The sequence below is a fragment of the Phalacrocorax carbo genome, chromosome 1 (genome assembly GCF_963921805.1).
Source record: "Phalacrocorax carbo chromosome 1, bPhaCar2.1, whole genome shotgun sequence".
NCBI lineage: Eukaryota > Metazoa > Chordata > Aves > Suliformes > Phalacrocoracidae > Phalacrocorax > Phalacrocorax carbo.
Genome location: NC_087513.1, coordinates 78,353,065 through 78,478,069, shown reverse-complemented (window position 1 = coordinate 78,478,069; position 125,005 = coordinate 78,353,065). Strand labels below are relative to the sequence as shown.

At 38.9% G+C, this 125,005-nt stretch overlaps 4 protein-coding genes across 4 annotated transcripts; 1 reads left to right on the top strand and 3 right to left on the bottom strand.

Annotated features, from left to right (window-relative positions):
• Window positions 1-16,965: 16,965 nt before the first annotated feature.
• RIBC2 (RIB43A domain with coiled-coils 2) lies at window positions 16,966-31,321 on the bottom strand. Its single transcript, XM_064461239.1, has 7 exons — window positions 31,152-31,321; window positions 28,396-28,477; window positions 26,519-26,863; window positions 25,720-25,838; window positions 20,087-20,314; window positions 18,406-18,572; window positions 16,966-17,440 (listed from the first exon to the last, which is right to left on the bottom strand). The coding sequence occupies exons 1-7, from the start codon at window positions 31,266-31,268 to the stop codon at window positions 17,359-17,361; spliced, it is 1,140 nt and encodes a 379-aa protein (XP_064317309.1). The 5' UTR covers window positions 31,269-31,321; the 3' UTR covers window positions 16,966-17,358.
• SMC1B (structural maintenance of chromosomes 1B) lies at window positions 31,296-69,687 on the top strand. Its single transcript, XM_009512332.2, has 25 exons — window positions 31,296-31,701; window positions 33,473-33,661; window positions 34,210-34,322; window positions 35,467-35,670; window positions 36,055-36,293; window positions 36,792-37,050; window positions 38,445-38,585; window positions 40,769-40,851; window positions 41,692-41,899; window positions 44,279-44,464; window positions 46,684-46,863; window positions 47,881-48,027; window positions 48,654-48,791; window positions 49,289-49,405; window positions 52,667-52,773; window positions 54,441-54,582; window positions 56,023-56,168; window positions 57,415-57,568; window positions 58,980-59,078; window positions 59,975-60,131; window positions 60,880-61,034; window positions 63,583-63,734; window positions 63,995-64,064; window positions 67,691-67,801; window positions 68,074-69,687. The coding sequence occupies exons 1-25, from the start codon at window positions 31,593-31,595 to the stop codon at window positions 68,182-68,184; spliced, it is 3,717 nt and encodes a 1,238-aa protein (XP_009510627.1). The 5' UTR covers window positions 31,296-31,592; the 3' UTR covers window positions 68,185-69,687.
• A 7-nt stretch (window positions 69,688-69,694) lies between these two features.
• On the bottom strand, window positions 69,695-84,204 carry FAM118A (family with sequence similarity 118 member A). The gene is given in 9 exon segments (XM_064461263.1): window positions 69,695-73,086; window positions 73,368-73,453; window positions 75,551-75,713; window positions 75,715-75,873; window positions 76,618-76,746; window positions 77,311-77,529; window positions 78,796-79,048; window positions 80,521-80,576; window positions 83,751-84,204. Coding segments are annotated over 9 exon segments (1,329 nt in total). The 5' UTR covers window positions 83,886-84,204; the 3' UTR covers window positions 69,695-72,957.
• Window positions 84,205-103,037: 18,833 nt separating this feature from the next.
• UPK3A (uroplakin 3A) lies at window positions 103,038-112,334 on the bottom strand. The gene is made up of 7 exons (XM_064461234.1): window positions 112,317-112,334; window positions 112,150-112,232; window positions 111,164-111,319; window positions 108,172-108,451; window positions 106,873-106,955; window positions 106,274-106,406; window positions 103,038-105,389 (listed from the first exon to the last, which is right to left on the bottom strand). Exons 2-7 carry the CDS (start codon window positions 112,202-112,204, stop codon window positions 105,302-105,304), a joined length of 795 nt encoding a protein of 264 aa, XP_064317304.1. The 5' UTR covers window positions 112,205-112,232; window positions 112,317-112,334; the 3' UTR covers window positions 103,038-105,301.
• Window positions 112,335-125,005: the final 12,671 nt, after the last annotated feature.

Genomic DNA, 125,005 nt, shown 5'->3' with positions numbered 1-125,005 from the left:
CAAAGCAGGGCAACCTAGAGCTGGTTGCCCAAGACCACGTCCAGAAGTCTTTTGAATATCTCCAAGGATGGACACTCACCAACCACTCTGGGCAACCTGTTCCAGTGCTCTGTCATCCTCATGGGAATGACTTCCATTCCAAGTACAAAAGGACAGCCCCATGTAAAAATGGCACTATACACTGTTTTATAATGAAATAGAAATGCTTAGGTAAAACCAGAAAAGCTAAAACCGAAAATTCATGTTGGCAGTCAAGTAAATCATCACAAGAATATGCTGGTCGTTCTACTTCATATCTGTTTGTATATTCCTATCTAGTATTAGGGATACTATCCTCAACTAAAAAGTTTCAGTCTTCATTTATTCTCTGTAAAATTAGTATGAAGAACTCTGTATATTTGCACTTAATACCATCATATCCTTTGATAAAATTATAAGTGCTCATCAGAAAATAGAGGACACCCAAAGCACTGAGATCCCACTCTTGACTTTAATAATTTTGGATGTGGACATTAACCTGTTTGAACCAAAACTCACGATGTCTCTTCAATGTACATCTTCAAGATTCCAGGAAAGAAAGACATCCACTTATTCAGATCAGTAAACTTGCATATTCATGCAGTATAATGACTATTATACATATTATACATGTATTTTCTCTGGACAATCAAGAAAATACAGCTAAACCTTAGAAACACACCTATACTTTCCATGAAAAGCAAGAATAAAAAAGAATTCTATGGTATCTAGTTTGTGCACAACTTACTCAGGGCCTGAAGCTTCAGCATGCGAATCTTCGTTTTCTCTTGCACATAGTCCTAATTCAGATCACAATACAATAGTGCTATTTAGTCAGATGACCAGAATTTGATTATTCTGTGCATTGAGTACCTCACGTTTTAGCATATTAAAACTATTAACATGGCTCCATTCTAAAGATAAACAATAGTTTCTAGACACAACAGCAGCGTTTGTTTGCGTAAATGCTTTTTACTGAATCTGAGCAGCATTTGAAAACCATACATTCTTTGTTTAATGTTACTTGCCAAGAATGAGAACACCATTTGGGCTACAAGCTTAGTGACATCATTGCTGAAGAATGAAATGATTTTCCCATCTACTTAAAAAAACCTGGATGCTATATAATGTTTAAAAAAGGTAATCTCCTTGTCTGTTCCTAGTATTTACGTTTCTAATAAGTTACATTTCCTAGTGGATGCACCTCTTCTACATTTACAGAGATCAAACAGATCATGCAGAAGATAGGGCTTATTATTCTTTTTTCTCTATGCATTGCAGAAAACGGGAAAACAAAAATAGCATTGAAAAATTCCTAGTTACAGGAAAATATAAGAACATGACCTACCTATTGGATCAGACCCGTTGTCCATCTATCTTAATATCCTGCCTCTGACGGTAACTTAATCCTATTTGTTTTAGGGGAAAGTAAAAGAAAGACATAATAGACACCTTCCAAAGAACCTACCCATAATTGTATTATCTCTCTACCATCGAACTATTAGCTCCTGAGCCAGTAAAGCACTTAAGTGCATACCATCTTCAGGCATGAATAGTTCCATTGGGTTGAATGACACCATGCATGTTCTTAACATGCTTTAGAGACTTATCAGGTGATGGTTTTAATAAGCAGCTTAAACCCTGAAACATGACTGTTTACGTAATAATTTTCACACCATGCCCAAAGTAGAATCATAGAATCATTAAGGTTGGAAAAGACCTCTAGGACCATCAAGTCCAATTGTCAACCCAACACTACCATGACTACTAAACCATGCCCTGAAGTGCCATGTCTACACATCTTTAAAATGCCTCCAGGGAATGTGACTCCACCACCTCTCTGGGCAGCCTCTTCCAATGCCTGACCACTCTTTCAGTAAAGAAATTTTTCCTAATATCCAATCTAGACCTCCTCGATGCAGCTTGAGGCCATTTCCTCTTGTTCTATTGCTAGTAGTTAAATAGATTCTCATTAACCATATAAATTGTTTTAATTTTATTAAACAGTATCAAAAATCCTATTTCCTAACATTATGTGGTGCTTTCAAACATTTCCTTCTACAATTTTAAGCGTATTGCTTTCCATCTTCATTGTCTTCTTATTTTCTGTTATCAAAGACTAAATAAGATGGCCCATTCACTTTGTCTATGTTCTCAGCTATACTATTTGTCAGAAGCTTGAGTGACTAGAGATACCTGAGCTAGCCCAAACCAGGCCTAATACAGATTGCATTTCTGTATGAATGCAGCTGCTCTACTTTCAAGGTTGGCTGCATTTCAGAAGCAGTTGGTGTTACCACATGGCACAGAATTCAGTCAAATATATCTCTGCAAACCTGAGAGGATGCCCGCAAGAACTACAGAACTAGTAAGTCCAAATAATATGAGACCTGTAATGGCTCGATGTATGTATTAGCTGAGATATTTGGCCTAAGTCCACTGTACCTATCAATTTATCTTATGTATTTTTATCTTTTTCTATGGTGACATAAAATCTTTAGTATATTTGTCTTGTTCTAGTCAGTTCTTCCACTTCAGCTGTCTTTATAATTTGATGCAATTATTTAGTCTTATGATTTGACAGTAGTGCTGTGAAATAATCTCTTCAAATTTCAAGTGAGCATAGAAAGTAGATCTAATCTAAGTATTTGTTTATATTATTTGCTACAGAATTATTCTCATTTTGGAGACTGGAAATTAAAGTGGAGAAAGTTTAAGGAATGCTTTTGTGGTCAGACATGAAATGTGTGGCAGACCAAGGATATGCAGTCATGGTCTCCACTGTTCTAAACTACTGCACAAACTATTTTTCCTGAGAACCAAACGTTTTTTTTCTTTCTTATCTCCAAAATGCCCCTCTCTGCTTTAGAATCTTTTGACAGAGGACAATCAGAGCCAAGCATAAGGTACTGGATCATATGATACTGAGTTACATACTTTCTTAATCTGTTTGGACTTTGGGGCACTGTCAAACTGGCTATAAGCTTTCCCCCATCTGTCTGTATTTGTCTCAGCTCTTTTTCTTCAGTGGCTACAATTTCTACTTGATTGGTGCCAGTATTATTTATAGCACACATTGTCTTTCACTAGGTTAAACATATTATCATGCTCCTTACTGACTTTATCAGCAGTGTGTTCTATGTAGTTACTATTACAAAAAAGTGCTTCCTCATGTGTCTTATGTATTCAGAGACCTGGGCTATAGACGGTATGATGTTTATGCTATGTCCATAGACCACCGTGACTTGCTTGTTTCCTATGAAAATAAGAGTTGCACAGCCACAGTGTCCGTATTGCCTATCTTGCAGTCCTGTTTTCTCTTCACAACACCACACTGAGCTTCTTGGCAGTTTCAACCAAAATAAAAGAAGGTGAAGTTTTCAAATATAAATTCCTTTGAATTTCACAAGTTGACTTTTGAGATGGTGGAAAGAACAAAGTTAATCATCCCATCTAGGGAAAGGATGCAGCAGGAAATCAACACGTCTGTTTAGTGTGGCTTTGTAGCTAGTCAGTCAGCACACTTGTAGGTCTGAACAAACCACACAGCTTTTGGTTAGGTGATATAGGAGGGAGACTGGGAATTTTACTGCAAAATTCTGTCATCGTAGGATAAGTTTAAATACCATTACTTCATTTATCTATCAATGAAGTCTTTTCTATAACTGTATCATAATATCGGAATCCAGTAAGTCTCATATGCTGAAGACCTATTGTACAAACTGTTTTTTAAGTGGAGATGCTAGCATTACTCACATACTTTCTCTTGACATTCACCTTCAACAGAACATCAACAATCCAATATTTAACCCTAGAGTAGTTAGTAATAATCTAAAAACTTTTCCAGTAAACTGAGACATATGAATTAATACACACAATGCATCTGAACAAGCATTTAAATTCATAGTAAGGGAGATCAATAAATCCTGGGATAATGATTGTTATGCAGGCATTTTAAACAGTCCATCCTTATTTGCTACGCTTTTATTGTTCATTAGCTTTTTCTATTAAGTTGGTCTTTTGTACTGAAACATGACAATCAAACAGTCTTCTAGCACTAGCTAAGGCACTGGAGGAGGAGGTTGAGGCCTCTCTTTTTCCCCAAGCCTTTGGTATGTTGAGCTATAGATTAGCAAATTTGGGGAAGTGGGTTTTATCTGACAGAAATGCAAAATATATTTTCTTTAGCACAAATCACAAATCCAGAAGAGAAAAATGTGTACTATTTCTTTAAAATCTTTTCAGCCTTATTTATGTCTAACAGAAGCTTTTTTTCTGCTCCATCCTGAAGAATTTCCTTATAAACTGAATTATTTCACAGTTCTGTAGCTTATTTATAGGCAGGCTAAATTGAAAACTGATGCTGTATTTCAAACTTAGCAAGACAAGGGCATTTGTCTTCCGTGAGGATACGTTGCTTCCTCAAGGTATACAATTTAAAATTTGAATTTTATCAGGAAGAGAAGAAAGCAAATTGCTAGTAAGGAGAACACTGCTGCGAGACCCTCTCTTTATCTATACTATTAACTTTTTGTGCTTTATTTATTCCAACATGGAATATAACTTGAAATACATGCCCTTTGGTAGCCTCTGATTTTTCCATCTCTACACAATCTTGAATATAACCATGCAGGAAGAAACTTGAAAAATTCTGTTCTACATCTCAAAAAAGTATCCAGATTGTAAGAGAAGTAAGTCTCTCGGGTATCTTTTTGCGTTAACTAAGCCTGTGCAGAATGTGTAATTTCTTGTCAAGCTGGCAGGTATGAACAACTAAATTAGGAAGGAGCAAGGAAAAAAGATATATAACAGGTGTGTGGGAAACCATGCAGCGTATTATTGAATCAATGCACCTTGTAAACTACAGAATAACAGGGGCAGACTTATTTCAGAGTGAAAGAGAAGTTACAGAAACTGTAGTCTTCCATTTTCTTGAGCTTGGTACATGCTGCTTCTCATATTTTGGGAAAGTGGTCACAGCTGTACACATTTTCACTTTCAAATCATAGCTGCGGCCAAGTGTCCATAATCACGGGCAGAACCTCAGGGACCTCTGCTGTATTTTGTTCATAAATTACCTCTCAAGAGGCTCAAAAGTACAAAAATTATAAGTATCAATTATTACTTTCATAATTTACTCAGACTTTCATACAGCCATGCTTTGCCGTGTCTGATTTTTCATCAATTTTTTTTTTCTATTTTTTTCCATTCTGTTTCTTGGTTAGGTACCTGAAAACATAGATGATGTAGTTAACTAATGTGAAATCTGTTTTCCCTTATCTAAGACAAACCTTGCCACTAACCCTTGTATCAATGAAATTCTATCCCATCACCTTACAGAAAACCACAGTAATATTCTATATGAGATACTAACAATGGCTTATTGTTTCAGTACTGGGTGGCAAGTAGGAATGAAAAAACTTGCTGTTCTGTTAATTCCACATCGTGTATTAATATTTTTCAGGAAACACAAGTCCTTTATATTTTTCATGTCTGCACAGTTTTGCTAATTAAAAATGTGCAGTAAGCAAACACTTTTAAAATAAGAACAAAGTGTTCTTCAGCTTTTAAAATTAAAGTATACACAAAATCACAGAATCCCAGGCTGGAAGGGACCTCAGGGATCATCTAGTCCAACCTTTCTGGGAAGAGCACAGTCTAGACAAGATGGCCCAGCACCTGTCCAGGTGACTCTTGAAGGTGTCCAACGTGGCCGAGTCAACCACTTCCCTGGGGAGATTATTCCAATGGGTGACTGTCCTCACTGTGAAAAATTTTCCTCATGTGTCCAACTGGAATCTCCCCAAGAGGAACTTGTGTCCATTCCCCCTTGTCCTCTCCATGTGACTCCATGTAAAAAGGGAGTCTCCATCTTCTTTGTAGCTACCCCTTAAGTACTGGTATGTGGTGATGAGATCCCCTCTAAGCCTCCTTTTCTCAAGGCTAAACAAACCTAGCTCTCCCAGCCTATCCTCATATGGCAGGCTTCCCAGTCCTCTGATCATGTTGGTGGCCCTTCTCTGGACCCCTTCCAGCCTGTCCACATCCTTTTTGTATAGCGGGGACCAGAACTGGACACAGTACTCCAGGCGTGGCCTGACAAGCGCTGAGTAGAGTGGGATAATGACTTATTTCTCTCTGTTGGCGATGCCCTTTTTGATGCAACCCAGCATCCTGTTGGCCTTCTTGGCCGCAGCATCCCACTGTTTGCTCATGTTGAGCTTCCTGTCCACCAGGACCCCCAGGTCCCTTTCCACAGAGCTGCTCTCCAGCCAGGTGGATCCCCGTCTGTGCTGCACTCCCGCATTATGTTTTTGTAGGTGTATGACCTGACACTTGTCCTTGTTGAACTTCATAAGGTTCTTGCTGGCCCACTCTTCCAGCCTATCCAGATCTTCCTGCAAAGCAGCTCTCCCTTCTGGAGTGTCTACTTCCCCGCTCAGTTTGGTGTCATCTGCAAACTTCATCAGGCTACACTTGATCCTGTTATCCAGATCACTTATGGAGATGTTGAGTAACATCTGCATACATTATGTAACAAACTTTTTCCTGCTAACAATATTAGCGCTCATGTTGACTTGGTGGCTTTTTGAAAGCTTTAGAGAATTTTCATTTACTTTTTATTTCAAATCTGTTATAAAAGTTTTTTGCATTTTTACTGTACTGCCATTTGTTGATTGTCAATATCTGTTTCCTATTCTTACCAGATCTTAGAATGTAACGTGGGTCTGGACAGAAAAGGGTTTACAACCTTTTCCCTCTGTTTGTGTCTTTAACTCTTCATGTTTTCTTCCATCATTTGGTACAGACAATCTAACATGTAACACGTTCTAGTAATATTGTAATCTTTTTGTTTATGTAAAATATACCTACTGAAAAGGCCTTATGTAGAGCTTATTGGGGAGGGAGGCAGAACAAAACACACACAACAGGGAGATACTGGATGTAATTTTGGTTCCACTCAGAGGTTTATGTTTTCATATATTAGATAAATTTTAAACATACATAGGTATACATTGGCAGAGCTCACCTGTTTGAACAGTACATGACTAACGCTCTCAGTTTTGAAACTGTTATACGTCCTACTAAGGTCTCAAAAATAGAAAAGCTAAGAGTCTTTAGATCCTGCCTCAATGCAGTTCACTGAAGAAATAAGCTATTTCCCAGCTCTACTCCAGCTGTATAACACTTGGCTAGCCTTGGCAGAATCTCTCATTCTTCAGTCATTTAAGCTTTCAATGAAAAACATTTTTGTTGTAGAAAAAAGCTTATGATCTATGTCAGAATGAACTCTATTACTGGCCATCCTTCTGGAAGCCCAGTTTTGGGGTGGTTTTGTTTGGTTGTTTGTTTGTTTTTTTTTTTTTAAAGTCAGCAGGAGCTAAACAGATGGCTTTGAAAATTGCGTTTTCATCTACGTGTATGTATATGCATCTACACTTACACATTACACACTCATATATACAGTGGTAGGCTAAAAAAATCAATCCACTGCAATTTCAGTTATCATAAGTCTAGACTCAGTACTCTGAGCTGGACTCGGATAACTACAGCTACAGGGAGACCTGAATCTCCCCAGAATTCACATCTCCAACTTTTCATTGCTTCAGACTGACTGCTATCCCAGCCAGAGATGGGATAACCTGGGAAATGACAGTGGATCCTTCTGCATGTGGTAAGGCAGCAGTTTCCAGCTAGATGGCTTGCTGGAGACTGCTGAGTAGAAAATGGGTAAAATAATCAAACTCCAATTATTATGTGTCTTCACAGTTTCTTTTAACTGACTTTTCTCATACACTACAGTATTAACTGTTCACCAGTTTTACTGTTTTCTCACCTACCTTTTCAATAATTTCCTCACTCATCCTGATTCCAGAGCAGCAGCATTGGTTTCAAGTATTTTAACCAATTTTCATGACATCTATGTCTCAGTCTGATCACTTAATTGCTACTGACAGCATTAAAACAACTAATATTTTAATATTACCAATGAAATCTTTTGTTTTAAAAAATGGTAACACCTTTATGTAGCTGGCTGTTTCTTTTTGTCAAATTTTCCTGTATATGCAGTATCTTCCAATCCTCACTTCCTTCTTAGCATTTTCAATTAAGGAAGTGGTATGAATTAACACTTATATTGTATTGATAGAAAAATGTAATAGAAAATTCAATAAAGTTCAAAAGTTTTAATTTTTATATGCTGTGTAATAACGAGATAGCTAGTACTTACAGTACTCTTTTAGTGTATTTCAGACACCACCACTGTAATAGCAAATATTCTGTTAAGAAAGCCAGAGCACATATTACAGTGCTGTTTTGTTTCAAGTCTGTGTGTTGATGATGTATCTGGATCCTCAATATTTCCACTCCTGTATTATTGCAAAATGGCATAACTAGATTAGACCATATATTATCATGAAAGAATTACTTACCCTTACCCATCTTTTCTAAGGACAGAAAGAAGGGGGCTATTAGTTTTTGGAGCTTAGTATGAGTATTTTTTTTGCTGTGTTAACAGCAATTGTGCAATTTCTACTATGACGTCTAGTGGCTGCTGTTTATTTTCTGTGGTTTCCTCTACAGACAAGATTTTTGTGGTTTCTTCTGTGAAGAATTAGGATTGCTAATAAGAAGCCACAGGAATTGGATTTCTCAGGGTCAGAGTTCACTATCATTTTGCTAAGCAGCATCAATATTGTTATCAGTTAGAGCATCAATAGTGAGAAAAAATTCTAACAGTGATGTCCTCCTCTCCTGTGTGGCAAATACTCATGCAAATACTTTACTCTCTATGTATCAGTGAAGTAACTAGTGCATATTTCTCTAGACCTGGGACAAATGTATATTCATATGGCACTCACTTTTCATGACTAGTCTGCTGTATATATTCTGATTAATCTCCTGGCTTGTAGTTAGTCAAGAACTACTACAGCTTTAAACTGCAGTAAGGAGTATCCTCCTGAAGCTGGCTGCATAAAATGCAGGCAGTACATAACAATCAGTAAGGTGTCTGTCTGTGAAATGCAGTTCCATTTAATCACTCTTGTAATAAATCTAGCAAAGAAGAGGACAGTATAGTTGAAGAAGTATTTAAATCAACAAGAATTATGCTGAAGTCCTAAAAAAAATACTTAAAGATTACCGCAAAAATAGGCACAGATATATGATCTGTAACAACAGCAACTTACGGAACAGTAGCGATAATCTATTTAATAAAGGTCACTAAAAAACAATAAGCTAAACCAATCCTTAAATAAATTCATATTTAGATCAAACTCTGCTTCCAAAAAGAAATACCTATCCTCATTAAACAATCACCTCATATTCCCAGTACATCATCAGCCTTTGAATAGAATGTCTGCTAGATATTAAATTTTTCCTGGTTCCGTGTGCTGCCATCTGAAAAGCATTTCACTCCTTTAATAATTGCAACATGGTATGACAGAAATCACACATAAAATTTCCTGGAACAGGCTTAACATAAAATTTCTCCCTAATTCATACAGAATATTTCCTTGCTTCAAGAATTTGAAGTACAGTTTTGTTGTATTAGAGGGGTGGGAATGAGCACAGTATCCTCAAGAAATGAATGTGGAGGTATATGAGAAGCAAACAGAGAACAGTAAAATTATGGTAGGAAAACCAGAACTGGCCTGGCTTCCCTCATTAAATGCTTTTATTTGTTTATTAGCATTACTAAAGTAACATTAGATAAGAAGAAAATACCAGTAACATTTCACTGAAAACTGCAAATAAAACTTAACTTTGCCCTTGCGGTAGGAAAACCAGTAGATCTTAGTAAAATGTAGTTTATCCATTCAGAAAATTATTTTTTTCCATTGAGAAACTATTTTTCCTAATTTAAAAATCTATGTGCCCCTTGTTCTACAAATAGTTTGCCTTGTTGGTTTGTAAATTAAATTTGTGATTATGTAACGTATCTGTCTGCGTTGACAAGTTTTGAGGTTAATGCCCTTTGAATTGAATTTGACACTAACTGCTATCTTCAGTTCAACACAAATAGCTAAAAACTAAGGTGTTCTAAACAGAATACATCTGAAAAGAGAAATATCCTCACAGAAGTATGAAACAATAGAAAAAGAGAATTATTACTTTTTCTCATTCTATAATAAAATTTCAGTATTTGAAATGGCTATGCTTATGAGAGCATAAATCTCTTTACTGTTACTAAATTGAGTCTCCACTTGCTTACGCAGCTTGCCAAAATAGCAGCAATTTACTAAGTAAACTCCTTCAAATCCATATTAGAATATCAACTTTACACATCAAGATTTGAACTCTTCCAGTAGACATTTCTTCTTCTATTTGTATACAGTTTAATGACTTGTGATGATATAAATAGAATGTCATGCACCCAACCAAATAAAAGAATTAGTAATACAATAGGCTTAATTCTGATTAGTTCAATTCAAAGGTTCATTTTACTCAAGTCAACAGATTAGAACATTTAGTGAAGGGTCAAACTTGAGCCAGATCAACACTAAGGAATTATTTTATAAGGTCTGTTTACTCCTTTTGGATTTATGATATTCTGTTGGGGTTTTTAAACTAAAATTTGCTTTGTTTCTCAGCATGTTTTGATTAAGTTGAAGATACACTTTAAACATCTTTCTTGTACTGTGCAAACACCCTAATAGAAGTATTAAATTGTATTTCAAAGTTTTCTTTCATTAGCTACTGTGTTGTTTAATTGCAGTAATTTCTGATTTTTGAACAAAATAGAGCTGAAGCTTGCTTTCTTACTTCTGATCCAAAGCTCACTAATATTTGCAAGACTCTTACTAGGCTTTTCCGAGTTTTTTAAGTTGGAAAAAAAGATGACATTACATAATCACAACTTAGTAACTCAGCCATCGCTTCTTGTAAAATAGCAAATAAAACACCAGGCTTATTTTTCTTTAAACTTAATTGATAAAACTGGAAAATTCATACATTCTTGGAAGAAAATAAACTGCCCACTGGCATGAGGATGAGAGAGGGGTTTTTTATTAGTTTCATTTATTTTGTCTCTCTCACCTATATAGTAAAAGAAAACCAGGGGAAATATTTTTAACAACATGCTCTTTGAAATTAATTTGCTAGAGATTATAAAAATCATCATTAGGCAACAAAGTAAAAAAGAGAAACTTTTTGAAGCATGCCATCTTACCTCCAATGGTCAGTGTCAGAAGCAGTAGGAAAAAACCTCACTCTGGCAAGTTAAATGTCAAACTTAACACAGACCAAAAACAATGTTTAAGGATCTCTAAAGTGAAGGCATAAAATTTGTATTGATTTCTGAATACCTCAGTAGCAGGTAATCTGAAAAAGAAGCATGTAGGAGATAAAATTTATAAGAACAGCCATCAGAAGAAATAAGGTCATTGCAAACAGATTTAAGAATTGTTTTGTGTGTTCAGTGGAAGACAGTAGGGATGTTTCCAAACCAGAATCCTTTATTATGTGGAACATACTGCTATGTCTCAAGCCATTATGTTGATTACAGAATTAGAGAACAGCATTAACAAAATGGACAGTAACAGACTGCCAAGAATGAATGGTTTACTTTGAAGGGAAATTACTGATGAAATCCCACAAGCCCTTGCCCTAGGTAAAAATGTTATTCAACGTACTGAAAAAGGAGGCAAATATTGTGATCATATACTTTACTGATCATATTAACCTACCTGTGTAGTAAAAATATGGTGAGAAGAGCTGCATGAGAACTTAGTGATACTGAGTGAGGGGGGGACAAAACAGTATGTGACATTTGATACAAAAAAACCCCAGAAGTAACACATTAAAAAACCCAAAACACACCCACCCCCCCCCACCCCCCAAAAAAATCAAAAAACAACCAACCAAACAACCCACCACAACCCTAATTTTATATATATTACAGTGGCCCTGAACTAGCTGATACCACAGAGGAAAGAGATGTCCTGAGTTATGGTATAGAGTTCTGTGAAAATGCATCTCAGTGCTCAACAATGGCCAAGAATTCAAAACAGATGTTGGGATTATATGGAAATATACATATATATACATGCTATAGAAAATATGGAATAAACCAGAAAATATCATTATTACACGATCTTCTGACTCTCATCTCAAAAAGGTTATATAGTAAAACTTTTTAAAGTCCTGAAATGGGTAAAAGGACGGATAAATCTATGTGACAGCTTTTTAATGGAAGAATAACGGAACCAACTAAGGATTCTTCAGCCTAGAAAAAGGGAAGATCAAATGATGCTGTCTCTGAGGTCTAAAAAACTGTAGAGAATACAGATAAAGCTGTTCACCTTTTAAAAATATTTTAATAAAAAGATTAACAAGCACCAACCGAAGCTTGAAGATGTCGGGTTCAAAACCAACCAATGAACCAACCAAAAATCTATTGAGTCTGTAACAATACATCCTAGATGCTAAATTTATGTGGATGCAAAAAGCATAAGACTTTTCTATCACAGTTGCTAAATGCAATAACAACTGCCTGTAGCTCTGGAAGACACTGAGACAGTTTGCTGGAAGCTAACATTCATCCATCCAAGAGAGGCCAATGACTTAGTTGGATACATAATCTGTCACACTTCTTAGTCCTCCTTTAGAGAAAGGAATGGAAGAAGGGTAACAATACACAGAATTTCACACTCATTTGCTCACACCATTTCAAAGACTTAACTATGGACTTTGCACTATGTCACAAATAGTGAGATACACTGAAAAATACATCTCATTTACGCATGTAATTTAGCTAGTTCCTGTTCCAGTGAAACACAGAAAGATTTATTCCAATCCCATTTAAACACTGAAGAACTAGAAACATATCCAAAACAACTGATTGCCATGAGAATCTCTTACACTAACTAAGAATTTCCTTGGATCAGAGCTCTGCTCCAGATTTAGGATGGAGAAATGCCCCACAGCAGGGACCAAGGTCACTTAACATATACTGATGGCATCTACAACAGCCAGAGTAATTTTGAGTTTTCTTTCCATGAAAGTAATCACCATTATCCTCCTCAACAGCATCATGGACTTGCATTTTTCTAAGGTGTATGTAAATTCTGTTGATACCCCATTCACTCTTCACCCCTTTACCTGGCTGTTTATGTTCATCTGTAGATCAAATCTTCTTTTTTGATACATGAATCTTGCTTACATCAAAACTAAAAGCAAATACAATTATATGAGTGAAATTATATTATGAGATATAGGCAGTGACCTGCTCAAGAAAGTTAATACTTGCCTTTTCAGTGTGGAAATAATACTGTCAACATTTAAGACACGATGTTATAGAAGTATGAACTTTGAAAATGAAAAGCAAGTAACTATTGTTAAAAGGATGTCCCAGATGTAACTCAGGAAGTATACAGCAACATTAAAATAAAACAGATGAGAGAATGAATAGGCCAGGCAGGGAATAATCATTAGACTTGGGAGTATCAGATGGGCAGATTTTGCTGTCATTAACATCCAAGAATTCAATAGTAATACAACCTTTTATTTTTTTAATGTCTCTATAAAAAGACCAATTTCATGCTAGCCTCTTCAGAGGAAGAAATAAAAGTACAGCTATCACATAATATACAATATTCAAAGAAATGTAGCTTAATATAAAAATGCCTCTAATATGAAATTGCTTACTATTCAACAGTTCTAGGAATAAGTGAAAAGCTTTCACGCGTACACTGTATGGAATTGTTAAAAATACGAGTATAAAATATCCCAAAGAGAAGCAGAATACTGAACTCAGTTGAAGCGTGGTAACTTCTCTTTTAAGGTTTAAGTACATACCTGTCCGCAGACTATTAATCCAAAGTAAGTATCAGTAGTGCAGAAAACTGTGATACAAGTAAAATTTTAAAAATTTAAAACACAAATTTAAACATGATAGGTACTGATCATCATTTTCCATCCTGAAACCAGATCCTAGTATGTACATCTTACCCAAATAACGTCAGTGATTGTCCATGAAGACCATTTAACACGTAGACAATTCTGTAGTACCTGCATCTAATTGATTTGGCTAATTGTTTAGAACAGTAATAGGAACTGATGAACAGTTTTTTGAAAAGGTTTTTTTTTATTTTGAAGATAAATATTTTTTAAATAAAGAGGTAGTCGTTAGCCTTCTACTTCCAACAGCTGTGCTTTGTAGTTATTCCAATTAGCTGTCCAGATCCTCATACAGAAGATACTGTCTTTTTCACTGCTGTATTTATTAGAAATATCTACAAACATCACAAAGAGAGAATGACCTCAGTAATGGAATCCAACATTTTCAAACAGCACCTATAATCAGTTAATGGCCTTTTAGTAAAAACGTGTCTGCTTATTTCCATACTCAGCAATAAAAGTTGAGTGACATTTCAAAAGCTGAAGATACCAGCCCACATCTTGTTTGTTATGTAGCCATACAGGTTGAAGAAGTTCCTGTGCCTAAACCCTTTATTATCACCTGCTCGGTTGAGATGAAAACATGGCTTGTTTCAGTGAAAAATAAACAAAGTTAGTTTAAAATAACAATTAATCAGACCTTTTTCACTTACATTAAGAATGTTCCCTACAGTTTGACTGTGCTTCTTTTTTAAGATCTACAATAAATTTCAATTTTTGTATCCTGAAACAACAGGTAGAATGTAGCATGGCTGTTCTTGCAAATATGACTGATGATGCTGAAAGTTTTCCAGGGAATTTAGAGATGCCTGATGCTACCCAATTATTGAATTATCAGTGTCGTCTTATTTAATTTCTACATAAAGGCTTATTTGTAGTATAATTGAGAAACCTATCCTTTTTGTAACTTAATATAAAAAAAATTTCAAGCAAGTGAGTAGGCAAATACAAAAAGGCTTTACTCACATAGTCCTTCCTTAAGGAAGCTCAAATGTCATCTATGTCCAGCATATTTTAGTTAAACTGTACAGCTATCACATAGTCTGTAAACACCTACTCACATGAGTTGGACAAATGAAACCAACTTCATGAACTTTTCAACACTTTCTTTATTCATTTGTCTGTCACATAGCTAAACCTTTAGTTAAAAAATAAAAAAAACCAAGTCAGAGCCTGAGATACTCAATGCAAATCAAAACCAACTTTAGTTAAATGAAAACTACTATAGGTAGCCTATTGTTTTATCCTCCCACCCCATTTGATGGTCTTTCTATTCTAAGACAAGTACCTGCACGCTTGAGATTGTCAATTTAATATAGTATTTGGTAACACTACAAAGACATCCAGCCATGTGTGAATCCCACTCTGAGAAATGAATCTTCAAGTGCTATCACATTAGAATCTCTTGAATACTATGCTTTCTTACTTCTCTGTAGTCCAGCTCATCATTAATGGTGCAAGTGTGATCCTCTCTCAGCTTCATCTTCCAACTTTTCTGAATAGCACATTCTTCAGTTCTTGTTTTCCAGCTATACTGCTTTTCTACCTAGTTTCTATCCATACCGCAATTAGTTCCAGTTGAATTAATATACTAAAACTGAGACATATCTTTTTGCTATGAGTTATCTATCCTGTCCCAAGACACTTTACCGATTTTTATATTCTACTCCATTCTCTTCTTCCTCCTCATCTAGAGCAATTAACATGATGGTCTTTTCCAAACTTCTGTTGTTATTACCTGGTTCAAAATGGTAGTTAGTTATATCAGCCTGATCCCACAGGACCACTATCTCAGCTGAGCAAACAGACCTGTTTGAAAAGAGTCCCCTTTCAAGGAATGCAAACAGACCTGTTTGGATAGTCCCCTTTCAAGGAATGCTTCCTTCAAACATCTCAAAATCCTCCTAATAATAGCTATCTTGAGAACCATGCATTCTTCATTATTTTCACAAAGATGAGAATAACTCATTAGAGTTCACCTCAGCCCCAGTTTCTTTAACTGTCTGTCCTACTTAGTTTGGTGCAGTCATCTTCAACCCGTTCCATTAGAATTTGAAGTCATCACTTACCCTGATACAAAGAACAGTCAGAAGACTCCATATCAATATCATCAGGATGTTTTTACCCCAAGTTTCCACCCCAGATTCTGGCAAGCTACACATGCTTATTTCAAGATCTATTCTCATAAATGGCCTCTATTTTTATTAAGGGTTCACAATCTCTTAGATGTCTTGGATGTTTAGCTGAATCTCTGGTCACATCTCTCTCATTCTTCTGTTTTACATTTCAGTAAATGTTTTAAATTTACAATGTTTTAACTTACAGTAAGTAAGTTAACTAAAACATTTCCTTTCCAGTCTTCTAACCCTTTTTCCAGTCCTTTGTATGCCATCTTTTCCCTTCTGGATTTCATTTTCTGGATATCTCAATCATCCATTTCTCTTGTGTGTTAGCTTCTTACACTGCTTCTCTGTATTTCTTTCTCATGTGTTTCACTTGCCCAGTTTTCAAATATTGACTGGCTCTTCCATTGCTAAGTCAATTCTGTAACCATAAGGACATGAAGTGAACTGTTTCCCTGAATTACCCTACACAAGCTGACATTCTTCTTGATTTTGTTTGGTGCATGCCTGCTTCCCCCCCACACTTCCATCACATCCGTAAACTCTTCCTACACTCTTCTTCAGAAGCACACTGCCCTTAAATTTTCTCCATTATTACTAATGACTGGCAGCATATGTATCAATACTTTCCTCCATATTTTTCCCCACCAACACACATTCCATTTCTCTGTCATGACTCATTGCTATAATCACCTCGGTAAATATCCATATCTTCTGTTCTTATTCCTACTATTCAGGAAATATTTCTGAACTAACTTGTCCATTTCTTCCTCTTCGCTTGCTTTTGTGTCCTGCTTATTTTGCTTGAAAAACAACAACAACAAAAAACCCACACCAATCAAAAACCCAGAAAAACCCACCCCCCAAAACCAAACAGAAAACTTTCTGCCTAGGTCATGCTTCTTCCCTCCTATAGAATCTGCTAAGTGTGCATTACCTGTGATCTACCTCGGGCAGTGTTCCCCTCTGACCAAGTTGCATTAAGTAGCATTACATTTTAAATTGTGATTCCTTTACAGAAATTTATTTTTAAAGGCACGGATAACGTACATATTACAGTTAAGCCTGAGACACAATAGTCAAACAACCTACTACTGAATCCACTAGCACTTTTTAGAAAAGCAATCAAGTTTAAAAATTATTACAATGTTTTCTTCCTTTTAGCACAGATGTGGCCTAGCAGACTGTCCTTTAGTTTGAGTACACTGTTTGAACAGGGTAGGGAACAGATAAAAATAATAAAACATGAGATTACTCAATTAAAAATTTTATTATGTCTACATACTTCTGTATATTTCAGGTTGATGTATCCAGAATGTCATCGGCTGGTTGTGTTAAACTGTGCATAATACTGGCCTGTTGGAAAATTTGAATATGCTTCTTCTTTAAGATAAACATTCCTAGCAATTAAAAAAAAGAAAAAAAGACATTTGTAAATGTTTTCTCATTATAATATAGAAGTAACCTAAATATGATGTAAGGAATAAACACTCATACATGTAAAATTCAGAAATATTAAAAATGGAATTAAATATAACTAGATCTTTTTCTGGAAAATGTATGCCATGTCTCAGTATAGCAAACTTTTTCATCCTAAAATAACCTTCCAAAAATCTCACAGTAAAAAACTAAATTAACACAATTCCAAATATTTTTTTTCATAATAGGAAAGTATCAGGTACTGGAAATTCTTTTGCAAAATCTATGTATGTTTGCATGATGAAAAAAAGAAGAAAAAAATACTAGAATACTAGAACACCAAATCACTTGATTTTTTTTTTCTTAATATATTCTTCATTATCTTCCTCCTTTCCTGTTACAGCAGACACAAGACCCATCTACCAAGACACGTCCAGTGGTTAGCTAAAGAATCATCTAGTTTTGTCAGCCATAATGGAAAAGGTCCATTTGTGCCATTAGTTTAACCCTGAGCTATCAGAAACTGGCACTTCTGCCGAAGTCAGTGGATACCCATCCTTTTTTGTTTCAGAAAACTAACATAAATTTAAGAAACACATACATATCAGTTTTACGCCTGATAATATAATTTTCTGCATAGTTAATTGTATTTATTCTCTATTTTGCTATCTATATAAACTGTCTGTTGTCAGTGGAATTGCAGCTAGTAATCCATACATATAAGTCAGTAACACTCATTACCTAGTCTTTGAAGATTATTTCAACAGTACTGAATACTGAAAACACTTAAGCTGAATTGTTGGCTTTTTAAAAATATAAACTGGTAACAAGTGTATTAAAGAAGTAACAAATAATACAAGTAACATAAAAGCTCTTTGAAAGCCAAGCTATTGTGTTTATGGTAAAGAGCTTCATTTGAAAAGAAGAAAACTCTTTTGGTACTTGCTTTGATTTCTGCTCCTGAGATAGCTCTGCATTTATGCTATCTAAAGCTCGGCGGCGTTCCCGATTCTGTCGTTGTTGATGCCGCTCTAAAACCAGCTGCGCTCTTGCAGCCTGTATAGTTTGCCTGTCCCATTCAGCATCTCTTCGGCGTTCTTCCTCTTTTAGTCTCTACAAGAGTGAAAAAATGCTTCATTTTCTCTTTGTTCAAAGATGAAACTGTATACGTAAAGTCTGAATGGCAAATTCATACAAACAAACCTGCTTGCCTCTACTGAACACTAGGAGTAGCATTTGAAATAGGGAGAAAAAGCGAGCACTTCCAATGCATGGATAGGAGCCCATGCATTAGGCAGAAGTAAGATACTGCAGATGAGAAAGCTGTCCTTTTCCAGGGAGCAAGACAGACTCCTACCTCTGCACAAGGTAAGAAAATTCAGATCTGCTGCCTGGCAGAAGTAAGTTCATCAGTAGATTACTATTTCTTTCTGACATATTAGGTCTCTGTAAAAACCCAGCGCAAAAAAACAGGGGTTGTGGGGGTTTTTTTGTTTTGGGGTTGCGGTGGGGTGTTTTGTTTGTTTGTTTTGTTGTTTGGTTTTGGTTTTTTTTAAAGTTCTTGTTAGCAAGAGCTGGAACTTGCTGAGGTCAGAAGTTAGTAGTCATCAGTATGGCTTACAATACAGCTAACTCAGCGTAATAACTGAGCTGCCAACACCAGATGAGTAGACCCAAATTGGTTTTTCCTCTGCCTCTGCTATACTACCACTTCCTCACTTCTCATCTGACGTCACATTGAACCGATTCAAGAAACCAGGCCTGCAAAAAACTCACTTTTCTTGGTGGGACTAATTTTCTGCCAGCTTAACTACCTGAATGGGTTCACTTTAGGGTCATAGGAGAGCCAGGAAAATGACAATTCTATCTTCAGCTGTAATAACAGCAGTAGATAAGACATGGTGTAGCATATGGTATTGCAGGGAGTAAAAATAGAATTGAAAAGCTATTCATTAGCTGTTAAGAATCCAGCCTCTGTACTGAATTACTTAAGTAGCTTCCTACTTCACAAGACCTAGGCCTGTACACTTGTGACTGCCTACAAAGGGTAGACTTCTTCATTTTGACTGCTTGTTTCCATCTGTCTTTAGAGCAGCAATTATTATCAATATTTAGTTTTCCCTCTGTAATTCTATCCCAGAGCATGGCTTATAGTTGTGTGGGACGGTAGAAAGGAAATTCCGTTGCATTAATGAACTTTTAGGACTACGAAATATACATAAGCAGGATCACTGGGCCTGCTCTATTTGTCTTGCTCAAGCTCATGCATTTCAGTCCTAAATTGCATCATGAAGCCTGGCTCTTGGGCTATGCAGGAGGTTGGTCCTCAGCTGGGCCATCCTGGACCATGCCCCAGATCCCCCAAGCCTCTTGGCCCTGGGCTCCACAGCAACAGTCCACACAGCCCAACTCCAGGGCTCTGGCTCGCTCCTGATGCTCCATGACATTTCCCAGCTGCTTCAGTGACAGTGTTCAGTTTGATTGACTAACGTTTGGGTAAAATTCAGATCAATGGAAAACACAGTCTTATAATGGGACATGCAGGGTAAACAATATTTTCTTCAGCAAACACTGTCTATAATATTATTACAACCAGGAATACAGAATATGCATTTAAGCTTAAATACCAGTTTCTCCAGAACTTGTTGCTGTTGAGAGTACCGGATTGCCATGAGCTGATCCTGACTCATTCCCTTCCATCGATCTGTGATCACACGATGTCTACCAAAGGAACTGACTGCTTGTTCAGGGTTTTCAGAAAGTAAGTCTCCTTGAAGGAGGCTGGAAATTTCATCCATGTCATCTTTCATTTTTTGACGCTTTTCCAACTTCTTTCTGTCAGCCAGTTCAGCAGCCTAAATTCAGTGAAAGGAGAGAACTGATGCTTTTTCCAAGACAAAATATTAACTAGGGGATGCAACAAATTTAGCACACAATCAAAGGTTTCTTTCCAGCTTGCATACAGTTTTCAACAGCATCACATATGTATACTATGATCATGGTCTTATGTTCTCATTTCTTCAATGTTCTCATATCACACACAGCAAGTAATTTGGGGAAAAATAATTTTTTTTCATAAGAGAAGCCAGAATTAAATGAAAAATAATTTCACATCTATCCACAAGCAAATACCAGTTGATATTTGGAGGCCAGACACAATATGGCACAAATTTACAGTAAAAATTTACAATCTTGAATCACTAGCCTTTATATACATTACATATTAAATCCATGTGGAGAGTGTGGTTAAGCACTCAAAACAAACAAATGAACAGGAGATGCCTATGTGAAGCCTGAAAATTCAGCCTTAAATCTGTTCCCTTTGCTAATACAAAATGGAAACTTGAATCATATTATGTGAATATATCTGTAGTATTAGAAATCATAATATGCAATGACCTGGATGATGGGACAGAGTGGAACCTCAGCAAGTTTGCTGATAATACCAAGCTGGGAAGAGTGGCTGATACACCAGAAGGCTGTGCTGCCATCCAGCAAGACCTGGACAGGCTGGAAAGCTTGGCAGAGGGGAACCTCGTGAAATTCAACAGGAGCAAGTGCAAGGTCCTGCACCTGAGGAGGAACAACCCCATCCACCAGTACAGACTGGGGGCTGAACTACTGGAAAGAGGCTCTGCTGAGATGGACCTGGGAATGCTGGTGGACAATAAGCTGACCATGAGCCAGCAGTGTGCCCTTGTGGCCAAGGCGGCCAACAATATCCTGGGCTGCATAAAAAGGAGTGCGGCCAGCAGATCAAGGGAGGTTATCCTTCCCCTCTACTCTGCCCAGGTGAGACTGCATTTGGAGTAGTGAGTCCAGTTTTGGGCCCCCCAGTGTAAGAAGGATGTGAAACTGCTTGAGCAAATCCAGCAGAGAGCTACCAACATGATCAGGGGGCCGGAGCATCTCCCTTATGAGGATAGGCTGAGAGACCTGGATTTGTTCAGCCTGTACAAGAGAAGATTGAGGGGGGATTTCACCAATACCTATAAATTCTAAAGGGAGGGTGTCAGGACAATGGGACTAGGCTCTTTTCAGTGGTGCCCAATGACAGGACAAGGGGCAATGGGCGCAAGCTGGAACACAGGAAGCTCTAGCTAAACATGAGAAAAAACTTCTTTCCTATGAGGGTGACAGAGCAGTGGCACAGGCTGCCCAGAGAGCTTGTGGAGTCTCCTTCCCTGGAGACATTCAAAACCCACTGGACGCCATCCTGTGCCTCCTGCTCTGGGTGTCCCTGCTGAAGCAGGGGGGCTGGACAAGGTGATCTCCAGAGGTCCCTTCCAACCCCTACCATTCTGTGATTTCCTATGGAAATCACTGATTCTAATGTCCACTATAAGGTCATAGTCTCCTATTCAGAGGAAATTTTCCCCTTCCAAAATTCCAGAAAGCAAATATGATGATTTTACTTTAAAGTAATTACCTGCCAAAGAAGAATTAGACAAAGTAAATTAATTCAAAGTAGAATGATAATACTATGCATCACCCATTTCTAATCCTGTCTCATTTTTCTGTAATGTACAAACTAAACTGTCTGGAGCAACACACAGTGCTGGTTTCGATCTGGACAGAGGACAGGGAATCTCCTTCTTGCAAGAGCACAAAGAGCACAGGTTGTCAGACCTGTCTCTTGCATATCTAGCTTTACACATGCATCTAGACTGCAACAGACCAGTGGATACCCATCTCTCTGGTTTGTCCAACATTGTCTTATGCTCTGTTCAAAAATCACTGGCTTGAGGATATTCACTTTACAAGTTAAATAGAACAGCTCTGTACTTTTCTTCCTGATTAGTAGCTCTAAATGCGTGTGTGCCAACCAGTGAAAGTAGATGAGGATGAAAGAAGAATGAAGGGTTATGCATCAAGAAAGTCATAGCTGGTAAAATAGTCTGTGGCTTATAAGGTGAAGTTGAAAATCAGTAAGCGGAACAACTGGAAGATAAAAACTAGACATTGAATATCAAGAATATCATGTAAGTGATAAAAGGTATTTGCACAGCACACTTCATAGAATGGTAAAAAGTTACTATTCTTCTACGTTTAGGCACTCAAATATTTCCTTTTAGGTGAAAGACAGGCTCCACAGTTCATATGAATACATAATTTACTCAAAGCCTGAAAAGCTGTTTCTCTGAGGTGGCTGCTGGCTCGTAACGGCATAACATTGAATGAATAAGGAACCAGAATAATGCCATCAAATGTCAATGATAACATAATCAGGAAAGCTACCAAGCTGTTGTGGTATGCGCAGGAATAAATTCTGAGGACATAAGATCTTTAAGATTGTTAACAAATCTATATATATAAAGACATTAAATGAGAAGTCCTCTGTAATCACATGCTCTCATTTTCTTAGCATTATCTAAAAGAGTGTTGGAAAGTATTCAAGTCCTGTGCTATATAAAGCAAGAAGACTCTTTCTTTCTTTCTGATTTTAAGAACACAATGGGTGTATCTATCACTGTACTGCTAAATTGGGCATTCCCAAGCATTATTATCCTTAGTAAGGAATCTCTTTCTGCAACAGTAAGATTCTGCTATGGAATCACACAGACATGAAAAATATATATTCTAGTCAGGACTCTGGGCAGCCTTCATTTCTGTTACCTGGCTTGCCAAATTAAAATGATTACCACTTACGTATGAATGATTTCAGCAGGAATAACTGACAGAATAAGTTAGTAGAAGTCTTCTCTTATGCCAAGAACAAAAGCAATATTTGTCTTTCTGGTTAACACATACCTAGGCAAGAGAAAAATCTCGGAGGAAGGACAGAATTCATTTTCTAGACACTACACACACTTAAAAGGTTTACAGTACAGGATCCTTCATCACTGGGAAATATGGTACCAAACATATCAATTCGTTGTCCTGCTAATTACAGAAGAACAAAACTAACCATTAGTAATAAGCTTGTCAGCAATAAAGTCATTGGCAACGGTATTGTGGTAAGGGAAGGAAGCTGAACCACTGTGATGGAGGCAGCAACATCAAATCCTGTAATGAAGGCAGGCCGTGATGAACTGAGATCCCCTGCCTTCAGTCATCTGCCAGGATGCTTTACTAATTGACTAGCAGACTGACCAAAACATGTTTCTCCCATAGTACACGACTTGCTCGTTTTTAATGTTGGTTTTTCGTTGGAGTTTGGTTAAAAAAAAAAAGTATTCTTTACATTCCCTAAAGATATTGGCAACAGTAAGGACTACAGATGATAGCCATGGAGACAATCACTGATCCAAAGCCAAATTCTAGGAAATTTCTTCCTTTCTGAAGACACATTCCTGTATTATACTTTACTCGAACTACAGTAACTGAGGATGGCCTTAGAAAGGGTAGGTTTGCTTTCTCCCTTCCTTTACTGCCACCTCAGACTGTGCATTCCCTCCTCCCAGTCAGATCTAGCAGTCACTTATTCCAGACAGTTAATTTTCTTTTGGATTTGAGAAATTACCTAACACATTCTGAAGCTTCATGATGATAAGATCCGCTGCAAGAGACACAGCAGAAAAAAGAAATTAATGAAACTTAAGGAATGGGAAAAAGGAGCTCCTCTCGTGGCAGTCACTAATAGGTAAAGGAGATGTGTGTAGCGCAAAGTGCTGTGTGAGACTGTACTCTCAAGAGGTTAAGGTTCTCAACCCAGTTATTCAGAACGCTAAAACTGCTGGAGGCTCCTGTTCAACACATTTGAGGTCAGATATGGAGCTTTCTTCTGTGAAGTTCATTCTCAGGCTGAATGCCTTGGCTTTCTCTCTTGGGAAAAGATGTATAGAAAATACCTCTGTAACATAGCTTTCTTTTAAAGGCAACATCACTGAAAGACCTGGCATCCTGAAACCTCTGGCTTGCAGGTTTAATAAAGAAAAGCAGCAACTGTGCCAGCACATCATTTCAGGGAAAAAGAAGAGTTTTTCTCAATCATTCACCAAAAAAGGAAATGCTGAAGAGTATCATGGTCTGGGGAGTGGGGAAGAAGGTAAGCTTAACTAACTACCTCAGAAAGAAAGAAAAAGAGCTGCAAGCCATAACTCCGATTTATACAAAATAGCAACGGACAGTAAGAACTAAGAGGAGACTGTTGCCCCAACCTCCATTATCATGCCCTTATGTTAGAAGGAACTAAGAGCAAGTCTCTTATATATTTAATATGCACACCAGTTGAGCAGAATGCATATGCCCAAACATTAAACACCACACCACACCCAAACGTCCCACCCCATCCCCAAACCCTGTCACAATTGGAGGAATTTTTACATGGAATCAATCGGTATGTCAACAATTAAGTGCACCAGCCACTTAGGGTACTTTTGTGGTTATTCATATAAAATACTGCTCAGTAGCCATGACTTCAAGCTGCAAAAGCCTTTTCAATCACTCTGGGCTATTTATAAACAAAATTATATGCCAAATGTGCCCTGAAAGGCTCAAGCAACACTTACACAAAGACTTGCACACTTACATACTAAGCCAAAAGATAAAATACTTGATGAAGGTAATTTTAATGTAGCTTTTTTTGATGTAACTGAATAAATTTAAAGCTAAGTCACACCAAATATAGTTTAACCAAACTAATAGCATCCATGCAGCCCTTTCAGCTGTACTTATAAGCTGAATGGGGGGGGGGGCAGGGGGAAATCTGTGCAGTGAGATAAAGAACTGGAGCATGACAGATAATGGTACTAAGACAGGCAGAGAAAGGTTCATGTCATGTTTCAATAGGTTCCAAAGCATGCATGGTAAACAACCAAAAGACATGGACACAAATACCAAGGAAGCAGCCAAAGTGCCAAAAACTGTGGTTGTGGGGAATCAATGTAAGCAGTAAGACAAAAAGTTACTGGTAGTAATGTTTCCACACAGGCAAAAAGAAAAGCAAGCAGACACTGCTAAGATTATCTGACCACTGATATAAAACCAATAGGAAGCATGGGAGGCTTTTGCTGTACCCCAGTTTACAGACTAAAAATCGCGAGAGATTGGGGAGTTGCTGCTGCCCTCTAGTCAGCAAGCTGAGAACCAGGAGGGAGAATTTTGACAGAGGGTAACTAACTAGTTAGAGGATAGCTAGATCCTTGGAGACGGCAAAGCAAATAAATTCTGTCTTCCAGCTACTGAAACAACCTTGGAAGTTAGCTGCTGAGAAGCCTCTGTGAAAACATCATTACTCATCGTAATTTTGTGCATCTTATTTTCCTTCTGTCTCTCTGCTTCTTTTAAAAACCAACCAACCAACCCAATATTAATTTACCTGGCTTCTATTGAAATCTTTAGTAGCTGCACAAACAGCACGCCTGTTTTCTTCTTCTTTTCGTTGTTGCTCCACAGCCTTTTGGTCAAGTGCAATCCTATTCTTGTCATAAAGATCATCTAATTTAGATTAAAATAAAATTTAGTCGATATTCATGGACATGATGTGCCATATAAGTAAGCCACTATAAGAGATGGGGGGAGAGGGAGAGAGGCAGACAGAGGAGCTACATATACAGTAAGCTTAATTACATTAACTATTGCCAAATCCTACCACTGAAGTTTTCCATCTTGGAATTTCAGGTGACTTATGAAATCAGTTTATTATGTAATCCATCTTGTCTTAACAGTTACACAAAGTTAAAATGAAAAAGTATATTAAGTACTGCAGAAAAAATGTTTCATGACAAGCTAGAAAAGTAAAACCAGTATTATTTTGCCTGCTCTAGAACAGCAAAGATTAGACAATTTGGTCTGATGAAGTAAATATACCATCTAGCATGCAAAGCATACATGGTTTTTAAGAATGCTCTGATACTTCATTTGAGGCATAAAACAGAAATGAAGCTTAGGTAATATTACAGTCATCACATGCTATTAAATATAGATTTCTTAAGTGAGATATTGAATACATTAGAGCTTGTGAAGTAAAAGCTGCTGCAGTATTTCTGAAAGATAAATACTGAATATACTAAAATACTGCTATATCCAACTGACACAATAGGGTATATCATATTTTTGTCAGATACATCAGAATTTCAGAAAAAGCAGATCAAAACCTTATTATCTTCTTTTGTTACCTGCAAATTTTTGATCAGCTAATGCATTTTTCCAGTCTCTCTGTTGCTGAAGAGACCACTCTCTTAACTGCTCCTTTTGAAATTTCATCCTCTGATCATAGTTTAAGTCTTCACCCATAAACTTCTGCAAGCCAGATACAGTACATCGAGGATCACTGTCTGAAAGTCGAGCAGGTCTATCCTTCTTTAGGGCTTGTGGATCAGACAGGTCAAATTCACGTCTTGTTTCTGGCTTCTGAAAATTCTTCTGAAATTCACTGATAGCCTTATTTATGTTTCTGATATCATTTTTCTGTTGTTCTTCTAACATACACATGATCTTGTCATTTTGCTTCATTTCATTAGCTAGAGAAAAATGAACACGAAAACAACTCTTAGAAGTGCACGTATCATGGAAGTGCACATGTGAGATGGAAGATAAAGACCCTAAAGAGAAATAAACAGAATAAGTCTTTAAACTTTTATACTTCAGGAAAAAGTACTTGATCTATAAGTACCAGCCCAGCAAACACTCTAATGTTAGTAATATTTACTTTAAAAAATAATTCTAGTTTTTTAGGTATCAATTCTCTTATTACTATTAAAATGAAATATATGCATGTAAAACAAAGACAAAATAAATACTTCTAGAACTATGAGGTTTCATTTGATTGAAACTGGCAGTAACACATGAAATGTAATTTATACTAATTCTTCCCATTTACTCTTAGCTTACAGTTACTAAGCTACTTAATGTATTTCAGTTGTAAGAAACAAACAAAAATCGGGCTCCCAGTGAAAGGAATATGCATAGTTGTTTCACAGTTCCAATGATTTTTCTAATCATAGCACTAAAATAATTGGCTGGTAATAACAGTTTTTGAAGAGCTTAAGAGCTCTTGCCCATTTAATCAAAATGCTGTAATTGATTTAAAGAAAACCAATCAATCAACAAAAAAAACCCCACGCAAAACTAGTCATTTTAGCCATTTAAATATAATTCACAGGAAAAAAAAAATAATTTGCCCTGTTGCCAGACTACACATTGCTTCTGGCAGCTTCCTAGGAGTCAGAGTCTGACAGGTATTCTGCCAGGAAAATCACAAGCAGCCGTAGAAACACAGCATGGAAGTTGGCAGCTCCATTCTAGCTCTTCTTGAAACTGCTAGAGAGCTCAGTCTGTGAGACCTTTTCACATGGTACCACAGGAAAGCATTCCAAACACAGAGGGCCACAAAGGGTTTTGAGGTCAGGGGACACAGCTGAAATATTTCCATAGCTACATGTTCTGACTCAGCAATGGCTCCTAGTTAGAGCCCTGTTGTACAGGACTCGTGCTTCTAGCAGTAATTATCTATAGAGGATTCTACAGAATCTATATTTTCTATTGAAGAACATCCAGACAGAACATGGGCTTACTCTACAGGAAAGCAATCAAACAAATTTGCTGCTTCTATTCTGAAAAGAACAGTATTAAGTTTTTTAAAAATGCTCCCATATCTTCAGGTCTCTGAACAATGTTCTTTGTCAATATTTATTGAAAGAAAACACTGAAAATTCTGGCCTATTTTGAAATGTATACCAGTTAAATCATGTCAATATAAATCTTAAGATACTAAGGAAAACACATACTGTACCGATGCAAATGTATGAACATAAATAGGACTACACATAGTATGTCTGAATTTAGAGAAAAACCTACAATTGTGCTTAGATACATATATATCTTGATTGATAGAGTTATATAGCCAAAGCTATACAGCGAGATTCAAGGAGATAGGCTCCATTTGGAAATAAATATGGTGGTTTGAAATACATGAAGGGAAAAAGAAAGCAGGAAGTAGACGGTAAATTGCATTTAACTCTTCACAGAAATATCATAGTATCTATGAATATACCAAGCTCTTCATTTCGTGCCTTTTCAGCTGCTTCTTGAATTTTCCTATCCTTGACCTGGGTATCCAATGCATCTTTATCAACCTATTAAAATGAAAGAAAGCAGCTCTTTAAGAGATACTATGCTTGAATGATTATAAACAGGCATTGTCAAGCTACATTGATTCACAGTTGTACAAAATAGATATAAAACCACTACCAACAGAGCATATACACCTCACTATTTCATGTAGGTAATATAAAATCTAGGAACAACGATATTCTTGTTTGTTTGCATCATTTTAATAATGATAGGTATATTCTTGCACCAAATCAGAACAAAACACCACATTTACATGATACATACAGCTATAAAATAGAAATACTTTAAGCTGCATTACACAGAATGTGTTTTCCCCATATAGCTGGCATTTTTACTTTTTCGTGTTGTTCTGCTTTCATTTATAAAGCGGGTAAGTGCTTTGGCAGTCAAGATGACAGGAAGTTGTAATAGTTCAGGTTTGAAAAAAATATAGATGGTTCACTAAAAGTACATTAAAGAAATAACGGGGAATGGAAAAAAATTTCCAGTCTTATCTGGTGGAGAGTGGGATTTGTGTAGTTGCCAAAACGCAGTATTGGGTGCCATTTGAGATACAGGCAGACATCTACAATAAGCTGACAGATACAATACATAATATTCATATCCCTGGAGAGTAGTAGCTGAGCAAGGCATAATACCCTAAGGCATATCCTCAAATGGTAGCAGCCACCTACATTTTAGGCAAAAGAATCGGGTCCCATATTTGTTGATAGAAGGTGGCAAATTAATAGGCAGAAACCTGGATTTTATTTCTTTTTCTTTTTTTTTTTTTTAAACTGTTCAAGTCACTTAATGTCTTTAAAAGATTTATCAAAAAACAATGACAATTCTTTGAGAACCTGGTAAACTATTTTGATAGTCTTTGCTTAAAAGCTATTGAGATCAAGACAGAAAGACCTAAACCAATCACAGCTGAAAACACACATTGTTAATGCTGTGAAGGACTACTGACTATAGTGATTAGGCAAAGAGGTAAATCTGTGAACAAGGGTGAAAACAAAGAATTCTACACAGTATTGTTGTCCAAAACCAACGGTGTCATGGGCATTACATATCAACTTATTTAGAGGAGTCATTTGGGAAACAAAGCTTACAATGTAACTATAGGAAACACTATTGAGAGAAATTCAGTATGACTCCATTAGCAGTTTCTGGCAATAATACAGGTAAGTCAATGTATTGACTTTTGTGTGCAAATTCAGGCATGCTATCAGCTCTCTCCCATTTGAACAGCTTTCACGTGACAAGAATACACCCCTAAACCACTCCCAGTCACATAAAGCTACAGGTTTAACTTTTAAGCATTAAAATAATAAATCCCTTACTATGAACTGTTCAAAGCAACTAATTTCTAATGTACTTGTATTTATGCGTAACAGTTCATATATAAATTCAAAGTAATTTTTCATTTGGACTACTCATCTAAACTCTTTTGGGAACTTACTGATTTTCTGAGGATATATTATTAAATCTGTAAATGAAGAGAGCAGTATCTTACTTTTCCATTAGTCAAATGAGAAAACAGATATAGAAGTCACAGTAATAATAAAAGTAAGTAATGATAAAACTAGTAATACTCCAGAAAAAACTTAAAGTCTCAGTTCCCATTCTGCTTTCCAGACAGTATATTATCTCCATATTTTTAAACTACTCAATCCCTGCTTCAGGATTTGTGGTGTTTAAGTCAAATACCGCCTTGATTTTTTTTTAATTTTGTCAAAGACAGCCACTCAGCTAAACTGGTGAGAGAGAGAGAACGCATGCAAAGAATCTAAAACCATTTCGTGAGTGCAAAACGCATAGATGACTCTAGACAAAGCTATCATCCCCAAAGGTCTTCTCAGTCTGAAGGGTGTCACATTCGGACATCCACTCCAGGAAAAATGAGACATATCGATTCATTCCTTATGCATAAATATGGCCCGATGGATCTGTCATATTTTGCCTGATGCGAAATAGGGACCAACTGCAGGATCCCTTTCAACAATGCATCTCTCACAGATTGCAGCTTCTAGTCAGAATCGGGCAGATGCAGGAAGCATCAGCAGAACAGAGGTAAAAACCACATAATTGTTTATGTCACATTGTGTGAGCTGACTCGGCAGGCTTCTGGCTTACCCCAAAGCAAAGCATACTACGTCAAGTTAAACTCCTGCAGAGACACTGAAACACAGGGCTTCATCTTTTTTTCCTATTAAGGGAAAATGACATCTTGCCCTCGAACCCTACAGCAGGGAAGCACAAATTCCCCTCGCGCTCCCTCGGAAACACGCACACACGCCCCGGCGGCAGCTGCCAGAACTAAGTCATTTGATGATACCTAGAGAATTTCAACTCGCTTTCCTCGGCAACTTTATACAAGAGCCTCAGCCCTTTACAAGACGCCACAGAGCATCTTCTCTCCGTTTCCCCATACCTGGAGCCAGGCGCGCTCGCGCACGGCCGCCAGGCGCTGAGGGGGCGCGCGCCGCCCGCAGCCATTGGGCCGGCCCGACCCCGCCCTCCCCGCCCGGGCCGGGCCGGGCCGGGCCAGTACGGCTACCCCGCTCAGGCCCAGCCCCAGGGGTCGCCCCCGGTTCAGACGGGTCTCCTCGGGACATACGGAGCAGAGGGACGGCGCAATCCCTCCCCTCTGCGCCGCGGCCCTTGGAGCGAGCGCTCAGGCCGCGCCCTCACCCCTATGGTCCGGACTCGCGCGTTGAAGATGCGGCTCTGCCGCTGCAGCTCCCGCTGCCGCCGCCACTCCAGGGCGGCAGCCTCCCGCCGGTCCCGCTGCAGCCCCAGCCAGCTCATGGCGCTGAGACGGCAACCGGCCGCCGCGCCAGCAGCGAAGCACAACACGCGGCGTCGCGATGGGAACGGGAGCCCCGCCCCTTCCTCCTTTCCTCCGCCCCCCTCCACGCGCGCCGTCGTGGCGTGGCTGCGAGCACGAGGCGGGCGCGCGGGCGGCCGTTGAGGCGCGTCGTCACGTGCCGGGGCTGGGCCGAGGGCAGGCGGAGGGGGTTTTCTCCCCCCTGGAAAACAAACTAGTAAAATAAAGTCGTTGATTATTTAAATCTCGAGGGGCGAAGTTTGTGGGCTAAGGGTGTCAGCTGTCCCTCGCCCACTGCCGCGGGGATGGGTTACCTGAAGCTGCTGGTGATGAAGGATTTCAAGTCCTGGCGTGGGCAGCAGGTTATCGGCCCCTTCATGAGGTTCAACTGCATCATTGGGCCCAACGGATCAGGTAGGAGGCTGGGGTGGGGCTGCTTCTTCTCTCTAGCTGTCAGGGTTGAGGCGCTGGTTTGGGGGTCTTTGCCAGGTCTTTTCTGTGAGCAGTGCAGGCCTGATGAGGGGGAAACAGTAGCAGTGGGGGTGCAGGCCCTGGAGTAGGGCCGGCCAGGCTGGACTGAGTGGCCGAGGATGGTGATAGCTTGCCTATCGAGGAGTGGAGTTGTAGGGCTTTGTGGAGGGAACATAAAGACCTGTGGGCCTGCGTAAAATCTCTTGATATGTGCCTGGGTGGAAAGCAGCACAAGCAAAGTTTTGGAGGCTCCTTATCTTACATTGCTTCTTAAACTTAAAGCATAGATTTTTCCAGCATGGAAGGATAGAGGTGGGGTGGTTGAAGGAATTTTCATTTCTAGTTGTCTTTGCTCTCTAGCCCTTGTAGAATAAGTGGTTTGCAAACCGGACGCCTTTGCTGCTTCAGTTTGTAGCTCAGCTTTACTAAGGTCATGTAAAGATGGTTTTACTTTAATACCTGGGTTGTGAACTGTAGCCAAGGGAAGCTGCTTCTTGATTTGAGTCTGTGGTCTTTACCACATGAGTATACCTGTGGGGAAGACATGATAGCTTTGCAGGATGGTAACTGCTTTGTAGTTTAGCCCACAAGAGCCTTTGTAGATGTGACTCCACATTGTTATCCTGTGGGTGCTGGAACTTTTTAAAAATTGATTCACTTCTGAAAGTTCCATTCAACAAATGGGATTTTATCTTTTATTTGCCAGAGAACAAAGAACAATATGATAGGAGGTGAGGGCTGTCCTCTAACAGAGAGGCACAAGGACGGCTTAGCATTTGATCCTGGTTTCCCCAGTTTGTTACTGACTTAGTTTATGATTTAGATTTTAAATCCTGTTGTTTCTTTCCTTATCTAATTGATGTGAAATCTATGAATATAGCTATAATTGGCATTATTATTATATTCTTAATCATCCTATACCCACTGATCTGTATTGGAAAGTCTGAAAATTAAGGATACTTTTTCCAGGTACTCTTAGAGTTAAATCTGAATACATTTTATAGATGAATCTGGGGAGAAGCACTGTGACTATTGTGTAATTTCTGAATTGAGTTTTTTTATTTATCTATTTTCTCCCTATTCTTCCTTTTTTTTCTTTTTTGGATATTTTGGAGAAAAGGTCAAAATACTGCCAGAGTATTAACGTTGAAGGCAGAAAATAATTAACCTGTCAACAGAAATGCTGAAGACCAAAGGGGAAAAACAGAAAGAGGATTCAGTGAAGAGACTTTTTGTCTAAGGAATGTGATCAGAGAACTTTGTGGCTGTGGTGAATGGATATGGGAAAGTACTTGTGTTCTTTAGAACAGTGGAGTTCTAGTGGAAGAGCTCTAGTTATATGCGTGCTTGTGCAGCAAACCTCACTGACTATTATACGAAGGGAACTTCCAAGTAAGGATTATGATGTTTCTCGCCCAGTTTAAGTAATGACCTCTGGAAATGCCTGTGTAAGAAAAATTTGCTCAACAAGGCCAAACAAATAACAAATCAGTTTTGTGATCATTTTTATTGCAGGCAGGCTTGTTATCTGCTGCCAGCATGTTAGAAATTTATTTCTTTACTGTGTGCAGTATTTTTTCCCTCAGTGAAATATTGAATTAGAAATAGAATTAATGAAGACTTCTGCATTTATGTATATGTTTTTGGTTAATTGTTATTCAAATGCCTGCTTTCATTTCTGCCATGTCAAAGCTTTTTTTTTTTTTTTTTTAAGGAAAATCTAACATAATGGATGCTGTTAGTTTTGCGATGTGTGAAAAGATATCTAATTTGCGAGTTAAAAGTGTTAGAGAACTTATTCATGGAGCACATGTTGGAAAACCAGTTTCTTCTACAGCTAGTGTGAAGATAGTATATTGTGAAGAAGATGGGGAAGAAAAAACATTTTCAAGAGTCATCCGTGGTAGGTAGTAGACGCTGTTACACATACTGTTTGTTGTCGGATTGATAAAAAATGGAGACCAAGAATATTCAGCTTTGAATTTCAGGTGCCTAATATTCTTTCATATTTGGGTGGATTAAGTCCATGAGTATTGCAATACTTCTTATAGTTCTTCAGTAACATTTTGATAGCCAAGTTTTATGATTGAAAAAACATACTGAGGTAAAGTTAAATATTAAACAAGTGATTAAAGTGTGTTCTTTGCTTTGTATTTTGATCTCTAGATTTTTCACTTGGGATATGTAGATGGTGTAGGCTCTAGAAAATGGGGTCTGACACCTTGCTGCAGGCACGAGTGCTTAAGTATCTGTCAATACCTTTTGGAAGCACGCAACTAAACTTTTCATACAGAAGAATGAACTTATTGACATGACTAAAGGAATAAATGGAATCTATGTTATTCTTCAAGGAAATTGCTCAGTTAAATTGTTCCACAAGTTTTCTTCTTTTCCTATGGATTTTGTGCTTTAGCCATTTTATAGTGGGTTTTTTTTTCTTTCCTCCTTTAGGTGCTTGTTCTGAATTTCTATTCAATGATAAATCTGTCAGCCGATCTACTTACATATCTGAGCTTGAAAAAGTAGGCATACTTGTCAAAGCTAGGAATTTTCTTATATTTCAGGTGAGCATTTAAGGTACTTCGTAAAGAAAATAAAAGCTTCTGAGATTATTTTGTAGGAGTACACATTATCTGTTTGACAGAAAAGAGGGCAGCCTGAGCTAATTTCAAGCCAAAATATTTTTTCCTGACCTTGGCCAAGAATTACAAGACTGAAAAATGGAAATACTGGGGTTTGTGTGTACATGAGTGCACTGGTAAGAAAGAAGCTAGTCTGGGAGAAATTGAGTACTTGTATTATTCAGAGTACATAAGAAAATTAGGGTATCTATTTATAAATGTTTAGTGTATTAAATTCTAGGAGTGCTATAAATAGGAAAAGATAATTTAATCTTAAAACACTCTTATTAGTCCAGATGCATGAAAATTTATAGGATTTTTTGTTAAGATTGAGGGATTGAAAATCTTACTGGGTTATTATTTCACAAGTATTGAATGGTATAAGTCAGAAATGTCATGTACTTAAGATTAATATATTTCACAGGATTGTCTTCCTTACAGTTGCTGAGGGAAATTCCCAACAAAGAACTGGTTTTTCCCTTTTATAGAAATTCTGTATATGGATTTTTGTTGTGATAAGAGTGTATACCCACTATACAAGTAGAATAAAATCACAAAACTTACTTTCTACACTAAACTGAAAATGGTAATTCCTTCAGATCAGTGAAGATTTGAGCAGCTAACACATGGACAAAAACTGTGTGCCCATTAACTTTGGGAGTTCTGTAATCTTCTGATGCATTGATTTCAGCTGTTTTGCTTTTGAAATACAGGGGCAAGGGTAGTTTATTGTTCATTGAAGATGTGTTTGTTCTTTTAAGGAGGCTAACGATTTTATTTTGTCATTCTGATACTAATCACTGATTTGTGCAGGTTGATTTAGTTTGAAGGTGTTTTTCATAGGCAGTATCTGAAACTAGAATTTTGAGTGATGCCACTGAATTAGGTGAAGTTGTTAGGTGATATTCCTTCTGGTACTAAACTTTTCCGTGGGTTTGAATCTAAAAATATTTCCATCCCAATTCTGTTAACCATATATATATATATATCAGGAGATAAGTCTACTATATGCTCTTGGAGAAGAAATTCATCATTAGACGACATAATGGTCTACAGTGCTGCTTTTTTTTTCCCTATTTTGTTTTAGGGTACAGTAGAATCAATTGCAGTGAAGAAGCCAAAGGAGAGAACTCAGCTTTTTGAACAAATCAGTAATTCATGGGAATATGCTGAAGACTATGAACGAAAAAAGAAGAAAATGCAGCAAGCAGAAGAGGATGCGCAGTTTAATTATAACAAGAAAAAAAGTGTTGCAGCAGAACGTAAACAAGCAAAGATAGAGAAAGAGGAGGTAATTCAAAGTTATTCCTTTTTTGCATGTTAAGATCTCAGATTTTGGATCTTTTATGAATTTAAATACAGGTTTTCTTAAAAAAAACCAGCTCAATTTCTCTTGGTCTTCATCTAGGATGTTTTCAGTATGGTATAATATATAATAATTTAGTACAATGTAAGAGGATAGAGGAATACATGTATTATTATCTAAATGAAAGTGTAGGTTTGCCAGCATAATTAATTTAAGTGTTGACTTACATGTTTGAGTATTATGATTAGTGTATATTACTGGAATTATAGCTACTGGTACATCATCTTACATCACTCTGGACTTGAAATTAGACCGCTAGTGATTAAAAATCCTTTTTATAAACCATAAATAAAACTTTAATGTTGATAGGCAGAGCATTACCAGATGCTTCTCAAGGAACTGGATGAAGAAAGGATACAGCTGCAGCTCTTCCGGCTTTATCACAATGAAAGAAACATTGAGTTTCGGAAAAAATGTTTGGATGAAAAGAATATGGAGGCTAGTATCAAGAAGGACTCTCTTTCTACAGCAGAAGATGCATTTAGAGCCAAGAAAAGCATGCTTGGTGTACTAAACAGAGACCAACAGCAAATGGAAAGAGAAATGAAGTAGGTTTTCCAATCACATTCTCTGATAGTTGAGTTAAAGCATAGCCTACACTGGGAATTGCTGGGCAGGTGTGCATTTCCTCTTAAAGCAGTTGAGTAGTATCCCAAAGCAATGGAAGTCAGTTTGTAGGAGTTTACTGAAGTGATATCTAGGCATTGATTTCACTGTCACTATCATGCCCAGGTTGTCAGTAATTTCATTATATAAATACTTGTTTGCTATCAAATTTTTAGAAGGTTATGCTTCACTTCTTAAATTTCTATTTTTGGTGGATAATTTAAAAAAAGTCACCTGTGGGTATGTAACCTTGCACTTCACAACTGACTATTTGTTTGCATGTGTCGTTGGGAGGCAGTTGTTCTTTTTTCTTTCAGTGTGGATGTGTTTTGTGGTTGTTGGTTGGGTGGGTTTTTTCTTTGTTTCTTTGGGGGTCTTTTTGAGCATTTTTTGGGTTTTGTTTTTGGTTTTGTTTTGGTTTGTTGTTTTGGTTTTTTTAGGACTCTGGAAGCATCACTGATTCAGCAGAGGCCCCTCTATATAAAAGCAAAGGAAAACACTTCCTACCAAATCAAGAAAGTAGAAGTGTCTAAAAAATCTCTAAGGGACAAGGAGAAATCCTGTGATAAGGAAAAGCAGAACATAAAGGAACTAGAGATAGAGTTGAATGATATTGAGAAGGCATGGAGAGCGTTTGAGAAGAAAACTGAAGAAGAGAGATTGCAGAGAGCAGCACTTACTGAGCTGGGAGAAAGTCAGGTGAATTGGGAGGCCAAAAAGTATTATTTACTAGTGAAGTCCAAAAATCCCCACTGATAATGGAGAAATCATTGTTTCCCCAACAACCTGTAATTTCTGATGACCTTTTTGCTGTTGAGCTCAAAACCAAAATTGTAACTTTTATTTAGGGACTGTTTCATTGGATGAAGAGAAATGATGATGCAGCCTCTTAGGGGAGTAGGCTGTCCTCTTTCGGGGCACAGAGGAGTCAGATCTCGCAGAAGTTCCAAATGCAGAACACTTGTAGGAAGTAAATCTAAATTGCACAGAGATTTAGAAGTTTACCATTTTAATATTGGAAATGGTAAGCACCTCTTGTAGGGTATGAAGGGCATCTTCTAAGCAATGTGAGAAGATACCTTCTTAGAGGAAGTAGTGGATTTTCAGTGAACAAGAAGTTGAGAAGGGTTTGATCGAAACTTCAGAAGGGTTGTACACAGGAGCTGTCATCTGTGGATTAGGATTATAGCTACATGTAATTACGCATGGTTAGGTGGTTCTCTCAGGTTCATTTCTCCCCCCACCCCCACCCCCCTTCATGGAAGTCCACATGGTACATTTTGGGAGGTTAGGATAGAAAACATCTAGTAGGGTCGTGGGGTGAGAGGGTAATTTTTGAGAAAGGGCTTGTCAGCTGAGGTACAGAAATATTTATTCAATTAGGAAAAAACAAGAAGACAAAAAAGCAAACAAGATTTGGCAGTATACATACCATCTACTGTGCATCAGAATCTAAAGCTGAGGTAGCTCACTTGTGAGTGACTGCAGCACTTTACAGTAAATTCATATTTCAAGGTCTTTGCATCTACATGACCAGAAACACTTTTAAAACTGCTAGCTTCTTTTGAGCTCCATCTCTACCTTAAAATAGTTTCTGATCAATTAATGGAGGGTTGTTCTTTTAGTTTGTGATTCTTCCTACTAGAGGCATTTGGTCAGTTAGTCATAACTTTGCAGGACTGTTGAAAACGTTGGTTTATAAGTTCACCTGAAAAAAAAAAAATTGGTAAAATGAGAATGCTGTAATTATAAATACAAAAACTTGCACTAATTTTGGACTGTGCAAAAACTTAGTGTTAACCTTAAGATTAACTGTGAAGTAGTGTAAACTTTATAAACTTTCCTGAAAAATAAGTCCTTAGGAGTCTAAAACAAATCCGTAAACAAGAAGTATTAACTGTAAGCTTTGGGTTGAACTTTGTCTAATAAAATATAATTTCTGATAATGCAATTAGTTGCTAGAAAGGTCTTCTGGAAAATTGGGTGGGTTTTATAATCTTATTTATGATAAAGTAGCAATTAGTAATTGAGGCTTTAACAACATGAGTCCTCCTGCTTTCAGTAGAGTTATTTTTTTAATGTTGTTTCTCTAGTTGGAGCGCTATAAAGAGCTAAAGGAAATAGCAAGAAAGAAAGTAGCTACATTAACCCAGCAGCTAGAAAAACTTCGTTGGGAGGAAAAAGCAGATCAAGAAAGGCTGAAACTTAATCGCAGGAAGAAAAAAGAAGTTGAGGTATTTGTATCAAGCTAGAATTATGTTTTAAGGAGAAAAGTGTTTCTCTACTCCTCCTCTGGTATAAATGTGTTAAATGCTTTGACATAAATGAATCCTCAGCAAAGGAGATAGATTGTGTTAGTTTTCATATTGCAACAGGTTTAGCAAAATGGCTTCTAAATCTGTTCAGAGAATGGTTGCGTGGGCCCACACTGAGGATTTGGTTTTGAAAGCTTTGGCTCTAATATTTTACAGGTACTCAGAATATATGCTTAACTGTAATCAGTTCCTGTTTTCGTGTGTTTTTTCTTTCTGAGATGTCCTACAGCTGTTGTATATCTGTATGATACACCCTTTAGGGGTTCATTTTGATCACAGCTACCGTTTTGCTGAGATGCTTTTAAAGGTCAGTTGCGTATGGTTGTGCAGTAGTTGGAAAATCCTCCTTGGTGTCCACTCCTCTATTGCACTTCAGAGGCAGGGTGTTTGGTGTGAATACAGACTGTTGCTGTCATTTTGTTTCTGATTTCTTTTATCATTGCAGATCCAAACATGTAATAACAAAATACCTACATTTTTCACTATGCCTGATGTTTTTAGGAAAATTATTTCCCAACTCATTGTTCAACTTTGCATGATGCTTCTGATAGAAGTAGAAAGGGTATGTCTTTTGCTAGAAACCTTGCCCTATTAGGTGTTCTGGGTTTTTTTCTCCCCAAACTTTGCTAACCTTGCCGTTTTGTCACCTACTAAGAAGCTAGAGAGGCAACATGCATTTCTTCACCATTTAGTTATGGAGTCATGGTTTGGAGGAGACTATTATGTTCAGAAAACTTAAAAATCCATGAGATAAGACTTGACCAGTTCTAGAGTTCCTCACACCACGTTCTTGTACATATAGGCTTTTCCATACAAGCAAGTTTATACTTCACTGTGTATCTATGAGGATCTAAAGTCATCTTTGCCATGGTACCTACACAGTTACATCCATTTGCTCTTGATACAATACTATTTCTTTCTGAAGTGCTAGTTACCAGGAAAACTTAGTATCTAGAAGTGAAATAAATTGTATTGCTTGTGCTTCTGAAACTCTGCAAATCCTGTTGTGCTGTTGAGAAGGAAATAAGGGATACTTGAGCGTTCATAGATTGCACGTCTGACCATTCAGAGTTGGCATTACTTATCTGCACTACTGACATTTGGTGATCACTCCTCACAATTCAGCATGTATGTGACTACATCTAAGCATGCTCTGCCCAGTTCTGGGCTCCCCAGTACAAGAAAAATACTGGCATCCTGGAGTGAGGTCAGCAGAGAGCCACCAAGCTGGCTGGGGCTGGAGCACCTGGCTTATGAGGAGAGGCTGAAAGGACTGGATCTGTTCAGCCTGCAGAAGGAGGGGTGAAGGGGAGATCTTATTGCTGTCTGCAGTTACATAATGGGACAGTAGGAATAAGAGCCTTTCTAGAGGGGCACAGTGACAGGATGGGAGACAACAGGCACAACTTAGAATGGGAAATTCTGAATAGCCATTAGGTAAACTCTTTTACCTCAAGGATAGGCAAACATTGAAGCAGGTGTGCAAAGAGGTTGTGGACTCTCCATCCCTAGAGCTATGTAAAAGGTCACAAGGATTTCAGAAGTTAAATTAAGGTGTAATAAAATGTGTAGGTAACAATTTTTTTTTCTTTTATTTGCTTTAGTTAATGTATTTTTATTCAATTTGAGTAATTGAAAATACTTGTTTCACTGTTGGATTGTTTTTTAATACAATGCTTCTGTGTCAGGTTGGAACCTCTATGTCAACTTTTTCATGTGTCCTTAAGATAAAGCTACTGTTAATCTTGGGCCAAGAAAAGCACTTTTTTTCTTCTAACACCTATAATCTAATAACACTATGTTTAAAGTTGTTTTATTTGATCGTGTCATGAGTCTTTGTGCTGAAGAAGCTTTCTCTGAACTGTAGCCAAACATGAGAAATACAGTAACTGCCTTGATGTAATAATTTCCCTTTATTAAATTCACAGTGCAATTTGGCATCTACTACTGAAAAAGAAATGCTGGTACTCCAGCATGAAATACCAATGCAGAAGAAGAAATCTGTCTCAGTACTTGTTCTGAATTAATAGCTTTATATCTTGCTATAAAACTGTCGTTTTCCTCTGGTTTGTTTTTAACACGTTCTATTTGTGATTGCATAGGAAAACATAAAACAGATTGTGGAACAGATAGAAGAGCATAATAAAAGAATAGAGAAGTTAGAAGAATATGCCAAGATGTGCACGTATGTTTAAACAATTAAAAGCTAACAAGTTTGAAACCAGTTTTATAATTGCTTCTAATTTCTTGTAGATATGCAAGTTATGTCACTACAGGTAAGGTATGGGGCTATTAGTGTACAAATTCTGAGCAAGAGAACAGGGCAGTTCTGTAGTTGTGCTGCTCTAGAAATCATTAATATTCACACTGTGTAATAGGAGCTCAACTCAGTTCTTGCTTCATGGGTCTTGTCTTCTACCTGATTTTTACTCTTTGTGAAATAAGGTGAATATAAGCCTTCACTGAGCAGCCTAAACTAACTTTGACATTAGGTAGGTCAGAGTAGGTGATCTCCAGAGATTTTTTTTCCCAAACCTATCTTTTTTTTTGTGCATTTGTAATGTGTGCTTTGGCTTAATGCTGTCTGTGTACTGAACAAACTTCTGCGATGGGCAGGGAGCAGCAGACTTACTGTGATTGATGCAATGCAAAATTATTTCAGTTAAGTAGTTGTAGTAGAGTGTGGTAGAACCTTAGTGATTTTGCTAAGTGTGTAAAGCGAGTAATAATTTTGCATGAGAAATCTCAATCTTTCTTAGTTTTACAATATCATACCTTTTATTGATGGAGGGTAAAACAGTATGGTTGCATGTTACACAGGCGAAAACACTCACTTGAACTCAATTTTGAAACCTGAAAGATAAGTTATGCTATAGAATGCAAGTTCTGTAAGAAGTAGCTGCTTATAGATACTTAAAATTTTAAATTATTTTCATAGTATGTAACCATAGAATGAATTTAATAAGTTAAAAGCTTGTATAAATGAAATGGTAAATTGCTTTCCTATTTTTGCTTCCGTTCAAAGTGAATTGTTGACAGAGAAAAACCAGCAAGTGGAAGTGCTAACTAAGGAAATTGACAATTCAGCATTACGAATGGCTGAAGTGAATGAAGAATTGAACAAAATAGTTGGTGAACTGCAGAATGCTAAAATTGATTGTCATGAAGGAAGGCGTCAACAAATGAGAGCAGAGGTCCTGGAAAGTCTCAAAAGACTATATCCAGATTCTGTGGTAATTGAGTGGCCTCATTTAAATGCCTTATTTTAGAATTAAGATTTGAGTTCTGCTTTAGACGGAGTAAGCAGCTAGAGTAAATTGGGCTGTCTTGAGTATTCCTTTAAACTTTATGCTTCCTTGAGTGTAATTGGTGAAATAGTATTACTGAAAGAATAGTAGCACGTAGTGTCATTATTTTTCACAGTTTCCAGAAATAGACAGTTTTTTCTTGCATCAAAAAATAATTTTGGTCTTGTGTGATTTTTGTGGTGTTTGATTTCTTTTTTTTTGTTTGTTTTGTTTTGTTGTCTTCTGTCCTAAAATGTATTTTTGACTGACTTATTTTGAACAAATGAATGGGAAGGTTAGCTGTGGGACCTGTTGTTTTGCCAAGAGATTAAGAAATTTGCCTCTTGGCTGTTCTTCAGAATTTTTTCCATCCATGTTAACAAGATGTTCCAAAATATCAAAAAGATGATTGGTATATCTCTTTTTGCTCACTCTTTGCATTGTGTCCTATTTGAAAAGAACTGGATCAGACTGGTGATACCTTGCTGGCTTGGGGGAGAGGTGGTGTTCAGGATGTTCTCTGTCGTTTTCCTTCAGGAGCTGCAAATCAAACAGTACTTACAGATGTGATGGCTTCTAGCAAACAAAAACTAGATAAGTCGAATTGGTTACATAAACTATCCCATTACAGGAAGTCTTAACCCTATCTGCTTCAATTACCCTTGTTCCTGCAGTAGTTTTCCCAACACCAGCATATGAGGCAACAGAGTTGCTTCTGAGCTGTTCCTTATGCTCTGGTGTACTAATTCCTGATGACCGAACACAATCTAAATTTAATGTCTCGGGATGGAAGGGTCATGACACATTTCATCTTCTGGTCCACTAAGTACTCAGGCAGAACTGGAGGAAATCTTGGTGCCAGTCTTCTGGATTTCAAAGGCAAAAAATGGCATACTCCATCTAAATGTTTAGTTCTTATGTCCATTTTAAAGCTTCTGTTCATTCGTTAAAACGTTCTTGTAACGTGCCTTGAACGTTCCAGGTGCTGAAGTAGCCATGCAGTAATGTGACTGCGCTCGAGTGACGTGTACATTTTCATGGATTTGTCTGATCAGCAAAGTGAATTTTGCAGCTGATTATAGTTTTTACAATTTAATTTTCAAAGCGGCATTCCTACATTTGTAGTTTTAATTGGCAAGATTGCTATTGTTAAAGATTTAATTTGGCTGACAGTATTTGTTTTCACAGAAATCTGATATTCTCTCTGGACTTAGACATCTGTGTCTGAAAGTATATGCATCCTCTGTATAGGTTTGTATGTCTGAAACAGGAAGTGTCTGAGCTGCAGATAGTGTCATCTCCTTGGACGTTTCTTTGTGAGAAAACCAGGAAACTAAGTAAAGACCTTTGTGGTGTTGGGTGTTATCCTCACTTCTACTGTTTTTCAGAATGGGAAAACATTTGTGAAGAGAAGGGTAGGAAAGTAGATGATAGCAGGCCATGATTTGATCTACTGGAAATTATCTCAATTCTGTCATTCATGAGATAATACTGTGGTTGGCCTATCACATACAACTCTTACCAGTTGTCTTCCTGTTCTCATTTGTTTAAATTTGGTAAGGGTAAAACTGCAGGTATGAAAGAGGAGAGCAGAAACTATATGTCAACAAGCAGAAAAATTGTTCTTGCATGAATTCACAGGTTATAATGTTCAGAACATGCATTAGTAGCTTTAATCATTCAGGGAAACCTTAACTGTACCTATAATTACAGAAATGGAACAAAAGATCTTTAGGCAGCATGCACAGCAAAGAACTAGTTAGTTTTATCTGTGGAGGTACTATTTCAATATATGGCAAAACAGCAAAACAGGCTTGATTGTTTGGACTGTGCAGTACAAGAAAAGCAGGGTTTTCTTTCTTTTTATGCTACTAAAGTAAGCAGATAGTTCTTTTCTGGGTTGAAACTGGAATAGTGCCTCTACCATTTTCCAGTTAACAGTTTTATTTATTTAAGACCTTATTGTCATTCAGAGATCTTCCTGTGTGTTAGATTCTTCCTTTCTCTCCAAAAAAGATGCTTAGCTAACTTTGCTATTGTCACTCTGTCAGGCTTCTAGAAGTGTATGCCAGAGATTCTGTTTAAAACATGTAACTGTAACCCCAGGGGAAAAAATAAATCCTGTCAGATTTAAAAGGCATACTTTGCAGTTTGGATTGATGACTGCTACAATTTCTATTTTTTCTGATGTACAGCCATTGTAAGAGAGTGCAGCTGGTAGATACGTAAGACATTTTCCTCTTATTACTTCAGTATCTTGTATGCAGAAATATTATTTGATATCTAAAGTAACATACTAATATTTCACTATATTTTTATCTTCAGTTTGGAAGACTGCTCGACCTGTGTCATCCTATTCATAAAAAATACCAGCTTGCTGTTACCAAGGTATTCAGCAAATACATGACTGCTATTGTTGTTGCCACTGAAAAAACAGCAAGAGATTGCATTCAGTTCCTAAAACAAGAACGAGCTGAACCTGAAACTTTTCTTGCTTTGGATTACCTTGATGTAAGTATAATTTTTTCTTTTTCCTGTTGTCAGCAAGTTAATAAACTTGTAAAATTTGATACTGGCTTATTTAAGCTTAACTAAAATAGGCTTAAGTGTTAAGGCAAAGCAGTTATGAGGTGAATTTCATGAAGTTTCTGTCAGCTTGGTCCCAGTACTGACGTGGCTAGTTACTGCCCTCCAACTGGGCTTTGTACCACCAGTCATCACCCTGTGGGCCTGTCTGTTCAGCCGATTTTCAGTCCCTCGCTGTCTCTTCATCCAGCCCAGTTTTCGTCAGCTTCTCTATGAGTATCTTCTGGGATACATAGTTGAAAGACTTACTGAAGCCTTAGGTAGACAATATCTGCTGCTCTCCCCTCATCTACCAGGCCAGTCATTTCATTGTAGAAGGCTATCAGGTTGGTCAGGCATGACCATCTTAGTGAATCCATGCTGACTACTTCTCCAAGACTTTCTTGTCATTCATGTGCCTGGAAATGGTTTCTAGGCTTAGTTGCTCCATCACCTTCCCAGGGATCAAGGTGAGACTGAATGTTCTGTAGTTCCTTGTGTCCTCTTTCTTGTCCCTTTTTGAACACAGGATTGACACTTGTTTTTCTCCAATCCTTAGGCACCTCTTTCAGTTGCTATCATTACTCAAAGACTATTGAGGGTGGCCATGCAATGACGTAACTAGCTCCTTCAGCACGGGTGGTTGCGTCACATCAGGGCCCATATGTTTATGTATGTCCAGATTGCTTAAGCATTCCCTGGCCTGATCTCCTTCCATAAAGGGTACATCTTCCTTGTTCCAGGCTTCCCCCGGTCTCTGGAACCTGGGATTCCTGGAGGCTAATCTTGCTGGTAAAGTCTGAGATGGAAAAGGAATTCAGTACCTTAGTCTGTTCTATATCCTCTGTCACCAGGTCCCCTGCCTCATTCAGCAGTAGGCCCACATTTCCCCTATGTTTCTTTTGTCACCTGTGTACTTAGAGAAGTCATCTCATTGGCATCCCTTGCCAGATTCAATTCTAGATGGGCTTTGGCTTTCCTAACCCCATACCTGCACGCTTGGACAGTGCCACTGTGTTCCTCCCAGGTTACCTGCCCCTGCCTCCACCTTCTCTCCGCTTCCTTTTTGCGTTTGAGTTTTACCAGATGCTCCTTGTTTATCCATGCAGGCCTCCTGGTATTTTTGCCTGACTTCCTCCTCATTGGGGTGTTTGCTCTTAAGGCTGGAGGAGGTGTGATCCCTGAATATTAACCAGCATTCTTTGGCCCCTCTTCACTCTGGGGCCTGATCCCATGGGACCCTGCTGAGCAGATGTTTGAAGAGGCCAAAGTCGTTTTTCCTGAAGCCCAGGGTTGAGAGCTTGCCTTTTGCCCTGCTCCCTCCTCTCAGCATCATGAACTCTCCTATCTCATGCTCACTGCAGCCAGGGCTGCCTTTGACCTTCCCATCCCCAGCAAGCCTTGCCTTGTTGGCAAGATGAGGTCTAGCAGAGCACCTCTCCTCATTGTCTTCTCTGTCATTGGGGTAAGGAATTTGTCATCAGTGGTTTCCAGGAACCACCTGGATTGCTTATGCCCTCCTGTGTTGTCCTGTAGCAGATACCAGGGTGGCTCAAGTCCTGTCCATGAGGACCAGGGCCTGTGAATGTGATGCTGCTTTTAGCTGTCTGTAGAAGGCCTCATCCACTTGTTCTTCTTGGTCAGGCAGCCTGTAGCAGGTACCCACTACAATGCCACCTTTATCAGTTCTCTTCACTCCTTAACATGAGCCCTCAGTTGGCTCATCATCCTTACCCAGGCAGAGCTCTGCATTACAGCTGTTCTCTCACATATAGGGCAGCTCCACCTCCTTGTCTTCCAAGCCTGTCCTTCCTCAAGAGCCTCTATCTGTCCACTGCAACAGTCCAGTCGTGGGAGCCATCCCACCATGTCTCCCTGGTCCCAAGATTGTAGCCCTGCAACTGCACACAGATCTTTAACTCACGCTATTTATTCCACAAGTTACATGCATCAGTGTACCTGCGTTTCCTGCACAGCGAAATAGGTTATACAGAATTAAGGGCTATAGTATGCATAGACTATGAAAACAAGATGTGCTTCTAGTCCTATAGTGACTGAGACCCCCCCATTCTGTTGATCTGTATGTTCTGTCCCCAGACTGCTCGGATTTGTACATGCTTTGCTATTACAACATAGATTCTAAACACTGCTTATTTGCTTTACAGGTTAAACCACTCAATGAAAAGTTAAGAGAGATAAAAGGAGCTAAAATGATGGTGGATGTTGTACAAACTCCATATGCTCCACTGAAAAGAGTGATTCAGTTTGTGAGTGGGAATGGCTTGGTCTGTGAAACAGTTAAAGAAGCAAAACAAATAGCATTTGATGGGCCAGTAAGGTTGAAAGTAAGAAGCCGAATTTTTTTGCATATGTCTTTCATTGCAGTTATGTATTTGATGCCATTTAAATAATTCTTCTGTAAACATCCCATGAAGTATTGCAGATAAACACATAACGGTACTATGCTGTCTAGTCTATTCCCACACAAATAAACCCCCAGATATTTCACATGGTTTTGTTTTCTTCTATATGGTAGGACGTCTAAGTGACTTCCTGGGAAAGAGAGACAAATTAGAGGATGTTAGTGTTCAAATATGTTTCTTGGTGTGGTCCTCGTGAGGAGGAGGAAGGAAGGATAATCCTGTTCTTAAGATGGCCTGCTTTAAAAATACAAACTTTACCTTGCTAGCTTTTCTGTGAAGAAATGCTTTTAAAAATCCTTGAAAATATCTGACAGAATCTCTTAGTTGCAAATGTAGACTGTGTTGATGACTGGAAGCTTCTCTGTCTCTTCCTGCAATTCTTTCTTCTTATCCATATCTCCTTTGCTGTAGACAGTCTGTAGAGCCCTTTTATGCAGTTACTAAACCGTTTAAAATCTTTAAAACACCTTGAAGTTGAACGTGAGTGTGAAATCATGTTTACTTGGAATCAAGTCACAAAAACACCCATGTTCTGTACTAAAATTTACACTTCCTGTTTACAAATGAGCAGTTTTCTTTCACTCCATTGTCATATTTCTTGGTTTGCTCTAATGATCCAAATGTGACCTTCTAAGTTGCCAGTGTATATGCAAATGTCTCATGTTAATTTCCTAAATACAAGGAAATTATACAATTTGATTTCCTTTTCTGATCAGTTGAAATAATACCAAAATATGACTAGTGCCAAGAAACAGCAGATTTTTTTTTCTGTGGCTTCATGTATCTCATGTTAGCAGGTTTGGAACAGGAGAAAAAATCGGGAGCCCAACTAAAATGTAATTGCTGCTTGTTTAACAACCATATCTTGGTGCACTAGTTCATGGGATATTTTGGCTGTGTTGTGTTCAGATTTGTTTTTAATTTTTTTTTTTCTTCCAGACGGTGTCTCTTGATGGAACTTTATTTTTGAAATCTGGAGTGATTTCTGGAGGATCAAGTGATTTAAGATTTAAAGCTAGATGTTGGGATGATAAAGAAATTAATAAAATGAAGGAAAGAAGAGATGGCTTGATTAATGAGTTAAAGGTAAGTCTCTTAAAAAGCACTTAACTGCAGAAGGCAGACAGGAGTAAAAGTTGTGTCTAAGGTAATTCAGCTGTGGGAAGATGATTTTCTGAAAAGGTGATTTTCAAAACTTCTAGAAGATGCAGACAGGACATAGTAGCTGTTTATCCTCTTCTAGTTAATAATAATCAATGGTAGGTCTCTGTCCTTAGCTGGTAGGTTGGTTCACTCACCACAGATGTGGAGAACCAGGACAGCACTGTTGATACAAGTTCCTTCAAGGAAAAAGAGCTGTGGCTCAAAGTACTTGAAGACTTCTAGTGAAAAAGATGGTATGTTCTGACAACACAAAAATATTACCATGGACCAAAACCTGTCAGTGTAAAGCGATTTTCATACCTCTAGTTATTTTGGAAGAGGGAGAGAGTAAGAATTTATGAATTTGCAAACATATGCTTTCTTTTGAGAAAGAAATCTGTTACAAAATTACTATTTAATATGACCAATGCTATCAGCATTTACCTCGAACGGGGCCTATGTCAGTGAGGCTAGCTCTATGTAGTGCGTAAATCTGAAAAATGAGTAATTTCCAGATAGGTCACCTTTTTATTTAAAATGCTTTTTCTCCCATCATAACATTTTTCTAGGACTTAATGAAGATCAAACGTAAGGAGACTGACTTGAAGCAGTTGCATGCTCAGTGCCATGGAACTCAGACAAGACTTAAATATTCACAGAGTGAATTAGAGCTTATTAAAAAGAAACATCTCCCTAATCTCTACACGGTATAGTACTAAGCCTTTATAATTTTCAGGTTTAATAATAATGTTTTTCTTATCTAGCTCTAATCACCAGTGAGGTAAGTACTACTTCCTTATGTAGTTTTGCTGTTTGTAAAACTTAAACTGAATTTACAGTTATGACTGGGGAATTAATAAAATATAAAAAACACGATTACAGATTAACTTGCCTGAGGCTTTTTCTATTTTAGGTTTAAAATTTGAATTTCTGGTAAGCTTGGTTTTATCATTTAGTAACCTTCAGAAGTCTGTAAGTCAAAATGCACTTTAAATGATACTTACGTAATTTGCTTTTCTGCTCATTAAAACTAATCATTGCATGCAAACGGGCAATAGTGGTGGGTAAGTGGCATTTGAGAAGAAAATACTTAATGTTTTTAATCAGAAAAATACAGTTAACCCGGACCAGAACTGTCTCTTAATTTCTAGAAAGTTGACCATCCTATTAAGTAAAAAATACTGTCTTTTTCCTTTCTATGTAGGAAAAATCAAAAATGGAAAGTGAACTGATAAATATTGAGTCTCAGTATGATATGCTGAATGAAGGAGTAGCACAAAGAAAAGAAAAAATAGAAGAATTTCAGAAAAGAATTAATGAGGTAATGCCTTCTGTCATAGTTGTGACAGCTTATGCTGTTATACTACAGAAACTTCTTCCTGTTCCTGCTGACTTTTAGAGCTTGGGCAACTTCTAACTTTGTAAACTACTTTGTTGACAAAGGTTATAAGCTACTCCAGCAATCTTCACACATTCTCTACCTTTCATACCAAGGTAACTGAACAGAAAGGCACGTGGATAGCTTTGCAAATCAATTTCCTTAAAATCAAAATACTATGACTTTGTCCCAAACACGAACCGAACCAACCAAATCCATGTACTTCTGGATATCAGATGAAGCTTTGCTTAATATCTACATTGTGATTTCATTTGATATAGGAGAAAATTTCTGAGTTTGAAGAAGATGGCTTGGTTTTTCCCCACCTTTTCCTGCTCTGCTAATAAATATGATTTACTCTTTGTAGTATTGAGTAGGGACAGTCCATTGAAGCACAGCTTTAGAGCTCTCAGAGCGAAAATTCACTGTAGATCAAATCCCAGAAAAATACTCTCTAGGTCTTTCATGGCCCGAGGGCAGAATTTAATAAATCTCAGCTTATTCTTTCTCAGGCTCTAATGTCCAGGTTCTTTTGTAAGAAATGGTAGTTACAAGATCTTTCCTTTTTGTGGAGGGAGAATTTTGCAGTGTGACTGCATGACCAGACTGTAACATTCTTCCTGGCCGATGTGGATCTGTGACAGCATGTACGTACACTAAACGCTGTGCACCCGCAAGATTTGCTGATTTCTCAGTAATCAGTGCACCCACTCGGTAGACAGTCTCTGTGTGGGTGACTATCCTTCTGAAAACCATTCTCACTGCAGTCATGGCAGGGACCTTAGCAGGACCCATCCAGTGTCTACATGGAAATGCTCTATCGATATCTTCTAACCGGGAGAAGAGAGGATCTACCACTTGCGCAATCCACAGGCAGAATTGATCAGGCATACTCATGCCTGTATCCATTTTCTAGAGCTGAGAACAGTTCTCAGCATTGCTAGAGTGCCCTGTTCTGAACTCTATAGGTGTCATGTCCAGGTGATGACCTGTTACACCACTGTATACTAGGAAAGTAGATAAAGAGCAGCATAGTGTGAAAATTCCTTTCTCTTCTTGGGAAGTAGCCGATATCTGTTTGCTTTATTTTCTGTGCACTCTGAATGCTCTGGGAGAATGGTTGAGGTGTGCATGACGATTGTCAGCAAATTTCTAATTAAGCTGTTTTGGGTTGTTCTTATTTTTTTAAATTGTTTGTTTGTTTGGGTGTTCTGGGGGAGGAAGAGGTGTTTTGGGTTTGTTGGGGTTTTTTTGAATGTTGTAGGTTTGGCTTTGTTTTGGTGGTTTGTTTTGTTTTGTTCTTAAGACTGTTGTATGCCTACATTCATTTGGAGTCCAATTCATGGAAGATAGAGCTAGCTTATGATATAACTGAGTCTTCTTTGCTCTCCCTCTTTTTTGAGGGGTAACTGATGCAGAGCCTGGGGGCCTTGTGCTATCCCCACCTGTCCAAATTTAGTATCTGTTATGGTACTAAAAAGCTTTTTTTCATTAGAACCTGCTCCTTTCTGGCTTTTATCAGCAACAGGAAAAGTTCTCTGTGATATGTGATCCAGCAGTTAGGTCTCCTAGCTGTTTCTCCTGTAGACTGTTCTACCACCTCATACCTCCTTTTCCTTGTCATTCTCGAGTCTTCAGATGGTCCGCAGAACAGTTCATACAGACAGTTGATAAATTCAAAAGCATGGTTATCGTGAAGAGACTGAGAGAGCATTCAGTGAAGTGAATAGTAGTAAAACCTAATCTGGTTTTACATACAACGTTCTACTAGAGTAGACTCTGGCCTCTCTGAAATAAGCACCTCATCTGTACTTCTCTCTTGAAGCTTCCTTGTTCCTACTCTTGCCAAACAAAGGAGTCTGGAACAAACTATGGAAAAATGGTGCTGCAGTTTTATCTGGAAAATTCACAGTACTGCACCTAGATGCTTGTGTAAATGCAGATTCTTGGAGAAAGAGAGATTCCTCACCACTGTCTGGAGTTACTTGAGGTGTGTAGTATGTGTGTTTAGTTCCTGGCCTCTGACCCATTCTTATCAGCCTTTCTTGGATTATGCTATGACTGGAATTCTGCATGTAAGAAGATGCCAAAATTGCTGCATCTTCTTTGTCTTACTTGTGCAGATGTGTGTCACAGAATCACAGACTGGTAGGGGTTGGAAGGGACCTCTGGAGATCATCTTGTCCAACCCCCCTGCTTGAGCAGGGACACCTAGAGCAGGGGGCACAGCACTGTGTCCAGGCGAGTTTTCAGTATTTCCAGGGAAGGAGACTCCCCAACCTCTCTGGGCAGCCTGTTCCACTGCTCTGGCACCCTCACAGGAAAGAAGTTTTTCCTCATATTCAGGTGGAACTTCCTGTGTTCCAACTTGTGCCCATTGCCCCATGTCCTGTCATTGGGCACCACTGAAAAGAGCCTAGTCCCATCGTCCTGACACCCTCCCTTTAGATATTTATAAGCATTGCTGTAGTATTTGATATGTAGTTAAACAAGCGTGTGTACCAAAACAATATAAACAATACTGGGTTTTGACGTGTAAAGTTCTCTTAACATTTTTGCAGTCCATTACATTTCCTCTTAAATGCTGTAGGCTGTTGCAATTCCATTGTTCAATCCTGCCATGTACACCATACCTATTTGCCTTCTTAAGTTCTTCATTAAAATTTTAGGACTGTTTTTGGCTGAAGCCTTTATTATTATACACTGTATAATTAGGAAATGAGAGATTCGGTAGCAGTTTTTTTGCTGTGGCTTTGCTATAAATGGAACATAGCAATTTATTTATGGATCACTTGAAAGGATTAAAATGAAGAACTGAGCTACACCAAGAAGCCTGGTGTATCTGATCAGTGTCTTGTGTACAATTCAGCTTTCTCTCCTTCAGTTGACTGGGAACCAAGGGCAGAACCAGGGAAGTTGGTTATACTGTGCTGACTTTAATTGTCTTTGGAATGACCAGGTGCTGTCAGTAGAGCTTAGATAAGAGTTACCTTTTGCAGATCATATGCCTTGTATCTGGCATTTGTACTGAAAGTGTTATTTGAAAGTGTCAAGTACAAATTAATTCTCAGTAGTTCAGCTTGCTGTTTCTTGAAGTACCTTGGAAATCCAGTCTGTGCATGAAGTGATTGTCTAAATGTTTAACTTCTGTGAGTGCCAAAATAGTATAAACATTTTTTTTGCTCCATTTCTCTTTATTCAAAGGCTGAAGATGCTGTTTTCCAGGAGTTCTGTGAAGAAATTGGTATAGAAAATATTCGTGTGTATGAGCAAGAACATGTGAGACAACAAGAGGAGATAGATAAGAGAAGGTGGTATTTGTAATTGAAATGTAGAAAAGGGCTTTGTATTAGATTGGGCACACTGTTAAATGAGTAACTCCATCACAGGAAGTACCACAAAAACCTAGAAGGCTATAAAAGGTTATATTACCACTGCAAAGATTAGTTAGCAGTTGCACTGCTATGGTTTGCATTTATTGTACAGTTATAGTCAGTGGCATTCTTCTACAAACTTGAAAGGTAGAATGTACTGTTTTGGGAGCACTAGTGTAGAAAAATAAAGCAAAGAATAGTTTTCTGAAATCCACATTATAAAATGGCTCTATCACAAACAGGGTAATGTGAAGGCTCACTTACATATCAAAAATCTTAAAGAACAACTGGGGGTAAGAAGGCAGTGATTCGGTATAGGAACCATACTACTAAGGAAAACAGGATCTTAATTTTCTCACATACAACCTCAGCTGGTATTCTTCTCAAACAGGCATGCCATAGGACCACAAATTTTTATCTTAAAGAATGAGAATGTTAAAATGGACTGTCTGCTTATACTACAAGTGTTTTCAGGCAGATGATAGTTTGTGCATTTCCTGACATTATTTATAGAAAATATACCTTTTCTACATGACTAGTGTAATTGCTAGCACTGAACTCCATTTTCTCAGCTGTCTCTTCAGCTGCTAAGAGACTTTCTGACTGGTTTTCAGAAACTGGTCCAAATACATGTTTTCGGCTAGGGCTGCAGTGAGGTAGGAGTGCAGTGCATTCAGTTGCAGTTAAAGCTCCTGCTGGATGAAATGATTTTATCATTTATGTTTGCAAGAAATTAAGTCTGGTGAAGCGTAAGAAGTTAGAACAATGAAAAGAGGAGCTTTTTGCACTGCCTTATGCTACATTGCACATACAGCCTTGGCCTTGCTTGTGCCCTAACTTGCCATCATTGGTCCTGTAAGCCTGTGCTATGGTGCCTTTTTGCCCAGGTCTCGAGAGCCTGTAGCTGGTGGTGTGCCAACCCTTTTGCCTGGACAGATGCAGCACTAGTAAATCATTTGGGAAGCTCAAAGCTCAAGAGGCAGACAGGAACAGCTGAGAGGAGACCTTTCTGTAAACAGCCACTTAGATTTACTTCAGTCCTTTCTCACAGCAGCACATGAAGAAGTTTTTGCCATTGCTCCCCTGTAAACAAATAGAGATCTCAACTGAGAGATGATAAGCAAGGGTGAATATGGCTTAAAAAGCACAGGTCTCATGCTGCTTAATTGCTACCTCCCAGCTGAGATAGGCTGCTTAAAATACTCAGATAAACATACATGCCACCTGACTAGGAGGCTTAGGGAGGCTGAGCAGGGAGCATAGGCATTGGATAAATACTTAGCATCAGTGTATCTTTTGCCCAGCTATCATCTGCATCATTTACAGGTATATCATTCATACTGAGATACTTAAACATCTAGCGTCACTTTCCATATTGAGTGTGGGTGTACTGTATCTTTATATTTTTGTAACTTCCAGTATATCCACAGGGTGTGGTGTAGGTGGAATCAATGATCCAAATGTATGCAAATTTTTGTGTTCATGTAGAAGATATTAAAATGTTATCTAAGTAGTCAAAGTGAAAATGTATATTGTAATAACTTGAAATCACAGTTACTAGCCTGCTTTGTAAGTGTTGGTTTGAAATACTGTACTTTGAGTAGACTGGAGTTTGAAAATCAGAAGACAAGGCTAAACATTCAGCTGGAATATAATCGTGGTCACCTACAAAAATTAACAAATGCAGTCAGCAAGTTGACGGAGACCATTCATAAAGATGAAGCTGAGATTATTGGGCTACAGAAGGTAATTCTAAAATATATATATCTGGGACTGAGAGGAAAGAACACATTGAATTGCAATTTTGAATAAATGTAGTTGATGCTGTTGAGAAATTCTTCAAGGGCTTAATTCAGTGTTGACTTCCTAAATGTTAAAAAAATTGAGTTGCATATGATCATTTTAACCTCAGAATAACCTGTCATATTAGAGTACTTAATAATTAAAAATAAGCATACCAAAATTAAATTTGGGATTACTGTATGTACAGTGTTATGTTTAGTTTATATGAAAAGGCAGCATAGGACTACAGATAAAACTAGTAGCATGTGGCTGAGATTCTTTAGATGATTTTATGAGTAATAGTAAACAACTCTGGTGCTTTGCATTTTTAAGGTGCTTCACAGCCACTAATAGACTTAGAATAATTCTATGAAAGCTAATTTAAATTTTTAGTTGAAGTAATATGTATGGAATCCTCCTTCATAGGCTTCTTTATTCATAAGTAATTTTTTGGTGTGTTAATGTTGCTTGTTCAATAAACTATGCTTGTGGTGCACTAGAAAGTGAAGGAGAAAAGATGTGTACTAGTACTTCGAATAAAAACCAAAAATGAAATGTAAAACTGCCCCAAAGTGGGCAAAAAACCCACACATGCATCATTTGAACTCTGTACTTTAGCATTAGAAGGCACGTATATCTGATACAGAGGAAAAACAATAGACCCTTACTCAGTCATGCACAAAAACATGTCTGACTTCATGCCTGTGTGCATAATTCTTCTGAAATATGACTTTGAGCCAATTCAGGTATTTTTGTCCTGGAGTAAATTCAGAAGGTACTTTGTTCAGATATTGCAACAGCAATAAGTCTTGATTAGGTTGCCATAATACTAGTCTCTTAAGGACCGTGTCATGTCTTCATGCACGTAGCGTTAGGTTTACTGTATTCTAGCACCTAATTTCTAGCAATTTAGCAGTGGTATGGGTTATACGGGGGAAGGCTCTTCTAGAGCACCTCCACAGATTCTTTGTTCTCTGTAGATTACTTCAGGATTTATCTTTTAATCATTAATACTTTTTAAAGGATTTTAGGTTACCTTAGGTGTTGCTAAATGCATTACAGATGTACAGCAGATGGGATCCGCCTTGCAGGGCTAAGGGACTAACTGAGGAAAAGGGAGTAGCCTACAGATCGTAGGTGCCCTAGGATCCCCGCCTTGTTTGTAGCTTTATAGTTTAGGCCAGTATAGTCACAAATCCAGAGCTGGCCGTGCCTGTGTATACAAAACATCTGGACCTTCCTATGTATAAGACAGGCCATTTTCCCAGTGCCTTTCAGATTTTGTGCTGCAACATATTTGAATGTATTGTAACAGGTTTAAACTTTTAACTTTCTTTCTGTATAATAAAGATGACACATAGAGAATTTTTGTGAAAGGTTAAAAATTTAAATATTTCTATGCAGGCTGAGGAAAAGCTTCTAAAAAAAGTGAATGAAATTGTGGAGGAGCAGCAACATCTTAAGGATAGATTAAGTGCTCATAAATCTGAGGTTATAAAAACCCAAAATGAAGTTGAAGAGTTCAGAAAGACGTTGTTAACTCTTAATAGGTAATTACTGATTGTACTCCTGGGAAAATATTAATGTACTAATATTTAGAAGAGTTTTAGTGATCAGATGTTCGAATTTCTCGTTTTGCTTTCTTCTGAAAGATTCATTAGAGACATGGTAATTTGCATTTACAGTATGCATAAGTTAAAAAGTGTTTCTAATCTGGTGTGGGGTTCCCAAAAGCAATGTGAACAAGATTATTTCATGGGAGCCATCCCGTAAGCCATACAGAATAACATTATCTTATTATCTACCTAGTGTTAGGTCTTGTTGTGATTTCTGATAAATATGTAGTGACTTCTGGTAAGTATGTATTAGCTTACACCTTGAGGGGGAAGGGGCATATTAAATTTGCTGGTAGCTTCATAATTTTGAGTTGTACAGTTGGTTAAATTGAGACCTTTTTTTCATTATTTCAGTGTTCTCATTTTCTCCAGGCTTTTCAAGTGTTGGATACCTTAAACTAACACTCATTTTAGGTCACTATTTTGTCCTTACTCTTCTTTTAAATCAACTACTTTGGGGACAGTTTATATTTTAGTTTACTTATAATTGCTTATTATCGATGTGTTTAATGTCTCTTAATCATGAGTCTTCTTTATGTTTAAAAAAAACCCGACATGTTGGCACAATATGGCCAGGCAAACTTGTGGAATTGTATATATATCTTTATATAAATATAGTATGTCTGATAATTAATTTTATAGTGTGTAATTTTAACAATATGACTGTTATGTCTCTACCTTATCTAGCAACTTGATGCTATCAAAGGAATTTGTTGCAAAGAAGGTGTATTTCAAGTAGAGTAATGATAAAAGATACTTGATTGAATTTTAAAAGGATCAAATCTCCGTACATGTTCAGCAGAGCTGAACAGAACAAAGCTTAGTTGTAGTTAAGAAAGGCAGATATTTGAACATGCTATACTGGGAGCTTGGCAGTATACTGAAACTATGTCCATGCTACGAGCATTTTCTTTGTGATAGAATTAATAGTTGATACAGAGTAGCAGAGTGTTGGCCTGCATGACAGAATAGCGTGTGGTTCCCAGCTCCCTCTTGAGTAATTTGGGAGAATGAAGGGGATGGAAGAAGTTAAGTACCATTTTCCTTTATGTTCGATAGGGATTGTAGAGGAAAAAGCCCTCTTTGTGCTTGGTAACTGTTTTTCATGCTGTATGGCCATGGATGTTATTGGCAGTGATGCCTCTGCTCCTTAATTGTTTTGTGCCTTTTGCGTATGTAGGGAAACTACAAAATTACAAAAGGAAGCTACAGCTATAGAAACCACTCTGGAAGAGAAAAGATTGAGACGACATAATATGCTTCTTGAATGCAAGGTGCAGGACTTGAAAATAAAGCTCCTCTCTGGATCACTGGATGACATCAGTGAAGTAGAGGTACTTAAAATGTTTACAGAAGACAGGAGTCATGGAGGAGCGATTATTCAGTCTTGAATTTAAAGCTATTTATTTTTTCATCACAGGACTGTTTGTCTTACATAGTAATGTTATCACATGAAAACAATGTATTTATGAGGGCTCATCCATTCAAGAGAAGGATTTCTGTTTGTAGACAGAAATATTGTTGGCAGGTATTTTTGCTTGTGCTTGAAATGTATTCCTGTGAAATGCGTAAAATCACTGCGGTACAAGAAAATTGGTATGAAGGAGTATTCTAGATATGCATATGTAAGAGGACACACAGGGATCAATTCAGAAATGTAAATAAATATGGCATGTACCTGGATTGAGATAATATTGGGTTAATTATCCATGATGTCAATGCTATATTAAATCATCCTTTTGCCTTCAGTAAATCTAGATATTCACAGAAATCAGGGATAGGCTAAAACAGAAATACTGCTATCAGAGGATTGACCCTCATTATTTGTCTCAGTCTTCCCCCTTTTTCCAGCATATCTTTTGTGAGGAGAAATTAAACTTTCTCCACTCTTAGAAAAGAAAAGAGCTATGGGTTTTGAAGGACTTGTTACAAGTCTGTGAACTTGTTGAACCTATTCCTTAGAAGAGTATTCTTGCTAGAGGATAGGTATGAATGGGTGCGTCAGAAGACAAAATGAAGGCAGTGAGGTAAGCAGCCTTTGAAGGGAAAGGACACGAACTACTAATCATCAGAGCATGTAGGCAGCTCAGCACTTGCAGTTTGTGAAAAAGGAAGGGATGAAACCAAGGAAGTGGGCAGTAGGAATAACAACTTAGATTGCTAATTAATATCACTGAGAAGACCAGTAAGATTTGGTTCTGAGAAAGAATCTAGGTGGGAAAGGGACTGATATCAGCAAGCAGGATGTGTTTCATTCAAGAGAGAGTAGCTGTTTGAAATCCAGACTTACAGTGTCCAGAAGATACTCTGCTTATGCCATACATAATTGAAGCTACTCATTTCTTCTGAGGTCAACTGCATAGAAGAAATTCCTCGACTTACACGTTTCAGAGCCCTTACTTGAAAAGGGATTGAATTATCAGGGGAACATAAATCTTTCCAATCAGGAGATTTACAGTATGCACATTGTTCTAAATATATTACAAATAAGTTACCGCTGCTTTCATCTTAGCTTCAAACTGAAATTAGCAGATGTTTTCATCTTCATTTAAAAGGTGTGTTTTTTAATTAGACTCCTAAGAGCTAACTGTTAATTCCATTTTGGCTAGGGGATGAACTGTGGAATAAGTTTACCTCATACCAGGTACCACTGTCTCCTCATTTTATATCCTTTTAATGTATTGTTTTAACAATTTAAAAGTTAACTGCCATATTTCTGAATTGGAATGTCCTTCATATCTATAGCTAGGAACTGAAACAGAAGGCACTCAGACTACAGCAAGTATCTATGAAAGGGAAGAGGCAATTCAGATAGACTACAGCAGCCTGGCAGAAGACCTGAAGGTAATCTTCTTTTGTCTGAAATTATTAGAGATGGAGTTTTTTATTTTTATTTAAAATATTTTATTTGTTGAAATTAATTATTCTTCATGCTAGTCTTTAAATAAAACTTACTAAAAACATTGTTAAGCTTAAGTGCATTTGTGTGCGCGCATGCATGTGTGTTTTGAGTTTGCAATTGTATATAGCATTAACGTATGTAATTTCCGGATAGGTCAATTTCCCATAGAACTAAATTTAATTTAAAGCTTACCTAAACCATAAAAACAGAATGGATAAATAGAAAATATAACTCTGTTTTCTCCTTCAAGTTCCAACACTATAGGTTATTACTCAAAATGAGAAACAATGATTGGCTGCCAGGGGGGTTGATTGTGCCACCTTGTCTTGTTTTCAGAGTCTAAGACTTGCCGTATTTCTCTCTGTAATGGTCCATTAGGTCATGTTTTCTTAGCAGTTTCTTGTATTTTTTTTTCCTTTTTAATCATAAGGAAAATAATTAAATGTCAGAGGCTAGGTACAGAGTAAGGGATGAATCTGTCATCACTGGAACTTGTCTCGAAGAATTTACTGAGAACCTGTCTTCAAAGGTTTTCTTTAGAAATCAAGTAGTGAAGCCAGCTAATCCTCCTCATGTGTTGTATTTTAACCCAGACTTCTAGGCTAAAGTGAATTTGTTGTCTGTTTTTAAAGGTCTTGTGAAACACTGCTTAGGATCTAGTAAATTTATTCTGAGAACTAAGACTCTGAGTGGAGTTTTTGTTGTGTTGTGTTTCCAGCTAAAGGTATTAGATGAGTGGGGTACTTCTTCCAGAAACCATGAGTGCTTGCCGTATATATTGAAAAGTCTTGGCATAAAAGCAAGTTTTATTGCTCAAGTTTTTTTTTTTTTTCATTAGGACCTGGAGTCTAATCAAGATATAGAGGATCAGCTGAACCAGATGCAGCAGGAAATAAAATCTAAAGAGACTACTTTAATGAAGACAGCTGCTCCAAACCTGAGAGCAGTAGAGAAATTACAGATAGCTCGGGACAAGTTCCAAGAATCAGTGGATGGTAACACTGAGTCTTTCATATTAATCTCTTTTGTGACTGTAAGAGTTTTCACCCTAATTGAAATTCTTCTTTCTGGGGTTGATCCTACTGGCTTTGCTTCTTTCAGATATTAAGGTATTTTTTGTGCTCAAGTATTTATCCTCAGTTGGTTTTTTATGTAAACAATTTCTTAGCGTACACTTTGTGGTAGTTTACTGAAGTCCAGTTTAAATGACTGGAAAGATACTTTGTTGGCCAAATGACATCATAGAGTATTTTTATTTGTGTTCTAGAAATTACTGACTTTAATAATGAAATTCTTCAAATTTTTCTTAAATAATTGAGGGAACATGTATATGTTGTCCAGAACTCAGACATGAGTGTTACTACAAATTTTTTTTATATCCTCAAAGAGCATTGCAGACATGAACATATTAAGAAAAGCAAGGAGTTCTGAAGCTGGAACAGGTAAGCTGGTGCTGCTTAAGCCTGCCCATCTTACAGAAGGAATTAGAGGAAGAATTTTGTTCATTGCTCCAGATTAATGTAGTGTAGAGCCGATTGAATACATCCCAACTTTTCAGGTTTTGGGGCCTCCATTTGAAATCTGGAAGGAATTTGAATATTGCTATGCTCCTTGTATGTGCATTAGAACCTTTTTCTGCAACAGATATTTTCTTTGATGCTTGTTATGGTATACAATATATATTTGTTCTGTGTATTTGCTTAGAGGCTTATTATGGAGTAATTTCAGTAATTTTTTTCATAGCTTTTGAGACCAGCAGAAAGGAGGCCAGAACATGCAAGCAAGAATTTGAACAGGTGAAAAAAAGGAGATACGACCTTTTTAGCCGGTGTTTTGAGCATGCCTCCATAGCTATTGATCAGATCTACAAGAAACTTTGCAGAAACAGTAGTGCTCAGGTGTGTCATGTTTTGATGTGCTTGGCTTAAAAGGCCTACTTGATGCTTTATCATCTTTGTTACTAAAAGTAACACTTTCAGTTTCCACAGACAGCTTCAGTCCTGAAGAAGAAAATTACACAAACAACAAGGATTTCTGAGTTTTAGGGTCAGAGGAGGAATAGGTAATATGCCAAAGCATGCTTGGCATTAGGCAGAGAAATGTGATCTAAAGTGTTAACAAAATTGAGAACTACTCAGTTTGGGTTAGTTTTACTCTTGTATTTAGCAGACTTGAAAATTACCATGACACAAATGTGAACTATATTTGAGGACTTCATTTAAAAATAACATTGGTTTACGGATCCAGTGCTACTAATAAGAAGTAATTAAAAACACTTAATCATTATTATAGATAAAACTAAAAATCATAAATCACTATTTCAGTTCGTGTTTTCTGTGAGGTTTTGAAGTTCCTTATACCCCACTTAAATATTTTAAAAAGATAGACTTAGTGTGTTCACAGCTTTAAAGAAACCTGTAGGAAAATTGTGTCACAATTGTATTAATCTTTGCTAGTGTTGGAAGTATTAATGCTGAAAGTAAAGAGAAAACTCCCAAATGCTTTGGTTACATCAAATTCTGTAGATGGTTGAATGTTTAAAGGGCTTACGCTTGAGCTCTTCTCTGTCTCAAACTTCAGAATTTGTGTTTTCCCTCAGAGTCAAACATTCAGTGGACACCTTAAATATCTTTAAATATATCCTTTCTGCTTCTAGGTTGGATAGGATAATAACCCATTTCTTTCTTCATGATTACCGGGCACATACCTTCTCCCCTAGACTAAACATCAGGCAGGTCTTGACTTCGCATCACTCTGAAACAACCAGTCTTTTCCATATCCATTGCCAAAAATAATTAGCTAGGTTCTTTCTTTCTGAGGTCTGTGATGCTGTGTCTTGATTTGAGCCATAGTGGTAACCTGGTCAAGAGATTATCCTGTGATTAGCCGGGAAGCTAAAACTGCCTACTAGATGCTAACGTAGCTGGAGGAGGCTGGTCTAATTTCCATTGGAAGAGAGGTGATTGCTCTGTGTGTGGCAATTGCTTGGGTTACCTAAGGAAAGGGTCAGCTCTGAGTTTTTTGCCATCAGAGGAAGTGGTCTAGGTTGCAGCTTGAACAGATGCTTTTTAAGCAACCTTAACAATTTTTTAATATGAAAAATTCTTAACATTAATATTTCTTAATACTGATATTAAGACTACTTAATATTAATAACATTTCTTAATAATGATTTACTATCCAGTCCAGAAAAATAGAAGCTTTGATAGATAAGAGATTCTCAACTCAGAACATTCATGCACTGAATATATTGCTCAGTGATACTTATTTCACGAGCACATTGTGTGTTAGAAGTACTTTAAAAGAAACTACTGCCTAAGAAATCACACATACACAGATTCACTGCTGGGTTTGCCACCTGTTCTCTTCCATTCTTCTTCGGTGGAGAGAGAACTGTCGTTCCTTTCATATCTTGATGAGCAAGGAATATATGTACACTAGTAAGCTACAAGATGATTTTTGCTAACAGTGTCCATACATCTGAAAACTACCTCTTGCAGAGATATATGCAATGGCATAGAACTGGGCATTGCATTGCAAGATATTTGGCATGTTTGCAGCCTGAAGAACATTCTAACAACAATGACAGACATTCTCTCAGTGGAGAAAAAGAGGAAAATATGCATACTTACAGCAAAAAAAAGATACTGCAAGCACTCTATCCTACTTCCAGGACTGTTTACCACAGAAATTAGTTTAAACCAAAGTGCATGTAGGGTTTTGGTTTGGTTTTGGTTTTCTTCCACCGTATCTATGATCCGAGAGGAGCAATTTTGAAATGAGTGTCAACTATGGAAATTTTTCTGTATCCACTTGTGCTGAGGGGAAGAGACTGTATTATTTTATTGTCTCTGCTATTTAATGGGAAAAACAAATCATGTAGCAGTTAGTTTATCCATCATACTTTTTAATAGCTTGGTATAATAGCCATTCCTTTAAAGTAATACTTCTAATTTTTGGACCTGGGAACCAAGATACAAAGAAGAGAGAAAGCCTACCTATATTAAAATCTTGCTCTAGTTCTAATCTAGATTTTGTAAAACTAACCTTTCACAAAAAGGTGTAATTCTGGATATATATTTACTTCCAAATGAAAACCAAAATTGCTTTTGAAGTCTAAGATTTTAATAATTTTAAAAAATTAAAGCAATTACATCAAAGGTGATAAAATCTAGTTTATTAAGTAGCTGAAAGTTTTAAAATAATAAATACGTGGAACCTTTTCCGAAGTGGTTTAATTAGCCTCCTCATTAATGGTTTGTTAACAAAGGCATATTCATTGGGAAGTTTTATAGTGCTGCTCTTCAGTATAGATGAACACGTGTTTCCTACGACTGAGGCTAACTTACTAGTTTCAACAGTAGCTCAGTTGGTATTTAAACCTAAAAAATACGCATTTTTATTTTATAAATGTCACTATTAATAATGAAATGTATGCATTTCCAGGCTTTCCTTAGTCCTGAAAATCCAGAGGAGCCTTATCTGGAAGGCATTGGCTTTAACTGCGTGGCTCCAGGAAAACGCTTTATGCCAATGGACAGTTTGTCAGGAGGTGAAAAAGCTGTGGCAGCTCTGGCGCTTGTGTTTGCTATACACAGGTAAAAGAAATATTATGGTATTATCCAAGTATGTGGCTGAGTAAGTGACAGGAAGACTGTGTAACAAACGTTAAAAAAATCTGCGGATAGAGTATTCAGCCGTTACTAGTGTCCTTATTTTTACTACTTATTACTTTATTATTTTATTGTCATTACTTCTTATCAAAATTTTATGATAGAGTAAGCTAATCTCGAAAGTAGTTAGAATGTTTATTAACATTTTTGCATCTAAATGCAAAATACTGTGTTCTCTTCTACAGTTTTTGGCCAGCCCCTTTTTTTATTTTAGATGAGATAGATGCTGCCCTGGATAACACAAACATTGATAAAGTAAGTTGGTCCGTTTCACCCTTTTACCCTTTTGTTGACAATATAATGATATCTTTTGTAGAAGGATAGCTACTTTTCATTACAGGTTGTTGGGATAAAGAGATTGATTCCACTGGCTTAACCTGTTTTAAAATATATTGGGTTTAGGACTGAAATAATGGTTGTATGAGACGTTAGGCTAGGGCTAGGTTTAAATTCTTGAATCTAAGTGTGTTTTAATTAGTCTCCAAACTGTGAAGTTTAGAAAAATAGGTAAGGAGTGTGAAAGTATGCCGCATGACCATGTGTGGTACAGTCTGACATGAAGGTCACTTGTGAACTGGTGGTTAGGTTTGGTTCGTTGGAATTTTTAAGACCTTTGTGTTCTGTTACCTCAGAAAGGAGTGTATCTGCACATTGAAAATTAAGTCATTCTATTACTGGAGTATTTATTTTTACATAATTGGCCTACTAAATATTTTTACATTAACACCAATTAAGGGCTCTTACCCCCATTGTTTTAGTCACATGAATTTTTGCTTGATTAAAATAGCTTCCTGTCCTCCTCTCAATTTCTCTGTCCGTTTTTGCTAATAACTATTCACTGTAACAAAAACTTATGATAGAATACAGACAGTAGAGATTGCGAACTGTAGATGTCAACCTCTGGGAGGAGGAGTCTCAGTACAAGGAGATTGTACGTAGGAGAGGAGTCAAAAAGATCTCCACACGTGCCTCGGTTTTCTTCTATGGAAACATTCCTTTCCACACAAAGTAAGATCAAGCTGTATTTCTACCTGCATTAATAGTGATGTCAGTTTTGGTAGAGCCTAATGAACAAAAGCAGTTTTATAAACACCAAACTTTTTTACTTTCCTCATGGAGTTAATTTTGATGTGCCAAGTACACCAGAGTTTGCTTGGAGGGTACCTCCAAGTAGACTGCTGGGGAGGCTCCACTACTTGTGCCTGTCAGGTAGAATTCCTTCTCAGAGATTACTGACTCCACATAGCACCATGAGAAGCATTTTCCTGAATGCGAATTCCTTAGGCATTCCTTGGGATACAAGTCCATGAGGGATACCCATCGTCCACTACCTCCGAGCGGATGATATAGCCTAAGTTTGTTTTGACTCGGTCCAGTGTGTTTCAGCAACACCAGATTAGAAGTAATGGGACTGAAATGAAAATAACTAAGCAAGCTTTAGAGTTTGGCTCTTGATGACATGATTAGAAACAAGATTATACATCAAGTGATCACAAAACACCTGTGTGACCTAAGCTTTTTAACATGATACTTTTCTAGTTACTAGTCTTTCACTCGGGACCACTATGAGTTGACATCACAGTTAAAGGTCATGTATTCTGGTTAAATACCAGTGTTGTGTTTTCTGGATGGGGTTCTTAATTCTGGAGTCAAACATATCATGGCTGCTGACTTAGAGTTACTCAGGCTGCCTCCAAGTTTTTCTTTACTGTCTTTTTTTGTCTGTTGTTACACTGTTTAATCCTAAATTTCACATTTTTGCCTTTCATCAAAGCTGCAGTGTGTTAGGTAATTAGTACTTCCTATCTCTGCAGACTTCTGAGGTGGTCTTTTGGATACAAATATAGAATTCTCTATGGTTCTGTCTGGAGCTGGGCAGGAGTCCCAGATCATGCCTAACAAAATTGCAGGTCATTGCCTGGATGACCTTAGTTTATCCATATATGTTCCTGTTGCAGTTACAGATGGACCAGTCGTCAATTCCCTGAAGTTCAAGGCTTCTAGTATGTTATCAACTTTCCACAGAGACTGCAAATGATGCATTAACATGGCTGATGAGAAAGACAGTAATGAGGCACTTCGCTGCAGTGTGCCTTTCTGAGTAGGCTCATTCTGACACATCTGGCAGAAGAGATGCCCACTCTATACCTAAGAATATGCTAAGCACCATTCTTCAGAACGCTATAAACAAAGCAAGCTGATTTTTCTTTCAAGCAACTGGGTTTCTCAATTCAAACATACTTCAAATCTGGTTTACTTTTCTTCGGATAAAGATCACATTCATAGCCCACAAAAGATGGTCACATTAACAGTTGTTAGCCAAATGGGTCCTAGGCTTAACCTTCAATTGGCAGTGTTTTTACTGTTTGACAGTACCATATTTCATTTCACGCATCAGCAACAATAATGTATGTTTTTAAGATGCATATCCAAGAAAATTCAGCATTAATGCAGAAAGTTTAAGTATTGTAAGTTCTGGTCTAATGTATATTTATAAAAATAACGTCCATAAATACCACTTTTTGGCAAAAGAGCTATTAAACTTTGATTATATTACACATTAGGGTTAACCCTGAAAGTGCCTTAGTAGTCTGCATTAAGCCTTTAGTTGAGTTGTTGGGGCCCATGTAATTTGACAGGGAAGTTAGGCTGAGCTTCCTGCTTCGAGGTTGAGGTTGAATTGGGCTCTTGCCCGTTCTGTAACTTTCATGGCTAGAGACGCCTGTCTCCCATAAGGCTGGGGCATACTGGCTGCACAGCCCCTGCCCAGAATGCCCTGCAGTCCTTTTCCTGCCCGCCGCTCCCATAAGGAGATGCAACGCAGAGAGGTTGGGGCAGGGTTACTGAAAGGGCTGCTCTTGTCACATAAGCAACATGAAGCAGGCAACCTGTGATACAGGCTGTGACATATAATATGCTTGGAGAGCAGCTGCCCATGTGCAAAAGATGTCTGAGATTGCAGAATGAGCAAAAGCAAAACTGCAGTGATCTGCATGTATCATTCACTTAATGTTTCCCTGCTCCCAGGGTCTTTCATATCTCTTTCTTATCTGTAAGATGCAGTTGTTATTGGAAAGCACAAAAACCTCCAGAGCAGAGGAATTAAATATTGCAGTGAGCAAAAATGATACATGGAAAATGTGCTCACTGGTACCCAGGTTTTATGCTTAGAAATAAGTCTTTTTCTTTCCATTCTTCCAGTTTAAGGAGTTACTAAACCAGATCTCCAATAATTTACTTGTAATAGTACTGTAAAATGAATGTGAATTATGTAACCCACTAAAGGCAGTTCTTCCATTAAGAAAATTACTTCCATATCACATAGATATAACTGTGCAGAAAAAGTCTAATTAAAAATCTACTGGTTTTCCTTTATTCAGCATTTAATTTGTATTGTGGGATACTGCCTTATTCAGTCACCGATTTATAACTTAATATTTGTACCTTTGTTTTGCAGATCATTGAAAAAAATGTTGCTGTCTGCAGCAAACTAATACATATTTAAGATCTTAGTATGCAGCCAGTAACAACCTTTTCACACCTTTCTTCCTTATTCAGGAATTTCCACCTTCCTTTGTAGTTATATTAAGTAAAATATTTTTCAATGGCACTGGCCTTTTTCTGTAACTGTACTCATTGGAGTGAATGATTATTTTCTTATGCACTTTCAAAAAGCAGCAGATCTGAGGGGTTGTCCTAAGAACATGCAGAGTATCTGTCTTAAGACTGTTTTATTTCTCATTTTATCCTGCTTATTTTGTAACTGAATTACTGAATTCTGCAGCTAACGTAGTTCGGTTCTTTTTTCATCATTCCTGAATTATAGCGTGGTTCAAGTCTGCCAGAACTAACTTACTGAAATATTTGGCTTCTTTCCAAAGGTATCAAGTTTCATTAGAGAACAGGCACACGAACAGTTTCAAATGATAGTTATTTCTCTAAAGGAAGAGTTTTATTCCAAAGCAGATGCATTGATTGGAGTGTGTCCAGAGGTAACAATTAATTATTACCAAGTTTTAAAATAATACATGCTGTTTTTTGTTGAAGTCCTGATTTACACCTTAAGTGTTACTGCAGTGAATCATGTACATAATTGTGTTCCTGGATTTGAACTACTTTGTGTTCAGAAATAAGTGCCCGCACTGCTTTGATGAAAAGATAATTTTGGTAACTCAAACTCGTTATTGTATCTCATAGTCATTTATGAAATGCTTATTTCAAATAACAGAAGTGGTTTAAATTGTGTGATCCTTCCTCTTATCAGCATGATGACTTTATGTTCAGTCGAGTACTGACTTTGGATCTCACCGAGTATCCAGATGTTGGCGACCAGGAAAGAACAGAGAAGCACAAATGGACTTCTGGTGCAGAATAAAGCATGGATGATTTCAGGGCCAGGTGACAACAGCAAGAACTGTGTTTACAGATGACTCTTACAAATCTGAGTTTGAATGTGGCTGTTAGAGGTTGATAGAGAAATGCCTACCTTTCAAACGAAGCAGTTTCCTAAAACATTGAAGGAAGTAACTGTTATTCATTGACATAGTTTTGTTAACAAGTAAGAGATAGCCAGAGGTTGTTACTGAAGTCTGTACATTCTGGTATGCAAAGTTTCTCTTCAAATGTTTTGGGGGTTTTTTGCCTTAAGACGAAGGATTACAGGTTCACATAAGCACACTACTCCGAAGAAAAAGCCCCTTGCTTTTCTTATGAAAAGTAATGTGTTTAACAGTATCTCCAGTGCACTGTTTAGATGCATGTTACCACTGGTTAAGGCCTTCACAATGTCTCTCTCTTGTGTTGCAGCTGCATCCATTTGCCTTCAGATAAGATTATTTCCTGCTTTTTAAAACAAGATACTGGAATCTACCCATTATCTTATGTGGCTTTTGTGACTCCCAGTAAGAATTCAGTCTTCTGCTGCAACCTTATGAGAATATTAGTTAACTTTACAAAAGCTGATGATTTTTCTCTATCAGTGTGATGCAACCTGGAGAAACCTCACCTTTGAGGTACTCTACCCCACTCAAAAGTGGAAGGAATAAAACAGGTGCAAGACACATTCCATACAGGTAGCAGCCTTAGGAAAAAAAAGTATATTGGTTTTGTGGTTGAGATTGTTATTACGTAGCTGTCCCAGTGAAGTTTATTTTGATGGCTGTGTTTCACCTAAGAAGCAAAGTTAATGAAGTTGGTTACGGAACACTGTTTGAGAGCCCCTGAATCACTTCATGTGGCTTATGTGTCACACCTTGGTTTATGCTGAAGAGCTTTATTTGATTTAAGATTGTTCGTAATAATTATATACTTATGGTCATAACTTCTTAATGTTCATACACCAGCTTCCTTTCATCCACCACACTGCTTATACACGTCTGCCTTGTAATGTGTTGCTAATACTGTGCTTGTTGCACACAACCGATGACATCTGGACACGTGGGGCTTCTGCCTAAGGAAGGAATGACGTGTGAGCAGTAGATAATGTGTTTGTATGGGAACATTTCAACAACATAAATGTGTCCACTTACACTGTAGACAGATGTTTATCAAATACTTCTGTTGCTGCCATACTTCATTAAATAAAATTATTTACTCTGAGTGTAAGTCATGAGTTAGCATCAGTCCCTTAACTCAGAATCCATTGACAGATGTGGAAATACTTAGAGCAGTGTGAAGGATGAACAGAAAAGCAGCCTCTACCAGTTTTCAAAGATTGTTGAGCCACATCAGTCTGTGTATTGCAAACACAGAAGTTTTGGTTTTGTGTATGTTTTTTAACCATTTGCTAGGAACAGTTAGTTCAAATGGAAAAATACAGTACAGGATGGAACAGTCTGAAGACTGGTGAAAGCTACATAGTTTAGCTACTCTACAAGAATGGGCTATTGGCTTTAAATATTTTATTAAGACTGTATGCCACCATCAAAGATGTCCTATCACCTTCATTACACAGCTTGAGCAAAACAGGATAATAAATGATCAACAAGTTTGTTTTCAGTAAGTATCTTATTCCTATTTAAAAAATAAAGTTATGAAGTAAGTACAAAACGAGCCATCTACAGTAGAATTGGCAAACATCACTGAACATGCCAGTTTGTATGGTTAGTTCTTTCACAATACTTGGGTAGTAATTTGAACAGGGCCTTAAACAAGTTACTCTTTCACTTAACAGATAAATGGAACAGACAAGTCTCAGGTTCTGTCCCTTTTGACTATATTTTCAATCCTAAGGTAGCTGCAAGGCAATCGCATCCCTAAGATGACTAAAATCTGTTCTTTGACTGGGGCGATGGAAATAAAAAAAACAAAACTGGGCATTTCTACCTTCATATTGTGTATGTTAGGAATTAAAATAACCCCTTACTTATCTGCTTTTTCAGGATACAAATAAATGGGACTTGAGTCAGGGGCTTCAGCAATGTCTACAAAATGGAAGAACCGCCAATGCTTAGGTGTAAGCAGATCCTTACCAAAGGGAGGGGGTGTGATTTCCTAATGTGGCCCTGACTTCAAGCCCAAGATAAGGAGTGACATGACGTAGGGTTGTCCTCACGTGACTTTAGGGTTGGGCTTAAAAAGTTGCCATAATCAGGGTCGTAAATATCTTGGCTCATCAGATTAATTTTGGTGCCGCTTGAAGCAACAATTAAAATGTTCCAAGCTGATACATCAGTATCCAAAAGAGCATGACTGGCCACTTTTCAAAACAGCCAATTCATGCTGACTAGGGAAGCAAATTTTAGAGGCCAGTGTCTTACAGATAATGCTATATGTGATGCTAAAAGACTTAATTTTCAAAAGCAATGTATGCATAAATATGACCTCTCAAAGGGGAAAGCATGAGTAGAGTCTATATTCAGGTGGGTTTTGCTTTTGATGTTTACCTTTTAAAAAATACATCTGAAACCTTGACAACTGATATTTGAGATCACAATTATCTCACATACTAAAACCCAAGTATGGTTTCCAGACTGTCAACACTGGAAGACGACTGGATGTTTTCTTCTGGCATAGAAGGGACAAGAGTCAATGTGGATGCATGGTTCCAGATTGCTTTTCTAGGCAAAATGTCTTCAGATCTTTACCTACTTCAGAACAGGGACAAAGACTTCCACACCACATCAACTCTACCCATCACAGTAGTTGCTGGTCTAGAAAGAAGCACACACATCACTTCTAAGCTTTTCATTTTGCACACATATGTACTAGAGAACAAGCAGAAATTGTTTTTCTGATGTGGGAGTAAAGAGTTGACATACTAGAATTCAGACAGAAAGGTCATCTGACAGACCATCCCTTCCACTCCCTGTAATACCTCATTATAGTGTGATGTGATCTCAGAATGTGTAACAGATCAAATCCACAGGGAACATAAGCAGAGAAACCTGACTAAAGTAACCTCCCAACCCTCCAGGACTGCCAGATAGGAATGTGCTGGTATCAGAACAAAGTGCTCCTGAACATGCTCTCCTGAAGACACTGAGGTGTGAGACAGCTGACTACAAAATCGCAGATGACTACCTGTATTGGCAACTGGACCAGTAATTAGGTCAGTTTAGTGCTGAAACGGTTCAGTAGTAGGTGAAGTAAGAGCACCTCAGAAGAATAGTTACGCGGTGCCTAACCTTAATCATTTCAGTAGTTCAACTGAAGTCAAACTTATACAGTAGAAACTGTCTACAAACATACAATTAGATACTAACTGGTTTTAATTCTCCTGCATCAAAACTATCTATTATCTGCTTTCTGAGATAACTGGTGGCATATTCTGAGATTTAAACAACATTTTAAATATTTCCATAGAAATACACTGCAAATAGGTCAGTAAGCCCCCATGTGAAAACTGGGTAAAAAACTGGCTGGGTGGCTGAGCTAAATCCAGTTGGTGGCCTGTCACAAGCTGTGTTCCTCAGGGCCCAGTTTTGGGGCCAGTCTTGTTTAATATCTTTATCAATGATCTGCATGAGGGGATCAAGTGCGCCCTCAGTAATTTTGCAGACGATAATTGTGCAGGAGCATTGATCTGCTCGAGGTTAGGAAGGCTCTGCAGAGGGACCTGGACAGGCTGGATCGATGGGCCAAGGCCAATTGTATGAGGTTTAACAAGGCCAAGTGCCGGGTCCTGCACTTGGGTCCCAACAACCCCATGCAACGCTATGGGCTTGGGGAAGAGTGGCTGGAAAGCTGCCTGGTGGAAAAGGACCTGGGGGTGTTGGTCAACAGCTGGCTGAACATGAGCCAGCAGTGTGCCCAGGTGGCCAGGAAGGCCAACAGCATCCTGGCTTGTATCAGCAATAGCGTGGCCAGCAGGAGCAGGGAGGTGATGGTGCCCCTGTACTCGGCACTGGTGAGGCTGCATCTCGAATACTGTGTTCAGTTTTGGGCCCCTCGCTGCAAGAAGGACATTGATGTGCCAGAGCATGTCCAGAGGAAGGCAACAAAGCTGGTGAAGGGTCTGGAGAGCAGGTCTTGTGAGGAGCAGCCGAGGGAGCTGGGTTGTTTTAGCCTGGAGAAGAGGAGGCTGAGGGGAGACTGTATCGCTCTCTATAACTACCTGAAAGGAGGTTGACATGAGGTGGGTGTTGGTCTTTTCTCCCAGGTAACAAGCAGTAGGATGAGAGGAAATGGCCTTAAAATTTCTTCACTGAAGGAGTGGTCAGGCGTTGCAAGAGGCTGCCCAGAGAAGTGGTGGAGTCACCATCCCTGGAGGTGTTCAGAAAACATGCAGACATGGGACTTCAGGGTATGGTTTAGGAGGCGTGGGGGTGTTCGTTTCACAGTTGGACTTGATGAATTTAGAAGTTTCTTCCAACCTTAATGATTCTATGATTCTATGTAAATATGGTATGTCTTTGCTGCTACATTAATAATACATCCTTTTCTCCCCATGTGATCGCATGCCTTAACAGACTGACAAATGAAAACAAGTACTCATGGCAAAAGTGTAAAAGAGTTAAAATGTAAAAGGTTATCATGATGCAGGTTCTATAAATATGAAACAATCTTGTTCCTAACAGCTAAGGGATCTGAATTTGAAGCTTGCGAGCAGCCTTGTGCTGACAGACCCCTAAAGAGTTCAGCCTCCAGCAGCCTAACTGCAATTCAGCTGATGAGAAAATAATAGAAAACCCTTCATTTTAAAAGACAACTAACAGATAGTCACAGGTATGCCAAAAGTAATTTCTGACAGATTCAAATATTACCTCTGTTGTGGCTTCACCTTGGTAAGAGCTTGGTCCAACTGGCTGGAAGCACAGGCAGAGAATAGTTGCACCCGCTTCTAAATGACCCTGCAGATTCAGTTTTAGTCACCTAAGCATGACTAGGTATGATTCTCAAGCTTTACCTACATGATGCATTTACATATCTAGAGGAGAAAAAGGCTAAAATGCACAGTTTTTATTCCACTTAAAACCATGGAAATACTCAGCTCAAAACTTTCCATGCAGCAGCAATAAAACACCTACTGTTAAAAAGCTTCTGGGTTGGGTTTTGGTTTTTGTTTTGGTTTTTTTGTTGTTGTTTGGGGTTTTTTTGTTTCCATTAAATAGTGGGTACACCATTATCTGGCTGCTTGATTCTCTTAGGAGAGTCAGTGCCTTTTTCTCCTAGCTTCCTTTTAGCACAGTCCATACATGAAGTTCCTGTGGAGGGAGAGGGGGGAAAAAATGTTTTCATGTTGCTACTTATGTGTGCTTTGTAGACTTTTTATTACAAGCACCAAATATCAAACACAAAACTGGTCCGCTGGGTTTCTTGTATTTGGGTTCTGAATTATAACACTAACCCTACTGAAAGTCTGCACCAGGTTTGTGACGTTGAGTTCTTCCCCAGCACTGAACTCTGGTACTAATGTATTAAACAGAGAGTAGCTAATTGTACAGCTGCCTTTTGAAGAAAATAATTCTTCATTTTGCATGATAATGCCTGTGGACTTCACAGGTGAAAAGCTGTGTTTGAAAGTTTGGATCCCTTATTCAATGGAAAAAAATTCTTGCTGTGAGCTACTGTTGAAAGTATAAGCAGCATACCTGGACAGTAAAAATGAAGGGAAATTCCTTCAAAATCAGGACATCCATCACTTAAAACTCTAGATGTACCTTTTGTGGAGTATTATACAAGTCTGTTAAGGAATAATTCCTCTTTTTTAATTTATTTTTTACTTGCTACGTATTCCAAAATACAAGTACATGGGTGCTATTTTTTAAAAGAGAGTTTGTAAATAAGCATTAAAAAAATGAAACCTGACAGTTCGGTAATGCAAAGAGCAGTTACGCACATTTGAAAATAGTTTTGTTCAGGACCTTGACTTCTAAATGAGATCAACAAGATTTTGAAGTCAGAGTAAGGTGCCCTCTCTTGCAAGTATTATGCCTATCAGTAATTCCGCTGAACAAAAAGGGGAGCATTATAGTCTGGTTTTGCAGTCATTTCCATCTAGAGCTTATGTAAATGCATCTCCCACCCTGTTTTGGTATCAATGGCTGCTTTGCAATAAATTGGATACTCCAGACTCAACAGGCTCGAGACACTGCTCACACTATGAAAAGTATGTCCATCGCATCCATCAACAGCAGTAGAACAAACTAGCAGGCTGAGGTTACTTCAGTGTCTGAAATTGCACCCCAGCTTATTTTTAGGTGCCTACACTGCAGACAAACTTCCTGAAACCTGGATGCAGTGCTAGATATTTTTTCTAGCCTTCATGGAAAGAAAAATCTAATCCTGTCTAAATGTAATATCCATCCAGTTACAAAAACCATTATATGACTCGGGCCTACACCTGCAATTTTCTTTTAGGGAGGGCAAGGGGAAGGTTCCTGCTATGCACCACTTGGGAGTGATTTGAGACAAAATGGTTTCACTGACATGAAAAATAGAAGAGCTGTGAAACAGTATTCTTCCCGAGGTCATTTACTCCAGCTTTTTCCCTCCGTTCTCTGGATAAGCCATGGTAGAACTGTCCTTGTTTGGAAAACATTAATGAAATCTCTTTTCTCCAACATACAGTTGTTGTTTTTCCCTGGTTTTGTATTAAAGGCTCTTCATTCTTACAGCTAAAGAATCTTAGGAGCTGAGAGACAACAGGATGGAAGGGAGTGGGGGGGAAGTAGGTGAATGGATCTAGTTAGTAAAATTAAGCTCCGTGCCAATGCACGACTGTTGCCTTCAGCAAAGGTATTGAGATCCCATTTTAGCAGTAAACACCCTCTACAGAATGCCATTCACTGTCACAAATGGGGTGTTATTCCACACACTCTTCTGTTTTGTTGTCACAAAACATGACCCCCACAGTCAGGTTTCCTCCCCGCTAGCCCTAACTGTGTAAGTCCCAACACTCTTGCGTGTGCTGATTTCATTTCCCGTTCTATGCTTCATCAGATATTGTGGCTCAACGAGCTTATCCCACCAGTTAATTCCTTCAATTCTTTTAGTCTCTTTTACTGACACGTCATTTTTCGTATCATGTAATACTCCATATACCGGAGTAGTTCACACCAAAAAATACACGAAGTAAACATCTTAACCAAATGCTAACAAGAGGACAAATTCAGAATTAAAGATTAAATCTGCAAGAATCCACAGACCTTACAGAAAGAAATTTGGTTAAAGTTTTGTACGTTCCAACTCTGCATGCCATTCATGAGCAAAGATGCTGCACAGGCCTTCCCCTAGCTATGCACAAGGTCAACGCTTCAGAGCAACTGCTGGTTGTTCTGACACAGCATCCTGCTACGTACCTACTGAAAAATTCCCTGTTAAAGAGGATACTTTACCTGGACTTCTCTGCTTGCAGATTTGAGCAGTGAGATCTTGTACATACTCTGGGAATTGCTTAAAGCAGTCCCTGTAGGACACTACTTCTATTCCGTGCAGCAGCATATCTGCCTGGAGCTTAAAAAAAGTGGTCTTCATTTTCTTTAAGCACCAACATATAATGTTCTAAATCCACTTTATTCTTTACAGTATAAAGAAAAAGAGCTTGGAATATCTGATTATGCAGAGTCTCTCTGCAGCCCAAGAACCAAAAACGTTCGGTTTGATACAAATTTTGAAAAAAATTCTGTTAAGAAATATAAACACACAAAAGCTACGTTTACTTCAGTAGTCAAAAGGACAAGGTAAAAACTTTTAAAATATGGCAGACTTAAAAGGAGGAGCAGAGCAGACATTGCTACTGAACTGAATTAAGCTTCTGTTTTAGGATCGGAGCAAACTGACATTTCATAAGCGCTGTTTCTACAGAAAGATTTATACTCATAATCAGAGGTATCATACAAAATCAAGTACGCATGTAAATATTCCCAGTAAGGGAATTTTAAATTGGAAGAATTATTATGACAGAATATTAGGCTCCCTTTAGGTCAATCTGTAAATAAGGAAAATTAATATTCTTGACCAAATGTTTGACTTCTTAAAATACCTAAGGTATGACATTAAGTCCAGGATCCAGAGCTGGTAACAGTTTAAGCCCCTAAAAAACTGAATCCAAGCAATCAGATGGTGATGAATCCTTATTCTGGTGTCTAATATTTTGGGGCTACTGTTCCTTCATGAGATAAACACAAAGAACTCTAAAACTATGGCATAAAACTGAGGGTTTTGATTGTGATTTACAAAGAAGCACTATACAAAAGCACACATTGCCTTAGCAACATAGCTGGCTTTCTGAATAACTGCCATTTTTCTGGGCCTCAATTACTTTCTACATGATCTGACAAAACCCTAGCCTCAGGTAATGTGTATTCAGTGATTACAATAAAATAGTTCGGCAAAACATAGTAAGAATTTTAAAGATGACACAAACCAGGACTTCAGGATCTTGAGTAACATCTTTATAGCCCGAGGAATCTAGCACCATTCCACAGGGGTCTGTGTATAAGCCGTGAATATGAAGAACTCCGTATTTTATATGACCTCTTGCCTGCTGAAGAACCTAAAGCGAATCACACAAGTTACATTCTTTTGTTTTACTATAATACATTACAGTAACTGAGAATCTGTAAAAATATCCAGCTGCCCTAATTTATAAAACCACTTAAAGCAGAAATAATTTCTTTTGCACTTTTCTGCAGCAAGAGATAATTTTAATTACTAATTACACAGCTTGCTTTATAATAATGCATTCAACCAAGAAGCAAGTTCCAGCAGCGCTGACAGAAAAGATATGAAGAGCAAATTAACTACCAGCTAGGTGAAATCATATTTGCAATTGTAACAACCACTTCACCAAAGTTAACTAAGTTTGTGGGTTTTTTCCAGGGAGTGGGGGAGCAGAATTGGTTAATAAGTGTGTCACTGAAATCCTCTTTGGTAACTGTTACCAGATCATTCAGAATAAGACGACACGTAAAAAAAATGTCTGCTGTTATCTTACAGTCATGCTTCACTAATTAAGAAGTTTTAGCCTTGACACTCATTAAACAGGAAAACATCTCTCAGTGAAGCTTACGAGCTGCCTGCTCTTATAAGTCTATAAATTTTACTCCTCTCGTCATACCTTATCCTTATCTTTCAAGTGTAAAGATTCCATAGGCTTACCCTGTTGCTGACCAAATATTTCAAGTAAATTATCATAGTTTGTAGTCAGAACCGTTGTGCCTCTCTCCATGCGTTTTGGGATCAATTGCAGAACAACAGGATTCTGAATGTGTTCTAAATTATCGAACACCTCCATTAAGCAGTCCTGGAAGAAGTTGGGCTTTGTACCCCCAGTACGCTGAAGACAGAAAAATACAAATGCGTCATGAGGACCATGTGCACCACTATAAATGCCTCCAACAGAAAACCCACATCGTTTGTCTACTTAATGCCACAGCATTTCTTTAGAAGAGGCTTACATGGTATACGAAGTATAAAGGTCTGAATGCACACAACCATCAAAACCAATCTCAAATTATGCAGATGCTCTTGGCTCCACTTAAGGTAGCTCAAAATAATCGTCTGGTTTTCCCAAGAAAGCTTGTGATACAGGCACAATAAAACAAAACTTTTGATACAGTGAAATCCTCGCTTGTCACTTCCAAATAAATGCGAAGCTATGCTTTCCTAAAAGAGTAGGCTACGTTAGTCCAGAGTATCTGCTGAGACTGACAGGAACGTGTAACAATTCTATAAAATATGCAGGCTTCCTATTCCATAAACTGTATTACACACAGAACAAATGTCCTTATAAGCCCAGTGTAGTTACTGGCCTAACTACATGGAAACCTCACCTTTCTCTATATGCTTTTACTTCTTTGAAAATCAGATTCTGTACTAAAATTATCATGCCTTGGATTCACAGTCTGTTAAAGGGTTTTTTCTCAACACCACACTCTTTTTTTTTCCTCTTCCTGGTTGAGAAAAATATATTAATTGTTAAATCTGCTACGAAGTCTAACCATACATGCAGGCTCCTCCCAAAAGAGAGAGGTTATTATTATACTTTGCCTGTAGAGAAGCTCACCACAGGTTGCAAAACGCTCAACACATCCTACAACTTCGCAGTATGTATGTCACCCGAATTAGTTCAACTAGAAGACTTGGCAAACCTATCAAGACCATCTGAAAATCTCTGGAACCTGAATGGCTGAGAAACCGGGCATGTACAGACTGTCTTCAGTGAAGCGTGAGCTGCAGCGGTCATTAAGCCTGCGTGATCTAAGGCTATCAGCAGGGTCAAGGTCTGCCTGTATTTTCAGGGTATCTCTAGTTTCAGCCAGCAGAGCTATAAATTCCTCTTTCAGTTCCAAGAGGCATTATGGCGAATATTTAATAGTCAGGACTCTTGCCTGCATTAGTTATGCTTACTTGCGCTTGTAAGCTTACTTACGCTAAAACCCAAGGATTTTTCAGCCTCTCCAAAGTGTACAGTGTCCTGTATGATTACCATCAAAATTTCAATTTTTACCAGAAAATTTTCAAGTTTTAGAAAGCTGAAAATAATTTTTGTCAGAAACAAAAGTACATCATAATTTTAGAAATCAATGTAAGTTACAGTCACTGGTGACATTTTCCTGATGAGATCATGTGCAACCACAAGCAGGTCTCTATCTTTGATTACTTTTTTAAAAAATTCAGCAACTTCTCCCAGAGGAAGCACCTCCAGCTGCTCAGCTGCTTCAATTACAGCCTCAGCACAGCTTCTCCAGGAGCACAGCGCTGGGATTCCTGGTCCTGCTGCAGCACTTACCCCAGTTCCAATTACCAGGAGAAGGTCCCGAGGCTGCTTTCTTATTAGACTTTGTAAGAATTTTCTTTAAAACAAAACCCAAAAATCTTCATTTTTATGGTGCATTTTCTAACTTGTCTGAAGATGTCATGACTGGCTCAGGAAGTCCAAATGAACTATTTACGCTTGTGCAAAATACTAACCAACCAAAAGGAACCAGGTGCTCCATTTCTACGTGGAAGCATGGTATTGGCAGCAGTTCACAGCCTTCTCCAAACCGTCAATGTACTTTAAGTCTTTTTGTCATTTTAGACAAGTAAGTGTGCATAATTAATTTAAGCCAAAAATGGCAACAACTTCAAATCACTAATGTCTTTGAGATCCAAATTGACAATTACCAATTCTTGGTCCACTGGGCCAGCCAAACACCACTTCAAATGAAATTTTGAAAAAATCAGAACCACAGAATGTCCTGAGTTGGCAGGGACCCACAAGAATCATCAAGTCCAACTCCTGTCCCTGCACAGGGCAACCCCAAAATTCACACCATGTCTCTGAGGGTGTTGTCCAAGTGCATCTTGAATGTTGTCAGGCTTGGTGCAGTGACTGCCTCCCTGGGGAGCCTGTTCCAGTGCTCCACCACCCTCTGGGTGAAGAATGTTTTCCTAATACCCAACCTAAACCTCCCCTGGCACATCTTCCTGCCATTCAGGAAGTAGTCAGAGGACTGTCTGATGATTTACTTCATGCATGAAAGTAAGTAGAGCTACTTCAAAGGGACAAGCCAAAATAAAGAAACAGATCGTTGTTTCTCTGGGAAAAAGCAGTATATTTTATTCTCATTTATTCTCACTTTAGGATACATGAACATAACAACCATCATGCTTGTCCAGATCAGGGGTTCATCGAGCCCGCTAATCAGATGTTACTGACCACAGATGACTCTTGAACACGTGTTTGGTGCTGCATCAGCATTCACTGCGCAATCCAGCACAAGAAACTGTGGGCAATTCTGGCTTTCATGATTACTTTGCAAAGAAGTGAAAACGCATTTAAACCACACAGTGAAATCACCGCGTAGGAACAAATATTCCAGTAACACAGAACCTTACAATTCCCTTGACTTTCAAAACTACCTTTACACATTTGTAATTCCTGCTAATATGGATGTTTAACACCTCTTAGTTTACAATCATCTGAAACTATCTAGCTAAAACTATAATGTTTAACTTGAAATGGCCTCAAGCAAAGCAATTAATAAACAGGTAGACAAGGTTGCTAGCTAGTGCCTGCAAAGAATATGTTGCTGACAACCCCCGTGCCTTCCTGCTACATTCAGCACAAACTGTTTCCTCTCAGGAGGTATATTATTTCTTTATTACGAACAGCTTAACTGAGCATGAAGCACTCGGTCAGTGCAGAAACTAGTTTTGGGGATCACTGCAACTTTTCAAGCATGATGTTGTTCTCATATCCAATTTCAAGTAATGTATTTCCGCTGTGTTTTCAGATTTTCGTTAGGAGACAGTTTTGCATAACCTTTGCAACACAAGTTACCTGGATTTCTGCTCACTTCTAATGGTTGATCGTTCTGATGAATCCATCTCTGAGCCCTAAGTAAAACAAGAGGTAAAATAATTCTTAATGCCTCTACTTTTAAAAAGGCCAAAATTAAAACCAGACTGTTAGTATTTTCTATGTATTCTTATCAAGTATTTTAAAACCAAGGCTCTGTATATCACATCCCAATTAAGCAACACACTGACAGAAACAAAGCTGACAAAGTGTGAGTTCGCAAACCTACCACAGCTCTATTTAAGCTCGGTCAATCGACATTTTGAAGCTAACAGAGATATGGCTATTCATGCCGCTGAAAAATTTATCATTCCCACTAAAATGTTCATTCAAGTAAATGAATTAATTTATCAAATTTATTGTTTTCAAAATAATCAGTTGATTCAACCAAGTTTGTGGAAACCGGACTTCTGCAACCCATAATCATCATGAGAGGCCCTCTGCCTGCCACGTGGCTACTCTACCAGACCATGTAACATGAAAGGTTTGTTTCTCAGCAAGTATTTTAAATAAAAACTTATTTCTGTATCATCTGTATTATCTTACGTCTAAAGCATAAGAAGGACTGCATCTTGGCAAGAGAACTTGGCTGCATTATCGTTACTCAGAAATCTCCAAGTTTCATTACATTAATTCTTCATTTTGTTTTTATAAGGATGTAATTTTTGTTTGGCTTTGAAATACATCTTAGTTTGTGATTTTGGAGATTGCAGACCCTAATCCCTCAAATAAGCATTCTGCCAGACCCTATGGCTCATAAGGCGACTTGCCAGCTCTCAGGTTCACATGCTGGAAGCTAATTTGGAAGCAAGAACCCTAAGTTTGGACATCATTTGACTGGAGAAAAACCCAAAAAGAACAAAACCAAAAAAACCATAATCCTGTGATAGAGGGACATCCTAATTTCTGAGGAAAACTCCCAGATCTCTTCTACAAACACACCCAGGATGTCTTTTCAAGTGGAAACATCTTTTCTTCTTGTAATATTTATTTTCTCCATGCTCCCTTCCTTCACTGACAGTATCCTACAAAGATGCGACACTATCATCTGAAGAACATTAGCATATTCAAAATCCAGAGCAATAAACCTATCTAGAGCAAACCACTTCAAAATCTAGAGAACAAGATGCCTTTACATGTGGGAAAGTTATGAGTTCACAATGCAAAACAACACACGAAGGAAGTGCAATTTATTTATTCTGAAGAAGACTGCATTATTTTGTAACCCTATCCAGTGAAGTATTTGAGAAAGAATCCTCAAGAAAGCTTTAATAATTACATTAATAATTTAGCAAAATTAATAAAATAAGCATCTCACCACAGGACACAGTCAGTACCAACATTTTATACCCCACTGTTTCCTTTTATCCCTTTAAGTTGCAGAAGAAGCTGCACAAATAAGCAGCAGCAGTTATCACCAACCTGTGACAGCTAAATGGCTGCAAATGATAGAGTTGAAATATCTCCATGCCTTTGAGTAATTGTGACTAGTCTTGAATATTCTCATGTTAGATGTAAAACACACTTCTTCAGTGAGCATACCTAGAGAAAACAGAGGACCGGGGTACCAGCATTCATCACTGGCTTACTTTTAGAAAGATCCATTGGACAAACGGAAGGCATGTGCAGTTGCTTTTCACAGAATCACAGACTGGTAGGGGTTGGAAGGGACCTCTGGAGATCACCTTGTCCAGCCCCCCTGCTTGAGCAGGGACACCTACAGCAGGGGGCACAGCACCATGTCCAGGCAGGTTTTGAATGTCTCCAGGGATGGAGACTCCACAGCCTCTCTGGGCAGCCTGTGCCACTGCTCTGGCACCCTTGCAGTAAAGATGTTTTTTGTCATATTCAGGTGGAACTTCCTGTGTTGCCCCTTGATCTGTTGTTGGGCACCACTGAAAAGAATCCAGCCCCATCCTCTTGATGCCCACCCTTCAGATATTTGTAAGTATTGATAAGACTCTTCTCCAGGCTGAACAGACCCAGGTCTCTTAGCCTTTCCTCATAAGGGAGACGCTCCAATCCCCTGATCATCTTGGTAGCTCTCCGCTGGACTCTCTCCAGTAGTTCCCTGTCTTTTGTAAACTGGGGAGCCCAGAACTGGACACTGCCTTTCCTCAGGGCAGCCTGGAAATCAGACCCCTCTATAATCCAGGTACTCCTGAAAAGTGCTAGATGGGAGCTGGGCCTTTGCCCTGCACGCAAGGAGTGCTCATCAGAACAAATTATAATTTCGTATTTTCTTCCCTGTCCAAGCAAGTAAGTTTTATTTAAAGATCTACCCACGAAATCAGAGCTCTATTCACCGACTGAAACTTCAGGTCAACAGTTTGATGAAACCAAACGATTTTTCCAGGTAGTTTAATACACTAAAACAGCCTCAAATGTTCAACACAAAGGAAGCGCCGGGCGAAGGAAACCTTCTTCCCACTCCCCACCCGGGGCCCGCCCATTCTCTCTGGAAACGACTCCCCACAGCAGCACCCTGAGCAGGGCTCCCGCTCGGCAGAGGGAAGCCCCGCGCGCGTCAACCACCTGACGCAGCGGCCCCGCCCCCCCCGGCGCCCTCCCCCGGGGCGGGGCCAGCGCCTCCGGGCGCCCCCACCACTCCCTCCCATCCCCTCCGCCTTCCCCGCCGGCTGGGAAACGGCCGCCCCGGCAGCAAGATTCCGCCCGAAGACGGTTCCCCCCCAGCCCCCGGGCGAGGGTCTCCCGCCGCCGCCTGCGGGGCCCGGCTGGTGCCGTGCGGCCCAGCCCCGGGGGGCAGCGCTCGCCGCATTAAAACCGGCTTGGAAAACGCGAAGGGTTTCACTCAACCCCCCGCGGTTGGTTGAGCGGCAGCGGGGCCAAACACCCCCGCGCCCCCCGCCCCGCTGGGTGGTGCTGGGCGAGGCGGCGCGCGCGCGCGCGCGCGCTCCGGCGCCTTGCTTGCTTCATGGAGGATGCGTGACGTTCACGCACCCGTAAAAAACGCTTGAAGCGCTTTACAGGGGAAAATACAAATTAGCAGCCTACGAGTCTGTGCGAAATAGAAGAATCAATTCTCAAGTTACAGGAGAAAATGAACGGGTAAACCTGAAGGCGAATGGGGTTAGTGCCCTGAAAACTTACACGGAGACGGTAGAAGTATTAAAGACGGAGAGTATCAGGGCGATGAGAACGCGACACCACGACGACGACCAAAGGACAGCAAACAGAGATTGCAGAGTTACCTCCGGCGGCTCCGCTGACGGCTGGGCTTGGCTGTCGGTGCTGACGGGGGCACAAGCGGGCATGACGCCGGGATGCGGTAACAGCGGGTGGCACGCGGTGTCCGCACGGATCGCAAAGCAGCCTGCCGCGCACATACTGGTCACGTTGGAAAGCCAAGAGCCAAAGCTCGCCTCCTCTGCAAATGGCCCTTTTTTTTTTTTTCCTTTTCTTGGTTAGTTTTTAATCTCTTAGGCCAAATCCTAAAAGCCCAAAGTTCTTTCACCGTGGTTTATTAAGATATTTGATTAACAACATTTAGCTCAGCTCCACCCTGTTTTCTAACAGCAGCAGCACCCAGCTCTCTTTGCAGTGCTGTGGGTTTAATGAGACTGGCTCACGAGATGGGACGGCTACGTGTGAAAACCAGGCGGTCAGATATGTGAAGACTGCTCGTCATGCCTAAGGGTACTGTTGTGGAATGGTACCCCCAAACTCTCGTTGCAAAACTGTGTTGAAAATGTGTCATTCTCCGATTTCAATTTCTTAACTGGAGTTTTCAAAACTACTCGTGATACCGTTTTACAGACTTCCAATGACTTGAAGTACTTATTGGCATAAGCTTCCCACACGTAGGTCTTAAAAGATTTTCTTTGCTTCTCCAGTCAGTCACTTCTATCAATTCAGGGTGCAATCAGGATTCACACGTTTTGCATGCCTGTATGATAGATTTGAACATTCTCTTTTGTTCATTAAATGTCAGCATTGTATTGGTATTATAGTATGGTTTTAGGAGGAATTTTGATAAGGATGGCCAGTCTTACAGATGAAACACAAACCCACTGTTTATACTCCATATCCGATGTTACTTTTGGCAAGAATTGTTGTGTTGACTGCACTGACTTCACTAACTCTCTGTTTGCATAAGAACATTGTGTCCTCGTGAACGGTCCATGTAATATTCCCTAGACATCACTTCTCACTTTGTCACTTCTTTTTTTTTCTATTACTAATCATCTATTGCAGTGTCCCTAGAAAGGCTTAACAAACATTTGGAGAATCATGTTCATTGTGGTAAGGAAGATGGAGGGTAGGAACAGAGATAACAGGAAGGGAGAAGAAAGAATGTAACGACAGTCTTACCTGGAAACTGAAGTTTGGCTGAGCTAGAGGAGCTCTGCAATGCATCTGGCTCTTTGCCTTTCACCCTTCACTACTGCCAGTCAGTCAGCAAGGTATTTTAACATGCTGATATTTAGGGTTCAGTAACCCTGAAGGTCAAAGGTCTTGTGTTTTAAAAGAACCAGGTGATATTCTGCTCCCTAAACCCCAGAAACTATGTGGGAAATCCAGCTTGGAATGCCATTTGACACTGCATTGTAATAACATTGGAATGTATTACTAAATAATTTGCTGAATGTCTTAGAATATTTTGTCAGCTGTAGATAGCAGTCTCAAAGACTTGCTAAATATTTTCCTGAGTTTGAGACTCAAGGTCAGAGCCACGCTGTAGGTTCACAATACCTACCATTATTCTTTGTTTCGCATTAATTTAAAAAGTAAGATGAAAGGAAATATTTGTGAAGTAAGGCCCTGGGGTGCTTTTCCGTTTTTCAGTCTGAATCAATTAATCTAATAAATCTTATTACCTTTTCCTGTAAGTCTTGCTCCTTTTATATCCTTAGACTGCAATAACTATTATTTTAAAACCCCAACAGTACTCACAATAATAATAAATTACATAAACTCCAGATTACCTTGCAAGGCATTAGGAAAGTCACTGAGGACAAAGAATATCAATACTTTTCAATCCAATATGGTCCAAAAGTAGCCATATAAACTATAATCAAAAGGAGGTTTAGTATAGTTTCCCAAATCTACAACAAGAGTCAACAATGTATTATTTCTCATTATATTCCCTTGTTATTATTCAAACTGTATGAGAGAGAAGCAAACACCATTACAAGAAAGTTGGCATAAAGTTCAGTAGCGAAAGTCACAGTGAGAAGAGGATGATGAAGTGAGTTGAAACATGTAAGCTTTGAAATAAGAAGGAGTTTCAAGAAGCAACGAAGAAAGGCAAGTACCATTGCTACAATTGAGAAACTCTAAGAGGCAGAACACATATTTTAAATGAAATAACTACAGAAGCCTACCACTTGATTTAACCTAAGATTTATCTCTCATATTATAGTAAATTCATATGTTTATCCAAGTGTACTAAACAATATATTAATTCACTTGCTTACTTTGGGCTTTCTTGCAGACTTTGGAAATATTTCTTGAAGTGATGTAATCAAGATAAGAAATGCAGCTGGTTGGTTTTGGCTGGGAGAGGCAACAAGTCTGATTATTCAGCTGTGTTTTTATGCACTGAGATGTAATACTCATTTACTTTTGACATCCTGCTGTTTAATAAGTTACGATAAAGGAAAGCCTAGTTTACGTTATGCCAGAGCCTGCCGGTTTTAAAGAAAACATGTAAAACTCGTAATGAAAGTTTATTGAGCTTGCTGAAAAGTATCTTTAAGACACCAACTAACTCGTGTCTTAATTTTTTTCATAGCAGGAAGCCAATTTGCCCCTGCTGACAGATAAAATTCCTTCTACGTGCACAGTGGAACTGCTGGTTACTCCCTGGTAGACGATTACTTTTTTCTACCTCAGAGCCGACTAGCTCTTACTAGTTTGTCATCTTTGTAAACAGAATAGTTTTTAAAATGCTTTGAAGAAGAATGATACTGTCAGAATTCCAAGCATGTTTTCAAAAGCTGGTGTCAGTTCACTTAGAGTTTACCTATGATTGAACAGAGATTAATTTTCAAAGACAACCTTTTAATGTTTATTTCCAGCACTGTATGTGTATAAGCCCTGCAGAGCGACATGATCTATAAAATAACTCTGTATGTAACCGCAGGTGTACACTAAAGCTTGCTTTTAAACTTGCCGGGTGATAGCCCATCTTCCGTGGCAGATCCCAGCAAGGTCTCGCTGCAGTCAACTGTTACTTGACAGAGGATAACTACATGCAAGTTCTGCATTTCCTTGCACCTCCGTCTCTCACACTGTCTGAGTGACAGTCAGTATTCTTCACTGTGTTCAATTTGCTGCTGTTGTCCTATGCTTTCAATGAGAGAGGGAAGAGATGATAAGCTACAGCTTCTCAGGAAATTTTTTAGGTCTATTTGAATAGCAGTATAAGCATTAATAGTAAAAGGATTTGGCTCTACACTGAATACAGGACAAAATGCCAGAATATAATTTTATAGTATGCTTCCTTTTGGGATTAAACACAACCTGTTCAATCCATTTACCATGGCTTCCCCCCCCCCCAATAAATTAATCCAATAATTAACAACTGTTAAATTAATAATTATTGTATTAATAATAAATTCCTATAATTAAAATGCATTTTCTAGAGTCCAGTAACAGCGTCAGTGAGAGTGTAATCACCTCAGTATAGTCACATGCGGAAAAAAATATTCATTAAAAAGGGTAAATGATGGGGGAAATTAGCTCTGTTGGCTGCCATCTTTCTGAACTTGAATTTAATTTGAACTGTTTGTAATGAAGTCTGAATATAGGAGTTTGCTCTGAGAAACTAAGGAGTGTAACTGACTGGAATGTCCTTTGATTAAATAGGTTGTCCTTTGCACCTTCCTGACACACACAAAACCCCAAACAACAAACAAACAAAACAAAACCAAAGGACCTCTGTCACAAGCCCCTTACCTGTTCTGAACAGCAACAATGTGTGAAGCAGTGTGAAGGGCAGAAAAGCCATGTAATGGAAAAAAAGAAGCAAAAGCAAAGCCAAAGAGAAGACAGTACAAGGAAGAAAAAAAAAAAGAGAGAGAGAAAAAAAAGGTAAAAGGAAATAAAACACTGTAGAGACTGGAAGGAATGGATTTAAATCAAACATATTACTGTAAAGAATGGGCAGAGCGAAAGCCATACAGGAAACTGCAAATACTCAAATTTTGTTTGAATACGTTGCTGCTTGGTAAAAAACATAGCTAGGTCAGAGAAATGAACCTTGGGAATGTTATTTTAAGAACCTGTTGGTGAACTGGCATAAAGGTCTTTCTTCGTTGTCAAGTACCAGATGTTTAAAATGTTTGCCAAAATATTTGCAGAAATAAAATATTCACAAAACTGGGACAGAAGTAGAGGTGTTACTCTGCTCTGGTAGAACATATCAGATGTGATACTAAGCAGTGAGGGTTGAGTTTTTTTCTGCTTGGCTGGGCTTTTGTGGTCCAAGGGCTGCTACTTTTACCTAGGCATATATTTAACACGCTTAAAAACACAATCAACAAATCAGCAAGCAGAGGGCTATAAAGGTGACCAGCATATGGGTCCGGTGTGCAGTGCAAAAGTGCAGCGGAGAAGCATTGTTTAAGATCTTGGACTTCGCTTGAACTGCAGCGAAAAGGAGCTCTGAGGACAGGAAGCCCATGACCCTGGGGTGGCCAGTCAGACTGGCTGGCTGATGTACTGATCAGCTGGGGAATTGTTTGAATAATAATGTGATTGACTGCACAGAGCTTATATATTTTCTGGTAAATAAACCTTTGGCTAGTAATACGATCTCTCCTGTAGCTTAAGTAGTTGTGCCTGACTCCTAATTTGGGGGTATAGCTGAGATTGTCTATAATTGTAATTCCTGCAAAATCAGGACCAAGCCCACAGGGGAAGCTGCAAATGTAACACTTAAGTCCAGGGATGCAAGCCAAATGAAATCTTACTTAAGAAGCAAAGTTCATTGTGACCAGCCACCTGCCGTGGCGTATACCCTGCAGTACGGCTAAAGAGAACTGAAGCATTACACCACATTTACATTACACTTGCTTGGATTAACATAACAGATGAGAACCATATTATGTATTGTATATGATTTTTGATGTGAGATCTCAGTTACAAATCCCATTTAATGCATGTTAAAATAAATTGTTTTGCTGTAATGTATGCTATCATTCCAATAAAGATTGCAGATCCCAGCTCAGGGATATTTGGACAGTTACCTTGCATTATTTCATGCAGAAACCTCTAGGTATTATATCACAGAAAAGACATTCAGGCAGGATTATCATAGCAATGTCTTCAGGCCTCAGCTTTAACTAGTAGAATACTATGTAACCTGTAAATTCTTGAAAAGTTACAATACAAAGGTCCTGCATTCTACGGAAGGAAAAAGCTATTGGTTTAATTTTGAGTTTTAATATTTTCCTAGAATATACTACAATAAGAAGTTTCTGTAAGAAATTTTCTGTCTTATTTTGTTAACTGGCTCCAAGTCTTGTTAACTAGATGAGGCATAAAAGGCTCCATAATCTCCAGTTTTTCTGGATTCGCTGTGAAAGTTATCAACTCCGATACTGACTCATACTGTAATAGGACTCTCTTCAGAATTCCACATTTTTAATAAGAAACAATAAAAGTAGAATTAGGTTTATTTTACCAATGCAATCTTGATTACAGCAAATGCTAGTTAGTTTGTGGGCAACTTTTAAAAAGTCAGCTTTCTAATAAGTGGCTGCCTTCTCCTGCTACATGCCTTACAGTGACTCTTCGCAGTAGAGATTTAAAAAAAAAGAATATAAAGATCAATTTACCTGTGCAGTGTGTTCCAGACTGAAAACTTCCTTATGAGAAAATCCAGATACATCCAGGTAGTTTCACCAAGGTGTTAGTCCTGTTTTTTTGTGGAAAGTTCAGTCGTGAGTTAAAAGGTTTGAGTAACAGGAACTTTCCAAGATTTCGATCTTTTTCAGGCTCATTGTTCATTTTCACTCGGTATCTCCTTACCTACTAACTGAGGCAAATACTGGCACTGCACACCATGAGATGCCAGAGCCAGAAGAAACCCTGTGCAATGGCATTTTTTTACTCCTACATAAAAGGCTAAAATCTGATTTAGTATCTTGAAGTGAACCAGCACTGTAATTAAAGCTTCCAAAGAGTTTTAGTACAAAAAGCCATTTCACTCTTCAACTTCTCAGCAAACTAACAAGCCAGTCTTTATTTTTTCTACAACAAAAGATCTGTAGAAACAAAAAATAAAATCTGTACTATCACTAGACTAGACAGCATAAGGGTATACACACTACACACATCTCTCTGGTTAACATGAATAAAGAGTATTTGCAAAGACAGGCATCCCAGAAATATTTCCTGGAAAGACATCAGAGTATGTTGTATTAATGCAAGGCTGTTAATCACAGAAGATCAAATTCAGTCTGCAGCCATCCTGTTGTGGACTGTGGAATATCCCATTGGCCAGTTCGGGTCAGCTGTCCCGGCTGTGCCCCCTCCCAGCTTCTTCTGCACCCAGCAGAGCACGGGGAGCTGAAAAAGTCCTTGACCAGTGTAACTGCTACTTAGCAACAACTAAAACATCTCCGCATTATCACCACTGTTTCCAGCAAAACTCCAAAACATATTCCCATACTAGCTACTACGAAGAAATTTAACTCTATCCCAGCTGAAACCAGGACATCCTATCAGAATGGGCTCAGCCGCCTCAGCAAGCTAGAGAGCAGTAAGCAGCTGGGAGTGTTTTTTTCTTAATGGTGAAACCTGCATTTTGTGAGATTAGTCCCCTCACCATTCCTGTACTGGTCTGCCTGAGAAGCCAGCACCCACCCCCTCAGCCGGCCGCCAGCGTGGCGGCAGGCCCATGGAGCCATCTTCCCCCTGTGCAGCCGCAGCAGCGCCATCTTGCCTCAGCCCTCCATTCCTGCCTGGGCACCAGGGTCCCCCGCCAGCCCGTCCTGCGGCCCCCAAGCACTGCTTCACCTCTGGTTCTCTGAGACACATCTGTATATTCAGCCCCATTTTATTGCAAACACCAGAAAAACAACACCACCACCCCACCAATATTGTCAAGTGGAAGCTGGTTTTGTAGCAGCTGGACACAGAGAGAGAGAGAGGCAGGTGAGAGCAGAGTTGGATGATGAGATGGGAGATTGCTAGATCTTACTGGGGGCTTGCTTAGCCTTCTCCACATAGAAATTTATGTAAATATGTTCTAGCTTGTTATGGTTTACTTTTATGAGGAGATGGTGAGGCAGTTCCTGCTCTGCACTTATGTTATGCCTTTTCCCCTCCCTTTCCCTCTCATATGAAGTTTCAAACTCCTGGCAGAAAACACTGGAGTGCTACAGGCACTCAAGGGGAAAAAACAGGGACAAACCAAATTATTTTCCTTAGCCTTGCTCTTAGAACATGCCGAATTTTTAAAGTCTGTGTTCTGGAGTATTTTTTAGCCTATTGCAAAATGTCACCCGAATGGTTAGATGTTGGGAAGATCATAAAGTAGCTAGAGACTGGGTTCTTCTTTAATGGAAAGTGCTGGGAAAACTTAGCTGTATCAGTGCTATGATTAAAAAGCCCATGGAATAGCGACATGGTAGAAATTCCAGATCACTTGTGAAGAAACTTCTGCCAGAAAGAAGCAGTGACATCTTTTACCTGATACCTATTTTCAAATGATGAGTAATAATATGCAGTGTGTACAGAAAATACCTGTGCTTCTCCTGTACATGAGCAAGCTTGGCATAGGTAATGCATGAAGCTGATGCAGGATATAACATTACAAATTGAACTATAACACTACCAGTTAAAAAATGTTATATGTCATCTCCTGCATTTTTATCTTGTTAACTAAATGCATTTTAAAAATTTACTTGGTTGTCTATTGTCCAACAGCTCAAAAGTGGTTTTAAAATTCTCCCAGACCCACTGCTTTGCTAGGTGCAAATCCAGGACTTGTGGGATGGGTGTTCAGGGGCCATTGTAATTGAAACAATATACACTGGTTCAGCTACATATATTCCTTATCTATAATAATCCTGTTGTCTTACCTTACATTATTTTCCTTTTTCTGTCCCTATTTCTGCTTGCCTTCTGTGGGAGAAAGCCTTTTCTTTTCATCACCTTTACAGTTTTGTCAGCTAAGTCACATATTCTAACCCTGACAGTTTTTAAGTGACTAAAAGCCAGCTCTGCCTTTTTCATCAGAGCTTGGGCCTAGGTTTTAAGCCTAGGTCTTCAATCTTCAGGTTTTCTTTATCAAACAAGAGGCAGTGGCAAGACTTGTCATAGGTGTCTAAAACTGACCCATCGCCCATGGTTTGACTGCACTGTAGGAGAGTTCAGAGGATCTCTATACTATGTTTTAAAAATGTATCTCTAAGATTTGTAATAACAAACAACTCCTGTTTCACCCATGCCTTTGCCAAGCTTTATGCTATGGCAGATGCTACCAGCAGGGATACGGTGCATGTCAAAGCTGCTTTTCAAACACTGTTTTCCTAAATACTCGCAGACACTCTCACACATAACAAGTATGCTTCCTAGGGTACTGACTGTGGTCATCCACAATGCAAATGCAGTTATGTCCACACAAGTGCTTTTGCTTGTAAATATACTTTCATAGGATTTAAAAAAAAAAATCATAGCCCACTTTAAGGTAGGTGTAGCTTTCAAGCATTGAGGATGTCTAGCTGAATTTGGAAAGCATATAGAAAGTACAAAAAAATTCTTACTAAATGTTTTATGATGTGGTTTTCTCTTCTTTAATAATTCATCTTTACAAGGAAATAATTTTAATTTTTTTTTTTAAACTAAAGAATAGTCTTCCTTTCAATCAAGATTCAGTGTTATTGCAATTTGAATCAGGACATGTTTGTGGTTATTTTTAGCTTATGAACATCACTCATTTTTATTTGACACTCAAAGCAATGGCCAGAATAGCAGTAAAAAAAAAAAACCTGGAGTGAGAGAGGTAGGAAAATAATTCACGCTTGTTGAAAGCCCAAACATCATAATTTATCAAGACCATAAAAAGTAGATTATTATGCATTTTTCAGCTAAAATTATGACTGCCTAGTGAGAATCTAAGAGTAGTGAAATAGCCAATTGTAAATAATGGTATCAGAAGATACAAGACAACTTTGCTAATAGATCATCGTTAATATATTTCAGGTGTAAACTAAATTCACATTAGTTGCTTTTAAATCAGTCAGCACATTCCATGGAGTGCTGCAGAGCTCTTTTTCTCCAGGCATAGGCTAGAAGAGCATACTTTTCCTCAGCGTGGGTTATCTGAGAACTACAGCTACATTTATATTATCATCATTCTTTTTTTAATTCTTATTGTGGGTAGTCAGGCGCTTTGATATACCATTGTCATTTTATGAAAGTAATCACCAGCTGCTGTCTGTAGCTAATTCTTAGGTATTGGAAAAGTTCATTTCCTGAAAGATAAAAACAAGAAAGAGATTAAGGCCACTGCATGTACACAGAATGATTTCTGTATGAATTCCATAGGCTTTGGATCAACTCCAAAGTAACAGTCTGTTTGTGCTTAAACATGTGAGGTCCCATTGAATTCAATGGGCCTTTCATGGGTTGGATTGAGAATAGAATTCAATTGAGAACGGTCATTTGAAGTTGAGGGTGATTTCTAAAACTTTCTACTTAATTATAGACAATACATTATATGAAAGTTATTACAGAATTTTGCAGAGGCTTGCTGTACTGCTGATTCATTCACTCGGGCATCACTGTAACATTTTTCAACATTGCTTTGTTTTGCAAAAATTTTTTAGCATCTTTCATCCTTGAGATCACAGGAGAAGCTTTTTAAATGCAAGTGCAGCAGTTACAAGATCAAAATACATTCTAATCACTGATATCAGATCTACAAGCAGTAAAAACTATTCCAGGTGAAAACCTATCACTTATGTGAAAAATCTAAGTAGCCTCAGCCAAAATATTTCAAGTGGTAACAGTTGTAGAACGTTTAGGAGATTAAATGACACTGTAATTTGGCACAAGAAGCAGGCAACTCCTTAGGTCATCTATGGCATAGCTATAAGTCTGGATCTGATGATGGACTGAGGCCTGTGGCTCTCGGGTGTTAATGAGAAGCCTGCAGAACTGAGTCGCCAGAATAACTGATGCTCAGCTCCTCTGAAGATTGGACACCACTACAGTGTATCATAAATTGTCCTACTGATATGAAATATCAGACCTGGATCTATGAGGCAGATGAACTCTGACTCAAGGCTCTAAATTGAATGTCAGAGGATGCATTCCCAGGATCGTATGCTCAGAGTTGGCTAATACACATCAAACATATATATATGGAGATGCAAAGTCCATTCTGTCTCTGTCAGAAATTATACTTCTCAAAAAATTAGAAGTTGTGCCTTCTCTCATGTTAATTTCTCAGTTAACAGTGAGTTTTATATTATGCTCCATAAGACATTCGTTAAAGGTTCAAAGTAATCATCACTGTTCATCTTGGGCCTAGAGATCTGATTTGGCTCATATCTTCCATGAGGAATTGAGGTAAACACTGTCGCTGCACAAGCTTCACAAACTGCACATCTTCACTATCTGATCTGCACTGTTTCTAATTCTTTGTTCTACCTCCATGATATACTACTCTTCACATCATATTATTTTCAAACCTAGTTCTTTTATATTTGCAGTTCCTATTGTCTGGAAGGAAATAATAATTTGACTGCTTTATCTTATTTTTCTTTTACCTTTATGAGATGTTGCTAAAATTAAGCCAAACAACAGGAAGCAACTAACAACAAAAAGCAGAATAGTACTCACTGATGTTCTTGCCACTTGCCCTTCAAATGACCCATCCTATGTGAAACTTACATCTCAAAAGCAAAAAAAAAACCCGAACTGTAAAACTACAAGACATTAAAGAAGGTGCAGCAGATGTTCAAAGCTGCCTTTTTTGATTTTATACCTCAGTGTAAGAATATAAACAGTATTTTAAAATCTAAATATAATATTTTGTATGCATTTGAATACTCATGCATTCAGACTCATTACAGTTTAGCTGAAGGTATGTTTTTAGATGAGCGACTGTATTATTAAGCCAATGTAATCTATTGCCTGCAGGTAAGCTTTTAGATGTCTGGGGAAAAATGTTAGATCAATGAAGTGTTGAACCAAAACAGAGTTTTATTATCTCTGAAAAAGTTACGGTACAGACTTCTAAGGGAAGCCTACTGCGATAGAAAAGTTTGCCACATATATTCGTACATATGTGTGTGTGTGTGTTGCAAGTTCAGTCTTTTCACATCAACCCTTTGGATCAATCTTGCCCAGATGCAGAAGCTGTTCAGCATTTCTGTATATTTTTGTTAGTGCTCATCTTCCGGTCCTGCTCTTCATTGTCTTGGGTCAGCAGCTTCCCTAGGCACAGGACACCTCTTGAGCTTTTCTCTAGCTATGTTTACACCATGAAGCATGTGTTTTCCAGGACACACTCATAGTTTCTCATCCCACAGACTGGAGAGCTGGCAAGGCTCTTCAAAAGGCTAGCAGCCCTTTGATAAGTTTTTAATTTTTTCCTGTAGAAATGTGTCCTGGTTTCAGCTGGGATAGAGTTAAATTTCTTCATAGTAGCAAGTATGGGAATATGTTTTGGATTTTTGCTGGAAACAGTGGTGATAATGTGGAGATGTTTTAGTTGTTGCTAAGCAGCGCTTACACTGGTCAAGGACCTCTTCAGCTCCCTGTGCTCTTCCGGGTGCAGAAGAAGCTGGGAGGGGGCACAGCCAGGACAGCTGACCCAAACTGGCCAAAGGGATATTCCATACCATATGACATCATGCTCAGTGTATAAAGCTGGGGAAGAAAGAGGAATGGGGGGGACGTTTGGAGTGATGGCATTTGTCTTCCCAAGTAACCGTTACACGTGATGGAGCCCTGCTTTCCTGGAGATGGCTGAACACCTGCCTGTCCATGGGAAGTAGTGAATGAATTCCTTGGTTTGCTTTGCTTCCGCGCCCAGCTTTTGCTTTACCTATTAAACTGTCTTTATCGCAAACCATGAATTGCCTCATTTTGTTCTTCTGATTCTCTGCCCTGTCCCGCCAGGGGGGAGTGAGCGAGTGGCGCCGTGGTGCTTGGTTGCTGACTGGGGCTAAACCAAGATGGGAAGAGTGGATGGGTATTGGTCTGACCTCAACATAGAGCAGGATGTAGCTGGGCCTTACAATTTGGATATAGAGGCTATTGCCTGTGAACAAAGGCAGCCAGAGAAGAGAAAGTGACTCCTAAAAGGCCTCTGTATTTGATCTAAACTGCAGTAGGAGCTGTGGTACAGGCTGTAAGATGTTGATTTAGCTCATACGAGCTTGGGTGGGCAGGAATCAATGCTGGATATTAATGCAGTCATAACCTCCAGCTATGACCTTACTAATAAGCAGAATCAGGTCATGGTCCCGACCTCTGCCCCATGGTTGTCCATACTGTTCTACTGCCAGGCTAGCTCCCAGCAGAGTCTTGGCTTATGACAACTAGCATTCTCAAAAAAAATTAATGTCCGGGCAGAATGTGCAGGACAGCACTAGCCAAGTGTCATTCCCAACAGCAGTATGGACAAGGCCCCTCTGTTTCAAGAGGAAAGCATTTAGCCATGTGGAAGTGAGCTGTGCTGCATCGCTTGCCCTCAAGGTCAGAGAAAAGGTTGTGGTCTGTTTTATTTTTACCAGTATGGATGTAGCCAGGAATCTGACTCCCTTTGCAAAATAAATGTTTGTATTTGGATATAGTACACATGTAAACAGTTACACAAAGTGAAGTGTAATAGAGATAGAAATTTTGCAAGGTTATTTGGGGAAATGTTTCAGTACTCTGTGTGTGGCTTTAGTGCAAGGTGAGAGCAAATGAAGACAGCTGATAAGCATAGTTGAAAGATTACATTGTTGTCCTAAAGACTGGCCAATCTGTGCGAGCACTTATTGTAACTCCTTCATCCAAAATAACGAACTTCACCCTGGGAAAGACCAAAGAGAGTACTCTTTAGTAGAGTCCTATGAAATTAGCATACTGTATTTCTTTTATTCATCAGCTCTGCATTATGTTTTTTCTATATATTATGTCACTCCAGTTCAAACAGTAATAAATATTGCTTTAATAGAGGAAGACTGAAAAGGGCAGGACCACGTGGTATAATTCAATTAAAAAGTCTAGATCAAAACCCTCCATAGGATTCAATTTACTATTGTTCAGAGGAAGGAGTTTTGGAAACACAATGTGGGTTAGATTTCTCACTATTTCTATCCTGCTAAAATGTTTGGTTTTACTTTCAGACTTATCCTAAATCTGTACCTGTGCTTCTGAGTTTTTCCTAAATATATTCACTGTGGCATTTTCAGGTTGTCCATTTAAATGGAGCCCTTTCATCACTTTACCAGCAAGACACTTTAAGAGTCTGGTCTAAAGCCATCCATCATAAGAAAGGCTCCTATAGACTTCAGTGGGTTTGGAATTAGGCTGTAAATCTCACACACTTTAAGCTGGAAACTGTTATTCATTATGTTTGGCAAAAGTGAGAGGTTTGTGAAGCTGATGCATTACATTCCAGGTAGAATTTAGACTTACTTGAAATGGTGCAACATAAAAACCAGTGCATATCGTAGTCACAAAGTAATACACGAGCATCAAGCATTCAGATATTAATTTGGGAGTGTAGAGCAAGAAAACAGCTTTTTGATTTTAAGAATGAACTGGCTCTATTACTATCAATTCTGCTGTAGTTTTTTGAAGTTACTGCCTGTGGACCAGTCGTTCCTGTAATCCTCTAGTACATCTAGTTCTATATAAGGACTGAATGCAATCAGGAAAAGATGTTTTAGTTTTAGGCAAATAGATAACACCAGTCTACCACAAAAACTTGTACATTCCTATCATCAGTACTAGCGTAAGATCTATTTTTTTAAGAGGTAGAAGCTTATAAACAAGTTAAGTGAAACAACAATATTATTATTTCATTTGGCTGATACAATATGTTAAAAATGATGATGACTTAAGGATGTGATTGTGGAAGAGCCCCATCTAACAGCATATAACAGTTATCACTTTATAGTTCCCATCAATGTCTGTTTAAAAAATAAAGATCCCTAGCTGCTCTAACGCAAGACCCTGGGATTCTCCCTAATTGTATATTTGTATAGTGGAGAAATTATGCGCAGAGGTGATCTGATTCACGTCCCTCACAGCTTGCAAAGAATAGCAGGGAAAAAAGTGTTAACTGTGCAACTGGAGGAGCACAACAAAGTATTTACACTATACTATGAAAGTGTTAGCTCAGGACCTAACATAAATTGTAGTAAAGTGTGGCAGGAAAAGGCACCTGTAGGAAGAGATGTTTCCTATAGGCATTGAGGGTATCAAAGCACAGGGGGAAGCAGCATCCCTTGGAATACATTTTTTCCTCCAAGACACAAACAGAGGCTGGGTAAGCATTGGCACAAGGAGGGAAGCCAGCTGAGGATAGCTCTTGTGTTACATCCTTCCCAACACAAGGAACTCTGATTGTCCTGGGTGTTTCCTTGCTAGCAAGGGTAGGCACTGCAGCTCTCCTAACTGTGGAAGCGGGCTTGATCTATGTGGCAACATCAGAACAGCTTTGGTTTATTTTCCTGCTCCAAGATGCAATGATCAAACACTGCTGCCTGTGAGCTACAGATAGCCCCCGTCACAGTATCTGCATGCCTTAGTGACCTTTGTGTTTCTTAGCCATCCCTTCCTCCAAATCAGCCCCCTCGTAAATAAGTAGCCACACTTTTCCCTACCAATTCCAGTTTTGCTACACACATACCCAAATATGTAATTTCTGATATGATTTCCTAGGTTATCTTGGCCTTATGTTACTGAGATGACCTCACAAGGTTCTGCTCTCCTAAAGGTCCCCTCCAAAAAACACAAAACCCAACAACCCTCCCTGCCCCAAACAACATGGACAAAGTGTTTTGATGCTTATTGATGCTTTTCAGATTCTTCTTTTCCCTTGTGAAAATACATTTCTAATTAAAACTATATCTTTTGCTAGAATTCTGTGAATGGAAAATCTTTTTCCAATGCTGATGTGGTTAAAACCAGGTTCAGGCTCAAACTCATCATTAAACTGGAGTTTAAAAGGGATACAAGAACATGTAGAATTAGCCCCATCGTGTTCTCTTGTAATTACCTCATATGCGATCAGTAATGCATGGATCTTCACTGACATTTAAGCTGATAATTCCTCCCCCAAGCCAAATTTGAGATAAACCCTAGGGTTCTCCTGTGGCTGCCAGGAGCAGATTCACCATTTCAGTGAGACTGCACAGTGATGATGTTCTATGGGACTAGTCCTCGTGCGCTCACGCTGGGCTCTGGCCAGCTGTGCTGATGCCAGGGGGTGGGAGGAATCGCATATTGATAAACTGATCCCAACTGTGCATAATCTTTCAAACCTTAGGTAAATCTCAGTGGGGATGTTTCCTGAGAAAGGGCTACAGTCCTGGAATGTGTTCTGCTGCTCAGCTATGCTTGTGTAAACGCAGAGAATGTGGACAGGCTTCGATGAATTTGGCTGGGATTATGCTGCCAAATGTGGAACAGAATCTATCCCAAAGTTACTCACGCCATTAAGGAAATAATAACAATCCATTGTATTTCAATAACTCCTTTCATCCAGAAAGAATTTACAGTGTTTTGAGGAAAAGATATATAATTCTCCAAAGTTATGATACAAGAGCTATTTAAAAAAAAAAATCAATGGAAAGACTAACTGAATTGAGCTGGTGTTTTATTTCAGCCATAAAGCACCATATGAATAAGTACAATAATAAAATGTTGTGGAGCCTGCTTATGAATACTAGCTTGTAGATAAATGAGGAAACAAAGTATTACCCTCAAAAATACCCCACTTCTGCAGACCATCTCTGTCTCTCATATTAAAATCACAAAACTACTCAGGTGAACAGAAATAGCAAGCCTACACAGAGGAAGGTAATGCTTGGGTAATTTTGATATTTGATAAACATCACACAGCAAATTTAAGCTTGATGATCTTTCATTGCGAAGAAGTGTTTTGTAGTTTCACTCTGTAGGTCTTCCATGCCTGGGAAGCTGCTGTCTAATGCATTACAATGGTGCCAACACGGAATGTGTATGATATTGCACCCCAGTGCTGGCTGCACTCAAACCTACCACCCTTTGAAGTGTCTCTGGAGGAAAAGTTGGTTTGTGGGTTTTTTTGCAAAGCCTTCCACTCAGTGTCCCTGAGCGGATAAACATAGTGAGCCCTTTTCCAGGTAGACTTTCATCCTCCCAGATTCAGAGCAACTTTTAATTACGTGGTTCACGTTGTAACTCTTAGGAAGGCAAAAACGTTTGTGCAGACACAACGTCTGGAACACCATTGGCAAAGTTTGTTCATACATTTTAACTTCAAGACATGACACCATGGCTTAAAATCATTCTTATGATCTCAGACCAAAGGACATTTACAGTAATTGTGATCTCAGTGTGTTGATACTGCCACCCTTTTTCTGTCATTAAATCTTAACTGGCGTAGTATAGAGGCGCTTGCTGCAAACTTCCCTTTAGAACAACGAACCAGAACAGGTTCAGTTTAACCATTCAGAGGCCTTTCCATGAACTTATATGAAGCATTCAGCATACACCAAACAGTGTTTAATCCAAACAATTTCAAAAGCTCTTTATACATTGATTCACCTACTGTGAAAGCTGAATCACTCTGTGAGACGGCCATATGCAAGAGACATGATCGCTCTTCAGTTATTTTGCTTAGATAAGCACGTAGCCGCTGCAGGAAAATATGTAAAAGGTCGGAGCATTTCTCCAAGGAGCACTGTCAATATCAGGATTGAGAGTTATCACACTTGACTTTGCAGGGTCAGAACTGGCAATAAATCATGCACAGAGGCCAGTGCATTTTACCAAGCATGGTTTGAATGCCATTTAAAAACCATTTGAAAGTTGGTCATTCTGCTGAGAATTTTGCCAGAGAAAGTGAAAGATGGTACTAATTACAGGAGAGGATGTAATGTATATGTGCACTTGTTCAAATGGGAATGGCTTGAAACTCAAACTTGTCTCCCAGAAAAGCAGCTAGGTGATTAAAATATTTTTTGGTCACAATCAGCTTCAGCTATACATGAGCTGTACATAACAGAATTGCCAGCCTGTTATTATATTTCACAGTCAGATAATATCTAGCATGCTTTTCTCTTCAGGACAGCTAAACATCAAGCTTCCCCAGGCAGATGTTGTAAGAAAGGACAAGGTGCGGGAAGGGTGAGAAGAGTGAAAAGACAGCTGCTTACTTAGGGCCAAGACCTCCTTTCTACAGTTGATTAGGATTTAGATTTGGGGGGTGTTGGTGCCATACTGTTACGCTTTCTCTGTAGTTGCTAGATGTCTTGATCTCTCATCAGACTGTGACCTTGCAAATACAGAACTAAACTGTAACTAAGTAGAAAAATTAGTTCCGGTAGTTCAGTAGCACACTGAACAGTTTATAACACAACAGCACTCAGATTTTTTCCCAGAGGTAGGCCCATGCGTCTAAGCAAAATAAAAACATATGAGGGTCTCTGAAATAACAGGCTGTATATGCAGTTACAGCCAGAATTCCCAAATAATTTTCAAAATTTGAAAAAAAAAAACAACCCCAAACTACAGTTTAACAATATGCTTATAAATGCCTCACAAAAGTTATTACAGTTGACACAGAAGGAGTCTTTTAGTCAACTGAAGACTCCCATGGCCATATTTTAGCAGCAAACAGCCCTGGGACCAAACAAAATACACTAGCAAGGAAGTGCTTGAAACCGAACAAATCTCATCTAGCTCTCGCTCTTTTTACCACTTCCCTTCCACATCCAAGCTCAGGCAGCTCCACAGACAAGCTGGGTCACATAGCTGCTAGTGGACAACTTCAGCATTCAACTGTACTGAATCTTAGTGGAGTCAGTCTATGTGCTAAACAAGCCTAAAGCGGCATTTCTGCCAGGGCTTCAGCTGAGGCCATGCTGGAATAAGTCATGCAAAGAGATGCAAATTGTTTTACAGTCCTGGAGACCAGGCATTTGAATCTTAACGTAGAGTAGAGGTGAAAATAACCTCATCCCAGCACTAGTTTTTTTGCACAGCACAGTTTGTATTATTTATTACTTTCTGCCCAGAGAAATACCAGGACCCAAGTAAAAGATACCAGAAATGGAGTGTACAACTAGACTCTTGGCAACTTAATGCTATTAGGGTTACATTCATCTCAGTGCAGACCAGCAGGCATGGGTCAAAGTCTTCTTAGGGCTTCTCTTGAAAAGAGATCTCAAGTTCAACTTGTTCACAACCATCAGGTGTAACATTGATAAAACCTAAGCACAAACTTGGAGTCTTAAATGTAAGCAGGACTTCAGTAGTGGTTCCTCAACTCTCTCCATAGGTGTGATTTTTATCTTCACTTTCTACCACATATCAGCACCTGCAATCAGCATTTTCAATACATTTTGCAGGGTCAGTAAAGGAACGATAACTATCAGTCAGTGCCCAAAGCAACAGCTAGTAATAGATGAACAATACCTAGAAAACACCTAGCAAATATCACTCTTTAGTTTTGTCTCATTTCTGTTGATATTTTTATAATGTAAATACATAAGGCTCAGGAACTTTTTGTTTTATGCATACATATTCCTTCATTCAGCATGGCAGGTTGACTGTGAAAGGCATATCTGAACAAAAATACAGACAAGGTTGCCAACAACTCCTGAAAGAGCCTAATGTAGTCTTTTTGCACCCCTGTTCCTTCAAAAATTAAGCAGTGCCCCCCAACCTTTCTATTTTTTAAGTCTATGTACTAAAGAAATGCTGTTAATTGTTGATACCTTATATTTCTTCTGCATGACCAGGATAAGAATTAGGACATACGTCTGACAGGCTCCAAACAGGAATTTCCATACCCTTTCTTCAGCGAGGAGTCGAAAGCAGAGCAGAAAGCAGCCAGTATTTAGATCAATGGAAATACCATGGGGAGAGGCAGAAGTAGTTGTGACCCTGTCGTGGTATTTATCATGACTGTTGTTTTGACTGGGTACAGTCCTGAAACAGGTACTGACATGCAAGATCTTGTGAAAAGCTGAAGCTACTCCAAGCATAGTTCTCCCTGTCTAAAAGCAGGGTTGCATAGAAAAAGTAGTTTGAGTTGGCATTTTCAACAAAACCTTTCAGCAGGAAATTTTGATGAAAATCATATTATATTAGAGATTCTTTTGCATCCCATGTTCTTTGAGAAAGAAATGACCTAAGATCTGAAATGGATGAAAGGCAGAATTCTTTTTCACACAAATTTTATGAACCCTGGGGAAGTTTCGAAAAGCTAAAGTGAAGAAGCCCAAAGCTTGTATGCATCGTAATATAGGAGACAGTTAATTCTGCTCCATTTGTATGGAGGGGGGAAAAAAACCCACCCCCCAAAACCAAACAAAAAACCTAAAAAAATTCATTATTAATTTTTCCATAAAGAAATAAAGTGAAGATCTTTTAAATAAAAGAATGAAGAGAAACACAAGAAGAAATACAAGCTATTCAACTAGGCCCATTATCAGGATTAAACTGACTAAAATTAGTTATCTGGTGAGAGACAAACTGCTTGATGTGAATGTCTTAATATATTCTGGCAGAAAACAGATTGGATTATTCTAGTACTCTATTTTAAATGATAGCTATACGTGCTGACATATGGTCTCAAGCAACTCCTTCAAATGAAATGAAGGAGAACTTATTCCAGTAATAGAATTAACTGATATGGCATCCAGAGTAACGTATTGGCTGTCTGCAGTTGAAAGGATACTTATTTGGCTTTATTAATTTTACTGATCCTACTGTTAGATAACCTGTTTTTCCACTGGGTCCAGACCAAGGAGTTAGAGGCCACTATAGCAATGAAGTACTACTTTGGCTTTATAAAGGAGGTAAACACTCCAAGGATCTCTCACGTACTCTAGTGTTCAGCATTGCACACCTCCAATTTGTACTCCCTCTTTCTTCAGATATCCATTGCTTCCAAGTTAGTACCCAATACATGAACGAGAAAGTACCTCAGAATGGTGTTTGGAGCAGCCTGTATAGCAGAAAATTACTGGGAAGACACCAGTAGCCAAAAACCAGAAAAGCATCATTCCAGGTGCTTCAACACTCATTTCTAGTCAGAAGGCAAAGCACCCATCTCTTCCTTAAAGTGCTTTCTCCATGTCAGCCCTTGCATAGCTGAAACAAAGATGGAACAGGCAAGCTTTAACATGCTGTAGTTAGAATACCCAAGCACTGGGAACTTGTGCACAAATCTCTTGGGCCTAAGTCCTTAAGTTGAAAATGGCAAATTTTGCAGTCACCAAGCTACAGTCTCAACGCTCCATCCTGACAATATTTGACTTTACACAAAACTTTTTAATTTTCATAATCTGAAGAGAGTAAGTTCCACTCCCTGAAACAGACACCAGTACGAGATCATCCAGTCATGGCAGTGATAATGAACAACCTATGTCAAAACATAATCCGTATTTATAGTCCAAGACAGTTTAACAAATGTACTGATAAACTAGGAAAACATCAATAAAAATAAACATCAATAACCAGTAACAGCTCTGTGCTATCTCAAGGAAGTGCATGCTACAATAGGACAGTTGGTTCTACATAGTCAAGAAGTATAAGGTAGGGCTTTGAAGTTGGATTTTCCTCAAGTCTTTTGTAGAGACAAAACTGTATATGGAAGTTGGCATCAATGGAAAAAAGCAGCACATAACTCAACCTTGGGGCAAAGATTTATTTCTAGTCACCAACTGAGATCATGAAATGAAAGAAAAGAATTAGCTCAAAAAACCCCACCAGTCTAGATACTAAGATGTGAAGAATGCTGGCTTGCAGCTGCCTAAGGTAAAGGTCAGGAATGAGGCTAAGCCTGACAACAGTGAATATACTCGTGTATATTCAACCATATGATATGATTGATATGAATGCAATATCTCCCCTTTACTAGCCCACCAACAAATTATACGGCGCTTTGAAAGAACACACCTTCTTTGAAGCAATTTTGTTAGCTTTCATTGCTGCAAAGCTGTTTGAGGGTATTGAAGTATTTGAGATCAAAATAACTCTGCTACGTACAGGGCAATTGGAACTTGCTTGCTTTCTTTTAGGGAAGGAGGAAAAAAGGGAAGTCCTATGACAGAAATAGTCACTAAAATCCTGAGGAAGCAGCAGTAGCTCCCTGTTGTCTACCTTTTAATCCCTAGTTTTCTCTAAGTACATCTTTTTCTAAAGCAGCCTGTTTTTCTTTATTTGTCATCATCGAGAAAGTTTGAGACATCATGTTCACCTGATTGTGCGAAGCAGATGAGAAGTCTGCATTAGTGCTTACTCCAGAGGAGATGTATGTATTAGACAACCCCTGATCACACCACTGAAGTTGAATGATCTCATGAAGATTCTTTCAACAGTCCAGGCATTTGATATGTGCTATACAAGGCAATTAACTAAATCAGATCTCATTAGGACAAGACAAGATATCATGAGCTACAAGACATCAAAAAAGTTGTCTTTATTTAATCTATGCTATTCATCTTCAGTTGCCTGGTTACATTCTGTAGTGTTTTGGACTAGTGTTGAGTAGAAGAGACAGTGCCACAGTCTAGCACATGTAGCAATTCCATTGCATTTCCAGTCTTGACTTGAATCGGGTTGTTTACTCAGAGCTTAACTGTGGTGCCAGTTCACTTTGTTGAATAGTCTGAGGCATGCACCTTGTCTCTGCAGAAGAATCTTCAGATCCCCTGGTGGCAAGTGAAAGGCTTTATTAAGTTCCAGTAGAGACTGAGTGGAGCCAACTGTCACAACATTTTGCAAAGGCTGATAGCTACTCAAATCATTTAAGATCAGAGAATCCCATAGATTATTATTTTTTTTAAAATAATCCTTTGCAATGCAGCTTTTGCTTTCCACGTCTTTCATCCAGGAGGGCCTGGCAGAACTGGCTGAATACAAAGCACTTGCTTCATTTTCAAGTGAAAGAAGTGGGTGTTAGGAGCCCTGATGCCCACCATTTCTAAAATTTAATTAGTTCCCTCCAGAAGTTCAGTTTAGGAATCAATCAGGCCTCATTGATTCCTGGGGCAGGGGACATAGAAGATTAGGGAACATGCATAGACTTGTTGAGTTATGCAACTCCAGCAAAGCCTCACTTACTAATTGAAAGGGGAAACCTATTTCTCCTGGGGAGGCGGCAAATAAATTAAAATCAAGGCATTAATTAGGACCTTATGTAATCTTTACAAATGCCTGCACTCCTTAAGACAGCTTCCAAACTCCTGAATAGATGGAAAGTTGCAACATATAAGAAAGAATATACAGGCTTTAAGTATGTGCAACTCTACTGTGTTTTTGTGCTTGGTTTCCCCCCCCCTTTTCCAGTAGTCCTTACTAAATTCTGGCAGCTAGTAAGCTTAAAGCTGTGTAATAATTACAAGAGCTGCTGATCGTAGGGAAGATTATGATAAAGTAGTCTTTTCATGTTACCAGCTTCAAAATTTGGAGGACACCATCTGGTCTGTCATCTCAAACAAGACCAGCAACAGTGGCTTGGAGCCACTTGGAAAAAGGCTGATGACTGAGGTTTTACGTACTCTTACTGGAGGTTTTAAGGTGTAGCAGTACTTACATGACAGCAGGGGACACAGAAGCAAGAAAGCCATCAAGCAGAAGGAACACAAGAACACTTAGGATCGATGTAATGACAATCATGTCTCCACTCCTTCGACCAGGCCAGGTATCAATTTTCGAGGGGAGTTTAACTAGAAAAGCATGGAAAGAATGTTCCTATTTTTGACCATGAACACCCCCGCCAAACAGAAGAAAGTTGGTGATTTAGGAGAGGCAAACTGATTATGTCTATACCTGAAGATGATTTATGGGAAACAGGTGTAAGACTCAATGTCAGGATTTAGAGTTTATAAGCTTTCCTCAGTAGATTAGCCAGTATAACAAGTATCTATTACTGAGAAATGTCAACAGCAACAGATACCATGACGAACATCAAATCTGAAACCACACGTACAAACTTTATCTTTACTAAAAGAATTGTTCTGAAGTACACAAAAGTAGTGCAGAATTTTTGCATATTTAAGTCTGAGACTCCAATATTGAAAGACTGACAAAATCATTAAAACTGTAGGAAAGGACTAGATGTTTCTCATAGAGCAACAGCGTCCTAAGGCAAGCACAGCTACTCAGAAGACCCAAGCAAAGTCACAAACTTACCTCTTCTGGTTTTGATTGGATCAGACCAGAGAGTTTGGTCTGTTATGATACCTTCAGTGCTATCTAGCAATACATATTTAAACCTGTGGGGAGAAAGTGTTAAATTAGGTATTTCAAATTTGAGCTTCCTTACTAGCATATTTAAGCTACTAGATTAGCTGGTCAGACTTCAGGTTTTGTCAAAGCATTAGTTGGAGACAAAGGTAACTATTTCCAGAGACCTTATAAAGAAAAAATAGAATTAATAATGGAAAAGCATTCTGTGCTATGTCATGCACAGTTTGCACTTTGTTCATGTGAGCCTTGACAGATGATAGCTTTCCAACAACAGTTTTTCCCAGCTTTCTATTCCCTGTTGTGAAGGGCCTTGTTATTTAGGACAGCAAGTGGTTTTGATTTCCATATGGAAGTCGAAGATTTTGTCCAACAACAGAGATCTTTGGCACTTTCCCTGCTAGAGGGGAGCATTGAAGAGACTGGCCAACATCAGATTTGGCAAAGAAATTAAGTTTCCATTCAACAATAGTTTGAGTTTTCAGAAATGTCCTGAAGAGACAGAAGAGGAGATGGTTTTTGCAAAACTAAGAGCCCATAGTATTTTGTTTCAAAAGCATATTAGGTCTCCACAGCAGATATGGCTCCACATGACTGCCACTTTTACTACGGCTTTTAAATAGCTGGCAACAACAAAACAAGTGTTTCAGGTTGCAGCTGTCAGGGTGCCCGAATTCCCCAGATGGCCGGCTTCCCCAGACAACAGGGGTCAGACAAGCCTGCAAGCCACCTGGCCCTCACTGTGAAGTCTCCAGTAACATTAGGGGCTTCCTGGAGCTAGAGAACAAGGAGGGCTTTGGCTCCCCAGAATCCCATCAAAACAAAGCAACCAGAGCCAGATTGAGTGTCCACAATTTGGCAAAATCATCTAACAGAAAATACATGGTGAATAATTGCAACATAATTTTCCAGTCAAAATCCTTTTCTACCAGCAGTTTCTGATCAGATGCTGTCACTGGATTACCTACTCCAACATAGGCATAGATTCAGCAGTTCACACGAGTTTTCCTGTTGATCCATGAATTTAACCTGATAGAGCTCACCACTGCTAGGGCACCATTGAGCACCATCTGCAGGGCACTAGTCCAAAGCCAAGCCATCTTCATAACTACCCTTGCAATAGAGCATTTTAGTTAGGGACTGGTAATTCACAACATACCATTACAAAGGAATATTACAGACTCAAAGTTGCTTCCTTTTGTGTTTTAAGATCAGCAATTGCCTTGTAAGAAATAAGAATAATACCTGTATGTTGTGTCTGGTGCAAGAGGTGGGTTACAGACAGCTAAGAAGTTTGGGTCATACAAACAAGTCCCATCATCCCCAACTCTGAAGAGGTATTGTTTCAGGACATCAGAAACTTTGTTGACATCTCCTACATCAGCAAGTTTGGGAGGTGATGCACAACTGGGCACATTGAACGAGGCAGCCTTGTAAGGTCCAAGCTGCCCCCCACTTGTTTGTTGGAAGGTGTTGTCAAGTGGTTTGCTGCTGTTGTCAGTCACCAGGGAGCTTATTGCACTTGCTGCAGGAGAGATGATTTTTAACAAGGCTGTTAGAACTAATTCAGCCCTTTCCATTCACCCTGTATTTACTTGGCAACTTGCTTTTCTACCCCAAAACACTCAAAAGGGAAACCAAAAATCTGCTACCAGTTTGGCTGTAGTGATCCTACCCCTTCCTCCATATTTGTTGATGAAATTCTTTACACTTGTCCCTCAGAAACTGTGAAGGATCCACAGCATATCTCAGAGCAATACTTCTTAGTAGCCACCCTCCCCAAATCCCTCTTTTCCAAGGAGAATCTGGTGGAGTAGGGAGGAGGATGGCAAAGGCTGCTCTTGCGCCATGCCACGCATGGCTCCAATAAACATCCAGTAAATTCTGCCATTTCAGATTTGATACTATAGCCAAGCATAATTCCTATAGTCACAACTTTCTTGTCTCCTGGAGCAGAAACCCTTAGACCTCTGGTCATGCAGCAGCTGGACCTCCCAGAACCGCACAGTATGCAGACCAGTGTGTAGGGACTGCATGAACAGATGTGGTATCTGCATTTCTGGCCAGCCAGGCATTTCACTGCTTCCAGACAGCATGCCTCAGAAAGCCTGAAAGTCCTCACAGCTTCAAGCGAAGTGTGAATCTGCACCCAGCCCTACAGCATAGTTTGGAAGCCCAGTTGCAGCTCTTGAACCTTTCCTGCTGCAAAGCCAAGACAGAAATCCCAAGGGACAGTCCCAAGTTCTGCAACTGTGGGTTAAATTTTTTTGGGGGAGCCCCCTCCAGCTGTTCAGTGCTGTCAGCAGCAAATGAATGCTCGTTTTTCCAAAGCTGTGGTACCTTGGGAGCAACTTCAGTTTCAAAGCATTCTGCTGTGCTCCTGGAGCAGACTTCTTGCAACTACTTGGTTATGAGAAGTTTTTAGCTGTGATCCAATGCAAAATTAAACCTGCTTTATACGGGAAAAGTTTCTAGGACAGGTTAGAGATACAACTTAAGGGGCAGTGCTCAAGATAGTTGAGCTGTGACACCCCTCTCTTTAATAGGAGCCAATAACACGAAATCAAATACTAGCTAAGACACGCTCTATTCTCAGGCTTGGTTTTCCAAACTGTAACACTTCTCACAGCTAGGTCTTCCTGCTCTCCCAGTCTCCACTTCAATAACTCTTAGCCTGACTTTGATGAGCAAGTAAGAGCTGATGACTACGCAAGTTTGCTTTGTGTTTTTTTTGTTTGTTGGGTTTTGTTTATTTTTTTAGACTTTACTAGGTAGATCAAGTCTGATAGTGACATTAACAAGAACAGAGCTAAAAGTTACATTACTTCTTCAGAAGTTTGCTAAACCCTTAGTTTTGTAGTATGCTGGCACATTTCCTTACCAGCAGAGCTGCACATAAGGTGTTAAGAAAATTAAGTTCTCTTACATTTTCCTGTCTTCCTGCTCCAGGAGGCATCCAAGGGTGAGCCAATGTGCTTCACTGCAGACCAGAGATAAATCCAAACAAAATTCCTCCCAATCTGCCAAGTAACAAGTTTGCATCTGCTTGCCTTAAAGGCAGCAGAAGAAATTTCTCTCTCTATAACCCCTTTTTTAGAGATTCACCCATCTATGTAAGAAGCTTTTGCCATAGAATCTGCAGAAGACAGGTGGTTAATGTAATTTCTAAAACAAACCATCATATTTGCAGGTATAACTAGGTATCAGTAGCCTTTTATAGAATTGTAATCCACTTATAGTCTGTTTCAGACATATAAAGATGTGCACTTCAGTCACGGGATGTGTCTTAGAAGGCTGTGCATTCACAATTGTCTACATTAGCTGTATGAGATAGCATCTCTTGTTATGGCTTCCACCCATCCAAGGCCTCCTCCTTCCACCCTGTCCAAAGTGGGAACAATCAGCAGTGGAAGTTTTAGACCATTTTGTCTGTTGGCCAGTTTCTCTACTGCCCCACTCAAGATCTCTTCTGTGTGCCTCTCAGAAAAGGAGGCTGCATACAGCCATCAGGGGAGAAGGCATAATATAAGGAAGCCGTTTATTTCTGTCAGCTTACAGAGTAGCCCTAGCTGGCATTCAAAACAGTCTGCCAGAGCAGCAGGGAACAGAGAAGGCAGCTTTTGGTCACTGCCAGCAATGTGTCATTGCCAAGCAGTTATGAAACTCATTTTATCAATGAACCCATGGGCCAGGCATCTTTGACCACAAGTCCAGCATGACTTGCCTTTGTCTACCAAAAAAACCAAACTACAACAAAAAACCCAACCACCCCCCCAGTGTAGTCCTTGCAAGTCCTGGCTACCTTAACTATGAAGCAAACAGCAGCAGTTACCAAGTTTCTTTCAGTAGGTTTGCTTTGGGGAATTCAGGGTTTTATACAAAGCATTTGTGTTTAGATGGAGATAAGGTATTGGACAGTGGACCACTTGGTTTCATTAGCAAGATTTGGGCAAATGTTTATAGCTGATAGCGCTGCACCACGCTTACTGGGGTCAGCTAGCACAGCACTAACACTTGCTATCATTAATCAGCCCCATTGAAATACTATGGTTATTTATATTATATAATAATACCCTGGAGAAAAGCAAGACCAGAGGCTCAGTTTGTACACAGCTTACAGCTACAGATTTTTGTCTTTCCCCCCATTCAGACCCACTCCCATCAAATTGTGAGTAATTGCATGCAATGGCCACATCATGTGGCTACCTTCCAGAGAGGCGTAATGCTGGATACTCACCTGATTCCTTCATTGCGTACAAGTAGATGACATAAGATTTATTTGGATACAGTGAGCTGTCAAACATACAGAAAGGTTTTTCTAGAGCAACTGTAGTGAGAGTGGGATTGTTTGTAGCAAGCTGAGGGGCTGCAATCTGAGGCTTCAGGCTTTGATCTAGAAGAGAAGGTTAGCAAAAAAGTGTCTGAAAAAATCTTCCTCCTCTCCCCCTGCAAGCTCTGACTCAAAAGGGAAGATGTGGCAATGCTAAAAAACATTAAAATATAGAAGGGGGAGAACTGCAGTTGAGCAGGAAACAGCCTACCTGTCCTGTGAAAGTTTGAGAGTTAGGGGTTTGCTTTAATGCAAAATGGAGAATGCAATAATTTGGGGAGGGAGATAAGGGATGCTGCTCCTCAAACATACTGATCTCATCACCTCAGAAGGACAAAGGCAAAGCCTCATTATAGAAGAGACTTGAGCCTCTGTCTTTAGGATCCCACATACAGCCTCCCCCCTCCAGCAGCAGCACAAGATGCAGTACAGTCAGTTCTTGAATCCTTTAGCAGCAAGGAGTCTTAATAAGGCTTTTAAGACCAGGCTTGTTAACATACAGAGCGAGATATTTAGCAGAGAGGAACATGGGAGTTTTGGTTTTTGATGTGAGAGACCAAGTGGTATTAGAATAAAATTTGTATCAGATACTTCCCCCCTCCCCACACAAGCTCTTCCCATCTCTAGTCTCCCGGGGAAGATTAACTAAGAATGAAGACAGAGATTCAGCAGCTCCTCCTCCTCCTCCCCAGCCTAGCTGCAGTAGAGGCATTTTAACAATCTTCCAGCTGAATATTTGTTTGAGGCCTCTAAACTCCCATCCCAATACAGATCTTAGGGCAGAAAGTTGACATCCAAGACAAAACAAAAAAAATTACAAGAAACAGAAGGGGAAGAGATACAAAGAGAGGAGCAACAAAAAGGACAAGAGGCTGCATATAGATGCCTCTTACCTGCACCCAGCTGTCCCAAGCAGCAAAAGGCTAATACAACCCAAGGGCTGCACATGCTTGAGCTCTCTGAGCCCTCCAGAAACCTGCCACAAAAGGAAAACCAATTCTGTGAGGCAGCCCCCACTGAAGAGCTCCCACATCCACTCCCTCCCTGAAGTTAACCACACCTGCTTCTTTCAACCAGGTCCCTATGGTTAGAAGCTACTCACCCCCTCAGGACCTCCCTATATGCTTATTGCCCCTCCTGCTCAGGTGTCACCAACCCTCTTCTCCCTTCCTGCCCCCCCCCAAGCTCTTTTCTGCTCCCAGGTGAGGAAGGGTGTTGCAGCTTTGATTTCCACCTGAGACTGGGCACCAGTGTAGTTCTCAGCAGTGCTATGGGTGTAAAGAGAGGGGTTTTTTTTTCCCACTTCTGTCATTGATAGGTGGCTTTGTTCTTTGTTCTTTACCTTCTGTCTAGAAACTTTTAAAATCTCCTACATAGGGAAAATTTGGAACTGAATATCTGAACCTGGCGTGCAGTCTGCATCATGGATGGTTCTGATTCAGAGCTCTAAATTTGGGCAGCCTTAACAGAGGTTACAATTGCCTTCTGAATTGTGTTTCCTGGGTTACATCCTGAAAAACATAAGCCTTCTGCTTCTGGTTAACCCTGATGGGATTCAGGGCAACTATATGAAGAGCAAACCACTGGGAAATCTGAATCTGACCTGTTGTACTGAATTGTTCAGCTGAGAATATTCTTGATGAGAAACTGCTATTACAAATGGTCTGTTACATAAGAGCTCAGATTACAAAATTATTAATCACCCACTTAAAATAGGCTGAGGGGAAAAAATAAGTATCAGCAAGATTTTACAGAATTAATGGGGCTGACATGATGTCACTGCAGCAACTCCAGATTTACACTAATATCACTACGGTTACATTACCAAAACCGTCTCCTTTATGGATATGCCATGGGCCCCAGAAACCTGTTTGGAGTGTGTAATCGAATGATTATAATGCAATTTCCTCCCCATATGTGTTTCATTTTGTTTCAGATTCTGCATGTCATCTCCAGTATATTTGGTTTAACTTTTTTCTCACACTACTTTTGAGGGAGAATATTGAATACAGGAGTTACCCTAGATTTACACTGCTATAGAATAAGAATGAGTTGTATTATTCCTTCTCACTCTATGATGCACTCAGCCTGTGCTTGCATAAATACTCAGGTAAATCAGATTAAGCCAGAAGAGATCTTACCCTTCTGTCTTTTATTCCTAGGAATCTGATTTTTAACATTTATACTAGGTGGGTTAGTTGTACAGCCTTGGTACTGATCTGCTCAAAAGTGGTTTTATCCCTTAAAGCAATATAATAATGCACAAAACCCATAAAGTTTCTGACTCCACAATAATAGCAGAGCTTAAGAACAAGAGGATCTCTTTCTCCATCATAAAATCAATACTTTCTTCAAACAATTATTCCTGTAAAATCAGAACCTGAGTTCCTTAGACAGGTAACCCTTCCAGAGCAATCAGCAGTGGCTTTTTTTCCCTTTAGACAAAAAATTGACGCATTATTTGCCCAATTAAAAAAAAAAAAAGCAGACACCAGGACATATTCGATGGCAGAGAAAAAGAAAAATTCTATGTCATGGCATGCAAGCCATTTACATGTGCTGCAGGATACTCTTCCAAGTTTTATAAGACAGCATCAAAACAGGCAACAGAAAAGAATATAAAGTTTTAAAATCAACAGATTAAGGAAGGCCCAGAATCACAACAAAATTTTTGATTTAAAGGTAGCAATTTTTTTTTTCTTTTTTTGATTCAGAGACATTAAGCAATAAAGTCAGCACTTATTACTCAGGCAAAACTCTGCATGACCTTCTTGGAGCCTTGCCTGGATGAAGAGTCTGGCAAACTGCTTCTTGGTCTACAGTCATGCAAACTGTTACTCAGGTGATTGATTTTACAACAGCCAGGAGTATGTCAGTAGAGCTGCTCATCACAGGAAGTTAATCACCTTTCAAAGTGGGTACAGGATGACAGTTTTAGCCATTATTTTTCATGAGTCTATTTTTTTAAGCCACCATGATTTGGCTGAGTACAAGGCTATCTTGTGCTCTGGTGGAATTCACCAGCCACAATAAGGGGGGAGAACATTGCCCATGTTGTGAGATTTTAAAATTGCTGGGTTTGTTCCATACTCAGAAGAATCTCAAACAAAGGTAGAAAATTAACATGACCATAAACTCTCTCATCTCCATCTGTGCTGGCACATGTGTCCTAAATTAGGACCAGATCTCATCCTTGCTTACCCTTGTGTAAATCCATATTAACTCCACTGAAGTCAGGGGAGCTGGTCTGGATTTAAAGGATGTTACCATGAACAAACTTAACCTCAGTATAATTACAGAGTTCCCTAAAGGAAGCACAAGAAAATACACCGATGTAAATTCCTGTCTTTGTTTAAGCAACAATGCCAATTTTCTTGCTCTGTGTTACCTTTTGGACAACTCTGGAATAATTCATAGAAGCCTCCAGAGTCCGTTTGGATTGATGGCTTCGTGAGAAAAAATCTTTCCTGTAGCCCTGGCTTTCCAAGGCTGTGTGAAACTCATGTTTGGGGAGGAAGGGGCCTGAAGTCCCAAAAGGCCATTAAATGTATGGAACTCTCCAGGATCTGAAGTCCAAACCTGCTTTGCGTGCTTGGCTCTGGGTGTAGTGGAGATAACCCTCCATAATCTGCTGTGCTTCATCTCTCTAATCCACTGCATGGGCTAAAATTTATGGGCAACTTGCAAGCCCAGCTCCATGTAAAGAACATTATAGCGTTTAATAAAGAGATTAAAAAACATGGTGGTGACATCTACCAGTCAAGATGGTAATCCAAAGGGTGACAAATAAAACATAGAATCCATTTTGAAGTACTTTGATGATCCTCAGTAGTTATATGCATAGCTATTATTAGCTTGTAATTTCCTGCAGATATCCTGGTGGGTGTAGCCCTCGAGGTAGGAGCTGAAAGAGTAGGGGAGTAATGCCTTTGTGAATGAATTTTTAAAAAAGCATTCCATGAATATGGGAGTTCTGGAAGAGAATGCAGAGATAGTTAAAAAAAAGTTGATAAAACAGGTGATCAGGGTTTGGGAGGGTGGTGGAGAGCTGACACAGTTAAGAAATAGGCAAGTACAGAGATACAGAGTTGTAAAATACTGTGAAAACGAGGACAAGTTGGAATGAGAAACAATGGAAAAGTTTTTCCTTCTGTCCAGTCATTGTACTACGGACATGATCTGGCAGGATCTTTAACCACCTCCACTGCTCAGTCATATGCATCATCTGGTCTGCAGAGGTTAACTGCAAGGGAAGCACCTGAGGTACTTGTTGTTATGATAAGGACATTCGTCCCTTTGAGAGTGGCACTGAAACAAAAACATCTGTGCAAAGGGGTTACCGGTCAGGTACTACAGACTTCAGAGGTGGTTGTTCTGGGCTGGTATTAGTAACAGATTGTCATGGGCAGTGTCTGGAAATCCAAGCTATCCTGGCAATGGAAACTTTCATCATCTAATGGTAAATAAATTTCAGTCACTACTGCACTGTGTTTAAATCATAAGGCTGTAGATAAAAGGGAGAAATTTCCCATTTATCCAGGGAGAAAACCTCTGATTGAAGTAGAAAGTGAAATACCTCTTATGACATTTCTCTATTTCAAAGTCTTCTAGAATACTTCAAGTCAGTAGGACATTCACATCTCACAAGATTTGCTGCACAAGGGTGCACACACATGCCTGGTATGGTTGTGTGGTTCTGAAATCTCTTTGATATGTCTTTAGCTTCCTGGAGAAGTATTTCTGTCCTTTGTTGCTGCCACAAGGGGTATTCCCTTCTGATCTTAAAATCTACACACCTATTAACATGGCCTCAGAATTCATTTTCAGGGACTCTTTTCCTCCTTTCCTAATAAAGTCCCTTTGCATGTAGATTATGAATCTCTGGAAGAGCGCCACAAACCACTTTGTTAAAAAGGGACCAGTGTGATGGAGATAAGCCCCATCCTACATTCACTCAGCACAGGAACAGACTTATGTGCTGAGTGGGGATCCCACCTGTGCACAGATCGGAGCGGCATGACTCACTGAGCCATTGTACTCCTTAAATTAGATATCTTTCATGTGTCCATAAGGAGATATGAAGGCTCAGTTAGAAAGATGAAAACTTGGAACTTATTTTATCACCTGGTGTCAATTAATTTTGTGCAAACCTGAAAGCTCAAGTAGTGGAAACCTCAGGAAGGGAAAAATATCAGGGCCACAGGAAATCAGGGCCACACAGTCGTCTAATGTAAATTGGCAGGCTCCACTGAGGTAAATTTCTTAGGAAGAGAAGAACCGGTCCTTCTTGCCTTCCCCTCAAAAATCGTGTATAAGATCTTATCACTGCAGTAAACCCCGAACAATTGCAGAACACTGAAACATCTGCAGCTTGGAGGGGCCAGGGGTTAAAATGAAAGGGCCCTTTGTTACTCAGAATTTATTGTTCTCTTTGCTGAGGAAATGTCTTTCTATCTACAGTTATCTGCTTGAACTTTGATCTCACACTGTTTAAGAACCACTAAGAAGGACTTATTTTTATTAAAGTCCTGGTGATAGTGTAGATGTCCCTAATAAAAGCAAGCACCATTTGCTGCAGCATTCTCAGAACTGCCCCTTGTGATGGATTGTTTGTGCCAGGCAGGTCAATAGGTTTTATTGATTTGGAAAAAAATGAATAATCAATTTTTATTGATTTTTTGTATGATCAAATCATACATTTCAAATGTAGGTTGGTCCCACATTTCTTCATTTATAAAATTATAATATTTTCCTACTTCAGTGAATCCACTGTTGGTTGAGGGGCTTGTTCTAAACATCAGTCATAATGAGGAGTCACACTGGTGTAGAAAAGGAAGAAGAGAAAATAGCTTCGGTAATTCAGAGTGGTTGGATAATCGTGTGTTGTATCTATGATCAAAGATACATGGTTCTTGATGAAGAACTAAGCAAAGATGACGGGATAGCGTTAATCCTTCTGGCCTGTGAACTGGCTACATTTCCTAGGCTGCAGTTTCCGTTAACTGACTTAATGCAAAAGTAACTTGACTGTGTTGGCATGACGGGGATCAATGCAATGACCCTTTCCCTGGCTGATGTGAGGAAGCAGGCCTCTCTAAGCGGTAGGTGTAATCCCTCACCTTTGTCCTCAGGTTGCTCTTGATTGTTTGTATAATGGAGCCATTTTAATTTAATTTTACCAAGTAAATAAAATCTAGCTTTCTGGGTTTGCAAGCAAGAGTGAATTCTAATGACATGCAACTTGATTAATATTTGAGGTTTGAGAAGGATCTCTCTGTAATGGCTGAAGAATAGTCTCTTTCCTCACAAAGATTTTATGAGGGCTTGGAATACCTCTCTAAATCTAGAGTCCTGAAATATCACTTCATGGAGCCAGTTTAACACCCTTGAGACTCAGCTGAACTTCGGTGCAATAGCTGTGGTTTTATATGAATGCGAAGTACAATACAACCAGGCTCCTGTACTGATCAGTGTGCCAAATTCCACTGCAGACCAGGGCAAAAGTTTTCTAACAAAATGATGAATTAGGTCCATAATGTTGTAACTAAAACTGGAAAAAGCTTTCTGTTAGGACTTCCTTTACTCACTGAATTGTAACCCACTAGCTAATTTATCGTTCCCAGAAGGACAAAAAGTATATGCTGTTTTCAACTACAGTCTTTATGTTGTAGCTGAAATGCTTTACACTAAATTCTGATAGATGCTGCTTGAAGTTAACTAGATAAAAAACCATAAACCAGAACTACCCCCTAAAAAGAGGTATATGAATCAGATGTTGCTTAGTCTGGATCCTCATTCTTCAGACAATATCACAGAAATGCCCTATTTTGCCTTCCAAGAGGTGTAAGAGGGCTTTGCAAAACAATTCTGTTGCACGGGTCTGTGGTGTTTATATCCATGGTTCCAGTGCAGACTATGCAGGAAGATGGAGTAATCTGTAAGGGTAGGTAGTTAAAATTTATGTTCTAAACAACATCCATATTCCTGGTTACTTACGCTCATTTTGTTTATTGTTTGGCAATATTGTCCTCTGTAGAATTTGAAAATAGGTTCCTACTGATAAAGGTTAAATAGCTCTGTTTCATCTCTATTCCTCTTCAGTATTCAAAGGACTATATTATACAAAATATGCTTCTGAGTAACAACTTCTTGTTCAACTCTTAGTTGAATGGAAGCCACAAGAACATGTCAAGCAGGAATGCTGGCAGCCTTTGTTGAGTTATCTCTGTAAGTCAATGAGAAGCATCAAAAGATTGCTTTTTTAAGTTCATTCTCATTGTTTGGTAACGTGATATACAGCAACTTCTCATCCACAAATACAGTTGGAATATAACTAGAACAAGAGATTTTGGGAAAAATAGGGATCCTGATGTAATAAACTTCTGTGACTCGCAATTGCTCTAGGAAAGAGAGAAATGCTTGACCCAGCTGTGTTTGTACGGTTTGTAGTTTAACATGACATTTATAGAGTTTCAGTTTACAACAGGCTGAGATGCTTCAGTGTTTTTCTACAGCTTCTTTGAGATCATGTGCATGATAGATATGCTTGGCAGTAAATAGATTTTGTCAGTGTTTGAAGGTGGAAGAAGAGTCAGTCTGATGCTGTAGAAGGCATTTGCACAAATGTATCCCAGAATAATTTTTTTTTACATTGAAAAGTGAAACAACCACTTAAGAAACAATATAAGAAAAGGAAGACAATGTTTCTCCTGACTCATATGCATCTGATGTTCTAAGCTTTCAGCTGATATTAGTGGCAAATATAAGTTAATAATTATTGATAATTAATAATAAACAGGCAAGATTCACTGTAAAGAGCTGCTGGGAGAGGGATGCAGTAGATAAAACAATATTAGAATTTTAGCGGTGCTAGTAGAAGTTTCTTTGCAGTCAACAGATTTAAACCTAGAGCCCTGTAAAGGGAGATAAAACTGAATGAATAAATCCAATTATATTTATCCTAAAAGATTATATGAAAAAGTAAGCATTGCTGTGACCAATGTCCAAATGGGGAAATTGATGTACGGTAAAGTGCAATGACTTGACTGGAGTATTACAGTAGTAAAGAAAGCACATGTCTCAACTCCTATGGCTCCTAGTCCAGCATCTAATGGGGTGAGCTGACTCCACTGTAAGCTTTACGATTAGATATTTTTACTTAACCTGGAAGGCAGAAACTTGCTTTTTCTTGGATAAAGCTATTTAAATCTTCTCTTTCTCCTCTTAATGCACTTTTAGTGGGACTCAGAGAGAAAATTTTGTTGCAATCTGTTTTCTACACACCTTCAGTTCCAATCTTATCCTTGTCTCCAGCCTGCCTACCACTGCAGTGCGCTTGTCTCAGCTCTCAGTTGCTAATTACTCCCTTAAGGGGGAGTTGTTTTGTGATTAGGACCTTGGATGAGGATCCAAAAGATTACGCATAGTTAGTGGCTCCCTCTGAAAGCAACCTATTTTATATCTGTTTTTCAGCTGCTCACTTGTAAAATAGAAATAAAAATTATTCCACTCTCAGCTTTTGGTGTTGTCTGTTCAGACTATATGTGTTTGGGGAAAGATTATTCTTTATTAACTATGTCTGTGTATTGGTTATTTTAGCCTTTAAAAGAATTGTGTAATACAATTCACTGGTTAATTTTGGGCAGACGTAGCATACAACCCTCAAACTCACTTTTCCAAACTCAGTTTCCAAGCATTCATGCACAGATCCTCTGGAAAGAAAGTCCTCACTATACAGTTTGCCATATGTACAAGCTGTTGAAATAATTTAAATACATTTGGCTCCCAAGAGTGAATTGCATATGAACACAGCCTAAACAGATATTCCTGTTCAGGAGCTGAGACCCAACTTTTCTTTTCATGCACACAGCATTTTGTTGCATGACAGGGCTTGATTTTTGAGTAATTTAATTTCACTATCGCCACATACTAAAGAGGTCAAACTCTGAAACTCAAGGTTTAAGCTATGTATGTATGAATATACACATCCTCATAGACAAGCTGATGAAGAGCAGACCAGATAAGCGGACAGCAAGGTGGAGTGGATGGCTGAGCTTAGGGAGTTGTGATCAGCAGCGTAAAGTCCAGCTGGAGGCCAGTCAATAACGGTGTGCCCCAGGAGTCAATACTAGGATCAATACTGTCTGACATCTTTATTAATGACCTATGTGATGGACCAGAGTGCACCTTCAGCAAGTTTGCAGACGAAAAAGAACTGAGAGGAGCAGCTGATACACTGGGGGTTGGTGCTACCATCCAGAGGTACCCGGACACGGTGGAGAATGGACCAACAGGAGTGTCACAAAGATGAACAAAGAAAAGTGCAAAGTCCTGCACCTGGGAAGGAATAACCTTATACACCAGTACACAATGGGGCCAGTTAGCAGGAAAGGAGATTTGCCGAAGAGGAGCTAGGCTCCTGCTGCACAAAAAGTTAACAATGAGCCAGCAACATGCCCTTTGCAGCGAAGGTGGCCAAAAGCATGCGGGGCTGCATGAAGATCATTGCCAGCAGGACAAGGGAGGGGATCCTTCCTCTCTGCTCAGCCCTAGTGAGACCACAGCTGGAGTGCTGTGTCCAGCTCTGGGCTCCCCAGTACAAGAGAGAGATGAAGATACTGGTATAAGTTCAGGGAAGGGCAACTAAGACGATTAAAGGATTGGAGCATCTGGCATAAGAGAAGGGACTAGGAGTGCTGCAGATTTTTAGCCTTGGAAAGGGAAAGCTCAGGGCAGAAGTGATCAATGCATATAAATACCTGATGGGAGGGAGCCTATAACAAGAAGGTAGCCAAAGGAAGAAGCATATGGAAGGACAGGACCAAATGGTGTTGCTGGACTCTCTACAAAGGGGTGCCCATCAGCAGTATAAACAATGAACTAATTAAGAAAAGGCTTTCTCTAAGACCCGTTCAAATGATTTAGAAATGCTTTGTCAGGAAGGCTATAGTACAGCATGATGTGAAATTATTTTTAAGCATGCAGTCAGCATAATTGTCATTTGTGACAAGTCAGATTAGAAAATGCCCATGGGAAGCTACATGGACCAAAACTGCCGTAATGTAGACCAGAGGCCAAGCAGACTACCTGATTCACAAAACCAGGAATATAGCCTGTACAATTTTATTTGAGAACATATCTTTGCTCATCCTTGTCCCTCACGCAAAGACAAGAATTAAGTCAGATCCTTTGATGTGCTTTTGGTAACAAAAGAAAAGCAGATGACCCCGCGTCATCTGCTATCGTTTGCTATGCTGGCTTTGGGATTAATAACCAACATTCATACACAGTGCCTGCTAAAGCATATCCCTAATACAAAAGTCCTGAAAATGAGAATGAAAAGGTACTAAATAGACTTTGTCAAATACATAAGGGCTTTTCCCTCTCTCTCAGTCTGGCTGTAATCCTTGTTTTACCAGACAGGCCAGAATGGTTCATTGCTGTCTTCTGCATTTCACATTTTTAAGGTATTTCCCCCTATCTTTGTTGGTAAACATTCAGGAGAAAAGCATAGCTCCAAGAGGCCATTTCTATTTGGTAGAATTATTAAATTTCAGCAGAGGTAATTCTAGAAGTCCAACATCCCAGGTCATTATAAACATGAAGGAACAATGTGCTATTCCAGCCTTAAATACTTTTAAAACTGTGAATGAAACAGACCCAATTTCTTCTTTCACAGCAACTGGTATGACAAATGTATTACCTGGTGACTGCATAGAGGTAATCACAGGTAATCTGTAAGGTACAGTGATTTACCAGCTTCCAGCTTGTCAGCTGAGCCATGTGAGCTGGATGTATGTGTTCTCCCAGGCCTTTGCAATTGTGGAGTAAAATGAGTTAACTTAAACCACTTAACCTGTCATGTTTCATTACACATCTGCAGCAGTGTAAGAGCACATTACACTGCCAATTGTTGTGTATTATTTGATGAACAGTAGAGCATTAAAATGGCGAAATTTGATCATTTGCAACATATGGATCACATACCAATCCCACTGGAAGCCTGAAGTGAAAAGTTGGAGCAAGCTTAATTAATTTCCTGGTTCTTCTAGCTTAAAAAAGGATTACATTTAGCATAGCACTCATTCAAACTGACAATTTCCTATCAATAGCTTTGCTGCTTCAGTGCCCTGTCTAGTAGTGGCAAGATTTAGGCAGCTGCAAAAAACCCAAAGCTCCAAGCTTGTACTCAGATCTTGACCAGGCAAAGCTTAATTTATGTCCTAATGCTTATCTGACATGGCAATCCTTTTATTTGTTCACCTACTAGAGGGCTACATTTTGGCTCCTGGGATTTACACATTTTTTTTCTCTACTTTCCATTAATCTCAATTTTTCTATTAACAAAGAATTGCACATCCCAAGGAAGATTGCTTATTATAGATCTTTATTCCATCAAGCTTTCTGTACGTGCCTTTATAGCTCACATAGGCCTAAAGTTTCCTCTTCAAAGTCAGTTCTTTTAAACGCAATGGATGTATGGGACACAACGTAGGTATTTAGTGAGAAGCAACCAGCAGCTCAGGCATTTGCAGCTGTATTACACAGCCATAGTCCTGCTTGGTCAAAGGAATTTTTCTACTAAAAGCTGACCGGTGATACTGACACTGACATGCCAGAATTTGGAGAACATTTGTAACAGGACTAATGTTATCATGCCTGGCTTTCTACATGAAATACTAAAGTACCTCACTAGTCAGGGTAGCAAAAATACATTTAAAAGTACATAATCCATCTAGTTTTATAACAAGTCATTGCCACCATCCCCGCTGTATTACCACATAGCAATACACTTCTATCATCCAGGAGGATAGCATCCTAAATCCTGCATCATAAACATGTATACCACTTCCAAAGGCAAAAGGAGCTGAACCCAATGGAGCTACATAGATTTATGCGAAGTGTTATATCTGCAGTCTCCTCCAAGCTGTAATCCCTCTTAATTGACCATAATCTCTCTTAAGTGTTCTGCTAACAATGAGAGGGAAAGACACAGAGAAGGAGAAGGGAGAGCTGTATTTTCTCTGAAGAGAGAGGTTTGATGAAAGACATGATTCAGCACATACATGAGGGAGACAGATTTCTCAGACTGCATAATGGACTCCCACAAAAACTAACGACTGTCAGAAAATGAACCTCCTTCCATCCAAGAACACAGCATGTATAGCACCATATATATAAAGAAACACAAGCAAAGCCTTCCTGAAATAAAGCATTACTCTGCATACACAAACCTTTCCTTGGGGAAGGGGTGAAAAAGTGAATGAACCACACATGCCAGATGTTCCTTGTGTTCCTTGATGCTGCCAGTAAATCTTTCAAAAGGGCTGTTGAACAGGAGAGGAGAGAACAGAGCAGAACTTGCTGAAGAGAACTGGGGGAAAGAAGATGGTGGAATTAAGATTTTGAAAACACAAAGATGAGAACCAAAGCAAAGGGTCCATGACATCAGAAACAAAAATGAAACAAAGCTGTCCATGGCCAACATGAGGAGAGCCAGCACATAGCAAGTCAAACAGTTTTTCTCTACCTATTTGTCAACAAATTACCTCACACATTCCAAACAGGAACTTGCTCCTGAAGCTAAAAGTAGAAACAGAGGAGCAACAAAGACTTCCTAATCGGCATGCCTGTGGCTGGCACTGCCGTCCCCCGTGTTCCTTTCCACTGTCAGGGAGCAGAGAGTCAGTAATGCCAAAGCAGTGCTGAGCCTTCGGCCGGGCTGTGGGAACGTGACACATCTCAGGTGGTGTTGAATAAAAACAGTGCTGCTCTAGGAAGTGTTTCAAACTTACAAGCTGGTAAGATGGTAAAGCAGAAAGGGCTTTTTTGAAACAAAAAAGGAGAATGTCGGAACAGTAATCCACACAGAAGTACTGAGTTATAGAAAATATTCCAGCTCACAGCAAAGCAAGTATCCAAGGACAAGAGTTTGGAATTACATAAATTTTTAGCCTGAAACCACAATCAATGATAGAATAGAAACAAAAATCTTAAAAGTTATTGGAAATTTTATTCTCTTTGTGGTGTTACCAAATATTACGTCATCCAGGGACATTGCCTACCCCCTCTATCTGCCACATAGTTCAGAGATGACTTCTAGCTGCCTCATGGCCATCCACTCTGCTGTCTGCCTGTACTCTCACCATGTCTCAGCATTCACCCACCAGCTGGCACAGCAGGTCCCAGCTCAGGTGTGTCCAAAGCATTGCAGCAGGAGTGCGTTGGAGGCAGGGCAAGGACAATGCCAATGCTTCTTTCCAAGTCCTCAGCTTTGAGATCAGCTTTAGTTAATTTTAAATGAAGCAATTTGTGAAATGAGTAATGGAAAAAAAAAATTCCTGGAGCAAAATCTATGGTTAGATGGGTTAAAAAAGCACTGATCTCAGCCTTAAGTACAAATGATGGCAGCACCTGTGATGGTGACAGGAGGGAATGTATTACAAAGTATAACACCGGTAAGCAGGGTAAAGAACAGTCTTTTCTGCTGTCTGCAAATGATGTTCCAATGAATTTGCAATAATAGGGAACTCAAACTATGTTGTTAATAGTTCAGAAATGATACTACACAATTATTGATAGATTAATTTACTAATGATAGTAAGTGCTTTGTGGGTGGTATTTATCATTATTATTTTAGATCCAGACCTTCCCCCCCCCACTTAATCTTACCACAAGCTAAACTACAGTCAACTTCAGGCAGACATTTGTTCCTGAGCAAAAGATAAGGAAGGATGGAGGGCTCCGTTT

What these genes read in the sequence shown, in the direction of transcription:
- RIBC2 (XM_064461239.1), bottom strand. Translation starts at nt 31,268, where the DNA reads ATGAGCTGGCTGGGGCTGCAGCGGGACCGGCGGGAGGCTGCCGCCCTG. An exon ending in GGCACGAAATGAAGAGCTTG is followed by an intron (nt 26,864 to 28,395) that starts GTATATTCATAG and finishes ATTTTTCTCTAG; the next exon opens with CTAATGAAATGAAGCAAAAT. An exon ending in AACAAGTTCTGGAGAAACTG is followed by an intron (nt 18,573 to 20,086) that starts GTATTTAAGCTT and finishes TCACTCTTGTAG; the next exon opens with AGACTAAAAGAGGAAGAACG.
- SMC1B (XM_009512332.2), top strand. Translation starts at nt 31,593, where the DNA reads ATGGGTTACCTGAAGCTGCTGGTGATGAAGGATTTCAAGTCCTGGCGT. An exon ending in CAAAGATAGAGAAAGAGGAG is followed by an intron (nt 35,671 to 36,054) that starts GTAATTCAAAGT and finishes TAATGTTGATAG; the next exon opens with GCAGAGCATTACCAGATGCT. An exon ending in TTCAGAAAAGAATTAATGAG is followed by an intron (nt 49,406 to 52,666) that starts GTAATGCCTTCT and finishes CTTTATTCAAAG; the next exon opens with GCTGAAGATGCTGTTTTCCA.
- UPK3A (XM_064461234.1), bottom strand. Translation starts at nt 112,204, where the DNA reads ATGTGCAGCCCTTGGGTTGTATTAGCCTTTTGCTGCTTGGGACAGCTG. An exon ending in GTACGCAATGAAGGAATCAG is followed by an intron (nt 108,452 to 111,163) that starts GTGAGTATCCAG and finishes TCTCTCCTGCAG; the next exon opens with CAAGTGCAATAAGCTCCCTG. An exon ending in TCCAATCAAAACCAGAAGAG is followed by an intron (nt 106,407 to 106,872) that starts GTAAGTTTGTGA and finishes ATGCTTTTCTAG; the next exon opens with TTAAACTCCCCTCGAAAATT.